Consider the following 111009-nt stretch of genomic DNA (forward strand, 5'->3'; position numbering starts at 1 on the left):
ACAGTGTCGCACATAGTAGCTACTCCTAAATGTTTGCTGAATGAATGAATAAAGGGATTTGTGAATTACAAAGGAAGATGGAATTGTGTTCTGACTATTTTCATTGTGGAATACATTTTACAGTATTCATGTTTTTGAAAATCAGCAGTCTAAATGTGATATATATATGTAGCCCAAATGCCTCCAAGCCTCATAACTGGCCCAAATGGGGTTCTAATCAAATATCATTGGCTTCATCTCCTCTCCCTTACTCTTTTGTCTTTGTCCGAATCTTTCACTTGGAAATTTTCAAATATTATACAAAATATAATAAGAATAGTATAATCAACCCCTATGCACCCATTACTGAGCATCAATAATTACCAATGTTTGGTCAATCTTATTTGATCTGTTTCTTCCACCCACGTTTCTGCCCTGCTTATTTAAAAAAAAAATTCAAGACATCATGGCTTTTCACTTGAAAATTCAGATGCATTTCTAAATGTTAGGTACATTTAAAAAAATACTACCACCATGTAATTATTACATATAACAGAATAAGCAATTCCTATCATCTAATACCCAGTCCATGATCAAATTTCCTCAGTCAACTTAGAAATATTTTTATTCAAATAAGGATCCAAACAAGATTCACAGATTGCATTTGACTGTTATTTTTCTTAAGTCTCATTTCATAACAGTTTCCCCTTCTTTTTATTAATGACATTGATTTGTTGGTTAAACATTGTGTCATTTGCCTTGCAGAATTTCCCATGTTCTAGATTTGGCTGACTGCTTGTCTGAGATTAATTTAGTTTGTTTTCTAGTCCTCATATTTTCTGTAAATGGTATTTAGATATAGAAGCATGATTAAACTCAGATTCAGTTTTTAGGCAAGAATATTTTATAGGTGGCGCTGTGTAATTTTTATTGTATGACATCATGAGACTTAAAAACAATATATGATTGTCTCAATTTTAGTGGTGCTAAAATTGATTAGTAGGTTAAGTTATTAGCCTGATTTCTTACTCGCAAATTTCCTCATCAACCTTTCACCTAATGCTTTTAGCACCCACTTGTGATCTTTACATATATCCAGTATTTCATTAGATTTACCAAAATGGTGATTTTTCCTAAATCTATTTTTTTCTTCCTCATTTATTGGCTTCTGTTTTTCTATGAGTAAGAACTTTATTAGGTTACACCAAAATGCAGTTTGTACTGGAAAAGCAGAATAAATGCTTCATTTTTTTTCCTTTATCATTTTTCAGTCTTTTGAGTTGGTTCCCTAGCAAGTCCCAAGGTAGTCAATGGGTTTCTTTTATTTTTATAATACCATTATGAATTCTTAGATTTTAATTATTTTGATGTTTCGGTCCACTCATCATTCTTTCTGATTCTCAAATATTCCCGTTTTAGACTAGTGGGAGCCCTTAGAAGTGGCTTCTGTGTCCTTTGATGTGATCTCATTAGTCCTTGGTAACTTCTTTGCCTCTGGCACAAGATATTCTAGGCTCATCTTGTACATTTCCTGCCCCAAACCTGGAATCAGTTATTTTCCCTCTGTACCTTTTACACAGGAAACTATCTAATGCCTCCCACCTTCAACATGGTAGATCTCAGAATGTTTTTGTTTCCATGACACACCCATTCTGCAATTAGAGGTTCTAAAGATGCGTAATAAGGAAGCTATTTCTCTTCCAAGCCCATGGCTGAAAGGTTGTTAATAAGAGCACTGAAGGGCGGTAAAAGCACTAAAATCGTTACCTTAAATGGAAAGAACATGACAAAGATGCCCTCAATGTTAGAAAAACTGCCTGGCTTGAAGACTCTAGACCTTCAGAATAACCGAATCCCCAAAGTGTGCCCAGAGATAAGCACCTTGACCCAGGTGAGGAACAGCATTATCTTTTTCAATTGAGGATGGAAAATAGGAAGAGAGAAAAGAGTTGAGAAAACAAGAAGCCTTCAATCTCTGGAGACTTAGCTCCCTGGAGACTTAATGTGGATGGTTGCTGGAAAGGGATCAGAAGGCTTTCTCCCTTAGTGAATTACATATGGTAGGGAGAGAAGATGTTACAACTTATCCACGTGTTCTGTGACCCACATTTGGAATCAGAGGGTTAGGTCTCTGCCACACTCATCTTTCTGGAGGCTGTCATCTGGAAAGGGGTTGGGAGCCTGGATCTACTTGTCTACCTTGGGGGCTCCATCTGGAAGTGGGTTTGAGGATCCTGGAGATGCTGTTCACCCTGGGGACTATCCTGAAGCTTTTGCATATGGAATGAAGAGATATTTCTGATGTAAGAAGGGAGTTCTTTTCAATTTCCTAGAGCAGGCTGAACATTGAAATGGAGTGTTGGCAGGAAATGGGAAGGAGGGAACATTCATTTCTTCTGAAGTAGTCTTTAAAAGAAGGTTAGTATTTTAAATAAAGAATATCCTTATAAAGAGCAACAGAATGAATCCCAGATGCTTGTGTTAAACATTTCTGCTGAACAATGTGAAACTCCAGCTGCTAAAATCTTGAGGTTGGGAGAAGGCAAGGGATATTAACTTTGCAGTTTTCTTTTTGTTCACTTCTAAACTGTCATCAGCACTGAAACAACCTATAACCAGCCAAGTCACTGTAGTTCATTATAGTTCATTACTTTTGAGTTCAGAGTTACAAAAAAAAAAAAACAAAACTCTATTTTCTTACCTTCACCTACCTCATTTCCTCTTAGGTTTCCAAAATTATTTGAGTTTGTAGTCTGTGGCCATATCTTTCCAAGAAATACAGTAATACTCAAAAACTCCCCCTTTAATAATAACTTCCAAAAGTGCATTTGTAGAACAGATTTGGACTTTTTTTCCCCTGAATTGTATTTATTTATTTTTATACAGCAGGTTCTTATTAGTTATCTATTTTATACATATTAGTGTATATATGTCAATCCCAATCTCCCACCACCACCACTCTCCACTGCTTTCCCCCTTTGGTGTCCATAAGTTTGTTCTCTACATCTGTGTCTCTATTTCTGCCTTGCAAGCCAGTTCATCTGTACCATTTTTCTAGATTCCACATATATACGTTAATATATGATATTTGTTTTTCTCTTTCTGACTTACTTCACTCTGTATGACAGTCTCTAGGTCCATCCATGTCTCTACAAATGACCCAATTTAATTCCTTTTTATGGCTGAGTAATATTCCATTGTATATATGTACCACATCTTTATCCATTATCTGCTGATGGGCATCTAGGTTGCTTCCATGACCTGGCTATTGTAAATAGTGCTGCAATGAACATTGGGGTGCATGTGTCTTTTTGAATTATGTTTTTCTCAGGGTATCTGCTCAGGAGTGGGATTGCTGGGTCATATGGTAGTTCTATTTTTAGTTTTTAAAGGAACTTCCATACTGTTCTACACAGTGGCTGTATTGGTTTACATTCCCACTAACAGTGCAAGAGGGTTCCCTTTTCTCCACACCCTCTCCAGCAATTATTGTTTCTAGATATTTTGGTGATGCCCATTCTAACCGGTGTTAGGTTATACCTCATTGTAGTTTTGATTTGCATTTCTCTAATAATTAGTGATGTTGAGCAGCTTTTCATGTGCCTCTTGGCCATCTGTATGTCTTCTTTGGAGAAATGTCTATTTAAGTCTTCTGCCCATTTTTTGATTGGGTTGTTTGTTTTTTTAATATTGAGCAGCATGAGCTGTTTATATATTTTGGAGATTAATCCTTTGTTGATTCATTTGCAAATATTTTCTCCCATTCTGAAGGTTGTATTTTCATCTTGTTTATGGTTTTCTTTGCTGTGCAAAAGCTTTTAAGTTTTATTAGGTCCCTTTTGTTTTTATTTCCATTACCCTAGGAGGTGGGTCAAAAAAGATCTTGCATGATTTATGTCGAAGACTGTTCTTCCTATGTTTTCCTCTAAGAGTTTTATAGTGTCCGGTCTTACTTTTAGGTCTTTAATTCATTTTGAGTTTATTTTTGTGTATGGTGTTAGGGTGTTCATTCTTTCACATGTAGCTGTCCAGTTTTCCCAGCACCACTTATTGAAGAGACTGTCCTTTCTCCATTGTATATGCTTGCCTGCTTTGTCATAGATTAGTTGACCATAGGTGCATGGGTTTATCTCTGGGCTTTCTACCCTGTTCCATTGATCTATATTTCTATTTTTGTACTGGTACCATATTGTCTTGATTACTGTAGCTTTGCAGTATAATCTGAAGTCAGGGAGCCTGATTCCTCCAGCTCCATTTTGTTCCCTCAAGATTGCTTTGGCTATTTGGAGTCTTTTGTGTCTCCACACAAATTTTAAGATTTTTTGTTCTAGTTCTGTAAAAAATGTCATTGGTAATTTGATAGGGATTGCACTGAAACTGTAGATTGCTTTGGGTGGAATAGTCATTTTCACAATATTGATTCTTCCAATCTAAGAACATGGTATATCTCTCCATCTGTTTGTGTCATCTTTGATTTCTTTCATCAGTGTCCTATAGTTTTCTGAATACAGGTCTTTTACCTCCTTAGGTAGGTTTATTCCTAGGTATTTTATTCTTTCTGCTGCAGTGGTGAATGGGATTGTTTCCTTAATTTCTCTTTCTGATCTTTCTTTGTTAGTGTATAGGAATGCAGGAGATTTCTGTGCATTAATTTTGTATCCTGAAACTTTGCCAAATTCATTGATTAGCTCTAGTAGTTTTCTGATGGCATCTTTAGGATTCTCTATGTATAGTATCATGTCATCTGCAGTGACAGTTTTATTTCTTCTTTTCCAATTTGTATTCCTTTTATTTCTTTTTCTTCTCTGATTGCTGTGGCTAGGACTTCCAAAACTATGTTGAATAATAGTGGTGAGAGTGGACATCCTTGGGATTTGGACTTTTCTAATGAGACAGAGGAGTTTCTTTGCAAAGGAATTTAAAATTTGACTGAACCAAGAGCCAATTCTCCACCTCTGCTTGAATTTTTTTCCATTAAAGTAACAGTGCATTGTTTTAAGAAAATCAAATAATATAAAAGGTTTATAATAAAAAGTAACTCTCTTCTGATCCACTCCCCCTCACCCACAATTTTGACCTCTATTTATAACCACTTTTAATTCTTTTGTTTTCTTGATTTGTCCATTTTAGATATCATGCTTCATCTTCCGAATATATTTATATTAATATGTTTAGTTTCTCCGTAGTTATCTTTTAAATTTAATATTATTACACCTTTGTTTCTTTTTTTAAGTTAATTTTTATTGGAGTATAGTTGATTTACAGTGTTGTGTTATTTTCTGCTGACAGCAAAGTTAATCAGTTATACATATACATATACCCACTCTTTTTTAGATTCTTTTCCCATCTAGGTCATTACAGAGTATCAAGTAGAGTTCCCTGTGCTATACTGTAGGTTTTTATTAGTTATCTGTTTTACGTATAGTAGTGTTATGTGTCAATCCCAATCTCCCAACCTTTGTTTCTTTTTTTTTTAAATGAAGGAGATTATTATTATTATTATTATTATTATTATTATTTTAAATTTATGGCTGTGTTGCATCTTCGTTTCTGTGCGAGGGCTTTCTCTAGTTGTGGCAAGCGGGGGCCATTCTTCATCACGGTGTGCGGGCCTCTCTTGTTGCGGAGCACAGGCTCCAGACCCACAGGCTCAGTAATTGTGGCTCACGGGCCCAGTTGCTCTGCGGCATGTGGGATCCTCCCAGACCAGGGCTCGAACCCGTGTCCCCTGCATTGGCAGGAAGATTCTCAACCACTGTGCCACCAGGGAAACCCCTGTTTCTTTTTTCATCAACTACAATCTCTTTTTATTCCCCACTTGGTAAGATGGCAATGTTGGCATCTGTAATCCACTTTCAGCTCTCCTTCCCTCTTCCTCTTCACAAATTATAAACTTCTTACTTTTATGAGATGTATAGTATTTATAATCTATTCAGTTATCACCATGATTAAATCTTTGTCTCATGGAGAATTCTAAAATTCTAAAACGTATACTGTTAATAAGTAAATATCATTTATATGGAACCAGTTAATGTACTATGATTATATTTTCTTCCTCATATACCATTTTTGTTCCCTTGGAGTTTCTAATTGTCTTTCACTTTTTCTTGTGCCTTTTGCCTTTATCATGGCCTCATTTTATTTTAAACGTGATCATATTACATACCCTATCAAACGTGCTTTTTCCTTGAGTAACTTCCTTCCAGGAGCCTCTGTCCTCCTGCCCCAATTTAAGCTGATTACTATCTAGGTTTGCTGGATACTGTCAGCCCGGATATCCCTTTGCGGCTCCTGAATTGGAACCACTGTTTCCTGGAACCATGTTTTCCCCCTTTTTTGGTTTACTTATTTTGTAGAAATAACTCTCCAGATAGCACCCTAGTCTAGGTATGTGGTAATTAAATTTTTTGAACTCTTGCATATCTGAAAACATGTGTATCCTTCTCTCCGTTTAATAGTTGTTTAGTAAAAAAATTACAGATTGTAAAATATACTCCCTCAGGAAAAAAAGCCGAAGAGTCTGATCATTATTACTTTGTCTTCTTGTGGCTCCCGCATTACTCTCCTCCTCATCCTTTGACTATTTAGGAGAGACCCTAAATTTTGACTTCCCAATTCAATTTCCTTAAACAGGGTGTTGGCTCAGCTCAGCCCTTACTTTGAAAGAAGAAGTCACATTTTACTTTTAAAGAAGAATTCAACTGATTAGAAACTAGGCTTCTTGTGGTCTATCTTTAAAGTGCTTTACAAGTCAGACTCAGGCTAATGGTATTATTGTTTCACTGCTATGAACTAGCAATTTTTTTCATGTAGAGTCTCCAATGTTGTGGAGTTTTGAAAAAAATCTATTTTCCCTTTATAATGGGAGTTCTAGAAGCACCTTGAATAAAATGTGCTAGAAACCCTCAAAAGATGGATAGAGATTATTTACATAGTTCAGAAATACTGCTCACTCTCCCAGTTGCTAAGAGAAAGGAAGACAAAACTTTCAGAAAAGAGAGAGCTTAGAGAGCTGCAAAGAGCCCTGGAAGAGTGTCTGCAAGTCCTGATACTTCAACCTGTTCAGCCACTCACCAACTAAACCTAAGATATTTAATCTCACTGGGCCTCAATTTCTGCCTTCATTTATTCAAAGCCACACTTAAGTATTGAGCACCATCTGTGTCTCAGGTAATTTGGCAATTAAAAAAAGAAAAAAACAGATGAAAATACCTGCCTTCATGGAGCTATGTTCTAGTCAGAAGAGATGCAAGAAAGAAACATGCAAAACAAGTGGGATGTGAGGTAGTATTAGTGCTAAGGAGAAAAATATAGCAGATAAAGCAGGCAGGGTGCATTGTGGCATTCAGCTGAAATGCTGCCAAGTGTCCTTGTGGTCTTCATATCTTGGTGATACTTATGTCATTGTTCAAAGATGATCATAATTCTTACTCTAACAATTTTCTATAAAATCCCCAAATGTGTTTTTTAAAAGTTGGTTTGAATTCTTTCTTGTGGTGCTACAGGTCGTGCTTTTAATAATGCTTGAAACTCCCCCTATCTATTTTTTTTTTTTTTTTTTTTCTTTTGGGTCTATACTGTGCTTGACTTTTGGGTTAGTCTTTCTTTTATCATCATAGGAAGTCCAGTTTGCCCCAGTATACTGATTTTTGGGGTTATATGTGCCACAGAATGCACAGCATTAAAATAGTCTTGATATTTAACTTCCTAAAACAAAAGTAATAATTACAAAATTTGTGCACTCACAAAATGGTATCAAATAGAATAACAGCATCCACCATATACCAAGAGCCAGACACAATGCTAGGAACTCTTTGTTCATTTTCAAGAAAGTTATAATTATCACTCTCATATGGTTAATAAAATTTATGATCCAGAAAGGTTAAGTCATTTGCCAAGGTCAACCAGTGAATACATGTATAAAATGAGGTCTCTTTTGCGGTTGTTTTCAGCTCTATTGTCTTATTATTCTATACACTTAGTGTGAAATTCACCAGGGTGTGTTGTTCAATTTATAGTTCCTAAAAACAAAAATTGGATTGCCTAAAGGTGGCAGGTTTGAACAATACATGAATTGTTCCCACTCTCCATTTGTTTACATATCCATTCTTTTGACAAATATTTACATTCATCTTCTTGTGTCTATGGTGGTCCTGAGGATAGAGATGTGAAAAAAAAAATAAGGTCTTTGTCTTCATTTGGGAATTAAATGTTAATATATGTAAGCTCAATGCCTGACGTTGAAACTTTGAAATAAATTAGAGTTGCTATTGTAGTCTAACTAGCAACATGAAACTTTGAAATAAATTAGAGTGGCTATTGTGGTCTAACTAGCAACAATGATAAAATGGAAGGAGATTCTTTAGAGAATACAGATTCTATTCTTTTTTTCTTTGCTAATTTGACTAATGAAACTGGAAATTTTCAATCACTTCTAATGACATGAAAAAAATGGATTAATGTCCTATAATTTATGGTGAATACATTTGGCCTAGGACTAATGAAGTGCTGGTATATCAACAATTTTCAAAGATGCCCTTTATTATAACTCTTGAGGGTGGAGACCTTGTCTTGTCCCTAGTGCCTGGCACTTAGTAAACCATTGAATGTCAATTTGAGTGAAATGGGATGTAAGCCATTTTCAAAGTCCAACTTAATCAAACACAGAGCTATCATGATAGGTTTAAAATCTCCAAAGAAACAAATAGCCATTATCTCTAATTGTGTACAGCATTGTTACTATGCATCATAAAGTCCAATGGTAGTACAGCAATGTTCACCTTAAGTGGTTCACATGTGTAGCTGCCCAGGACAAAGATGTGGTCTGCCATAGCTTTTTATTTGACCATAAAGAATTGACAGTAAATAAAGGCAACTCTAAGCAGAGTTGGGTAGTTTGTAAATTGTTATTGCGTCCCTAGTCTCTCCTTTTCATACTTTTACTGTCCTTTTGGATGACCCCCTAACCCAGTCACCCCCCTCCCTTCCTCCTTCCCTTCCTGCCTTCCTTCTTTCCTATGTTTAACAAATAGTTGTTGTGCCTGCTAGTAGTAGACTAGCACTCTGCTAGATGCTGATAATACAAAAAGGAATGAAAACATCATGTGTCTCTACTCTCAGGTTTACTGGGGAAAGGTAATCAAATATACAAATACATGTAAAATTATAATTGTGAAAAGTGTCATGAAGAAGAATTATATTGTGTTATGAGGAGTTGTAGTCAGAGAAATCAGAGAAGGTAGACCTGAGAAGTGCAACTGAGGTAAGATCTGAAGGATGGGAGTTATGCAGAGGAACACAAGAGGAAAAGCATATGCAACAACTTTCCCTGTCTCTCCCTCCTTGGACATTCTGGGTCTCACTAAGTCTGGCAGAACAGAAAGGATTTGACATCATTTGTACTGTTTGTCAGCATCAAGCCTGTCCCTTCTCCTGTCCCATCCACTGGAAATGCGCTCTTCCTCCATGAAGTAGGTAATGCCTCCTGTTTTCTAAGCCTGGCTTTGCTATAAAAACAGGGCTTTCTCATACTTGTTTATTGTATCCTGTCCTGGCACACAGGCACCTAGTGAATTCCTTCTCTCTACACTACTTTCATTCCTCTTTTGCCTCTGCTTGTATGCCGAAGCCTGCATTAAGCCTCTTGAACCACTACTGGAACTTCTGCTTCTTCCTCTAGCTGTCAGATGTCTAGAGGAGCCCCAACCCTCTTCTCTCACTTGCCAACTGAGCACATAATCTCTCTGTGCCTCCCTTGACTTATCTCATATATAGTGTCTTAACCATGTTGGTTACTCAGAAAATTTTAGCCTCTACCCCGATTCAAACATCCAAATGCTTAGTTCGTCCAAACACTTGAAAGTTTTACAGTTTACTTGAATGAGTTTTGTGTTGCAATTCCCCTTTTCCAAGATTTGGAACTCTTATCCTTGCTTCTTTAGTCTTTCCTTTAGAAGCTTCTGACAGGATGCTAAAAGGTAATGCCTTGTTAATGCTTCTGCTGTGAATGCCAGAGATTCCTTCTAATATTGCTGAGTAGGAAGTGCCAATTTCATGACACTGGGATTAATTTTGGGCTCTAAGGGAACAGGTCTTAGAGGTCACAGGGATTCTCTAGAGATTAGATGGACCTTGAAAGTATTTCCAATGAAAGTATAATTGTTTTGAGAAATCTGACTTGATGTATTGGGTTGGCCAAACAGCTCATTCATATTTTTTCTGTAAGATGACTCTAGTAGCACTTAGTTATCTTTAACTTCATTCAAAACAACTTTGTTAGACTGTATTGTGGCAGCTGTAATAGCGTGCATTAAAAAAAAAAAAAAAACTTATCAAAAGTGGTGAATTTTTACCCTCAGAATGGGAGAAGATATTTGCAAATGAATCAATGGACAAAGGATTAATCTCCAAAATATATAAACAGCTCATGCTGCTCAATATTAAAAAAAAAACAACAAATAACCCAATCAAAAAATGGGCAGAAAACCTAAATAGACATTTCTCCAAAGAAGACATACAGATGGCCAAGAGGCACATGAAAAGCCGCTCAACATCATTAATTATTAGAGAAATGCAAATCAAAACTACAATGAGGTATCACCTAACACCAGTTAGAATGGGCATCATCAGAAAATCTACAAACAACAAATGCTGGAGAGGGTGTGGAGAAAAGGGAACCCTCCAGCACTGTTGGTGGGAATGTAAATTGATACAGCCACTATGGAGAACAGTAGGGAGGTTCCTTAAAAAACTAAAAATAGAATTACCATATGACCCAGCAATCCCACTACTGGGCATATACCCTGAGAAAACCATAATTCAAAAAGACACACGCACCCCAATGTTCATTGCAGCACTATTTACAATAGCCAGGTCATGGAAGCAACCTAAATGCCCATCGACAGACGAATGGACAAAGAAGATGTGGTACATATATACAACGGAATATTACTCAGCCATAAAAAGGAACGAAATTGGGGCATTTGTGGAGACGTGGATGGACCTAGAGACTGTCATACAGAGTGAAGTAAGTCAGAAAGAGAAAAACAAATATCGTATATTAACGCATATATGTGGAATCTAGAAAAATGGTACAGATGAACTGGTTTGCAAGGCAGAAATAGAGACACAGATGTAGAGAACAAATGTATGGACACCAAAGGGGGAAAGCGGGGGGTGGGGTGGTGGTAGTGGTGGTGGTGGTGGGATGAATTGGGAGATTGGGATTGACATATATACACTAATATGTATAAAATAGATAAGTAATAAGAAACTACTGTATAAAAAAATTAAATTTTAAAAATTGGTGAATTTTTGTATAGCTATTTTAATATTGAAGATGGAAGAAAAAAGCAACACTTTCAGCATATTATGCTTTATTATTTCAAGAAAGGTAAAAATGCAACTGAAACACACAAAAAAGATATGTGCAGTGTATGGTGAAGGTGCTGTGACTGATCGAACGTGTCAAAAGTGGTTTGTGAAGTTTCATGCTGGAGATTTCTTGCTGGATGACGCTCCACAGTCAGAAAGACCAGTTGAAGTTGATAGTGATCAAATCAAGACATTAATTGAGAACAATCAATGTTAAACCACATGGGAGATAGCCGACATACTCAAAATATCCAAATCAAGCGTTGAAAATCATTTGCACCACCTTGGTTATGTTAATTGCTTGATGTTTGGTTTACACATAAGCAAAAAAAACCTTCTTGACTGTATTTTTGCATGCGATTTTCTACTTAAACATAATGAAAATATTCCGTTTTTAAAACAAATTGTGATGGGTGATGAAAAGTGGATACTATACAATAATGTGGAACGGAAGAGATCGTGGGGCAAGTGAGATGAACCACCATCAACCACACCAAAGGCCGGTCTTCATCCAAAGAAGGTGATGTTGTGTATATGGTGGGATTGGAAGGGAGTCCTCTATTATGAGCTCCTTCTGGAAAACCAAACAAGTAATTCCAAGAACTGCTCCCAATTAGACCAACTGAAAGCAGCACTTGACGAAAAGCATCTGGAATTAGTAAACAGAAAACGCATAATCTTCCATCAGGAAACGCAAGACTGCATGTGTCTTTGATGACCAGGCAAAAACTGTTACAGCTTGGCTGGGAAGTTCTGATTCATCCGCTGTATTCACCAGTTATTGCACCTTCGGATTTCCATTTATTTCAGTCTTTACAAAATTCCTCTTACGGAAAAAATTTCAATTCCCTGGAAGACTGTAAAAGGTACCTGGAACAGTTCTTTGCTCAAAAAGATAAAAAGTTTTGTTAAGACGGAATGATGAAGTTGCCTGAAAAATGGAAGAAGGTAGTGGAATAAAACTATGAATACGTTGTTCAGTAAAGTGCTCGGTGAAAATGACAAATGTCTTTTATTTTTACTTAAAAACCGAAGGAACTTTTTGGCCAACCCAATATTAAGAATTAAGAAGTTACTGAAAAATTAAATAATAGTTTTGAAATTAGCCAAGTTATTCAAATAAATTCTTTCAGGACCAGCTGGACTCAGAAGATTCATTTGGCAATTGTACTGCACTGCAGTGCTAGATTCCTAAAAAAACGGCATTTATAAGAATAAGCATGTAGAAAACAAACTATGGTTACCAGGGGGTGAGGGGGGGAGAGATAAGTTGGGAGATTAGGATTGAGATATACACGCTAGTATATATAAAATAGATAACTAATAAGGACCTGCTGTATAGCACAGGGAACTCTACTCAACACTCTGTAATGGCCTATATGGGAAAAGAATCTAAAAGAGTGGATGTATGTATATGTATAACATTCACTTTGCTGTACACATGAAACTAACACAACACTGTAAATCAACTATACTCCAATAAAAATTTAAAAAAAATTGTCCATTAAAAAAAAAAAAAAGAATTAGCAGAGTGAGCCCTAATTCTGCCCTGTCCCACATACCTTGGCCATATACATAACTAATTAAAAAATGTAAAAGTCTTATTTTTCTTTTATTAATTTGATTCAATTATTTTTATTAACTAGTTTACAGAATGTGACATTATGTTATGTACTATTTAGGTACAGTGAATGGAAATATTCACTGTCCTTTAAGGAATTTAAGGATTAATATTTCAAATACCAGCTCAAACATATTTGTACATGTTACAGGTGAATGATTTAATAGTTTGTTCCAAAATGGTATCACCAAGCCATAATTTAGTTTAGAAAGACTTCCCGATAAAAATGGACATTTGAGCTCACCAAGCCTTAATTTAGTTTAGAAAGACTTCCCAATAAAAATGGACATTTGAGCTGGTATATTTTTACATGAAAAAAAAATGTTTTTGGTCCAAGTTAGTCATGGATATCATTTTAAAAATCAAATAAGTAATTGAAAGATATAATAAATAGCATAGAGTTTTCTAGTGATAATTAATAGCTACAAGCACAGCATAATTAAATGTTAGGAGAGGTTGCCTGGCCCAAGTTCTAGGCATACATATGATAGGCATCACATTGTATTGATTATAGGGTTATTGAGAACGAGCAGATGGTTAGAATAAAGAAGGCATGCAGCCCATTAGAAGGAAGTGAATCCAGCTGGGTAGATTGGCACTGACTGAGCTCAATAGATACTTGATTTTGAAAAAAGACAAATGATGTGGAGCCATAATGAGTATCTTCACAGTTTGAACCATCAGCTTATTAAAGAAATGATCTAAGCAGACAGCATTCAACTAATATTTATTGAACAGCTATTGTATTCCAGACACTATTTTTTGAGTGCTGGATGAATTACAGAGACCCTATCATTGGAAAATTTCCAACTTTATAGTAAAGGTAAGATATATACATGAGTCACTATAATACAAAGCAGAAGATAATAATTAGCCATAGAAAGTACACAGTGTTATGCAACTACAAAAGGAGGATGGCTTCCTGGAGAAGGTGATATATGCCAAGGGGGAGCATTAAACACAGAAATCCATTATAATAATTGGAGAACCAAGGTATAGTGATAGTTTAATGGGAAGAGAATACTGAGCACATTGTCACTGTAGAAATAATAAAAAAAAAAAATTTCCAGCAAAATTAACTGATTAACAGAAAGTCATTATTCCTGTGGCCAACAGAATAACAGAGATAATTTTCTCTTTCCTGAAAATGTCATTCAAAAGTGACTGTGAATTTAGAAATCTTTGGAAAAAGGAGTTAGAAATCATTAAGAAAACAGGTTTAAAAATTGAAAACTGAGTCGAAGTGTCAACATATATACTATATGAAGCATTCCTAGCATCATGTATGTCTAACATCTTGTTCCATGGTCTTCTCCTGAGTCTAAAAGTTTATAGTTAGCATTTCATAATATCCACTATTTGCCAGGTACTTCATTATATTGGCTCTAATCCTTAAGGCAGCCCTGAGAAGTTGATGCTAGTATCTCCATTTAAAAAAAAAGAAAGGAAGACAGGAATTGGAGTGACTTTCTTGAGATCCCATAGTGAGTACATTGCATAGCAGATGGTCTCCAAAGCCTGTGCTTTTGCTACTGCAAAATACTGACTAAATGGTGTAACTCACAGAACAAGAATATTTAAAAAGAGAAATCCATATATTGCATACAATTCTATTGTATGTGTGTAATGGGTGTATGTGTGTATGAATGAATGTATATATTACGTGCATATATATGATCATTCTAAGCAACAATAAATTCTTTTTAATAATAGTTTAAAGTAAATAGTGTAATGTAGAAATTAGGAGTATAGGCCACTGAGTGAAGCTATGTTATTTCACCATAAATCACAGCCTATACCTCAGATCCCTTTTCTGTAAATTGGGGGCACCTTGAAGTCCACCTGAGGCAATGTACAAGGTTGCATGGCACAGTATTTGGCACATATAAAATTCTATTTAAATGTTAGTCATTAGTATTAATAAGTTAATCAGTACTTTTTCTTCTCAAACTTCTTATACTCTTCTCTCTTTATCCAAAGATTGCTACCCATTAAATCTAGAGTCTATAACCCAAAGGCATCAATGGACACTGACATGCTTACCTCATATCCAAGATGTAAGAGGAAACACACACGTCCATTTCAAGGCAGGCTACAGACAGGTTATAACTTAGAGGTATGAGTAGGCCAATGTAATTAAATAAATCAAATCAAATTTAGGACGAGTTGGGATACACAGACACTATTTGGGACAAACATACAAAGATGTGGAAGAGGCTACAGGGAGCCAAGAAACATTTAGGGCATACTAAGTAGGGAAACTCCTCATGGACTGATTATTCGGGCAACTCTTTATATATAATCCAGTAGGACAGGTAAAAGGAGTTTAAATGATAAGATAGCCCATTCTTTACATTCTTAAGTTAGGTAATGCTACAGGCAGGCAGTAATGAGGACTAGTGTCAGGGTAATTGCAATGAGACTTGAAAATGATGCATCTAAGAGGCATTTTGAGAATAGGACTTGGTTACTGATTGAATTTAGGTGGCAAGAGAGAAGTTCTAGGTGATTCCAAAGTTTGGCTACCATATTATTATGAGAAAGATGAGTGCATTAGCCAAAGTGGGAAGGGGAAAAACAGATCTCATTTGTCCACTGACATTGTCCAGTTTAGATTCTGAATTTAGAGTGACATCATCACATCCACTTATGTCTTTTGAGCCAAAACCAACAAGATGAAATTTTTACAGGGATAACAGTAAATTCCTAAATTTAAGTTAAGAAAAGCGTTCAATTGCACAAGTTCAGGATGTGAGTTATCTCCTTGACAGTAGGTTTTTCTTGGCCACAGACAAAATTAATTATGCACCAACCATGTGCCCCATTTCTGAAAGAGTGCATGTTGCAGCCATGTTAGGCTGCAACAGAAGTGTAGTCATCTGCCTGAGGCAGATTCCATGGTCCCAACAGATCTATGCTATGAGATCACATTTCCTGTCTCACTCTAGGTACCATGTTTCTAGAGAGGAGTACTTAGAAAAATTAGAGTGTAACCAGGATGGTAAAGGGTCTGGAAATTATGTCCTGAGGGAAATGGTTAAGGAAGAATGGAACAAATTCAGGGGGAATATGATAGCAATGTTCAAATATTTTAAAGACTGTTACGTGGGAGAGAGGCAGGGGAATAAAACTATCTTTTATGATTCCTATGGGAAGAATTGGATAGAAGTTACAGAGTGCCTAAAGAAACACACACACACACACACACAGTCATAAATAAAACTGCCTAACAAGATAAAAGAGCCACCCATTACTAAGTGTGCTCATGAAGAAGGTATATAGTTGCTCACTTGCATTTTGTATGTTGCACTTGGTGACTTATGAAAGTTCTTTCTGATTGTAAGATGCTATAATTCCCTGGATCATGGGTCCGTGAGAAACCATTTAGTAGCAATGGTGTCTTTCAATCTATGACAATGTGCTAGTTTCCAAAGGACAGAAGAGTTACACTCTGAGAATACCAACAGAACTTCACTATAGATAATTACTGAAGTCTTGTAAGTTTTAAGCTTATCAGGTGGTTGTCTCTCATATGACTAAAACTTCCCTCAGGAACTACCCATAACCAAGGAGAGTTACTAACCACACACAGCTGTGCTCTTTCTGGATGCCTTCTATTTATGAAACCCTTTGTGAGTAAAACACCATTTGGAACAGTCTTGTCAAGGCATCCTAAATAGCTCAGCTCAAATGTCACCTCCTCAGAGAAGTCTTCCCTAATGACTCAATCTGACGCTGAGTCACTTTTTATCCAACTATCCTGTTTACTTTCCTTTAAATATAGCACTTAACACTAAGAGCTATTATTTGTTACTTATTTTGTTGTCTCTCTCACTTCCCAACAAATAAACACTAAGAGAGAGGGATCTTGTGTGTCTTTTTCACTCTAGCATTCAGAATAGTACCAAGCACACAACAGACATAAATATGATTGTATTAATGAAACATTTAGGTTGGGTCTTGAGGTATTTCTGAAAGGTAACTCAGTCCTTGCTACAGTGTCTCTGGACCTTTCTGTATTTTTATGTAATTTAGGGTGAAGCTCTAACACATTTGCCATGATGACAGAGTGTAATCATCTGGTCTTTAAGATACCTCTATGAATTTAAAGGCCATCAATGAATTTTCTTTTATTTATTCTGTTCTATCAAGAATAATCCCAGTTCCATTCACTTCATCTTAGTTTTAACTTTGAAATCCTTTAAACGTTAAGGTTTTCAGTTGAACCCTCTTTATTTTCTACATGTCATATTCTTGGTCGTGGAGCTCAAAATTTACATGGCAGCATTTTCAAGCCAAAGGGGCATGTAGTTAATGTGTCACCCAGAGAAAATGCCTTCTTGGGTTACCCATTTTATATCATCATCTTGGGAGCTAAATTGAATCAGAAAACCAGATGTGGCTGTTGGCCACCCTACTACATTTCTCTAGATTGCTCTTCAAAATTACCTTCCCTCAAAGCTCTTACATCTCCTCCTCCAAGTAGATGGCTTTGTTTCACATTTCATTAAGAAAACAGACACTGTCAGCCAGGAACTCCCTCATCTTTCAGTCGTCAAATCTATCCACTGCCCTGATCTGCACTTACCTTCTCTACCTTCGTTCTTACTTCCCGAATGAAAAGTCCCTGCTCTTATCCAAGGCTATCACCCATTTGTATCTTGGATCCTATCCTTGCTCGTCTACTAAAGGATTTTGATTCTGCAATTATCCCTGTCCTTATATCATTAGTTTCTCACTATCTACAAGATTATTTTCATCAGCATATAAATAAACTGTACTATATTTTATTTTAAACAAAATACAAACAAACCCTCCAGCTCCCTCCTAATTTTCTAGTGTCCCTTCATAACAAAAGTTTTTTAAAGAATTGTATTTCAGTCATTGTCTTCACTTTCTCACATTTTCTCCACAGCATACTTCAGTTTCCTCCTCAGCACTTCACCCCTATTATCAAGGTCACCAACAACTTTCATGTTGCTAAGTCCAGTGGTTACTTGTATGCTTTTATTTTACTTAACCTTCTTTTGGGATTTGACTCGAATCTTCCTCCTTAAAATAAGGGTGTGTTGGGGACCCCTGGATTAGAGGATCTAGAGGATCTTTCTAACTCCTTTTATGTATGGTCCTTCCTATGTCTGACAAATCTGACATTAATAGGTACATAGGGCAGATCTTCCCTACCCTACCATATCATGTTAATAGTTTCTCTTATGAACTTTGTGATCACAGAGTGATGCTAAAGGCCACCCTCCCACCCCACCCGCATCCATGTATTATAGAAGTCTTATTGGCCTAAGTGAAAAAGCTCATTTGGGATTAGTATGACAGAAGGACCTCAGATCTTCAGCTAATTTCTGATTTCAGGAAATTAGCCCCTTTGCTGAGTTTTTAATGTTAGGATACTCCTGAGTTGCTCAAGTAACTTATGAATGGATCATTAATTGTGTTTTTAAATACCTGTGAAATGGTTTGTAATACAATTTTAATGAAGTACTTTAATTGAGAATTAAATTGTGCTTAAATTAACATAAAGTGTTTGAACATGAATTCAAATGACCTTTATTTTTATAGATAATTTTAGGTACATGTGAAATAATTAAGATTATGTTGATTTTTTTAGGTTATATGTATCTCAGCAAAGGGGCTTAATTATTTCTTTTTCCTCATGTAAGGTGCATAATGTATGAGTTCATTAAATCTCTATATATTTGCAGTTGACAGCACTAAATCTGGGAAACAACCTTTTAGAAGAAGTTCCAGAAGAGATGAAATACCTTACATCCTTGAAGAAGCTCCATTTATTTGGAAATAAGATTCATAGATTTGCATCTGGAGTATGTGGTTAGTCAAAGAAGAGCATAATTATAGTGTCAAACTTAATTTCCTTATATTGAACAATTTGAAACTAAAGTGAAGAAGGAATTTTACATTTTAATCTTTTTGGTTGGAGATATTTACACTTGAAATTAGGGAATTTGGGGAACAACTTTTTTTCCGACTACCATATTATATATTTCTTTACATATAGATCTAAGAAAATAAATAAGCACTAGTGTTAGTAAATTTTCCCCTTTTCAGAATCAGTGTACATTTAGACTCTCAAATCTGGGCACCCTTTCTCTGGGCCAGAGAGAAAACTAGTTGAAAATCAAATCAAGAAAAGCTCTACACAGCTCTCCTTGTTCTTTACACCTTTTACACTGTCTAAAACACTAAGTCACAATCTTTGCTCAAGATGTTAAGCTTAAATCAACTTGGGGAGAATTTTAAAGAAAAGATAGGAGATTCAATAAATGGCCCTATTTTCTTTGTGTTTCCCTTAAACTAATAATTTCTCCATTTAATATGACATTTTTCCTATTTAATATAGGTAGAGTATGCTTAAGGACAGAACACATGACAGAGATCCAGATAATTTTTATAGGTTCATTAACTCATGTAAGGCATTTTACTACTTTGTGTCCCCGATAGTAAAATTAGAACTATATAATAGAATTTATAAAGTTCTGTGAACTTTTGAGGCATGGGTGCTATATATCATCATTGTTATCATTGAGCAGCATTTATTAAGGGTATTATTTCATGGGCCCTCAGTTAGAGGCATATAGCAAAGAGCACAAGTAGATTCTGGTACTATCTCTTTAAAGTACTTTAAAATATTAGCTCATGTATCTTGCAGAAATATTTTTCCACAGAATAATAACTGTAATAAACTCTTATTAATGGTATGCACGTTATACATACAAAGCTGTAGATTCAGGGTTCAGTCATAAGTTACTTAGGAAGAAAACAATTTACACATAAGAAAAAATTAAGGGCATGCAAAAAAGTACACAATAATATTTATGAACTATACTGAGGGGACAAACAGGTAAAACCTGATGTATTATAAATGATATTAAGCAACCTAATTCATGCTACTTTAGGCTTCTGTAAAGAAATTTTTTCTCATGTTGCTCTTAAATTTGAGGTTTAAAAAATAATGTAATCTGTGTACAGTGCCCCTGCATGTCTGTAGTTTCTCTGTTTCTTGATTTGGGGCTGTTGAACTTTGAAAATCCCATGTGAGTGACATAAATTATGTTCTATGCCAGGTCTTGATTATCCAAGGGCAGAAGCAGTTTAGTGTCAGGAATTTGAGCACTGTCCAGCATGTATTACATGGCACTGTACCCATCCCCCCACCCCACCAAAGTAGACTGGACCAGGGTGAGACATGTGTCCCAAGCTGGGTCAGTCACATTCTCTTTCTTGGGGATTATGATAGAGCCTAAAACAGTTTTACTGGTCTGAGCTAATCACATGAACTAAGAGAGAGATTTCAAACTGGTGACCCGTGGGATGAATCTGGTTCACAAATAGGTTAGTTCTGTTTTGTCTGCCTCTCTAAATATTTGAATTAGGGTCCCCAGATTTCCAAATTAAGAGAGTTCATATAAAAGTCTGAATCTCTGGCTCTTTTCTGTCTGTCTGTTTTAAAAAAGAAAGATTAGGCAACACTGGACTCACATTCCCATGTGACAGCAATTTCTGGGAGCTGGCTGAAATGCAGCTGCTGTGTTGGAAAACGCATGTGCTTACCAGTTCAGCGCATGCCTGACAGGTGAACTCCTGCTAGGCCCCCTGCTATGTTTTGAGTTATCTTCTTGGTTCCTGTAGGCCAGTGGTCCTCAACCTTTTTGGCAGCAGGGACCGGTTTCATGAGGACAATTTTTCCACAGACCAGGAGGGGGGAAGGTTTTGCGATGATTCAAGCACATTACATTTATTGTGCACTTTATTTCTATTATTATTACATTGTAATATATAATGAAATAATTATACAACTCACCTTAATGCAGAATCAGTGGGAGCCCTGAGCTTGTTTTTACTTGCCACTCACTGATAGGGTTTTGATATGAGTCTGCAAGCAGTTGATTTATTATCATCTCTGTGCAGTCAAATCTCTCTGCTAATGATAATCTGTATTTGTAGCCACTCCCCAGCGCTAGCATCGCTGCCTCAGCTCCACCTCAGATCATCAGGCGTTAGATTCTCATGAGGAGTGTGCAACCTAGATCCCTTGCATGCGCAGTTCACAGTAGGGTCCGCGCTCCTATGAGAATCTAATGCTGCTGCTGATCTGACAGGAGGCAGAGCTCAGGCAGTAATGTGAGCAATGGGGAGCAGCTGTAAATACAGTTGAAGCTTCGCTCACTTGCTCGCCCACTGCTCACCTCCTGCTGTGTGGCCCCGTTCCTAACAGGCCATGGACCGGTAGCAGTCCATGGCCCAAGCATTGGGGACCCCTGCTGTAGCCATTTCAATTTTAGAATTCTGTCTACTCCATGATCATTCAAATGCAGGAGTTGTGGGACAGCTATATGGATACATGGAAAAGTAAAGAAAATATGTTCAAAAGAGAAAGAATGAGGAGTGAAGGAGAGGGGAAGTGAGAGAGAGAAAGAGAATGAATATGAAGCTGAGAGAATCTGTAATGAGAAATGGAACTCTATGTTCTGCAGAGATTCCCAGAGAGTATTATCTACCAGACTTTGAGAAGCTCCTGGGGGCAGACAGACTATTAGCCTGGAGCTGGTATGGGTCTCCTTGGACATCACAACCTGGCTCAGTGATTCAGAAGCATCAGAAACCCAGGAGACTCAAGCATGAGCATTTCTGTGACTACCAAGAGCAGCCAAAGGACTATGTATATACACAGCCAACACATACAGTTGACCCTTGAACAACACAGGTTTGAACCGCAGGTCCACTTATACCAGGATTTTTTTTCAATGGTAAATACTGCAGTACTGCAGATCCCTGGGTTGTTTAAATCCCGGGATGCAGAGAAAGAGCAGATGGGAGGACCAATTATAAGTTATACGTGGATTTTCCACTGTGTGGAGGATTGGCGCCCCTAATGCCCCCATGTTGTTCAAAGGACTACTGTGTGTGTGTGTGTGTGTGTGTGTGTACATATATACCTAAAATTATATTTTATGTATCTCTTATGTGTATTTATATACATATGTTTATATTAATATGACTTCCCGCTGCAGCCACAAGGTCCAGCATGTTGGACATAGGGTGCGGCGGGCCCACGCAACCATGGACTGGCTCATGGGGACGTCTAAAAGCCAAGCCCAACCATGAGAAGCCTGTTGGGGAGAAGAAGATGTACCTGGAAGCGGAGTACACCAAGTCCGGAATCGAAGTCCGACTTCGAGTTCAAGGTGCTGGTGGTGTTGCCTGAGAGATCGACCTCAACCAGGGGCTGACGAGCAACACCGCGACGGTCTCCACAACGTCCTCGTGCAGGATGGGGAAGCCCAGCATTCTGCATAGGAGAGGGGTGCCAGACGACGGTCATGGGCCACACACAGTGCTAGCGGCACAAAGGGCAGGAAGAACGGCAAGTGCATAGTCCCCTAGTACGTCGACTTTGTCTTGAGCTCCCTGCAGAAGCTGGTGACCCAAGAGGACCTGTTCCCCACGAAATACAGCAGAGAATTCCCCAGCTCCTTCCAGTCTCCGGTGAAGAAGATCAGCAAGTAGCTGTTTCACGCACCAGCGCCCATCTACTCCTTCAACTTCAAGGAGACTCTGGCTCTGGAATAGAGTTAAACACACTCTACGTCAACTTCACCCTCTTCGCCAGGGAGTTGTGGGCCGTGGTGCGTTGGTCTGGTTTCCCGTGCGGTTTTCCTGGTTGGTGGATGAGTTCGGCTCGTCAGGAAGACCCTTTGGACGTCATTCATGCATTTCGCAAACATTTATGGGACTACGGTTCTGAGTTTCAAAAACAAAACTAAAACCCTGGGTTCCGGTGCCTTTTATAATAGTTTCCATGTCCAGTTTGTGGTGAGTTTGGCTGTACCCTCTATCCTCAGGTGCCAAGACTTAGCTTTCTAACTGGGATAAATTCTGCCTTTTTGATTAAGTTAATCTGAGAGGGTATCAGTTACCAGCAACCCAAAGAGCCTTGGCCAAGGCAAGAAACCAGAAGGAAAACAAAGGTGTACAGAAAAGTGACTAAAAATTATTTTCTAACAGATATCTAAAGTGACTAAAATTATTTTCTAACAGATGGCTTACAAAATTTGATCCTGCTTAATCTGAACAACAATCAGCTTACATGGATTCCTCAAGAAATCAGCAGGTAAATTTGTTTCTAGTGAGAGCTGTTTACCACTACCACCCCCCACACCCCATGCCCCCAACTGCCATTTCTCCCCATCCTGGTCATTTGAACACGGTATGCCTAGCCTCAAGTCCTTGTGGGATTTATACATAGCAAAGAGGCACCTGAAGGACTGAGGCAAGACACTGATTTCAAGCAGATGATTCTTTAAACACTTCAGAGAAATGAGAAACAGCATGACTTGGTAGTCTAAGTATAAAAGTGAGGGTTTGAAACAAAGTTCTAAAGTTGATTGTGTTATTGATTTCCTAACTGGGGGGTTCTTGGAGCTTGCTCTGCTACAGAATTGGGGACATTAAACTTTACTGTAAAACGTTTTCAGCTTGATGGAAAAGGTAATATGAAAGCAATGACTTTAAAACCAATATGTCGTTTTCATAAAAAAAAAAAAAAAAACAACACATTTTATTATCATTAACAAAAACAAAAACAAAATGCTATTTTTCCTTATCCTGCACATTTGCATAGATGGGCTGCTGTTACAGTGACTTTCTGGAGCCAGCTGAAGGCCTTGTCCTTCTGCAGGCAAAACACCCTCTTGGGCTTTTCTTCTGACAGATGGAGACAGAACCCTACTCAGGTTTACTTTGGAGACTCTCTTTATTGCCTGTCAAACAGAAACAGATGTATTACAACATAAGAACATCCAGATTTTTAAAGGATACAAAACTATGAATAGTTCTCAACAAAGGGCTTTCTGCAACACCTAAAGTCTATTCCAATTTACTTGTTTATACCTCTAGCTAATGTATTTTTCCCCAGATAGATTTTTACAGAAAAAGTAATGTTTTAAATCAGAGCAACTAGAAAAAAAATTTGAAGCTATCTAATTTATGAAGAAGAGGAATACTTATGGTAATGAAAACGCCAATAGTTGTCTGCTTGCTTTTTCACTCATTCAGCTTATCAACTGATTTATGTGTTGGTCATGTAATGAAAAACGGACACCTTGGAAGATCTGGTGAACTAGGTTCAGGTCATAACTTTGTGCAACTAGCCTTATGACCTTGGCCAAGTAATTTAACTGTCTTGGACCTTGGTTTTCTCATCTCTAAAGGAAGAATTGTGAGGAGATGAACTTTGAAATTCTTGCAGCTATAACACGTTATGATTTCACAATTTAGTAAGCTTAGCTCTGTTTGGAGAACAAAGTACAATATTGTCTTTCGTTAAATGTATTCTTAACTATTTTAAGTGTTTTTTTTGATGTTATTGTAAATGGAATTTTGAAAACTTTTATTTTCAGTTGTTTGTGGCTACAATATAGGCATAAAATAGATTTTTTAATAGTGACTTTGTAGTCTGTGACCCTGCTTTTAGTTCTAGTAGGTTCGTTTGTTTTTTTTTTTTTTTTTTGCAGTACCTCTCTTTAACATTTTAACATTTTGACTATATTTTTAATTTTGAAATACTCTCCTCTCATACCTTTAGAAATTCCTTGTTAACCAGGTTCATCTATTTTTCTGCTCATGCCTTCTCTGGGTGCCTTTGGTTTTTGTTTGTTTGTTTGTTTGTCAGATGTTCATATTTCTCAAGAATCTTTCCATCTGCTTCCTCTCTATCTCCTTCTGATCTTTTGTTGTTGTTATTCTTTCTGTCAGTCTCATGTATTCACATGGCTTCCACGATCAAGTTCATAGAATCTTCCCCCATCAAGTTCATAGAATCTTCCCCCAAATCTCTTTCACTAGCACTGACTATTGTCATAAGCAACAGTCCCCCATTTTAAACTGTCTAGAAATGTCACCTCATTATGTTACTAATTTAACTTCAACAGCTTGAGAGCATTATAAATCTTCATTCTTAACTTTGCAAGAAGACACATCTGCATTTGAATCTTGACATGGTTTTCTGATGTTTAAGTTGGGTAAGTTATTCACTGCCTCTGGTCCTTTATTTTCCTCATTTCTGGATTAAGGGTAATAACTCCAGCCTTAGGGTTGTGCTGTAGATTAAATTTAATGCACAAGTACATAGTTGGTGCTCAGTAGTGCTAATTTGTTCCTGCTTCTTTATTCAAAATACTAATATTTTCTCAGTTTGCTATGCCTTCCTGTTGCCCTAATTTTACAGGTTCTATTATTCAAGGCCAAGTTCAAAATGTTGGTTCTTCCAAAATGCTTGTGAGGGACCTCAGGTACTATATCTGCAATTACAGGCTCAAATCTTAACCCTTTTCTCCTTGTTTGTTGGCATTTTCTATCCTCAATTTATGACTCTATCTAATATCTCCTTCTAGACAATGATATACATAAGGGCAGAATTTGTGGCCGATCTGTCTTTGCATCTTCTGCAGCAACTAAGTGGTACAGGATGTATAATCTATATCTAAATCTATACCTATCTATATCCATGTGTGTGTATATGTCCTCCTTTGTCCTCTGGCTTCCTCTTCAGTATAGCTAGTGTATATGTACAAAGAATGAAGATAGAATTTTCTTTTTCTTAAATCTAAGTTTTGATTAGATAAAATTTTAACTTTTAACATAAGCCGTCTGATTATAAAATATCTTTAAAAGTTAAATTACAACACAGTTTTTTTTATGCTCAAATGATTCATAGTAGTTGTGAACACTTGACTGAAGAAAAGCTCAGGTGAGCTACAAAAAATGTGAATTGATACGTGGCTCTGATAAGTGAGGTCTGTACAATGGACTTTCTTATTCTTGTGAATTTCATTCATACACTTTATTTTTTAGATTAAAAAGCCTTACATATCTGAGTATAAATCATAACCGGCTAGCCAGCATTCCTAGAGAACTTTGTTTCCTTGAGAATCTTTCTGAACTTCAACTTAACTACAATCAGCTCATTTGCATACCCAAAGAGATGAATTTCTTGAAGAAGCTCCAGAAGCTTCTTCTGGTCAGGAACAACATAGAATCTTTGCCAGAGGTAAGCAAAAGATGGAACCAAATTTTCTTTTGTTGGTGAAGAACTCATTACACCATGATAAGGAGCAGTTGTAGAATAGATTTGGGCATCTGAGTACAAGAGGTCATTTGCTTTCCCTCTGATTAGGTATAATCAGTTCCCAGATCCCTATGACAAAGGAAGGTTATAACTTGGATTTTTTCACAAAGCTAGGGATGACAGATTTAGTAAATAAAAATACAGAATGCTTAAATCTGAATTTCAGATTACCGATGAAGAATTTTTTTTAGTATAAATATGTTCCAAATATTGCATGGGACATACTTATACCTTTTAAAAATCTTATTTTTTTTTGCCTGAAATTTAAATTTAAGTGAGTGTCCTGTATTTTATCTGGCAACTCTATATACAGCACAAAATATTAGTACTTTTTGGTTTTTGAGTAAGTACTAGATATCTTCCATTTTTCCTTTACATCCACTCTCCATCCTTTTCCAACCTGTTCTGTGCCTGGGAGACTGACCCGTATGGGCATCAATGAGCTCCTTTGTCCTCAGACTTCCTTTAGGATATGGCCAATGAGGGGCAATAGCAGGAGGTGAAGGGCAGGGGGATATTGAGTACCATGTAGTTTTCCCCTGGTGTTCTCTCTAATAGGGTGCTGTGAGTTGCCTGCATGCTTTTCTGGAGGGTCATAGCAAATGTCAGGTGATCCTCAATGGACATTATTACATTCCCTTGACTCTTTAGGCCTGTGGTATTAAAGAACTCCCTGCTGTTGCTAGCTTTTGAGAACCTTGTGGTTTTATGGAACTACCTTTCTTGGTTTAGGGAACCTCATTGATTTCCCTGAACCCTGTCAAACTTTTATAAATAGTGGCTTTATTAAACTCTCCTCAAATTTCCCAGTTTAAGAGTACCATTTCCTGTTAAGAACCTGTCAACAGGTTTACCTTCCTTACTTATACAAATTAGAATTAATTTAGTAGGAGGAAATGCATGTCATACAGTAACTTGAGGAATAAAATAAGCAGATTAATTCCTACTGTTTCACTTTTCTCTCAAGAAGATATTCCCTTGGGACTTCCCTGGTGGTCCAGTGGTTAAGAATCCGCTTTACAATGCAGGGGATGCAGGTTTGATCCTTGGTCGGGGAACTAAGATCCCACACGTCGTGGGGCAACTAAGGCTGTGCACTGCAGCTACTGAGCCCACGCGTCACAACTAGAGAGCCCACCTGCTGCAACTACTGAGCCAACGTGCTCTGGAGACTGTGTGCCACAACTAGAGAGAAGCCCGTGTGCTGCAATGAAGAGCCCATGCTGCAACTAAGACCTGATACAGCCAAATAAATAATAAATGAATAAATTTTTTTAAAAAGAATATATTCCCTTTAAAAATTCTGTGCACCCTGTAATGTGATATGTAAAAATATGCCAAGGTATAGGCTATAAATAAGTATATTTCAAAAATTTTATTATTATATTCCTTAAAATTTCGACTTAGTATAAGCAAGTAAGAAAGTGTCTTGGAATTACAGATTAAACCTATTAAAAACATGTCTGCCTTATTTGAGGGAAAAGCAATAACAGCAACAATAGGATCATCATGAAGCATTATATTACTTAGTGTTCATAACAACTTTATAATGTATCTCTTATTATACCCATTTTAGAATAAAGATCAGAGAGGTTTTGTGACTTGAAAATAGTTTGCAAAGGTCAGGAAAAGAGCTCAGATCCATGTCTGTCTAATTTAAAAGTCCGTATTTCAAATCAATAGTCTTACCACAATTTTATAAACCCAAGGCGTTTAGACTTTAAAAAATTTGAATGCTAGTAAGTCCTGTCCTGAATTATTATGTAAAGAATGCCTATAATCATTTATGTCCTTGTACATTTAATATGATTCAGTCTATCATTGTTCTTTTTGGTCTGAATTATAAATGATAAGACATTACAGAAAATACTCATTTGTTTTGTTACTGAACATATTATGAATCATTTTCTGGTACATTATAAATTATGTGTATGTCCGCACACGTGCATATGAAGGTATATGCTCATCCAGTCACATTGGGCATGTGGCTAGACTAACAGATTTCCCTTATAAGGAAAGGGTTGTGTTAGCACAATGCCACACAAAAGGTAGATGTGAAATAAATGCCAGTGGAATTGTTGATAAAAATAGTTTTCTAAGATTACGTCTGTGTTCTGTCTCCCAAAGGTTCTTTCTGTTTTAATGATAGAAATGTCTACTAAGTGCTCACTATGTATTAAGCCCTTTAGTAAGCACTTTTGATTAGTAATTTATTTAATGTATTCAGCATCCATATTTAAGACAGTGGGTTCCATTAACATTTCCATGTTACAAATGGAGAAACTAAAGTGCAAAGATTAAGAAATTTGCCTATAGATATATAGTAAGTGTCGGAGGTGAATTTGAACCTACAGATATTTACTACAAATAGTCTAGTTCTTGGTCACCATGTTATGTTGCCCTGGAGTGGTCAGAGGAAATGGAGGATTGAAAGAATCTGGTGATCCAGACATAGTGACCTCCCTGGGGAGATATACTGAAGAATTGACCAGGTAATTAGGAAAGGTGGTCAACCTCATCAAGTTTAAACTTACAAGAAATGTTTGTGATTCTACATATTAGACTTTTAAAAAGCTCTCTCTCTCTTTTGTTTCCTGACACAGGGACTTTGTGATCTTTTCAACCTAAGAATCCTAGACATAGCTGGAAATGTTATTCAGATGTTTCCACCAGGAGTAAGTAGAGTCAACTTGAAATACAATTGAAAAATAATTTTGTTTATGCTATTGGGAATAGAAAAAATAGGCAGCCAGTAAAACCTATAGTAATTGGAACCTTGAATTATACAGATAACTCAAAGATTTGCTTTGTTCTAGAATTTCAAGACCTGTTCTTTCCCATTCCTTCCTTTGTGTTCTGTGCCTGCTGAACTTGTTTGAACGGAGTGAACTCTGATTGTTAGCATAAATATTTTAATATATTAGCTATGGTTAAGTGGTTTCTTTTAATCATATACTGTTTTTGGTCACCTCAGACTTTTTGAAAATATTACGTTCCAGAGCATAAATTTTTATCCCTTGCAATTAATCCAAAAGAGACACTTCTCTTAGTTGTTTTTAAGCCATAAACAATGAAAAATGCACTTTTTTTCATTTGGAGATGAATTTTGACTTTGCTTTATTTCAAATAACTGAGAAGCAGTTGGTCTTAGCAACTTCTAACTTCTGGGAAAGAAATGGCAGTTTTTCATGTTGGGGTGAGCATGTTTCCACTGCAAGGTAATAATTAGAAGCCCATCAATCCACAAGGTATTCAATAAATAGTTGTTGATCCATTAATTACTTTTTCTGATTGATCAACACAAAATTGAGATTTCAGTCCTTTTTACCCACTGAGCAATATTTTACACTGAAGATGACTCAAATAGGAAAAGTGAGTGTAATTTCTGTGTTTTAGAAAAAATGTAGAGCTTTTTGTGGTAAATTATACATAACATAAAGTTTACCATTTTAACCATTTTTTTTTTTATAAATTTATTTATTTATTTTTGGCTGTGTTGGGTCTTCGTTTCTGTGCGAGGGCTTTCTCCAGTTGTGGCGAGTGGGGGCCACTCTTCATCACGGTGCGCGGGCCTCTCACTGTCACGGCCTCTCTTGTTGCGGAGCACAGGCTCCAGATGCGCAAGCTCAGCAGTTGTGGCACACGGGCCTAGCCACTCCGTGGCATGTGGGATCCTCCCAGACCAGGGCTCGAACCCGTGTCCCCCGCATTGGCAGGCAGATTCTCAACCACTGCGCCACCAGGGAAGCCCCATTTTAACCATTTTTAAGTGTACAGATCTGTGGCACTACGTATATTCATGTTGTTGCACAACCATCATCACCACCTATCTCCAGAAGTTGTCTATCTTTTCAACTGAAACTGCACCCATTAAACACTACAACTTCCCATTCCTCCCTCCCTCTAACACCTGGCAACCACCATTCTACTTCTTGTCTCTAAGAATTTGAGCACTCTAGGAATCTCATATGAATAGGATCATACAATATTTGTCCTTTTGTGACTGGCATATTTCACTTAGTATAATGCCTTCAAAGTCTGTCTATGTTATAGCCTGTGTCAGATTTCCCTCTTTTTTATGGCTGAATAATATTCTATTGTATGTATATGTCACATTTTGTATATTCATTCATCTGCCCATGGACAATTGGGTTGCTTCCTCCTTTTGACTATTGAGAATAATGCTGCTGTGAACATGGGGGTACAAATATCTGTTCAAGTCCCTGCTTTCACTTCTTTTGAGTATATACCCAGCAGTGGAATTGCTGAGTCATATGGTAATTCCATGTTTTAATTTTTTTAAGGAATTGTCAAACTGTTTTCCAAAAATACAGTTTTGAATGTTTAATAAGCACTGGATGTTGTTAATGCTGACCTGATAAATGCTGCAAGATTTTATTCATCCTGCTACAACATATTATTCATGTCTTAGTTTACCTCTTTTTCTGCCTTATGATGTCTTCTCTGATTGCCAAAGCAGACTTCTGATGCTACTTCTTCTCTGGTACCGTTATAGTTTGTACATACCACAAAGTAGAGTAATTCTTTTCAAGTTTGTCTTCCCATTAGACTGTAATCTTACAGAGGAAAGGAGTACTCTTTTTAACCTTTATACCTGCAGTGTCTTAAATTCCAATTGAATAAATGTTAAACAAATAAATAAAAATAATGTTATTAAACTACTTTCAGTATTTGCCTTAGTAGTATCGTGAATTCACAGTTTCTTCTACAGTGATTCTGTACTTACAATTTTGATAAAACACCATTACTTAGATTCCATTAATTTAGAGTAATTTTGGCAGAATCTGAGTTAGTATCACCTTTGTAACATCTCTTTCAGAATTTTCTGAAAACTCTGAAGTAAGATATTCTGTGAATTCATCTGAGCTTTGGTCCAACTGGTTCAAGTTAATAAAATTTCCACATTTTATTAGATGGGGCAACTAATGAGGAAATGATGAACAAAGAGGATAAATAACTGACTCTAGGTTATGTCATGATTATCATCAGTGAAAGAGAGTAAGTTTCAAAATAATGGTAGTGAACTTTAAAAACAATTAGACCATCCTTTTTAGGAAGCAATATAGTATAGAAATGAAGAACATGGACTTTGGGGTCATTTACACATGAGTTTAAAGTTCTAACTTTCTATTTACTAACTTTGAAATCTTTAACAAGTGGCTTAACTTCTCTGAGTTGCTGTTTTATTTGTCAAATGGGTATATTAATACCATTAACTTTAGGAAGGTTGTTAAGTTACATAATGATTTAAAGCATTTTGTTCACAGTTGGCATTCAAGGAATGGAAGCTCTTATGATTATATGTTGTATGTACAATATATACCAATAGTGAAATACTAGTAATATGTATAATTATAGTGAGCATCCACTGTCTACTAGCATTAATAGGAAAAATTAACCTTCTGAGGTACATGTTCTAAAAACTTATTTTTATTATAAAAATTTTCAAACATACATAAAAACAGAGAGAAAAGCAAAAGGAAATTCCATATGCCTATTGCCCTGAAGTGTAGTATTAACCCAAAGATTTGAAAATGTGCTCTGTAGAAGTGTCTTTAAGTGGCTTATTTTACTGCCTCACAGCTATTGTTTTTTTATTTTTATTTTTTTTTAAATAGGGCTTTATTTAAGACTGTTGCTATTTTATGACCTGAAACTTGGTGTGCTATTTGGAAAATGCAGTTGTTTCACAGAAGTTTAGTTTTTATTCACATGGCTTTTAAATATTTGAAACTGAATTTTCACCAGGAATTTTGTATAAGAGTGTACATTAAATGGAGATCTGCAGTAAGACAATGGGACTGTTATAATTATTTGTTCATATGTGTTGAATCAAAAGAATTTCTAGATTATTAAGAAAAATGCCGTCATCATCAGATAGTGAGTTAGCTGTATTAGAAATGCATTGGTTCTTTTATTACCATGTAGTCAGATCTAGTACATTGAGACTTTAATTTCTTTCCTTATCTCTTTTTTTCTCTTCTTGATTTAAACTTAAAACTTTTTTTGAAAGTTGTACAAATTATACATTCTTCTTAAAGTTTCAAACAACAAAGAAATACAGAATAATAATAAGAGTATCCATTCCAGGACCTCTACATGTGTGTTCTTTAGAAAAGTCTGTTAAAGCATATATATTTTTTTAAGAATTTTAAAGGAGTTTATTGCCAGAAAGTGCCAGCGTCTGAAAAGAGAACCATAAATGCTCCTAAGCAAAGGTAATCACCATCCTTTCAAAATATTCCAACAGGAAGAGAGGTGCCAAAGCAATGTAGTTCCAGAAAGGGAGTCTTCCTCCTGCTTCCTTGAGGTGTGGCAGGAAGGTCCTCAAAATCAGGCTGTCCCCTGAGGACTTCATTCTAATACAGAACAGGAAGTCATTTCACCTCTCCACGGCCCTTCTCCTTCTCTATCTTTCAAATGGAAGGTCTTTTGGTGATATAATATTGTTTATCCTTTCCTGTGTATTGTGAGCTTGTTGGGATGATCACATTCATCATTTCGCTGGACCATTTATCATTTGCTGGACCATGAGGAGCCACATTTGAAACCCCCCAAGAGGAATTCACAGCCCACAGAGATCTTAAACTCAGAGCACAATTCAGAAACTGGACATGATTTTGGTGTCTTTCTTTGAGAAGAGGATGATGCATTTTCAGTTGGGCATAGGTATTTGAATGAGATTAGATGTGCCATTTTTGGAATTAGATATATGGAAAAAAGAAAGTGTGTGGATGTGGGCACTGAAGAAGGTGGTTAATAATGAATAGTACGTTTTTCACGTTATACTATGTCTGGATTGGTTTCATGATACTTAATTTCCCAGTATAAATTTTCTTATTTATTTATTTATGTATTTATTTATTTATGGCTGCGTTGGGTCTTAGTTGTGGCACAAGGGATCTTTCGTTGCAACACACGGGCTCCTCTCTAGTTGTGGTGCATGGGTTTCTCTCCAGTTGTGGAATGTGGGCTTCTCTCTAGTTATGGTGTGCAGGCTCTCTAGTTGTAGCGTGCAGGCATCAGAGCACATGGGCCCTGTAGTAGCAGCACGTGGGCTCTCTAGTTGTGGCATGCAGACTCAGTAGTTGCAGCACTCAGTCTTAGTTCCCTGACCAGGGACTGAACCCGCATCCCCTGTATTTGACGGCAGATTCTGAACCACTGGACCACCAGGGAAGTCCCTGAATTTTCTTTTTAAAGAAGTACCATCTAAGTATGTAAAAGGTGTCATTGGTAGTAGAAAGATCAGTAGAGAGAAAGCAAAACTCTGGGGCTGATTTCTTGATTTGATATACCATTGCACAATTTGAGGAAATTTTCAGTGCCTCAGATAAAATTATTTGATATCCAATTCCTATCTAAGACATGTCAAACTTATTCATTTTAATAGTTTGCAATAGTCCTGTGCTTCTTGGATGTATAGGGATTGTTAAGATTTTTTTAAAGATAACTGTTTTTTTTTCCTCCCATTTAGTTCTCTTGTCTTCAAATAACCTTGTGTAAATAGCATTTTTCTGATTATAGAAGTAATTAATTCATTGTAGAAAATCCAGAAAATAAATAAGGATAGAAAGAGCCAAATATAAGGTATCTTTAGGTTTGCCTCCCAAAGAGTATTTGTTGGGGTTTTTTTTCTTCAAGTATCTTATTTTTATATGTGCACTTAAAAAATTGAAAGCATATTTCATATGAAATATGTATCTTGTTTTTTCTTTTAACATTATATATTGAGCACTTTCCTTAAATGAAAGTTCTTCAAATATGTGATTTTTAATGACTGGGTGTCCTTTTACCTTTTCTTATCATATGTTCACTTTTTCTTACATTTTTTATTATATTGATGGAATTGGATGTGGGTTTTGAATGAACAAGCCTTTGAGGAAAAGGATGATTTGAAACAAAATGTCTTTTATTTGTATTTTTTTTGGAGGGAGTAACAATTTTGAGACATTGCCTGTGATGGACAGTGAACCATAAGGAAATATTGCCAGTTGCTCAGATAGTGGGGGAAACAGTGATGCTTGGTTTACGAGTTTCCTAGTTCTGCTGTAATGAAGTACCACAAACTGGGCATTAAAATAACATGTCTCTGTTTTCTTGTAAGGACACCAGCCCTAGGATTAGGGCCCACCCTAATCTAGTATACTCTCATTTTAACAAATTACATCTGTAAAACCTCTTTCTAAATAAGGTCACATTCTGAAGTTCTAGGTGGACATACAATTTGAGGGTATGTCTCATTATATTTGGGTAGAACAACGAGTTTTAGTACTCTATCTAGCACCTGTATGTGTGATAGATATAACTCTCCTAAGTGAGGCTTATATGACAATTCAGTTCAACCAAGTTAAACTCTCTTCTCTGTTTTGGTCATGAAGATTTGAAGAATTTCTATCCTCAGGAAATTCTGGGGAGACAAGTAAACAAATATGAATGTTGTCCTGTAAGAACTTTGGATTTCATGTTTGAAGTGGGCCTTAGAGAGGTCATAAGAAAAATATAAAGACAGAAATTTAAAACTAGAAAAATTAAAGAAAGTGACATTAATTAGCTTGGAAAGAGAAAGGAGGTAGGTAGGTGGTAATTTCATTGTTGAGTTCATTATATGAAGGGAGACAGTAACCAGCTGCCTTAATAACTTTTTTTTTTAAATAACTTTTAATGATGGAGAAAAAAACCCCACACTGTCATTTACTGCAGAAGGATTTTGGATTAAGATATCATAGAGGGATTTCTAGGAGGAAAGGGTTACCAACCTCTCTCTAGATTCTAAAAGAAAGAATAGAAAGCTCAGTCTGAAGTAGTTATGATTCAGCTGTTTCAACAGGGAGAAAAGTAAGTCACTGAGTTTTTTAGTTACCTTGAAGCAATTATTTATATATATATATATATATATATATATATATATATATATATATATATATATATATATTTATCTTTAAGAAAGATTTTTCTCTGGTTCCTCTTTCCCTCAGGAGACTGGTTATTTTTCAAACTGCAGTCATTTGAAAAAAAAGTTGACCGGACAAAAGTGAGAAAAAGTTTTAATGGTCATCATCAGGTGGTATAATGATGTTTATTTTTGATGTGAGGTTTAAAACAAAATATTATAACAGACAAAATAGACTTTAAAATAAAGACTATTACAAGAGACAAAGAAGGACACTATATAATGATCAAGGGATCAATCCAAGAAGAAGATATAACAACTGTAAATATTTATGCACCCAATATAGGAGCATCTCAATACATAAGGCAAATGCTAACAGCCATAAAATGGGAAATCAACAGTAACACAATCATAGTAGGGGACTTTAACACCCCACTTTCACGAATGGACAGATCATCCAAAATGAAAATAAATAAGAAAACACAAGCTTTAAATGACACATTAAACAAGATGCACTTAATTGATATTTATATGACATTCCATCCAAAAACAACAGAATATGCTTTCTTCTCTAGTGCTCATGGAACATTCTCCATGATAGATCATATCTTGGGTCACAAATCAAGCCTTGGTAAATTTAAGAAAATTGAAATTGTTATCAACTATCTTTTCTGATCACAATGCTATGAGACTAGATATTAATTACAGGAGAAAAACTGTAAAAAATACAAACACATGTAGTCTAAACAATACACTACTAAATAACCAAGAGCTCACTGAAGAAATCAAAGAGGAAATAAAAAAATACCTAGAAACAAATGAAAATGAAAACACGATGACCCAAAACCTATGGGATGGAGCAAAAGCAGTTCTAAGAGGGAAGTTTATAGCAATACAATCCTATTTCAAGAAACAAGAAACATCTGAAATAAACAACCTAACCTCACACCTATAGCAATTAGAGAAAGAAGAACAAAAAAAAACCCCAAAGTTAGCAGAAGGAAATAAATCATTATGATCAGATCAGAAATAAATGAAAAAGAAATGAAGGAGGTGATAGCAAAGATCAATAAAACTAAAAATAGATTCTTTGAGAAGACAAACAAAACTGATAAACCATTATCCAGCCTCATCAAGAAAAAAAGGGAGAAGACTAAAATCAATAGGATTAGAAACAAGAAAGGAGAAGTAAAAACTGACACGGCAGAAATACAAAGGATCATGAGAGATTACTGCAAGCAACTCTATGCGAATAAAATGGAAAACCTGGAAGAAATGGACAAATTCTTAGAAAAGAACAACCTTCCAAGACTGAATCAGGAAGAAATAGAAAATATAAACAGACCGATCACAAGCACTGATATTGAAACTGTGATTAGAAATCTTCCAACAAACAAAAGCCCAGGACCAGATGGCTTCACAGGTGAATTCTATCAAACATTTAGAGAACAGTTAACACCTATCCTTCTCAAACTCTTCCAAAATATAGCAGAGGGAGGAACACTCCCAAACTCATTCTACAAGGCCACCATCACCCTGATACCAAAACCAGACAAAGATATCACAAAAAAAAGAACACTACAGGCCAATATCACTGATGAACATAGATGCAAAAATCCTCAACAAAATAGTAGCAAACAGAATCCAGCAGCACATTAAAAGGATCATACACCATGATCAAGTGGCGTTTATCCCAGGAATGCAAGGATTCTTCAATATATGCAAATCAATCAGTGTGATGAACTATATTAAAAAATTGAAGGATAAAAACCATATGATCATCTCAGTAGATGCAGAAAAAGCTTTTGACAGAATTCAACACCCATTTATGATAAAAAAAAAATCTCCAGAAAGTAGGCATAGAGGGAACTTACTTCAACATTATAAGGGCCATATATGACAAACCCACAGCCAACATCGTTCTCAGTGGTGGAAAACTGAAACCATTTCCACTAAGTTCAGGAACAAGATAAGATTGCCCACTCTTCCCACTATTATTCAACATAGTTTCAGAAGTTTTAGCCACAGCAATCAGAGATGAAAAAGAAATTAAAAGAATCTAAATCAGGAAAGAGAAGTAAAACAGTCACTGTTTGCAGATGACATGCTGCTATATATAGAGAATCCTAAAGATGCTAGCAAAAAACTACTAAAGCTAATCAATGAATTTGGTAAAGTAGCAGGATACAAAACTAATGCAAAGAAATCTCTTGCATTCCTATACACTAATGATGAAAAATCTGAAAGAGAAATTAAGGAAGCACTCCCTTGTACCATTGCAACAAAAAGAATAAAATACCGAGGAATAAACTGACCTAAGGAGAAAAAAGACCTGTTTGCAGAAAACTATAAGACACTGATGAAAGAAATCAAAGGCGATACAAACAGATGGAGAGATATACCATGTTCTTGGATTGGAAGAATCAACATTGTGAAAATGACTCTACTACCCAAAGCAATCTACAGATTCAATGCAATCCCTATCAAACTACTAATGACATTTTTCATAGAACTAGAACAAAAAATTTCACAATTTGTATGGAAACACAAAAGACCCCGAATAGCCAAAGCAATCTTGAGAAAGAAAAACAGAGCTGGAGGAATAAGGCTCCCTGACTTCAGACTATACTACAAAGCTAAAGTAATCAAGACAGTATGGTGCTGGCACAAAAACAGAAATATAGATCAATGGAACAGGATAGAAAACCCAGAGATAAACCCACACACATATGGTCACCTTCTCTTTGATAAAGGAGACACGAATATACAATGGAGAAAAGATAGCCTTTTCAGTAAGTGGTGCTGGGAAAACTGGACAGCTACGTGTAAAAGAATGAAATTAGAACACTCCCTAACACCATACACAAAAATAAACTCAAAATGGATTGAAGACCTAAATGTAAGGCCAGACACCATAAAACTCATAGAGGAAAACATAGGCAGAACACTGTATAATGTAAATCACAAGATCCTTTTTGACCCACCTCCTAGAGAAATGGAAATAAAAACAAAAATAAACAAATGAGACTTAATGAAACTTCAAAGCTTTTGCACAGTAAAGGAAGCCATAGAGAAGACAAAAAGGCAACCCTCAGAATGGGAGAAAATATTTGCAAATGAAGCACCTGACAAAGGATTAATCTCCAAAATATACAAGCAGCACATGCAGCTCAATATCAAATATACAAACAACCCAGTCCAAAAATGGGCAGAAGACCTAAATAGACATTTCTCCAAAGAAGATATACAGATTGCCATTAAACACATGAAAGGATGTTCAACATCACTAATCATTAGAGAAATGCAAATCAACACTACAAGTTGTAGGTGTCACCTCACACTGGTCTGAATGGCCATTATGAAAATAATCTACAAACAATAAATGCTGTAGAGGGTGTGGAGAAAAGGGAACCCTCCTGTACTTTTGGTGGGAATGTAAATTGATACAGCCAGTATGGAGAACAGTATGGAGGTTCCTTAAAAAACTAAAAATAGAATTACCATATGACCCAGCACTCCCACTACTGGGCATATATCCTGAGAAAGCCATAATTCAAAAAGAGTCATGTACCACAATGTTCATTGCAGCACTATTTACAATAGGCAGGACATGGAAGCAACCTTCGTGTCCATTGACAGATGAATGGATAAAGAAGATGTGGCACATATATACAATGGAATATTACTCAGCCATGAAAAGAAATGAAATTGAGTTATGTATAGTGAGGTGGATGGACCTAGAGTCTGTCATACAGAGTGAAGTAAGTCAGAAAGAGAAAAACAAATATCGTATATTAACGCATATATGTGGAATCTAGAAAAATGGTACAGATGAACTGGTTTGCAAGCAGAAATAGAGACGCAGATGTAGAGAACAAATGTATGGACACCAAGGGGGGAAAGGGGAGGGTGGGATGAATTGGGAGATTGGGACTAACATATGTACACTAATATGTATAAAATAGATAGCTAATAAAAACCTGCTGTATGGCACAGGGAACTCTACTTCACTTCGCTGTGCAGTAGGAACTAACACAACATTGTAAAACAACTATACCCCAATAAAAAAAAAAAAAAAAAAAGAATCTCTGGAGTGCTTGTTAAAACCCAGATATCTGGGCCCTACCCCTAGAGTTTCTGATTCAGTAGTTTGGAGAGTCCAGGAATTTTTATTTCCATTAATTTCTTAGGTGATCCTATTGCTTTAAGTCTGTGGACCACACTTGGAGAACCACTGGTCTGACGTATAGAGCTGTGGTAGAGCTTGGACTTGCACTCAAGATTTTTGCTGCAAGCCCATATTAGAACCCTGCCTCTGAGAGAAAATAAATGCTGAGGAATCTATTCTTTGCCTCAGGAGTGACAGGCAGGGGCAATCCCTGTTATGTTACACAAATAAATAAGACATTTCTTTCATCTCAGTGAGAATTTGGGTTCTGAGGATTTCCCTGTGTCCTTGACTAAAATGATACTCAAGGAACTATAGAATTCTTGTGTACTCTGGAAAGTACTTTACATAGAAACTAAGATTTTGGTATGTGAGCACAAGGAATGCCTATAAAGTTGGAAGCTGAATCCTCTTCAGCCACTCTGGATGTACTTGGTGCATATATGCCATTACATAACCTCTTAAACATGTATTCATCAGTCAATCTAAAAATTGGAGAGGTTTTTAGCATGTGACTTTAAACACTAAGTTTTATTTTGGAGAAAGTTTGGCAAGGCCAAATCTTTACCATGTAACTTTTAGTTGTTTCTGAGTTTTGTCTTCATAAAGTTTCCTATTTACATGGGATCTAGAAGTGAAACTCAGGTTTAGCTAAAACATTTACAAGGACACGTATAAATATGACAACTTGTGAGAAAGCACTTTGTGGTGAATAGACATTGAAGAAATGTGCTTAAAAGATATAAATCACAGCCAATGCTACATTTTCCAAAGTTGCTGCTCGTTCAGTTTCAAATTCATATTAACAATATTCATTTGAATCTGTGCTCTCCATAAACAGATTCTGTGTCAGAGTTAAGAATCTTAAGTATTTGTATATCCTAAAGTTTTGTGGGCACATAGTGTTTTTATGAGAAAAATTGTGTTTGGACTATTTAAGGGGGATAATGGTTATAGCACCTAGTCCATTTCATCAGTGCCCCCTTTTTTCCTTCAAGAAACACCAGAGTTATCATAAATCAAATTTGAGAATAGTGTGAGCACTTTCCCTTTTACAGTATGAGAAACACAGGAGAGAAAAAAAAAATGTAAGCAACTTTCCCAGAAGCACAAATCGTTTGAATGAAGAGAAGATTTGAATATACTCTTTCCAAACAAAAATTAAATATGCCTAGATTATCAATTTACCAGTTGTGTGACCCTGAGCACATAACTCAATTACTCTTTGCCCCCCCCCCCCTTTTCCCTCTGTAACTTGAGGATATTAATAACCACTTGTATCATAACATTGCTGGGAAAGTATCTGATACAACTGTTGGTGCTTAACAAATATAGAACGAACAAATAATTAAATGAAATAACATATATAAATCCTTTACTAATGCTTGGCCCATGATAGATATTAAATGTTATTTTCTTTTAATTTTAAAGTTTGGTCTGAGCTACCTGCTGCTGAATCCATCCCAAATGCAGTGATGTCTTTCAAAGCCATGAGAGCACCTGAAAGTTTCTAACATGCAATTTGCAGGGTAACAACTGTTCTGTATGCAAGGGTATAGGGGGAGGGGGGGGGAGTGCAGTCTCTGTTAGCAGCACACTATTTTGGGTTATTTTCCTCTACAGACCAATTTACATTCTTCTGGCCTACTTTGGTTAATCAACAAAATATTACTAATAAACTATCTCTCTGAAAGAGGTCCCTCTTTCCCTGGATCTTAACCTTTGATTCTCTGTTTATTTCTGTCTCATCCTTTCCCCCTTCCTCCTGGCTGACTTGGTTTCTGATTGTCAAACGAGATCCCTCTGAAAACAGGACCCCTTGTTAACTGAATTCTCCTTTTCTTAGACCCTTTACACAACTTGTCACCTACTACTTATCTCTATGTCCTTTCCTTCCTTGAATACTTTTAATTTAAAATGGTTTCTCTGACATAACGAATGGACTTGAGAACATGGGAAGGGGGAACGGTAAGCTGGGACAAAGTGAGAGAGTGGCATGGACATATATACACTACCAAATGTAAAATAGATAGCTAGTGGGAAGCAGCCACATAGCACAGGGAGATCAGCTCGGTGCTTTGTGACCACCTAGAGGGTTGGGATAGGGAGGGTTAGGGGGAGATGCAAGAAGGAGGAGATATGGGGCTATATGTATATGTATAGCTGATTCACTTTGTTATAAAGCAGAAGCTAACACACCATTGTAAAGCAATTATAGTCCAATAAAGATGTTAAAAAAATAGACAGTTATTATTGAATATCATATGTGATCAATTATGTGAAGATCATAAAAGAGAAGGGAAGACTGAGGAATGGTCACAGATTGGAGAAACTAAGGAGACATGACAACTACACGCATTGTGTGATCCCCAGACTCAACCTTGGACTAGGAAAAGGAAATTAGTGGGAATATTGGTGAAATTTGCATAAGGCCTGTGTATTAGTACAACCTATAGTATTGTATCTGATAATTCCCTGGCTTGGGCCATGTACAGTGCTATGTAAGATAACGACATTTGTGGAATTTTAGTGAATGGTTTATGGGACTTCTTGGTACTTCTTTTGCAATGTTCTGTTATTCCGATGTTGTTTCAAAATGAAAATAAAAATTAAAAGTAAAAATAAATAAATTAATAAAATGGTTTCTCTGTTCATAAGCAATGCTGATTGATTTTTTTTATTGAAGTATAGCTGATTTACAAAGTTGTGCCAACCTCTGCTGTATAGCAAAGTGACTCAGTTATACACATAGAGACTTTCTTTTTTTTATATATTCTTTTCCGTTATGGTTTATCACAGGATATTGAATATAGTTCCCTGTGCTATACAGTAAGACTTTGTTGTTTATCCATCCTATATATAATCGTTTACATCCGCTAATCCCACACTCCTAGTCCTTCCCTCCCTTACCCCCTTTCCCCTTGGCAACCACAAGTCTGTTCTTTATGTCTGTGAGTCTGTTTCTGTTTTGCAGATAGGTTCATTTGTGCCATATTTTAGATTCCACATATAAGTGATATCATATGGTATTTGTCTTTCTCTTTCTGATTTGCTTCACTTAGTATGATAATCTCTAGTTGTATCCATGTTGCTGCAAATGGCATTATTTCATTCTTTTTTATGGTTGAGTCGTATTCCATTGTATATTTGTACCACATCTTCTTTATCCATTCATCTGTCTATGGACATTTAGGTTGTTTCCATGTTTTGGCTATTGTATGAATAGTGCTGCTATGAACATAGGGGTGCATGCATGTTTTTGAATTATAGTTTTGTCAGGGTGTATGCCCAGGAGTGGGATTGCTGGATCACATGGTAATTCTGTTTTTACTTTTCTGAGGAACCTCCCCTGTTTTCCATAGTGGCTGTACCAACTTGTGTTCCCACCAACAGTGTAGGAGGGTTCCCTTTTCTCCATACCCTCTCCGGCATTTGTTATTTGTAGACTTTTTTTTTTAATAAATTTATTTATTTGTTTTTGGCTGCACTGGGTCTTCGTTGCTGTGTGTGGACTTTCTCTAGTTGCAGCTAGCAGGGGCTACTCTTTGTTGCGGTGCATGGGCTTCTCATTGCGGTGGCTTCTCTTGTTGTGGAGCATGGGCTCTAGGCACGCAGGCCTCAGTTGTTGTGGCACTTAGGCTCTGTAGTTGTGGCTCGCAGGCTCTAGAGCTCAGGCTCAGTAGTCGTGGCACACGGGCTCAGTTGCTCCATGGCATGTGGGATCTTAGTTCCCTGACCAGGGCTTGAACCTGCATCCCCTGCATTGGCAGGCAGATTCTTAACAACTGCACCACCAGGGGAGGCCCTATTTGTAGACTTTTTAAAGACGGCCATTCTGACCTGTGTGAGGTGGTACCTTATTGTGGTTTTGATTTGCATTTCTTTAAATTCAATGCTGATTGATTTTGATCCATGCCAGTGAAAGCATATCTTGCTGTGTCCTTGATTCCAGACACTTGCCTTATACCTAGCATATAGAACCTGGTTTAGTGTTGCTCTTGGCTTCATATTTGTCTAATTTCTAAAGCCTAAATATTTCACAAATGTTCCAATGCCTTTTATTGTTTTACTTTTTGGGCTTAATCCAAAGTCAAGTGATGAAAGCCATTTTATTTTTGTATGATTCTCATCGTTTTCAAATGAGCTCAACTGCCTTCAGTAGAATTATTTCCAAGTATGAGCAGTTACACACAAATATGTTCACATACACACAGGGAGGTCATTTAGCTTTGGATTAAGATAAATATTTTTGTGAAATAGACTGGACACTTTGAGAATTGTTATATACAGTTTCAACATGTCTATAACCAAAAATGTCCTTGAGAGGTCAAAAGCCCAAGACAGTTGTGGGAAAGGCACTTGGGAACATGAAATTGTGATGTTTGACTTGTACCAAAATTTCTATCAAAACATTTGAAACTCTTTTGCAAGTATAAAAGTATAAAAGTGATATTCAGGGAAACATTCATAAAGCTGTGGACAAGAACATCTCCAAATATCTCCACATTCTAGTGATTTGGTTTGAAGTATTCACTCTGCTCAAATAGCCATGAGATATTCCAGTTGTCTACCTCCAACCCCTTTGCTTTTCTGCCTCTTTTGAATAGAAACATTAGAGATCAACTTTTTTCTTGTTCCATATCTATAGTTTATTTTCCGTCTCAGTTGAATATTAAGGAAAACTATACCTTATCCTTGAAGCTTATTACATCCTCTCTAAAATTTGACTTTAATTTGAAAATAGTATATTTTTCTTTGTCAGTGCTGCCTCAGTGACTCAATTTATTAAGAGATACACATTTAAAACAACATTCAATTACCTTTAAAAAATGGGACACAAGTCAATGCTTGACTAATGAAAACCCCTTGTGGGCTCTATCATTTTATGTAAGTGATGTAAGCTTAGCTAATATAGAATTAGTGAGTTCCAAAACTTGACTACATGTTTTGCCTGTCACTACATTTACGAGAATGAGATCATGTTTTCTGCTTTCTTATATGGGGTGGGGGCGGTGGGCAAGGAGAAGGGTGTTGGATTATATGTGATTGCTTCTTTTGCCATTCTAATTTTAAAATTTCATGAGATAGACGTTTTGAAATGAAAAACATAGAGAAAATCCATAAAATATTACCCTGGATGCCATGAGGGTTTTGTTAAAACTCTGATGCAAAATTGAGGGCTTAAAAAAAATCTAAGTTAGGGGGTATAAATGTTTTTCCCTGTTTAGCTAAATTAAATAATCTGGGTTCTGCCTTTCAACTTCTATATGTGCTATGGAATTAAAGACAGGCTGGTCCTGAATGCCTGTAAGTGCTTCAAAGGACCCTATTCCACATTTATGGTGGTTGGTGAACAGTGTTTAGCTATCATTTAGTTATTCTTGGAAATTTTTTTCTTCTAGTCAAGTATATAAAGAAAATGATTCAAGAGATAAAAGTGACATTGCTTATCTTCAAAATGGGGATTCCAAAATTTAAGCTACACCTACTTCACTTGTTGGGAGAAAGGGAGGTTAGGGTTATTTGCTCATAAAGAGAGTCAGAGCTGCTATCTTTTATGCTTTGTGATAAAAGTGGAGTTTAAATGATTTCAAAATGAGGGCCAGTATTTTTCAAGGAGTAAACCTAATAAAAAATGAGAAAAATTGTAAAGAAAGGCTTTGATTGAAATCAAGTAATGCAGCTCTTATGAAGCCTATTTAGGCATTGGTTTTCATTTAGATGATTAGTCCTTTCTATTGACCCCCCCCATACCCCCATCAACAATGTAAATGTAAACTCTATGAAACCCTGGTTTTAGGGATTTACTATTTATTTCTCTATGGTTTTCCAGGCTATAATTCTTATAAAATATATCATTATCAAATAGATTTTAGAGTGCATAAGAATCAGCAGTGGGGCTTATTAAAATTTTGATGTCTTTGCCCCATGCCCATATATTCTGAATATGGCTAATGCTTTTTGCTTTAAAGTTTAGTTTTCTTATATTAATTTAGCTATATCAGCTCTATTTTGATTCATATTTGCAGGATACATCTATTTTAATTCCTTACCTTCAACCTTTTTATATCCTTAGGTTTTAGATATATTTCCTATAAATAGTATATGACTCTTCATTTTTTTAAATCCAGCGTGATATTTGTATTTAAATTGCAGCATTTAGTTCATCTGAGTTTAATGTAATTGCTGATTTATTTGGGACTAAATCAATTTATTCCTATATATATTTAATTTGTTCCACTTGTTCTGTATTCCTTTTTCTAACTTTTCTTCTTTCCTTTTGAAATGATTGGATATTTTTACAAATCCATTTTAAAATCTGTCTAAGGGAATTTTGTACAACTTATTTTTTTAATTGACTACCTTAAAAGCTTAAAAAAATCTTACTTGCTTTATGAAAGTTAATTATTTATTGGTACTTATACTCTCCATTTTAGACAATGCAAGAATTTTATGACAGTTTTAATCTATTTACTCACCTCCATTCTTTGATATTTGGTGTTATAATTCTTTTTGTATTTTCAAAGATTTTGTTATTATTTTACACAAATAATATTCAGTTAGATTTATCTGCATGTTTAACATTTTTGTTGTTATTCATTTTTTCCTGTATCTCCAATCTTCCTTTAGGGATCTTATATTTACCTTCAGCTCAAATTACATTTTTTAGCCTTTCCTTTAGAATGAGTCTACTGGTGGTTTATTATTCCAGTTTTGGTTTGAGTTAAACTATTTTTTATTTTAGCCTATTCTTGAAGAATAATTCTTACATGGTATACAATTCTGAATTGACAGTATTATATTTCACTACTTCCAAAATTTCATTTCACTATCTTCTAGCTTCCATCTTTGATGTTGATAGGTCTGCTACAAATATTACTGTTGCTTCTCCTTAATCTGTTTTTCTTTTCCTGGCAGCTTTACAATTTTTCTCATTATCTTTATATTCTACATTTCAATTATGATGTGTGTAGGTGTAAATTTCATTTTATTTATCCTGCCTAGAATTTATTTGATTTCTTAAATCTGTAGATTGATGTATTTCATTATTTTTTAAAAAGTCTTAGTCATTGTCTTTTCCAGTATTGCTCTGCCTTCCTCTCTCCTTCTTTGGTAATTCTAATTCCCTATAAGTTATTACTTCTCACTTTATCTTTTTTTGTCTTATCTTTCCCTTCTCTGTTTTTGATCATTTTGTCTCTCTGTGCTTCATTCTAGATAGTTCCTCCTGATATACTTCACAGTTTAATAATTTACTCTTCACCTGTGTCTAATGTGCTATTTAAATTTTACTGATTTCAGTTTTATTCAGTGTTACAATTTCTGGTTGGTTCTTTTTCAAATCTACTATGTTACTTTTTTTTTTAAAGATTTATTTATTATTTATTTATTTAATTTATTTTTTGCTGCATCGGGTCTTAGTTGCAGCATGTGGGATCTTTGTTGAGGCATGCAAGATCTTTCGTTGTGGCGTGTGAGCTACCCTCTAGTTGTGGTGTGCAGGTTTTCTCTCTCCAGTTGTGACGTGCAGGTTCCACAGTGTGTGGGCTCTGTAGTTTGTGGCATGCAGGCTCTCTAGTTGAGGCATGTGAGCTCAGTAGCTGTGGCACGTGAACTTAGTTGTCCCGTGGTATGTGAGATCTTAGTTCCCCGACTAGGGATTGAACCTGCATCCCCTGCATTGTAAGGCAGATTCTTTACCACTGGACCACCAGGGAAGTCCCTACTATGTTACTTTTTACATTTTTCAGTTATCTACTGAAATTGTTAAGGCTGGCTTTTATTTCCTGGAACATGTTAAGTGTAGTTGTTTTAATGTCTGAGTCTGATAGATCCAATATCAGAGAGTACTTTGGGGTTGATTTCTGTTCTCTGTTATTTGTGAAGTTTCATTTATCTGTATCAGAGTTCTCCAGACAGACAGTATTCAACACAGTGCACCATATTTTCTTCTCATATGATTGTTTAGATTTGATTGCATCCTGGACGTTGTATTTGAAAAATTATTTTTGAAAATAACTTGAGACCTCAGATGATGTAACTTCCTAGAGAAGTTTTCATTTGCTTTTGCCATGCGGAAGCAATATGATACCTCTTTAGTAAGATGGAGATGTTAATAATTTGGTACTACTTTAGTTTAGTTTCAATGCTTAAGTGTCACCTAGATAATTCAAAGCTGGGCTTCTATCTGTTGGGGGTTGGATAATTTCTGATTTACTCTTATTCTTATGTGAAAATCTTTTCTGGTCTCAGTGTGGTAAAGTGGTTTTAAATGTAGGACTCATTTCTCTAGATATCTGTCAGCTCCTAGATCTTGTCTTGATTATTCCTGATGGTCTTATTAGCTCTTTGATGCCCTTAAGAAGATTTTTAATATATTTTTACTTATGTAATAAAATGTAATGAGAGGTTTTGTCTGAGTTACCTTGTTTTCTGTTACTGGAATTGGGCATTTTTGATAGATTTCATTAAGATACTGAGAAAACTTGAGTAACTTCATTCTGAAAAACTTACTTACCTTCCTCAATAACCTATACATTTCCTTTTCTTTAATGAGCACTCACCTCTGCTCATTTCTAGTACTCTTCTACAGGTATCAAAATTTTAAGTAGCAAAACACTCTTACTCTGGCTCAAACCATTCTCTTGGTGATGCATAGGTACTAGGTCTGGTTCTCTAATTAAGTGGCATTATCATCTCCTTCTCTCCTGCCTCTCTGAGGAATAATAATCTTCTCTCTGATTTTCCTATTGCTGGCTCTTTTGTATCATAACAGGTCTCAGGTCAAATATTAACTCTTCAGAAAAATCTTCCCTGACCACCCAACAAAGTAGCCATCTATCTCATCATTCTGTTAAAACAGTTTAAAAATTTTCTTTATGGCACTTACTATTGTTATAAATATGTTTATTTATTTGTTTACATGTTTATTGTTTGTCTTCATGCTCCATTCTTTTATTCCCAATGGAATGTAGTTCCCATGAGAACAGGACACTTGTCTGTTTATTCATTGTTATATCCTTATTGCCTAGAATAGTGCTTGGCAACTAGTAAGCATGCAATATATATTTGTTGAATGAATAAGTGACTGAATGGCATGATCTTAGCCATTGTTTGATTTTCCTACTCTTCTTCTAATGCCCATAAGTCACAAGCATTGAGAAGGTCTCAAGAATCTTCTGTTTGGTGTGAGAACACTTATCTGCATTTTGTCCCTACCTCCTTCAACTTCCACTTTATTTGTTTGGTCAGATACTGCTTTCCTGCTCCATTTATCCTCCAGAGGACTCTGTGTTCCTATCTTCCAGGCTTACTTAAGGTAAATCTCTGTTTAATAGCTGCATTACATTTCTATTAAAGTTCTATTTCCTTTTTAATTTTAAAAGATAATAAAAATTATAGAAACTCTTTAATAATCTTTTTGCCTTGGATACCAAGAAGTTCAGAAAAAAATTTAGAGATTACAGTTTTAGAATCATCTTTTCCTATATTTTTGAACTCTAATTTTATTGGCATTAATGTATAGGTTTTCTCTATATAATAAACCATCTAAAGTTCTTGGAAGATAATTGAGAATATATTAAAAGACAAACAAAAACAAAAATAAAAACTCAAGTCCTGACTGAGAAGGTATCCCTAAGAACCTAGGGGCAGGACAGGAATAAAGACACAGACATAGAAAATGGACTTGAGGACATGGGGAGGGGGAAGGGTAAGCTGGGATGAAGTGAGAGAGTGGCATGGACTTATATATACAACCAAATGTAGAATAGATAGCTAGTGGGAAGCAGCCACATAGAACAGGGAGATCAGCTCGGTGCTTTGTGACCACCTAGAGGAGTGGGATAGGGAGAGTGAGAGGGAGATGCAAGAGGGAGGAGATATGGGGATATATGTATGCATATGTATAACTGATTCACTTTGTTTTAAAGCAGAAACTAGCACACCATTGTAAAGCAATTATACTCCAACAAAGATGTTAAGAAAAAAAAAGAATTTCAAAGCTTTCTATATAAAATTGCATGGCGTTTCAGAACATTTTATTTGTAATCAACAATCAGGGTAGGAGGGAGGAGCATCAATTTTCTCATTATTCCTAGGATTTTTGTGAAGTGAGGATCAAATAAATTTATGGAAAACTGCCTGCTACTCCAAAAATTTAGCTTTCTCTTGCTTTTTCCTCTAAGTGCCATTAAGCAGAAAATCACACTGTAGTGTGCAGAGAAGGTATAATGGTGAGACAGGTATAGTGATTACTGACAGTAAAGACAGAAGGTTCTAGAACAAAAAAAGTCACTTCTTTATCAAGAAGACAACTACCCAGAAGTGTCAGAGAACTAGGCCCAGAAGGCACATAGTTCATTCTTTTGTTAGAACTAGTGCAGCTTTCCTTTAGGAAATTCTGGCAAGAAAATTCCATAGATAATTAGGGAAAACCCATCAGGGATAGGCAAAGGCCATCACAGGAGGGATATACTCAGGACTGTTAGTGAGAGTTTCATCTACCTAGGTCACAGATGCTTGCTAGAAACAGTAATATGTCAAGGGAGATATGTAAAAGTTACTATATAAAAACAAACAATAATAAATAATATTCTTTGAAAAGTATGTGGTTGGTTTTGTGCTAATCACTTTAGGACCATCATCTTATTTAATCCTCATTATAGTTCTATAAACTATGTACTATTACTATTGACATTGTACAGATGAGAAAACTGAGCTTTGGAAAAGATTAATGTACTTTTCCCAACATTATATAGCAGAGCTGAAATTAAAACCTAGATTGCTTCAAAGCCAAAATATACTTAATTACTAGTAGTACTTTTAGAAACATACCATGCCAGATTATCGTATATTGTTCCTGTTTGTTAAGATTTTATGTTCTTTTAATTATTTTGGAAGGCATGGCTGAGCTGAACTAGCCAGAGAAAGGACTGATCTCTGAACCTTCTTTACCCTTCTGCCTAGCCCCCTATACTCGTATAGTCTCTAGCTTACTTTAGAAAACTGAAGTCAAGACTCCTGGAAATGTGTTCTTTAAGAGAACTAAAAACATATGTTCATTTGAGGTGAGGAGTTGAGATTAGCAGTTGACTCTGAAAGCTCTTGCTGAAACAGACATTTTGTGCCTGGTAATTAGGAGGAACAGTTGGTAGCATCCGGATTCCCCGCTGCAAAAGGAACCTCTAAACTTAACTGTTGAGAGGAGGAAAGGATGTTGGGGTTGGACGGTATTTTCAGACACCATATCTGAGAGTCTGTTGCTGGCATCCCTGACATAAAGGGGAACTTCAAAGAGATTGCAGGTGTGTCTTGCTAGGAGGATACACTTAACAAGAAAGAGCTATAAATCAAGGAAATAATTACAAACAGAAGACACTGTGTTAGTAGAAGGCTTAGACAATTAAGCTGTGCAGTGGAAGTCACGGAACTGACTCAAAGATGTGAAGACAGTAGGTGACACTGAGGAAAGTTGAATGTGTCACTGTGGGAAGACTGTGAGGCTTTTGATATTGTAGTTTTTTGTTTCAAAATATAAAAATTTTGCTTACTTTCCCTTTCTTATGTTTTAAGTACGGTGTTGGTGCTAATCTCTTAAAATTGCTTGTTGGCTAGATTCTTCCAAGTGTTTGAGTGGTTATCTGTTCTTGAGACTTTCTTCCATGTGTATCTCTGTCCCAAGAATTACAGTTGCATCAAGTCACATACACAACTCTAATAAACACATGCAGTTAATAAGTATTCCATTTCTATGTAATATTGGATATAGTTTGATCTTTCTTTTTTACATTAGTGGAAAAGCATGATGGGTGAAAACAGCAGACAGACAGAATCTGGAACCAGACAAGCCAGGGTTTGAATTCTGGCTCTGACACTTATGTTTGATTTCCTGTGATTCCCACAGATAACAGCCCAATGCAAGAGATCCCTGAGTTGGCCATAGAAGAAGACAGGTTTTTCTTGGTGGATTTACAAGTTAGCTTTCCAAGGGAAATGTGGTGAGTCAAGATTTTGGTAGTGACTTCTTTTTTAGGTCATAACAGAATGAAGAGCAGCTAGTGTGCTGTCTTCATTGGAGGGAGCATTGTGTAGTAGAAGACACATGAACTTCCATGGGCTGTATGTGAATTCCAGTTTCACAACTTCCTAGTTGTGTGACTATAGGCAAGTTTTCTAAAGCCCTGAACTTTAGTTCCTTTATCCAAAAAAAATGGGATATTAATACAGATGATACTGGCTGCTGTGATAAATGACTGTGCTAGCAAATATAAATCACCAGAAACATAGCTAGTGCTTTATGTGTTATTTTAGTCCTAATTCCTATCTTTGCCTATCACCATCAAAGCACAAGCATGTTCTCCCACCCCATACACACTATTACAGTGATATGAGACTGCCACCATGATGTTGAAGTCTTAAGATAACTTGTGCTAGAAAGTGTAATTATTGCTTCCTCCCCTACTTTTTCTCCTAGGGTTAGGGTTCCTTACATATTCCTTACGTATACCTGGGGCAATCTGACCCAGACTGTGTACAAATGAATGGGAAAAAGGGTTGGGAAAAAATTGAACACGGGATGAATATTGTTGAAAATCTTATTTAATATTAGAAGTTTTTAAAAAACTGTATGGCAGGAAGAGGAATTATAATTTATGTTCCTGGATCAAAGACATACTCTGTAAAGCAAGAATAAGATAAAATAAAACAAACATATATCTAGTGTTTAATATTAGAGTGCAAGCAGCCACTTAATGAAATTCTTTTACAACACTCCCATATAATTTTTATTCAGGTATTCACTGTTTTAGAATACAAGTTCCATTGAATGTCCTTTGGGGAAAAACAAATAGAGTCAGTCCAGCACTAACTCCTCCTCGCAGTAAGCCCAGGACTGCCAACCATGAGCTGTCATTCAAAGGTTCTGCTCCAGCCCATTTTCATAGACACAGAGCTGGTTATAAATTCTGTTGCTCTCTTTCCCCACCTATATCCTGGTGACCTTGCCCGCTTTGTTTGTTGAGTAGTCACAATTTTTAGTTTTTATTTGCTCCATCCTGGTTGGGCTGTGATTCTTGTTCAAAGATTTAGAGATTTGGAAATTGGGGAAAGCAAAAGAAGGGCATCATGCTGAAAACTCAGTGAGTTCCACAGAAGCAGCCAAATAAAGACTGCTCATAGGGAAAGAAGTCTGGATAGCTCACGTATGTGCTTTTAGCATTAATAGAGACAGGAAGTGGGGTGGGAAGGAAATATCCAGTGGTTTGCTGGCAAATGTTTAACAACCAGCTCTCTGGTCAGGGGAGGGAGCCCTGATCTGTGGAATCTGCCAGTTGCTGGGAGTAAATATTTCCAACATAGACTGTTTCAAGTTACCGTCATGATATCACTAAAAGCTAGGTTGCAGATTGATGCTCATAATTAGCTCTCCTGAGCCAATACCAGTCAGCACATCAATAGCAGTAGTCTTGGCACTGCTGATTGAGATAAGGAGGATCTGGTATGAATTTTAAAAGATAATGTCTTTCTTTTGTGTCAGAGAGTCTTAAAATATTAGCTTTGCCACTTATTAGCTGTCTAATCTTGGGTAGAAATCCTTAAATTCCCCAAGCCTAATTTCCTCTTTCAGTATTTCATTTATTCAGTATGCATTCACATGTTTTTGTATACCAGGAACTGTTCTAGACAGTCTGAAGACAGAGTTGAATAAAACAAACTCCTTACCCTGTTAGAGCTTACATTCTAGAAGGGAAGACAGATAATAAGCAAGTAAACAAAAATATTATAATTTTAGGTAGTTTATAAAGAAAACACATAGGGCACTGTAAGCCCAGGAGAGGACATTTTGTGTGTTTTGTGCACCTCTCTATTCTGAGTGCTTACAACAGTGCAAGAACAAACCAGGACATAAAGGAGGGGTCTGCTACTCTAAGTGGGACTGTCAAGAAAGGCACTTTGAGGGGCTGATATGTAATCAAAGAGACTTAAGTGCTTTTGGGTAGCTGGTTGAAGCCCCCATCTCCAACCCTCTTCTCTTGAACTACTTCCAGGGAGAGTGGCCATGTGTCATAGCTCTGGTCAGAGAAAAATAAGTAGAAATCTTTTGGGTGAGACTTCTAGGAAAACTTTTATTTTCCCAGTAAAATTGGACAGACTTATCTTGTTCGCACTAATCTCTCACCTCTTGATCTTTCCTTCTCTAAGTTGCTTGGACTTGATTGAGAATTAGCAGCTATTATGAGACTATAAAGTGACAAACATGAAGATAATATTATAATGCATACTCAATATTATAATTTATTAATATATCATAATTAATGCATGTTCTTCATATTATAAAGGACTCAATAAGTGATAAAAAATGGTTAAATATTTTTAACCCCTAATTTGTGCTTTATTACAGGAGTCATAATAATGTGAATGATTCCAGAGTCAACTTTAAAAAACTATGTCTAAGATCTTGGGGTAATGTTAATAGCTATAAGTATACACTTCTTCAAAGCTTTAAACACTTATATTTGCAAACAAAAAGCAATACAATGCTTAGAAAAAAATCTAGTACTTTATAGAATATTCTTTTTGGTCTAGAAAGTTCAATATAGAAGCGAGCTATTGAAGAGCAAATGATAGAGCTTTCTAACACAAAGAAGCATGTGTACATGTATGTGTGTTCACATGTATAATTAAAAAATAAAAGCAGTGAATACTTTTATTCTAAGTTCTAACTAAGAGAGAAGTTATAAGGAAAAAAAAAATTTGAGTTTTATGTTCTATAGATGAACCAGTGTTTCTCAGCCTTTTTTTCACTGTCCTCCTCACCTCCAGGAGCATTTTAGACATTTTTCCCTTCCCCCTAATAGCCCCTCCCCAACACCATTAAATTTTAGTACCAGATATATACTGCATATGTGTTTATACTGTCAGGCAGGATTGAGTTTTGAGGGCCACAAACCATTGTAATATGTAATATTTTTATCTCCTCCCCCCAAACCAATTTTCACCTCCTTGGGGGGTGCTGTCAGCTCTGACCCTTACTGTTGAAATGTATGAGCTGAACCAGCACAGGACTTGAAAAAATATTTCTTACATTCCTAGTTTTATACTTCATGGGCAAGATATGTGGGAGAGTTTTCAAACTTCTGAGAAAATCTTAGAATCACCACAGATGTTGAGATAGCTTTCTTGAAATCCTTGAAATAGTTTTAGCCCTGGGAAAATTTTATTCACTTCGGGGTAGTTGTATTTCCAGTCTTTTAATCCAGTATAGGATGAGTCTGTGTCTATTGCTGCCATTTCCAAATTTGTCTTCTGAAGGTTTGCAGATTGGTAATCAGAATTAGGGTAATGTAAATTACATCGTTCCTGGAAAAACATTTAAAAATTTCTTTTCACTGTGGTTTATTTCTTCCTGTTCTTCCAGGTTTTTTTTTAAAGTCTGTGAATGCATGTGTACACATGCACATATAGATTTTTTCCCCAAAATGGAATATTCACACAGGTTAATGTGTTATTATTATTAATATTATTGTATTAGTGTATTATTCATGTACGTGTTTCATAACATGCCTTTTCAGTTTTTATTGTAAACATTTCCCCATGGTTTAAAGTATTTTCCTATATCATTATTTCTAATGGCTGCATAGTGTTGATATTGTATATATTTAAGCAGTCCTCTATTTTTTGACAGGTAGGCTATTTCAAACTTCTTGCCAAAATAAAAAAGCTTCAATGAACGCCATTGTAGCTAACCTTTGTACAGAGCATTGATTACTTCGTTAGGAAAAATTTCTTGAAGTGTTGTCGCTGGATCAAAAATTGTGCATACTTTTACTGACTTGATAAATATTGCCAAATTTTGATTCAGAAAGCTTATATAATTCAACATTTCCAAGTTTTAAAATCGGTTCTTATTCTTCCTTTGAGCAAGCAACGTTTCACATATCTAGTTTGAAGATATTAATTATACTATTTATTTAAGAATCCTGTCCTATTAGTTTTATTTCCTGGTATAAATTCTTGCATCTGTTATCTCTAATGATATTGTCACTCAATGATTATCAGGTGATTTCATTTTTCAATTTTCAGCTTATTTAATTTGGGACACTCGAGATTAACTGAAAGACTGCCAGCTGGCTTTTCAGTTCAAGTTATGGGAGAAGGAAAAGTTCTTACAGGAGCTTGCATTGGTCAGTGTATTGAGAGTGCAAAAATGGTTGGACTATTCCAGCAGGTATACTGCATTCTGATAGGTCCTCAGTCTTCCCTGGTGTTGCTAGCCCCTCAGGGCCCAATCTCACCTTTCCTCTAGTCTTTTTTTAATAAATTTATTTATTTATTTATTTATTTGGCTGCGTTGGGTATTCGTTGCTGCACGCGGGCTTTCTCTCCATTTGCAGCAAGTGGGAGCTACACTTCGCTGCCGCGTGTGGGCTTCTCAATGCGGTCGCTTCTCTTGCTGCAGAGCACAGGCTCTAGGCACACGGGCTTCAGTAGTTGTGGCACGTGGGCTCAGTAGTTGTGACTCGCAGGCTCTAGAGCGCAGGCTCAGTAGTTGTGGCAAACGGGCTTAGTTGCTCTGCGGCATATGGGACCTTCCCAGACCGGGGCTCGAACCGTGTGCCCTGCATTGGCAGGCAGATCCCCAACCACTGAGCCACCAGGGAAGTCCTTCTTTTTTTTTTTTTTAATTGGGGTATAATTGTTTTACAACGTTGTGTTAGTTTCTACTGTACAGCAAAGCGAAGCAGAGTACCCTGTGCTACACAGTAGGCTCTCAGTAGTTATCTCTTTTATACATATTAGTGTATATATGATAGTCCCAATCTCGCCATTCATGCCAACCCCCTTTTCCCCCCTTGGTGTGCATAAGTTTGTTCTCTACATCTGTGTCTCTATTTCTGCCTTGCAAACCAGTTCATCTGTACCATTTTTCTAGATTCCACATATATGCGTTAATATATGATATTTGTTTTTCTCTTTCTGACTTACTTCCCTCTGTATGATGGTCTCTAGGTCCATCCACATGTCTACAAATGACACAGTTTCATTCCTTTTTATGGTTGAGTAATATTCCACTGTATATGTGTACCACAACTACTTTATCCATTCGTCTGTTGATAGACCTTTAGGTTGCTTCCATGACCTGGCTATTGTAAATAGTGCTGCAATGAACACTGGGGTGCATTTGTCTTTTTTTTTTTTTTAACATCTTTATTGAAGTATAATTGCTTTACAATGGTGTGGTAGTTTCTGCTGTATAACAGAGTGAATCAGCTATACGTATACATATATCCTCATATCCCCTCCCTCTTGTGTCTCCCACCCACCCTCCCTATCCCACCCCTCTAGGGGGACACAGAGCACCGAGGTGATCTCCCTGTGCTATGCAGCTCCTTCCCACTAGCTATCTATTTTACATTTGGTAGTGTACATATGTCAATGCTACTCTCTCACTTTGTCCGAGCTTACCATTCCCCTTCCCCGTGTCCTCAAGCCCATTCTCTAGGTCTGCGACTTTATTCCTGTCCTGCCACTAGGTTCTTCAGAGCCATTTTTTTTGTTGTTTTAGATTCCATATATATGTGTTAGCATATGGTGTTTGTTTTTCTCTTTCTGACTTACTTCACTCTGTATGACATTCTCTAACTCCATCCACCTAACTACAAATAACTCAATTTTGTTTCTTTTTATGGCTGAGTAATATTCCATTGTATATATGTGCTACATCTTCTTTATCCATTCAACTGTCAACGGACACTTAGGTTGCTTCCATGTACTGGCTATTGTAAATAGAGCTGCAATGAATATTGTGGTACATGACTCTTTTTGAATTATGGTTTTCTCAGGGTATAAGCCCAGTAGTGGGATGCTGGATCATATGGTAGTTTTAGTTTTAGTTTTTGAAGGAACCTCCATACTGTCCTCCATAGTGGCTGTATCAATTTATATTCCCACCAACAGTGCAAGAGGGTTCCCTTTTCTCCACACCCTCTACAGCATTTATTGTTTGGAGATGTTTTGATGATGGCCATTCTGACCGGTGTGAGGTGATACCTCATTGTAGTTTTGATTTGCATTTCTCTAATGATTAATGATGCTGAGCACCCTTTCATGCATTTGTTGGCAATCTGTATATCTTCTTTCAAGAAATGTCGATTTCAGTCTTCGCCCATTTTTGGCTTGGGTTGTTTGTATTTTTGATATTGAGCTGCATGAGCTGCTTGTATATTTTGGAGATCAATCCTTTGTCAGTTGCTTCATTTGCAAATATTTTCTCCCATTCTGAGGGTTCTCTTTTCAACTTGTTTATAGCTTCCTTTGCTGTGCAAAAGCTTTTAAGTTTCATTTAGTCCCATTTGTTAATTTTTGTTTTTATTTCCATTTCTCTAGGAGGTGGGTCAAAAAGGATCTTGCTGTGATTTATGTCATAGAGTGTTCTGACTATGTTTTCCTCTAAGAGTTTGATGGTGTCTGGCCTTATATTTAGGTCTTTAATCCATTATGAGTTTATTTTTGTGTATGGTGTTAGGGAGTGTTCTAATTTCATTCTTTTACATGTAGCTGTCCAGTTTTCCCTGCACCACTTATTGAAGAGGCTGTCTTTTCTCCACTGTATATTCTTGCCTCCTTTATCAAAGATAAGGTGACCATATGTGCTCTGGTTTATCTCTGGGTTTTCTATCCTGTTCCACTGATCTATATTTCTGTTTCTGTGCCAGTACCATACTGTCTTGATTACTGTAGCTTTGTAGTATAGTCTGAAGTCTGGGAGCCTGATTCCTCCAGCTCCGTTTTTCTTTCTCAAGATTGCTTTGGCTATTCGGGGTCTTTTGTGTTTCCATACAAATTGTGAAATATTTTTTCTACTTCTTTGAAAAATACCATTGATTGTTTAGTAGGGATTGCATTGAATCTGTAGATTGTTTTGGGTAGTATAGTCATTTTTCACAATGTTGATTCTTCCAGTCCAAGAACATGGTATATCTCTCCATCTGTTTGTATCATCTTTAATTTCTTTCATCAGTGTCTTATAATTTTCTGCATACAGGCCTTTTGTCTCCTTAGGTAGGTTTATTCCTAGGTATTTTATTCTTTTTGTTGCAATAGTAAATGGGACTGTTTCCTTACTTTCTCTTTCAGATTTTTCATCATTAGTGTATAGGAATGCAAGAGATTTCTGTGCATTAATTTTGTGTCCTACTACTTTACCAAATTCCTTGATTAGTCCTAGTAGTTTTCTGGTAGCATCTTCTTTAGGATTCTTTAGGTATAGTATCATGTCATCTGCAAACAGTGATAGTTTTATTTCTTTTTTCCCATTTGGATTCCTCTTATTTCTTTTTCTTCTCTGATTGCTGTGGCTAAAACTTCCAAGACTATGTTGAATAATAGTGGTGAGAGTGGGCAACCTTGTCTTGTTCCTCATCTTAGTGGATATGGTTACAGTTTTTCACCATTGAGGACAATGTTGGCTGTGGGTTTGTCATATATGGTCTTTATTATGTTGAGGTAAGTTCCCTCTATGCCTACTTTGTGGAGGGTTTTTAACATAAATCGGTGTTGAATTTTGTCGAAAGCTTTTTCTGCATCTATTGAGATGATCATATGGTTTTTCTCCTTCAATTTGTTAATATGGTTTATCACATTGATTAATTTGCATATACTGAAGAATCCTTGCATTCCTGGGATAAACCCCACTTGATCATGTTATATGATCCTTTTAGTGTGCTGGTGAATTCTGTTTGGGAGTATTTTGTTGAAGAGTTTTGCATCAATGTTCATCAGTGATATTGGTCTATAATTTTCTTTTTTGTGTGTAATATCTTTGTTTGGTTTTGGTATCAGGGAAATGGTGGCCTCACAGAATGAGTTTGGCAGTCTTCCTTCCTCTGCAATTTTTTGGAAGAGTTTGAGGAGGATGGGTGTTAGCTCTTCTCTAAATGTTTGTTAGAATTCACCTGTGAAGCCATCTGGTCCTGGACATTTGTTTGTTGGAAGATTTTTAATCACAGTTTCAATTTTAGTACTTGTGATTGTTTTTTTTTCATATTTTATATTTCTCGCTGGTTCAGTGTTGGAAGATTATACCTTTCTGAGAAATTGTCCATGTCTTCCAGGTTTTCCATTTTATTGGCATATAGTTGCTTTTAGTACTCTCTTATGATGCTTCGTATTTCTGCACTGTGTGTTGTAATTTTTTCTTTTTCATTTTTAATTTTATTGATTTGAGTGCTCTCCCTCTTTTTCTAGATGAATCTGGCTAAAGATTTATCAATTTTTTTTATCTTCTTGAAGAACCAGCTTTTAGTTTTATTGATCTTTGCTATTGTTTTCTTTGTGTGTATTTCATTTATTTCTGATCTGATCTTTATGATTTCTTTCCTTCTACTAACTTGGGGTTTTGTTTGTTCTTTTTTCTCTAGTTCCTTTAGGTGTAAGGTTAGGTTGTTTATTTGAGATTTTTCTTGTTTCCTGGGGTAGGATTGTACTGCTCTAAACTTCCCTCTTAGAACTGCTTTTGCTGCATCCCATAGGTTTTGGGTTGTTGTGTTTTTATCATTTGTCTCTAGATATTTTTTGATTTCCTCTTTGATTTCTTCATTGATCTCTTGGTTATTTAGTAGCATATTGTTTAGCCTCCATGTGTTTTTGTTTTTTACACTTTTTTTCCTGTAATTGATTTGTAATCTCATAGCATTGTGGTCGGAAAAGATACTTGATACAATTTCAATTTTCTTAAATTTACTGAGGCTTGATATGTGACCCAATATGTGATCTATCCTGGAGAATGTTCCATGTGCAGTTGAGAAGAAAGTGCAATGTGCTGTTTTTGGATGGAATGCCCTATAAATATTGATTAAATCTATCTGGTCTATTGTATCATTTAAAGCTTGTGTTTCCTTATTAATTTCTTTCTGGATGATCTGTCCATTGGTGTAAATGAGGTGGTGCAGTGGTTAAGACACTCCACAGTCCCAATTTAGGGAGCCAGGGTTCAATCCCTGGTGCGGGAACTGGGTCCCACATGCATGCTGCAATGAAGAGTTCACATGCCACAACTAAGGAGCCTCGAAGCCACAGCTTAGACCTGGTGCAACTAAATAAATAAATAAAAACTTTGGACTTCCCTGGTGGTGCAGTGGTTAAGAATCCACCTGCCAATGCAGGGGACACAGGTTCGAGCCCTTGTCCAGGAAGATTCCACCTGCAAAGTAGCAACTAAGCCCGTGCACCATAACTATTGAGCCTGCACTGTAGAGCCCATGAGCCACAACTACTGAGCCCACATGCCTAGAGCCGTGCTCTGCAACAAGAGAAGCCACCACAATGAGAAGCTTGTGCACTGCAATGAAGAGTATCCCTTGCTCACCACAACTAGAGAAAGCCCGCATACAGCAACAAAGATCAAACTCAGCCAAACACAAAAGGCCCCCACTATTACTGTGTTACTGTCAATTTCCCCTTTGCTAACTGTTAGCATTTGCCTTATGTATAGAGATGCTCCTATGTTGGGTGCATATATATTTATAATTGTAATATATTCTTGGACTAATCCCTTGATCATTATGTAGTGTCCTTCCTTGTCTCTTGTAACACTCTTTATTTTAAAGTCTATTTTATCTGATACGAGCTTTGTTACTCCAGCTTTCTTTATATTTCCATTTGCATGGAATATCTTTTTCCATCCCCTCACTTTCAGTCTGTATGTGTCCCTAGGTCTGAAGTGCATCTCTTGTAGACAGCGTATATATGGGTCTTGTTTTTGTATCCATTCAGCCAGTTGACTTTGGTTGGAGCTTTTAATCCATTCACATTTAAGGTAATTATCAATATGTATGTTTCTATTACCATTTTCTTAACTGTTTTGGGTTTGTTTTTGTAGGTCCTTTTCTTCTCTTGTGTTTCCCACTTAGAGTAGTTTCTTTAGCATTTGTTGTAGAGCTGGTTTGGTGGTGCTGAATTCTCTTAGCTTTTGGTTATCTGTAAAGCTTTTGATTTCTCCATTGAATCTGAATGAGATACTTGCTGGGCTATGTAATATTCATTGTAGTTTTTTCCCTTTCATCACCCTAAATATGTCCTGCCATTCCCTTCTGCCCTGCAGAGTTTCTGCTGAAAATTCAGCTGATAACCTTATGGGGATTCCCTTGTATGTTATTTGTTGCTTTTCCCTTGCTGCTTTTAATATTTTTTCTTTGTATTTAGTTTTCGATAATTTGATTAATATGTGTCTCGACATGTTTCCCCTATCCTGTGTGGGACTCTCTGCACTTCCTGGAATTGATTGATTATTTCCTTTCCCATGTTAGGGGAAGTTTTGACTATAATTTCTTCAGATATTTTCTCATACCCTTTCTCTTTCTCTTCTTCTTCTGTGACCCCTATAATTCAAATGTTGGTGAGCTTAATGTTGTTCCAGAGGTCTGTGAGAGAGCCCTCCATTCTTTTTTCTTTATTCTTTTTATATTTCCACCAATCTATCTTCCTGCTCACTTATCTGTTCTTCTGACTCAGTTATTCTGCTATTGATTTCTTCTAGAGTACTTTTAATTTCAGTTATTGTGTTGTTCATTACTGTTTTTTGCCCTTTAGTTCTTCTAGGTCCTTGTTAAATGTTTCTTGTATTTTCTCTATTCTATTTCTAAGATTTTGGATCATCTTTACTGTCATTACTTTGAATCCTTTTCAGGTAAACTGCCTTTTTCCTCTTCATTTGTTGGGTCCTGTGGGTTTTTACCTTGCTCCTTCATCTGCTGCATATTTCTCTGTCTTCTCATTTTAACTTACTGTTTTTAGGGTTTCCTTTCCACATGCTGCAGGTTCCTAGTTCTTCTTACTTCTGGTGTCTGCCCCCAGTGGGTGAGGTTGGTTCAGTAGCTTGTGTAGTCTTCCTGGTGAGGGGCACTGCTGTCTGTGTTCTGGTGGGTGGAGCTGGATTTTGTCCCTCTGATGAGCAGGAACGCATCTGGTTGTGTGTTTTGGGGTGTCTGTGAGCTTAGTATGACTTTAGGCAGCATGTCTGCTATGGGTGGGGTTGTGTTCTTGTCTTGCTAGTTGTTTGGCATGAGCCGTCCAGCTCTGGAGCCTGCTGGCCATTGGGTGGAGCAGGGTCTTAGTGTTGTGATGGAGACCTCTGGGAGAGTTCTTAATGATTAATATTCCATGGGGCCAGATGTTCTCTGCTGGTCCAATGTACTGGACTTGGCTCTCCCACCTTGGAGGCTCAGGCCCAATCCCTGGCCAGAGCACCAAACCCCACAAGCTGCATGGCATGGAAGAAAAGGGAAAAGAAAAGGAGAGAGAAAAAAAAAAAAAGAAAACGAACAGACAAACAAAACCCCAAGACAAATGGTAAAAGCTAAACTGAACGGACAAAAACACATAAAGAAACACACACCCACACTGAAAAAAAGAAATAAAGAAAAAAAAAGAGAAAACAAAAAAGAAGAGAGCAACCAAACCAATAAACAAAGCCAATAATGAAAACAAACACTAAAAACTAAACTAACAAAAACAAAAAATCTAAAACAAATCAAACGCAGAGCAAACTAAAACAAGACAAAGAAAGCATAAAAGAAACACACAAAAACGATTAAAAAAAAGTAAAAACAAAAGAAAGAGGAAAACAAAAAGATAAATAGAAAACAACAAAGAAGTAAAAATAGAAAAATGTAAAATTTAGTTAAAAATAAGACAAAAACAGAACAAAACAAAGGAAAAAAGAAAAACAAGGAAAAAACACAATATAATGAAAAAGTACAGTAGAAATAGGAAAACAATAATATAAAAAACATATTAAAAATAAAAGCATAAAAGAGAAAAGAAAAAGTAAATAAAAAATAAAAATTAAAAGAATAATTAAAAAGAACAATAATAGAACAAAATGGAAAAATAAGATAAAGTATATATAATAGTAACAGTAGTTATATTTTCCTGTGGCCTTGGTTGTCAGTGTCCTTGCCCCCACAGTGAGCCACTGCTATTCCCTGCCTACCCAGGAAATCCTCCAATACTTCTAAGTAGGTCTCTGGCCCTGCTGTGGGCACTGTGGGGCCAGCTCAGACTCTGATCTGGCCTTACCTCCCCCATGTAATTGCTTCCCAAGTCCACAGTTGCTCCCAAAGTCCACAGCCTCGATTGTGGGAACACTCATTGTCTATTCATATATTTCACAGATGCAGGCTTTACCAAGCCGGTTGCAGGGGTTTAATCTGCTGCTCCTCTGGCTGCACAGAGAGATTTCCCTTTGGTCCCACAGCCCCTGGAGTTCAGCTTTGGTTTTCACCCTGCCTCTGTCTGTTGGCCACCCTCAGGTGTCTGTGCCCTGCCCAGGCAAGAAGCGGTGTAAGCAGTAGCTGATTAGGGCTCACTTGCTCTCTCAGGCCAGGGGAGGGGAGGGAGGGATACAGCAGTCACAATTGGGGTGTGTGGGGAGTGCCTGCAGTGGCAGAGGCTGGTGTGAAGTTGCTACAACCTAAGGTGTGCCTTGCATTCTCCCAGGGAAGTTGGCCCCGGGTCGTGGGACCCTCAGCAGTGGAGGGCTGTGCAGGCTTCTGGGAAGGTGTGGGCAGTGACTTGCAGTTACACACAGGACACTTGGTGGCAGCGGTGGCAGCCATTGCCCCCCTCTCGTGTCAGAGATAACAGCCACGGTTCGTGCCCACCTCTGGAGGTCACGTAGGTGGTGCCCAGCTGTCTGTGAGCGCACAGAGCAGGAAGCTCCTATGGCAGACCCACCCCTCTCCTCAAGCCGACCACAACAATACATTCTTGACTCTCCGGCAGGCCTGGGTTTTTTCTTGGACTCCCTCCCAGCTAGCTGTGGTGCACTAGACCCCTCAGGCTGTCTTCATGCAGCCAACCCCGGTCCTCTCCCTGGGGTCTGACTTCCAAAACCCGAGCCTCAGCACCCATCCCCCACCCGCCCTGGCAGGTGAGCCAACAAGCATCTCACTCTGGTGAGTTCTGGTCGGCACTGATCCTCTGTGCAGGATTCTCTCTGCTTTCCCTCCACACCCCCGTTGCTGCCCTCACCTCTGGGGCTCCCCTCCCTCCCATCTCCGCCAGTGAGGGGACTTCCTAGCATGTGGAAACTTTTCCTCCTTCACAGCTCCCTCCCAGAGGTGCAGGTCCTTTGTCTCTTTTTCTTCTTTTTTCTTTTGCCCTACCCAGTTATGTGGAGAATTTCTTGCCTTTTTGGAAGCCTGAGGTTTCTGCCAGCATTCAGTAGGTGTTCTGTAGGAGTTGTTCCACATGTAGATGTATTTTTGATGTATTTGTGGGGAGGAAGGTGATCTCTATGTCTTACTCCTCTGCCATCTTGAAGCTCCTCCACCTTTCTCTATTCAAAGCACTGTTCTCACCAGGCTATAGGTGTGTGGGATTCAGGGAAAGGAGCTATAGGAGTGGGAGGTAGAGCGTGGCCATAGGGCTGAGAGTGTGTGGGTGAGTTCACAGTGTCTGCCTGCTTCTGAAAGAGTTCAGTAATCTTGCTGTCTGTTGTTCTACTATCCCATACTTCTCTGGAGGCCTCTACTACCTCTGTGTATTGAATTACCTCAATTCTATTTCTTTGTAGGAATTCTTCCTTGGGCTTCCATGTTCATCCTGGGTTGATGCTTCCTCCTTCACTTGATACTGTCTACACATAGTTTCTGTTCCTGTGAGAATTTATCACCCTGTTTTTAAGTGGTTATTTATTTTCTTAAAAGTTATCTTCTCATCATTTCTAGGATTTGGCATGGGAGAGGGAAACTGCTAAATATGCTTAGTTTTGCCATCTTGAAACTAGAAGTACATGTATCAGTTTGCTAATAGATTTGCAGCATATGAAATTGCCTTTATCCTTGTCTGGTAGAGCTTAAATGAAGCAAAGTAATGAAAAAAATGGAAGACAAAATATTGGCTGACCCTAACAAGACTCTTCTGTTGAGAGAAAAGTAATAAATATGGCTTACCTACTTTAGACAATGGACTACATGTTGGTGTAGTACCTCATTTTTCTAGGATGCCTTATAGTTTACCAAGTACTTTATACATTCCTTATTTGACCTTTAAAATCCAGTGAGATGGATATTATTATATCTATTTATACATGAAGAACAGGCTCAGATATTTGAATGACTTGTATGGAGGGGTTGTGTGGATGAAATGGATTTGAAACCAGTCCCCAGCATTTGAGCCCAGTGTTTTCTCTATTCTACTATTAAGTATAGATGAAGTTATATGAAAAGCTTAAAAGAAAAGAATGTTTGGTTAAAATAGCAGTCACTTAAGAGAAGGTAAATAAAAACAGTCAAGAATCCCTTGAAACAGTGATATTTAATATAAATGAAGAAGAACAAAGATATATCAGGAGGAATTAAAGGTGTTATGCCTTTGAGAGACTTTATTTAAAACGACATTGGGGCTCATTTGGAAACCAAGGGAGAAGCTACAAACGTACATTCTTTCTGCAGTTCCCATCATGAATCTGGTCACTCAAACTTTAATTTCCTGTCAGAATAAAAAAAATAGAAGATCAAAGATCTCACAATTGGTTTTCAGACCATAAACAGCTTTCACAAACTCTTTGTCTATCTTTCTTCTAGTTCAGTGCTCTGAATTGTTGCCTGGTCTGAATAAATTTTAAAGTGGAATTTTTCAGTTTAAATTGTAGACTATCCCAGGGCAGAGGTTGGGAACTTTGATTTCTTTGTTACTGCCTTTTATAGTTTGCTTACTACTAATTTCTGCTTTTTCTCTGTAACCAGGTCTGTGAGGTTTAGAAATATGGGTGGAAAAGCGTCTCTAGATGTATGGCTCCCCTATCCAGTGGAGAGGTACTAATTATATATTTTGCTTTCAAAACCTGAAAAGAAGACTGTTTCTAAAGAGTGAGTGACTAAAGTTTGGAAGTCTTAGCTAGATTTAGAGAAGGAAGAGGTAGATTTTTGTGTTTTGCAAAGGAGGATTCACAGAAAAGCACATAAGAAGGTTACTTTAAGCAATTCAGAGACATTAGAATTGTCTATCTGCTGATGGTAGGGCAAGAGAATTCTATGATGTTGAAATTCGTGTGCATGTTTTCTTTTGGTTCTTTGGCTGAAATTTAAATGGAGTTTAATTAAAGTTTCATAGGGAAGAGTAAGGAGGATCTCATGGGGATTCAAGCAGGGAATATGGTAAGGCTGGGCAGAGCTCAGAGATACTGGAGCAAGTGTGTGGTTCTCAGGTCAACAAGCTTCTGGGATTCTTAGCAGCATGAACTGTTAGTTTATCACACTTATTATACTGTTGGAATAATGTATCCATATTCCAAATGCTTGCTCTACTTATACCTTGTTTCTGTTCCCCTTTAACTTCAATCTATACATAGCCCACTGTGGACTCTCCAGCTCCTTGCCATAATCGTTGTTCTGGTCCAGTTTCCAGAGCTAAATGACAAATTTCCATGTTTCTTGGTTCAAATTCCACAAAGAGTATATGATTAGGCCAACCTGTTGGATCCCAGATGATTGGTTCAGGCCTGTGATTAGCTTTCTTTGGCTCAAGAATCAAGTCCCTGTTCAAGTGTCCAAGCAGTAGAATCATACCATGTAAAATCTGTAGAGGGCAGGGTCCTTGGGTAGGTGATTTCACGTAGAAAGTGTGTGTGTGTTTGTGTGTATGTGTGTGTGTGTGTGTGTGTGGAGTAGGAAAAGTTTAGTGCTTCTAGTATGTTTAACAGACCTCAAATTCAAACAAGGCAATTTTATTTCTGAGTCTATCTTCTCTTTCTGTAACATTTTATATTACATACTAAGCCCTGTACTAAGAACTGGGCATTTAATGGTGAGGAAACAAGACAGGGTCTCTGCTCTCCCTGTACTATAGGGGAAAAACAATTAATCAAATAATTAACATTATGAATGTATAATTACAAACTGAAATCAGTACATTAAAAGAAAGGACCACTGGTCTATGAGAGAGAAAAGGAGCCTGACTAAACAGGTAATTTGGGGAAGGCTTCTTGGAAGGAGTGACAAAGCTCAAGTCTGAAGAATGATTAGGAATCAATTAGATGAAGGAGAAGGACCCATTCCAGAAAGAGTGAACAGCATGTGGAAAGGCCCTGGTATGGGAGGGAACATGGATTGTTCAGGGAACTGGAAGGAATTTAAGAGGGGGCCATGACCAAGGAATTTGCTAAGGATTTTGATTTTTATTTGAAGAACAATGCAAGTCTAAAGGGTTTTAGGTAGGGGGTGACATAATCAGATCTGTATTTTGAAAAGATCATATTTCCGAAGTGCAGAGGACACACTGGAAGGGAGGACAAAGGGAATGGGGTGGACTTCTGATAGACTCTTGCTGAAACCACGAAAGAAATGACAATAACTTGGTCTAAGGTGGTGGAAGTTGGAATGGAAAGACCTGAACAGATTCAAGAGACATTTACGAGGTAAATTTAGAAACAGTGATGGGCTAGTAAGCTTTCTATAGTCTAAGATAGAAAACACTGGAAAAAGACCAACTCTAGGAGGGCAGATCATGAGTTCAATCTTGGACACAGTGAATTTAACATATATTTAAGACATCCAAGTGAAGATTTTGAGTAGGCAGTTGGCTGTAGGGTGTGGACCAGAGTCATTGGCATAGAGATTTCATTGAGTCATGGAAATGGTTAAGATTGCCAAGGGAAAAAAATAAAGTGAAAAGAGAATGTGCTAGGCTCAGGGGAGAACTATTTCATGGTTGGGCAAAGAAAGATGAACCAGCAAAGAAAACATGGAGTTGTGTTGACTAGAGGAGAATTTCCAGCAATCACTGAGGGCGTACTGGAAGTTGGTGAAGATGAATTTATTGTGATTCTTGCCTGCCCTAAGGTATAACTGCAAACAGCACTTATTTGCTTGTGTGCAGAGACAGGGAAAGCTGATGGCATGGATGACCCAGGCTTAGGTTTTGCTAGACATAGAGAGTCAAAAGGCAGAATGCCTGAATATTACCTGTGTAATATAACTTATCATACATTTTTTTTAATATAGGAAAGGATTTTACAATTTTAAATAATTCTGAGAAACACATAATGTGTATACATATTTGCTCCCATTTCAAATATTTATTTGGATGAATTCTTATCAGTAGAATTAACAAAGAGTAAGAACAATTTTCAGACTTTTTAATGACATTGCAAATTTTATTTTTTTGCAAAAAACAGATTGCCCCAATATTGTTTGTATTGGGGCAGTGTGTGTTTGACTTTTTATTCTTTGCATTTTGACAGGCAAAATGAATGTATTACCCAAATTCTTCGTTTTTGTTACTCTCTTTCAGTTACTGTGTCTTGAGTAATTTTCTTTGGTTAATTTTCTTTGGTTTCTTTCATTCTCATGCATGTGAGAATGTCTTTCCATTGCCTTTGCACATTAATGAAAACTTGTCTGGTTATCAAATCCTTGAGTTATAAATGTTTCCCCTCTCAAACTGCTAAACATATGATTTCATTTTATTCTGAGTGTTAATAGTATGGACAAATCTGAGACCAAGCGTTCCAAGAAGAGGGAAGTGCAAAGGTCCCAAGGCAAAAAACGCTTGGAAAGAAAGCCAATGTTGTCAGAGGGGAGAGAGAAATAGAGAGAGGGAGAGAGAGAGGGAGGGAGAGGGGGAGGGAGGAGGGGGAAGAGGAGGTGGAAAGGAAGAGGGAGAGGCAGAATGGTAGGATATAAGGTCAAAGAGATGGTACAGGGTCCAATCATAACAGAGTCCTGTAGGCCAGCTTGAGGGATTTGCATTTCATTTTGAATGAGAAATGAGATCATTTTGAGCAAGGTAGTGCTGGATGGCTTTGAGCTAGGTACTGTTGTGATCTGATTTACATTGTAAGATCACACTGTTGGAGGTGGAAAATACAGGGCAGAGTGGAAGCAGAGGCCTCTTCAGTTACTGGTTCTCAGGTGGTTCAAGGATAGAAGTGGGATCTTAAGCAGGTATGGATGGGGATTGTGAGGCAATAACAAATAAGTCCTCCCAGATCAATTTTCCTTTTTACAATGATGTTTAAATCAAGAGGCTGAAGAGGATGCTGGAGCTACTGTCCCATCATCTTTAAGGCCCAGGATATTGAAGGCAGGGAGAAGCATGAGCTTAAGGGCCTTCAGCTGCTTCTCCCTGGCCACCAGAATGAGGAAGGTCTGTGTGTGTGTGTGTGTGTGTGTGTGTGTGTGTGTGTGTGTATGTTTAGATCCTGGGGGTTCAGTTATCTCCTTCCCTCCAGACCTCTCTTGGCCACTTCTCTTCAACTCCCTCAGGGGGTCTTCTCTTGGGTCAACTATCCAGCAGATACTGAAGGATTCTTATTTTAGGTCACTTTCTGCCTATTTTCCCTCCCACTCATGCACAGTGTGTGAGACAGGGGTTCCCACAACAGAATTTTTGGCTTCCTTATGTTCAAATGATATCATCAGCTGAATCACTCCACAATTCTGATTAGATATCAAGTTTATCATACATTTTCTTGAATTTCTCATTGGTCACAGATCTTATTCATGTCCTTTTTTCAGAATTGCTAATTATATATTTTTGGATGACATAGTCCCAACACTTAAAACCTTACCCTTCTCACAAGTCAACTGTTAGCATATTTATAAGTTCCAATTCTTGCTAAAGGGTAACCCTGTGAGCTTTGAGATGGTCTGAAGGGTCCGTGGTTATTTGCCATCACCTATTTATCAGTTCTGTTTTTGAGCTCATGTGAAATCTCAGCCTCCCTTCTCCTTGTTAACATTAACAAATTTCTTCCTAAATTAGCCCTCTTCTGATCTCCCTCATTACTTAAGGCTGGCCTGAAGCAATAGAAGGGCTTGCTGAACTTATACATTGTTCCTGAGGCCTGGGGCTTTGCAGGAACACTTATAACAATTGACCAAGTCTGGAGAAGAAGGCCTTTGCAAATCTTGAGTGCCCAGGGAGAGTTGTGTGTGGTTGATTATTTATTGGGCCTCAGCTATGTACTAGGTACTGAATTTAGAGCTTGCATTAAATAGTCACTTAAGATATAGCTCTTAAAGAGACCAAACCTGATAGATGAAGACAAATTTTCAACAATGATTGCCTCATAGTATGTACAGGTGGTATGATTAATTAGGCCTAAGAGGATACAGAAACATTTGATAGAAGTTGCAGAAGCTTACAGGGGTGATATTTTAGTCGTGAAGAGGTGATCCAGGAGTGGACTGAGTAATGGGCACAGCATGAGTAATAATTGTAAGTTAAGACACAGGCCTCTTATGAGACCCCTAAGTACTACAGGATGGCTGGTGTATAAGGGTGAAAGTAGAGCTTACTAAGATATATGGTTGGAAAAACAGGCCAAGGAGAACCAAGTATGATATACTAGGGGTTTTGAATTTATCCTATGGACAAAAGAGTGCCTTGAAAAGTTTTAAGCAAGGTTGTATTATGACCAGCTTCTCATTTTAAAAGACCACTTTGAGAGCAAAAGTTTGCACTGAGACCAATATAAGTACTATTGCAATAATTCCTGTAAGATGAGGGCCTCAATCAAGCCAGAGGGATTAGTGGCTGGGTCAGGGAATAGGAGAAGAGATTGTGCAGAGGTGGCGAGGAGGTGGGTGGATAGGGGGATGGAAAGAAAGGATAAATTCTAGAAGTTTTAAGAAGGTAGAATTGACAGGACATGGCAGGAGGTTTGATGTGGGGAAAGGAACAAGGAAAACTGGGGGAAATTAGAGTTCGACTTTTGAATGTTAGAATTTATGGTGATTGTGGGACTCTTATCTGGAGATGTCCAGTAGACAGCCAAATATTTGAGAACATTACTCAAGAAGTTGTTTTGTAAAGGTGGTCAATACAAACAACTTAGGCTCAAAGTTCCTTGATTCCTTGATTTTAATGAGCTTTTCAGGTCTTCAGTTCAGCAAACCACCATCACAGTCATGTCTAGATCGCAACATCATCTTCAGCTGCTCTAAATATGAAGAATTAAAGTCCAGTATGGCAGTTTGACCCCTGGTTCCTCCTATGTTCCAGCTCTCTTATTGCTTTATAGCCATATCTTTCCTTTTAGATCACAGACTTCATGTCCCTCTACATCTTCTTTCACTCTTAGTCCATCAAAACTTTGTACTATTTCTTTTTCTATCTGGTCTAAACCATAAAGGACCCAGTCCAATTCAGTTACTTTTTAGTACGTATGAGCTCATGCCCTTGCTTTCTGACATATACTTCTGCAGATTCTTAATGTTGTATCTAGACTGCTGGGTGTTAAAGGAGAGCACACAATCTATGGACAGGTATTACTATAAATGTGTGGTCCCTCAGCACCCCTGTATAATATTTTTGCTTGTCCCATGCCAGGTTCCTTTTCCAAAATCTATTCGATACTTTCACCACCTTCTTCATGCCTCCTTCCACATAGACACCTTGCTTCACAACTCAATTAGCAGATGGTCTTATTCTCTATTTCAAAGACAAAATTGAAGGGATCATGTCTGATTCCTTCATATCCAATTCCACACCTTCAAACTTATTCATGCCTGCATCTTTTCTTCTGGCCACGGTGGAAAGGATAATTCAAAGATGTTAATTTTCAAAAGTCTTTCTGTGTTCTTCACCTGATTGTTACTCTTTCAATTATTCCTTTCTCCTCTAAATTAATTTCTCTATGTTGGTACTTACCTTCTACATGATCAAGTCTTCATGTTAAAAAAAATAAAAACCCTCATTTGAACCTTCATTTCTCTCCAGCTGCAAATCCCCTTTCCAGATAAATGGTCAGTGAATGTTTATGACCTTATACCTCTAAACCAGGGTTTTCCCAACTTCAACACTCTTTTGGGCCTGATAATTCTTTGCTGCGGGAGCTATCCTGTGCATTGTAGGATGTTTAGCACCATCCCTGGTATTTACTAAAGAGATGCCAGTAATACTGCCCCCTCCCCCAGTTGTAACAATGAAAAATATCTGTAGACCCCTGAGAGGGCGGGAGGGACACAATTGTTCCAGTTGAGATTAAACTCATAACACTGGTAGTTTGAGTAGGCCTGTGCAAAGAAACTCTGAAAAGCTGTAACAACATTTTATTAGCAGAAGAGATTATGCTACTGGAGTGATGATGCTAGCAAAGAATATTGTTCTATTAAGAAGCTAGGCTGGCAGGAAACCTAGAGGGGCATATAGAGAGAGGGTATTAAAAAAGGTTGCTCTGGGGAATATTCAGAGTGGACTTTGAGAGATTGTGTGACTTCAGGTTATTGAAACCTACCTGCTGCAAAACACATGCTAATGAATTTCTTTATTAATTTCTTTTCATTAAGATAATTTCTTTCTGATACATTATGTGTAGTAAGTTAGCAAGCTGGGTAACTCACTACCATGTTTGATGGAAGAATAGTGATAGGATTTGAAGGAAGAGAAACATGACCCCTAAAGAAAAATGTATGCCCTTTGAACTGTGGTCAACTTTGAAATGAGGTTCACATGTGTTAATGCTTTTGCAGATACCAAGTTAGTCAAGTTTGTATCAGATTTTTATAAAAGGAATATGAGTTAAGGTATAAATTATAGAATGTTATTCTTTAGGGCCAGAAGGAAAAAATGATGCTTCCATTAAGCACAAGAAGTGCTCTTTTCATTTCAGCACACCCAGCACTGACTTGTGGCTACCATTAGGTTCAACTCTCTAGGTTGCTCCTTGTTGGTGGATAACATAGGAAACTGAATTAAGTCAGAATGTCTGTAGGTGATTCCAATGTGGCCTTAAACTCTGTATTTTATTTTAAAATCTTGTCTATGTTGTAGAAATTTCGTGAGATATTTAGATCTAATGACATGATGCCCTGGAAAGATGTTTTAAATCAATTATTTTTAACTTGTTGAGTGCAGTGTTTCAAACCATGGGCTGAAATCAAGGAAATCTCTCTAATTCTTCCATAACTGTGAGATGCAGTGGTGTAATGGCATTACCTCATCCTGGCTCACAAGAACCAATTTTCAACATCTCTTCCCAACTCTGTGTTCAGTGACTGGAATCAGCTATGATAGGAGTATTTACACCATAGAATCAAAGCATGCCACAAATCAGGGCATTTTTTTTTTCTTTCCAGAGAACTGTTTTATCTGCACACCACTGAAGATAGGTCTTATTGTCCCCATTTCACAGCTGAAACTAAGTCTCAGAAAAGTAATCCCCTAAATGAGTTTAACTTTGAAAACCACATGAGTTCAAAGTCATGTGAACTCAAGGGAGTCAAGGTGTAATTTTTTTTTTTCTGTTGACACAGTTTTTTTTTTAATCCTATGCTTTTTTTTTTTTTTGGCATATAGTTGCTTTACAACGTTGTGTTAGTTTCTGCTGTACAACGAAGTGAATCAGCTATATGTATACATATATCCCCTCCCTTTTGGACCTCCCTCCCACTCCCCCTGCCCATTCCCACCCATCTAGGTCATCACAGAGCACCGAGCTGAGCTCCCCGTGCTATACAGTAGGTTCCCACTAGCTATCTATTTTACACATGGTAGTGTATATATGTCAATCCTAATCTCCCAATTCGTCCCACCCTCTCCTTCCCTCCCCCATATCCACATGTCCGTTCTCTACATCTGCATCTCTATTCCTACCCTGCAGATAGGTTCATCTGTACCATTTTTCTAGATTCCACATACATGCATTAATATACAATATTTGTTTTTCTCTTTCTGACTTACTTCACTCTGTATGACAGTCTCTAGGTCCATCCACATCTCTACAAATGACCCAATTTCATTCCTTTTTATGGCTCAGTAATATTCCATTCTATATATGTACCACACCTTCTTTATCCATTCATCTGTCTATGGACATTAAGGTTGTTTCCATGTCCTGGCTATTGTAAATAGTGCTGCAATGAACATTGGGATATGTATGTCTTTTTGAATTATGGTTTTCTCAGCAATCCCACTGCTGGGCATATACCCTGAGAAAACCATAATTCAAAAAGATATAATATTAATATAAGATAATTCCTTTTTTTCTACTCAAGGGGTAGAATCCAGCTGAATTTAGGTTTTCTTCATAGAAGATTCAATATTCTTGTGAATTGTATATTTTTCTTTTTTATTTTCATTGTACACAACAGAGAAATCAACTGTACTTCAATATAATGAGAATTTGTTGATGTTCCTCTGTTTCCCTTACCTTCCTCACTGATCATAAATGAATGGATCATAAGACAATATATGAGACCTAGATTTTGGTGTATATTAGAGTGTTATTTTTCATCATATTTGGTTCCTAACAAACTTATTATTTGCAAACTGTTCCCAGCATTTGATTAATTAGCCTCTCTTCTATTACTAACAATTCTCTGATCCTGAACAACTTTTCTCAGCTGTCTAGTATGGGGGATGTCACCAGTGACCTCTAAGGTCATTGCCATCCATGCCAACATAAAGATTCTTATGTTTCTAATAACTAGATTATGCCCTGCTGTTAAAATACTAATGTGGAATATGTCATAAATAAAGTAATTTTAGTCTAATTTTATTGAAGATGTAGGCTCAGAAATGAAGTTTATTTTGCTGTGTAGTGAAGTTTTTATTTTGTTTTGAAAGTTTCAAGATCTGAAGCTGAGGGAGTTCTACTGTGAGGGAAACCCACTGTTCCTGAAGCAGCCGGTTAATGCTGTAAAACACGAGGACATCTGGAGTCTACAGGTGAAGCCTTATAGCATTCACACAGGTCTTCAAACTAAAGCCATGATTTAAGTTTGAAAGAGTTTTCTTCTAAAGCATTCTTGCCAAGCCAGTGAACGATTCATACAACCATAATCCATTGGCATTGTGGACCCTAGTCATAATCTTTTTGACTTGCTTGCAGAATCCAATGTAATCCTATCTGATTTTCAGAGTGACCAAATTCAGAGACATTTAAACATTTTATTGGATGAAAACATTTTGTTGAAAACAAAGGAATTTGTTTTCACTTTAACCTCCAAGTATTTTCTCAGTATTATCTAAGGATATATTTGATTAGTTCTTACTGGGGTCTTTTGTCTCTTCCATCCTCTTTTCACTTGTCCCCATTCCTAGTGGATAAATGAATATGATCCAGAAACTGTGCTCCCTTTAGTCAAAAAAGTTGATGATATTAAAGGAAGGAATAGGGAAATACATTACAAGACTCTCTTTGTGTGTATTTTGGTGATAGATGAGTTAAAGATTTCAGATCTTTCCACATTTGAGTATGAGTCTCCATCGTGAATTTGGACTCCTCAGGTCCTTTTAGGTCTATAGCTGAACATGCAGAATTGTCTTAAAACTTTCAAGAATTGCATAGGATTCAAGTTTCCTGGTTACAGGAAACAACCAACCTTGTTTGACAGTTTAGTTTAAAAAAATAATATTTTCCCCTTATTGCACAAGTAATATATGTTTAATGCAGAAAAGTAGAAAACACAGATAAGTGAGGAAGAAAATATTAGTTATAATGCCATACTTATTAAAAAATTTATTATAAAAGTAATACAAACTTATTTAGAGAAATTAGAAAAAAGGCAATAGAAATTGATAAAAAAAATCAGAAATCCAATATGCAGAGTTACAATCACTGTTCTCTCTGACATTTATTCTGCTAGAACTTTCCATAAATCCAGAAGTTTCTGTTATCAAAGATGATTTCAAACTCCACATACTATTTAGAGACTTGCTTTTTTTACTCAAAATATTGTGAATATCTTTCCAGTCAATAAGAAATATGTCTATGACATCTTTTTTGATGAATACATAATAATATTCTGGTATATGATTACACCATAATATTTTAAACTACTTTCTTACTGTTGGCTGTTTAGATTATTAATAAATTTATAACTTTTTGGTCTTTATAAACAAGGCTACAAGGACTGTCCTTTTCTTATGTCTATATTATCCCTGTGAGTGAAATTGCTGGGCCAAAGAACTTTCATCTTTTAAAGTCTGATTAGCTCTTTTCAAATTCTTTTCCAGAGAATCGATCTATATTTCCACAAACAGTATTATTTCCCACTCTCAAGTAAAAAAAAACTTACTTGACGTTTAATTGTAAATGATTTTAAAAACTGAAGTATTTAATTTGTTTAATTCCTTATAACCTAATTATCTCCTTGAATCAAGTATTTCAGAATAGTAGTAGTAAAATAATAACAACAACAATAATAATAATAGACAACTAACACTTATTATACTTACCATGGGCAAGGCATTGTTCTAAGCACATAACAGGAATGATCTAATTTAGTCCTCCATTAACCCTTGAAAGGTAGGTACTGTTATTGTCCCCTTTTATAGATAAACTGAGACTCGGAGAGGTTAAATAACTTGTCCAAGTTCACAGAGTTAGTAAGTTTTGGAATGCTGATGCCATTCTAAGCAGTTTTGCTCCAGACTCCATGCTGCAGTATTGCCTCAGAAAGGGGCTGTCAGAAACTGAGGGAAAGGGAAACAGGGGTAGTCTCTGGTTGGAAGAGGTTCTGGTTTGTGGAGGGGAATGGATGAGTGGTTAACCCAATGTGGCAGGTGTCTTACAGGGAGCACTAGAGAGCAAGAATATTACCTTGTGCCTGGGACCTGGGAGCAGGGTGAGAGAGGAATATTTCTTCCTTCTCATTTCAAAACTAAGGACCCAGGAACACAACAGTTTTGGGTTTTTGTTTTGTTTATTTAGTAGAAGTAATGATTTTTGTTTACAATATATAAATGACTTGGGTATTTTTGAAAGTATCTCTAAGAATTTTTCTTAGAAAGGTGATAAATTTATTATACATTTTATATTTGTACTTAAAGTAAAAGTCATTTCTACTGGATATTTGGTTAACATTACTGATTAAATTACTTGGGCTGTCAAAAGCTATAGGGATTGTCTCAGGCTCTGCACTGGTTAAGATTTTTTAAAGACTTTTCCTCACCTCAGAGATTTGTGAACTAAAATTTAACATTGATAACTACATTATAACAAAATATTAGCTAGACTATACTGCATCAGCAGATGCCAGACTGAGTTTTACCTGTGTTATGTAATTTAATTCTCTGAACTCTACGTGATAGTATTAGGGGAAAAAATCCCTATTTTACAGGTGAGGTATCCAAGATCAGAGAAGTTAAAATCCCTATTTTACAGGTGAGGTATCCAAGATCAGAGAAGTCTGATCCAAGATCAGACTTGTCCAAATAGGGTCACACTGATAGGTCACAGAGCCAGGATTTGCACCTATTTATCTATCTGACTCTGACTCAGTATCTTTGCTCTTCATGCTACATTTTAGTGCCTATCATACAGTAACAATTGATCATACAATAATTCCAAAGCTCAATATTCCTTCTAAGGATTCACATTTGTTTTTACATTTTATAATTTTTTATATTTATATAAATATAATTTGTATATGGATAATTTTATAACTCAAATGAAATCATCATATATAAGGAAAAATAAAAGAAACACCTGAAACTAATTTTAATCTATGATGGTTTAAACATAGAAATAATCTCTGACCTACATATAGTTAGGTAACAAATATTCTAACAGAATAGCATATAAACTATTTAAAAGGAACAATTTATTTGTCATAGAAGACTTCTTGACTTTTAAATAACGCCGAGATTAGGCCATCATTAATTTGTGTATTCTCAAAAACTGCATTGCATGTATCTTTACGAGTTTTCCTGAAATTTACTATTGGTCATACCAAAAGTATCTTATTTTATATACACTTGTATTTTCAAGTAATAACTTTATATTTCAATGATATATGTTATTCTTCCACAGCAACACATTGGCAGCAAGTAGGAGAAGGATATAAATAATGGGTAATGTAAGAGTTGTCAAGAGACATATTGAGTGAGACAAACATGTTTGGTTCCAGAAATCATAAACGGAAAAAGTGAACTGTATGAATTGTGACCTATTTATTCATCCCATGTACTTCAGCAAATTCTACCACCTGCTATTTTGGGGTGTGAATTCTTGTCTATTAGTTTTCTGCAGCTTTATAGTGAGACTAGCTGTTGAATTCTGGTAGCTAAAACTTACCTCTAAAATCAGTGTTTCAGTCAGAATCACAATCTATGCTTTGTGTAAGTAGTAAGAGGAGTGATAATAAACATCTAATTTAGGAGTCCTGTAATATTAGTGTGAAAGGGTAATTCTTTCAGAAAGGATGACCTCATTATGTAACCATCCCCGAGAATAAGCTGAAGTATGTAGGAGGTTATGCTGTTGAAGGATCAGGCAGTTAGGAACCAATGCTCAGGGCTGTTTTTGTATAATGGCACCTTTCCCAGATGTTTGTTAAGTGGAATGGATAGAGAAATAAGGAACAGGGAGACAGGAATTTATAGGATTTTGTTATTATTTAAAAGATTTTAATTGGGATAGATGAGTGAAAGATTATGTATGTATGTATTGTGTTAGCCAAAAAGTTCCTTTGGTTTTCAAGTAAAAATAAAAGACACATTTTTCATTTTCACCAAGAACTTTATTGAACAATGTATTCACCGTTTTGTTCCACTACTTTCTGCCATTTTTTAGGCAACTTCATAATTCCATCTTCCCAAAACTTTTTATCTTTTTGAGCAAAGAACTGTTCCAGGTGCCTTTTACAGTCTTCCAGGGAATTGAAATTTTTTCCATTAAGACTATTTTGTAAAGACTGAAATAAATGGAAATTCGAAGGTGCAATGTCTGGTGAATATAGCGGATGAATCAGAACTTCCCAGCCAAGCTGTGACAGTTTTTTCCTGGTCATCAAAGAAACATGCGGTCTTGCGTTATCCTGATGGAAGATTATGCGTTTTCTGTTGACTAATTCCAGACCTTTTCATTGAGTGCTGCTTTCAGTTGGTCTAATTGGGAGAAATACTTGTTGGTATTAATACTTTGGTTTTCTTGAAGCTCCCTTCCAATCCCACCATATACAAAACATCACCTTCTTTGGATGAAGACTGGCTTTTGGTGTGGTTTGTGGTGGTTCATTTCACTTGCCCCGTTATCTCTTCCATTCCACATTATTGTACAGTAAACATTTTTCATCGCCTGTCACAATTTGTTTTAAAAATGGAATGTTTTTGTTACGTTTAAGTAGAGAATCACATGCGGAAATATGGTCAAGAAGGTTTTTTTCACTTAGCTTATGTGGAACCTAAACATCAAAGCGATTAACATCACCAAGCTGGTGCAAATGATTTTCAATGCTTGATTTGGATATTTTGAGTATGTCGGCTATCTCCCATGTGGTTTAACATTGATTGTTCTCAATTAATGTCTCGATTTGATCGCTATCAACTTCAGTTGGTCTACGTGACCTTGGAACATCGTCCAGCGAGAAATCTCCAACACGAAACTTCGCAAACCACTTTTGACATGTTCGATCAATCACAGCACCTTCACCATACACTGCACAAATCTTTTTTTTGCATTTCAGTTTCATTTTTACCGTTCTTGAAATAATAAAACATTATATGCTGAAAATGTTGCTTTTTTCTGCCATCTTCAGTATTAAAATGGCTACACAAAACCCCACCAATTTTGGTAAGTTTTATTTTAAATGCACGCTGATATGACAGCTGTCACAATACAATCTAACAAAACTGTTTTGAATGAAGTTAAAGAAAACTAAGCACTACTAGAGCCATCTTACAGAAAAAACCAAATGAGCTGTTTGGCCAACCCAATATGTATGTATGTATGTATGTATGTATGTATGTATGTATGTATTTCCAAAGATTCCTATCAGAACCTGATGTGGACTACCTTAATACCACTGGGAAATCTTTCACTTTGGCCAGGAAAAAAGTCTTATACACTATTAAAATTCATGCAGTGTTTTTGTAACATTTACACAGAACTTCATGCTATTGGCACAAACAATGAGGGGCATTTAATGGAGTAAATCAAATGTTTATTTTGTTTGCTTGGTCAGTGAAGATATGGTTATGTATTATATATATATATGTATATATTTTTTTACTTTAAGCTGATGATGTTGATGGTCATCATGACCATCCTCACCACCCCTTTTATTATTTAATATTATAATATTATTATTATCTAAAGTGAAGTATCTGGAAATATTTATGTGGATAGGTTTAATACATACCGAATTCAGAGATTTGGGTAATAGAAATCAGTACTCTTTACCAGCCTGTCTCAATTCAGGTACTCAATGCAGTAGATAACTTAGTCCAGTGCTTCTCAAACTTTAACATACATACAAAATACCCGGGGAACCTTGTTAAACTACAGATTCTGGTTCAGTAGGGCTGAAGTGCAACTAAGTCTGAATTTCTAATAAGCTTCTAGGTGGTGCAGATTCTACTGATCCATGATCTACAGTTTAAGTAGTAAGGGTTTAGAGCTTAGTAAATACGACAGACTGAGTTTTTGGGTCCAGTCTGAACATTTGTACTGTCCTTGCCTATTGTAATGAGAGGTACAAAATTTGAACCTAAACTTTATCTAGTAATGTAAATTTGTTGTAACTTGGATTCCTGTATGTCAGAGACATAGAGATATTACAATGGAAGTAACTTCCTTTTCATATAATGTTGAACACTAAACTTACAATGCCAGTCATTGACAATGTAAGTCATTATATATACTATAGAAAACTAATTTAACAGAAACTGTGAGGAATAAGCCAAAAATATAAATTAGTGAAATGAGAATCAATGTAACATAAACCAGTTATTTTGAGAATAATCTGAGGAACCATATTCTTTTTTAATCTAGGAAATAACATCAAGATTGATAATGAATCAGCTAGCAGAAAAGAATCCATTCCTAATGCAAGCCATAGAATGGTACCCACAGGTCAGGAACATAATCTCTCAGGGAAGAAAATGTGCAATATGTGGAAAGTCCTTTTTAACCGTATGGCTGGAATGTGTTGAGTTTTTTCCTCCATCAAAGGTAAATGGTGTTTTTTGTGTGAATATGAGCATAAGACCTCCTCTTATTCTTTGTCCTTATCTAAGTCGACCAGTACTAACTTCATTTGTATCTAAGAATTGACCTCTATGATGATATAATGGTTTTTTTTCCAGCTTTATTGAGATATAATTGAGAGATAATATTGTGTAAGTTTAAGGTGTACAATGTGTTGATTTGATACATTTATAAATGCAAAATGATTACCACCATAGAATCAGCTACTATCTCCATCCTGTCATATAGTTATCATTTCTTTTTTGTGATGAGGACATTTAAGATCTACTTTCTTAGCAATGTTCAAATATGTGATACAGTATTATCAGCCATAATCACCATTCTGTACATTAGATCCTCTAACTTGTTATCTTATAACTGGAAGTTTGTACAGTTTGACCAGTATCTCCATTTCACCCAGCCCCCAACCCCTGGTAACTACCACTTTACTATTTCTCTAAGTTTGTCTTTTTTAGATTCCACATATGTGTTATTGTGCAGTGTTTATCTTTCTCTGTCTGATTTATTTCACTTAGTATAATTCCCTCAATGTCCATCCAAGTTGTCATAAATGGCAGGATTTCCTTATTTTCCTTGGCTGAATAATATTCAATTGTAATATATATATATATATATATATATATATATATATATATATATATATATATATATATATATACCACATATTCTTTATCCATTCATCATCTGTTAACAGACACTTAGGTTGTTTCTATATCTTGGCTATTGTGAGTAATACTGCAGTGAACATGAGAGTGAAGATATGTCTACTAAATCCCGATTTCAGTTTCTTTGGCTATATAATAAGAAGTGGGATTGCTGGATCATATGATAGTTCTATTTTTAATTTTTTCTGGGACCTGCATACTGTTTTCCATAGTAGCTGTACAAATTTGCATTTCCACCAACAGTGAACCAGGGTTCCCTTTTCTCCATCCTCGTCAACACTTGTTATCTCCTGTCTTTTTGATGATAGCCATTCTAGCTGGCGTGAAGTGATACCTCATCATGGTTTGGATTTGCGTTTCCCTGATGATTAGTGATATTGCATACCTTTTCACATACCTGTTGTCCATTTGTATGTCTTCTTTGGAGAAATGTCTATTCAGTTCCTCTGCCTATTTTTAAATTGGGTTGTTAGATTTTTTGCTATTGAGTTGTGTGAGTTCTTATTATATTTTGATATTAACCCCTTATTAAGTATATAATTTGCAAATACTTTCTCCCATTCCATTGGTTACTTTTTAATTTTGTTGAGTTTCTTTTGCTGTGCAGAAACTTTGTAGTTTGGCTTAATCCTGCTTACTTATGTTTGCTTCTTTTGCTCGTACTTTTGCTGTCATATCCAGGAAATCACTGTTGAGACCAATGTCAAGGAGTTATTTCCCCTATATTTTCATCTAGGGCTTTTATGGTTTCAGTCCTTAAATTTGAGCCTATAATTCATTTCAAATTCTTTTTGGTGAATGGTGTAAGATAGGGCTCTGATTTCATTCTTCTGCATGTAGTTATCCAATTTTCCCAACCCATTTATTGAAGAGAGTATCCTTTCTTCATTGTGTATTCTTGGCTCCCTTGTAAAATATTAGTTGACCTTATATGCAGAGGTTTATATCTGGACTCTCAATTTTGTTCCATGGGTCTATGTGTCTATTTTAATGCAAATACTGTACTGTTTTGATTACTGTAGCTTTGTAGTATAGTTTGAAGTCAGGAATTATGATATGTCCAGCTTTGTTCTTCTTTCTCAGGATTGTTTTGGCTATTTGGGGTCTTTTGTGGCTCCATATAAATTTTAGGATTATATTTTCTATTTTTGAAAATATCATTGGAAATTTTGAAAAATGTCATTGGAATTTTGATATGGATTGCATTGAATCTATAGACAGCTTTTGATAATATGGACATTTTGACAATATTAATTCTTCTGATCCATGAACATGGGATATCTTTCCATTTGTTTGTGTCTTCTCCAATTTCTTTCTCCAAAGTCTTGTAGTTTTCCATGTACAGATTTGTTTACTCCTCAAATTTATTCCAAGAACTTTATTGTTTTTGATGCTATTGTGAATGGGATTGTTTTCTTTATTTATTTTTCATCTATTTTGTTGTTAGTGTATGGAAATGCAACTACTTTCTGTATGTTGATTTTGTATCCTGCAAATTTACTGAATTTGTTGATTAGTTCTAACAGTTTTTTGGAGGAGTCTTTAGGATTTTCTATATATAAGATCATATCATCTGCAAACAAAGATAGTTTTACTTCTTTCTTTTCTGTTTGGATGCCTTTTATTTTATTTTTTAGCCTGACTGTTCTGGTTAGGATTTCAAGTAGTATGTTGAATAGGAGTGGTTAGAATGGGCACCCATTATATAGAGAGAGCTTAACAGAGTGCCTGGTACATATTTTATTTCTAAGAATGACTGATGAATCACAAGAACTGGATTTTTAAAAAAATTCTTTTAATTTTTTTCTTTTATTTTTCTTTTATTTATTTATTTTTGGCTGTCTTGGGTCTTCATTGCTGCACATGGGCTTTTACTAGTTGTGGCGAGTGGGGGCTAGTCTTCATTGCAGTGCACAGGCTTCTCATTGTGGTGGCTTCTCTTGCTGCAGAGCATGGGTTCTAGGCATGGAGGCTTCAGTAGTTGTGATGTGCAGGCTCAGTAGTTGTGGCACATGGGCTTAGTTGCTCCGTGACATGTTGGATCTTCCCAGACCAGGGATCAAACCCATGTCCCCTGCATTGGCAGGCAGATTCTTATCCACTGCACTACCAGGGAAGCCCAAGAACTGGATTTTAATACCAGCTCCTGTGTTCTATTAGGTTATTAATATGTTACATCAAATGTATTGTAGAGAAAAATCTGGCAGAGCTGTTGCCAATGAGGGATAATGTCAAGGTGAAATAATGGTTGAGGAGAAATTTAAAATTCAAACCAGCTGGACATTAAACACCAAGAGAAAAGAGAGACCATTAGTGGAAAAATGAAAATTGAAGTGTATGTTCATTCTCAAGATAGGAATACATCTGTAATCTTGATTGCTTATGTAACCTATCTGTGAATTATTCACATCACCATCTGGAATAGATTGTTATATTCCAATCTATATTCTGGAGTAGATTATTACACTAATGAGTATAACACATGTCATATTATTTGGCAAAAGTTTCCAAAACACTCTACTTTTCACTGGCTATGACATGAACACCTTCAACAACTTGCCATGTTCATTTTTTCCCAATGAATATCTTTCTTGGGAAAGATGTTCTTGCTCTGATAGATTCCCAGTCAAAATCATCTGATGAGCTGCTAGTCTCATTTCAAGTAGAGTAATTGCAATGTTATAATAGCTCTGGCCCTCCAGGAACTTACATATTCCTAGGAGAAGTGATATAGTAAGGTAATTGAAATCTGACAAATTGGGCTTGATGACCAGCCCTACCATTTACTACCTGTGTCACCTTAATTTCTTCTTTGAGGCTAAGTTTTCATCTCTAAAATCAGGATAAAAATAGTACCTCTCTCACAGGGCTGTTATGAGTGAGACATGAGGTAGACAATGCTTAGTACAGCAGGTGCTTAATAAAGGTAGTACATAGTAGCTACTTAATAAGGGTATTTTTAAAAATCAATACCTTTAGACAAGAAAGAATGATTATATTCTTGTGATAGGTATTGTGATAGAGGTGTGCACAGGGTGCATGAGAAGAAGGGATCTCAATTAAATGGGAACATTCTCTGGTGTATCCCTGAGTCCTAGCACAGTGATTGTGCTTGGTACTTGGAGAATATCTAATACACATTAAAATTATTTTAATAGGCATTGCTTGTAAGTGTGCTTTGAATAATAGGGAGGCATCAGAATAGATAAAGAACCAGTGGAAAGGCATTTTAGGTGCAGGAACTGCCTGTTCAAAGGTAATATTGTGCAAATAAATTGTACAGTGAGTACAGGGAACTCACTGAGTGTGAAGTATGGGAGATGAGGTTAGAGAGAGGTCTGAGATCAGGATGGCTCTTGTATGTGAAGTTTGAACTTAATTTCAAAAGCTACTATATTAGCTTGTTACAGCTCTCATAACAAAGTACCATAGACTGAGTAGCTTAAACAATAGAAATTTATTTTCTTACAATTCTGGAAGCTAGAAGTTCAAGACCAAGGTGTCAGAAGATTTTGTTTCTTCTGTGGTCTCTCTCCTTGGCTTGTTGATGGCTGTCTTCTCCCTGTGTCTTCATATTGTCTTCCTTCTCTACAGATGTGTGTCCAAATTTCCTCTTCTTGTAAGTAAAGCAGTCATATTGAATTAGGGCCCACCCTAATGACATCATCTTAACTTAATTGCCATTTTAAAGACTATCTCCAAGCACAGTCACATTTCGAAGTGCTGGGGGTTAGGACTACAACATATGAATTTTGGGGAGGATACAATTCAGCTACGTATAGTTGTCAAAGCAGTGGAGTAGCAAGATGAGGCTTTGTTTGGTTTTTTTTTGTTTTGTTTTTTTCTTTTAACATCTTTATTGGAGTATAATTGCTTTACAATGGTGTGTTAGTTTCTGCTTTATAACAAAGTGAATCAATTATACATATGCATATGTTCCCATATCTCTTCCCTCTTGCATCTCCCTCCCTCCCACACTCCCTATCCCACCCCGGTTGAAGCTGGTGATGTGGATTAAAAGATTGTTTATGTAAGTGTGACGCCTGAAGCCATGGGAATGAAGATTGCCTGAGGAAATTTACACAGTGAAGTGAGAAGGCCAGAAGGACAGAACCCTTGAGGACAACAGTATTTAAAGGGTAGGCAGAAGCAGGAGTCAGCAAAGGAGAATAAGAAAATGCAATCAGTGGGGGAGGGGCAAAACCAGGAAGAGTGCCCACAAATTTTAAAGCTATCAAAGACAGATGTGCAAGAAATAGGATTATTTTTACTTTTTCTTCTGCTGGATCCAAAGGCCCCAACTCCTAATACATTAGTCATGACGATTTCAATATAGGAATTTTGTGGGGGACACAAACGTTCAGCCTATAGCAGGAGGCTTAAGAGAAACTTCCCTGAGAAGGTGACATTTGAATAATGTGAGTCCCGGTCCTCTTTATTAACTTTGTGACTTAGTTTTCATTGTCTCCATTCACAGGTGAGGCAACTAAGTTAGTTAAGTAGTTTCTTCACAAGTTCCAAATCTATGAAATAACAGAATTAGAACTTTAGTTTACACCTCCTGATACCACCTTCAGGTCACTTTTTGCTGCACTGTAGATTGCATGCACATTTTTATTTTGAACCATTAGAGAAAGTGTAAATAAATTCATTGATTGATGGTGATATCAATACAATTATTCAAACAGCTGCCTTCTTATGTTTAAAAGACTATCATGTGAAAGAGATATGGGCTTTTCTTCTCTTGGCTTGTGGAGTGGAACATAGAATGACTGGTATTCAGGCCAGATAAATGGAAGAATTTTCCTTCAGGATTTCACACACACACACACACACACACACACACAAGTGTGTGCACAGCTTAACATTAGTCATCACTGAAGAAACAATAAGGATGGAAGAAAGAATAGGAGAATAAAGAGATTTTGTATCTACATAATTTCATTTTAAAAATTGAAAGGAAAGTAAGAATACATTTTAATCAATTAAATATGTCTGAGTGCATTATAAGAACTGCAACACAGTGGCATAAGAATATAGCATGAGTTAAAAACATAATGGTTAATAAACCCCCAAAGATTCTGTAGATTGTCTTTTCATTTTGTGTGTGGTTTCCTTTGTTGTGCAAAAGCTTTTAAGTTTAATTAGATCCCATTTGTTTATTTTTTGTTTTTATTTCAGTTACTCTAGGGGAAGTATCCAAAAAGATATTGCTGTGATTTATGTCAAAGAGTGTTTTCATCTAGGAGTTTTATATCATCTGGTCTTACATTTAGGTCTTTAATACATTTTGAGCTTATTTTTGTGTGTGGTATTAGGGAGTGTTCTAATTTCATTCTTTTACATGTAGCTGTCCAGTTTTCCCAGCACCACTTATTGAAGAGGCTGTCTTTTCTCCATTGTGTACTCTTGCCTCCCTTGTCATAGATTAATTGACCATAGGTGTGTGGGTTTATCTCTGGGCTTTCTGTCCTGTTCCCTTGATCTATATTTCTGTTTTTGTGCCAGTACCATACTGTTTTGATTACTGTAGCTTTGTAGTATAGTCTAAGGTCAGGAAACCTGAATCCTCCAGTTCCATTTTTCTTTCTCAAGATTGCTTTGGCTATTCACAGTCTTTTGTGTTTCCATACAAATTTAAAATATTTTTGTTCTAGTTCCATAAAAAATGCCATTGGTGATTTGATGGGGATTGCATTGAATCTGTACATTGCCTTGGATACAATGGTCATTTTGACAATACTGATTCTTCCAATCCAAGAACATGGTATATCTTTCCATCTGTTTGTGTCATCTTTGATTTCTTTCTTCAGTGTGTTATAGTTTCTGGAGTTCAGATCTTTTGCTTCCTTAGGTAGGTTTATGCCTAGGTATTTTATTCTATTTGATGTGACGGTAAATGTTGTTTCCTTGAATTTTATTTCTGATCTTTTGTTGTTAGTGTATAGGAATGCAGGAGATTTCTGTGTATTAATTTTGTATCCTGCAACTTTACCAAATTCATTGATGAGCTCTAGTAGTTTTCTGGTAGCATCTTTAGGATTTTCTATGTATAGTATCATGTCACCTGCAAATAGTGACGGTTTTACTTTTTGTTTGCCAATTTGGATTCCTTTTATTTATTTTTCTTCTTTGATTGCCATGGCTAGAACTTCCAAAACTATGTCGAATAAAAGTGGTGAGAGTGGACATCCTTGTCTTGTTCCTGATCTTAGATGACATGCTTTCAGCTTTTCACCATTGAGTATGATGTTAGCTGTGGGTTTGTCATATATGGACTTTATTATGTTCTCTCTATTCTCACTTTCTTGAGAGTATTTTTTTTTTTTTATCATAAATGGATGTTGAATTCTATCAAAAGCTTTTCCGGCATCTATTGAGATGATCAAATGTTTTTTATTCTTCAATTTGTTAATGTGATATATCACACTTACTGATTTGCAGATGTTGAAAAATCCTTGCATCCTGGGGATAAATCCCACTTGATCATGGTGTAGAATCCTTTTAATATATTGTTGGATTCGGTTTGCTAGTATTTTGTTGAGTATTTTTGCATCTATTGCAGCACTATTAACAAGAGCCAAGACATGGAAGCAACCTAAATATCCATTGACAGATGAATGGATAAAGAAGATGTGGTATGTTCATACAATGGAATATTACTCAGCCATAAAAAAGAATGAAATAATGCCATTTGCAGCTACATGGATGGACCTAGAGATTATCATACTATGTGAAGTAAGCCAGAGAAAGACAAATATCATGTGATATTGCTTATATGTGGGATCTAAAAAACAATTATACAAATGAACTTATATACAGAACAGAAACAGACCCACAGACATAGAAAACAAACTTATCATTTCCAAAGGGGATAGGGGGTGAGGGGAGGGATAAATCAGGAGTTTGGGATTAACATATACACACTACTCTATATAAAATAGATAACCAACAAAGACCTACTATATAGCACAGGGACCTTTACTCAATATTTTGTAATAACCTATAAGGGAAAAGAATCTGAAAAGATGGACATTTATGTTTGTATAACTGAATCATTTTGCTGTATACCTGAAACTAACACAACATTGTAAATCAACTACACTTCAATTAAAAAAAAAAGAAACAGAGACCTTGGTGTAAATTCTTATTAATGGAATAAAATATTAAAATATTGAAGAAAGACACGATCCCTCACATTGAAAAAGCACATTGAGTGCCAAGTAGAATAAGAATAAATCCATACTTAGACACATTTCGGTAAAAATGTACACTACAAAAGGGAAGCTATTTAGACCTAAAGGTAAAATTTTAAGAAAATAGATCACCTACAAAGAAATGACAATGAACTGAAAGCAGATTCCAGAAAAAAGATAGCATAATATCTTCAGTGTACAAAGAGAAAATAGCTCAAAATATAGTTATATTCCTAGGTAAGTTGACAGGCAGAGTACATGGAAGTGTCAGAAAATTGGTGAGAAGAAAAATTTTTAAGGAAAATTGCTGTGAAACAATCACTGATTCTAACCTTTAAAATAATTGAAAAAGTTAAACAAGTAACAGTAAGTATATGTAGTGAAAAAAGTATATGACAATGGAATTACAATTAGAACAAGTGTATAGTATGAATTTATAAATTATGCTAAATAAATGTAAGCATATTTTAAAATGGCTAACAATTGGATAAAAATTTAGATTGGAATATATATTACTAGATGCTTGGCAATCAAAACATTTTTTTTAATTAATTAACTTATTTTATTGAAGTATAGTTGATTTGCAATACTGTGTTAATTTCTTCTGTACAGTGAAGTGAGTCAGTTATATATATATATATGTATATTTCTTTTTTCTTTTTCATATTCTTTTCCGTTATGGCTTATCACAGGATATTTAATATAGTTCCCTATGCTATACAGTAGGATCTTGTTGTTTATCCATTCTATATATAATAGTTTACATCTGCTAATCCTAAACTGCCAGTCTATCCGTTGCCCCCACCCCCCTTGGCAACCACAAGTCTGTTCTCCATGTCTGTGAGTCTGTTTCTGTGAAACATTATTTTAATGGAGTTGTTTAGTTCCCTGTTTCTAGAGTGAGAACATACACAAAATACATAGGGATGATAATCAGATTAACCGTGTTATTAAAAAGTTGCTTTTGCATACATTTAGGATTTTATGCTATTTTTCTATTCAAGTAAAGGGAGAGTATACAAAGACTAGTTTGCCTAGAAGCCTCCCTTTCTGTTAAAAAAAATTCAGCTTTTTACTGTCTTTTCAGGATGCTAACCTTTAGATTTTAGCATGAAGGAAGAACCCAATTTGATAATGCCAACATCTAGTTACCCTGTTGTGCTTTACAGAATGTTCTGTCTCTGATGGGTTTGTTATCTGTGGGCACAGTTGAAGAAGGGAGACACGATGACAAATGGGCCTTTGTTCTTGATATAAAAGGCTAGAAACAACCAAATATCCAATTGTTATTGCTTCTTTTCAGGTGAATGTTAAATTATGCCATGCTTATCTTATGAATTAGTGAGAAGAGGATTGGAAATAGTTGATGAAAAATTTTACACAATCTCAAATATTAACTTTTACCATAATTCATTCAGATGCTTTTGTTTTTTTCAAATGTTATAGCCCTTGCCATTCAGTTAGTCCTTAGCAATTATAGAATTGTCAATAATTTCAATGTAATTGATATTTAAGTGTTAACTACTAATGATATAATGCTTCAAAACAGCAACAAAAATTAATCCTTTTTAGTTACTACCAACTTGGGTCATAATTGAACCAGTGACTTAGAGGTTACTAAATAGTCTCATAAAATTCTTTCCAAATACTTGGGTGATCCAGTGCCAAATATATGCATTTGATATTTTCATTTCACATAGTTACAGTAGTTGAACATAACATTTCCCTAGATGCCTTTAAAGTTGAAGAGTTGAGGAGGAAACAGTATGGAACATGAATTCTCAGCCCTGTGTTGAATGATGTAATGTAATTAAAACTTCATTCAAAAGAGATTAGATTGAGTAGGTTTCACTACAAATGAGTGAAAAAGCTGATCTACTTTATGAAAATAAATGAAAAATTGCAGCCTTAATTCCTGTTTTTAGACAAGCTGTCTAAAGACAAGCTGTCAGTAATGAAACATAAGATTACATTTAATAAGTTTACTCACTACTTACACAGCAAAACCTTACTTTGCAATAAAAAGTTATTACTGTTTATATACCACTGACATTCATTTATGAAATTGATCATTTCAACCAGTCAACTGTGAAAATAAATGTAGGTCTTAAAACATGCAATGGTTAGTTAATTTAATGTAAATTGGACACTTAGAGCATCAGAAGGCATCACATTTCTAATTCTAAACAATCATGAAAATAATGTGTATTTATTGTTCAGAAAATTGAAATGGCATGAATGATTCTTATCATTTTATTCAGAAAACAGCAAAACAATTAGAGTATAAATGATCTCGCACACTGTCTCTTGATTGCTTCTACTTCTCTGGGAATTCATTGAATTTCCCTTTCCCTTTAGGGAACTCTCCCTTTTGTTCTTAAACTGCTAGGTAGAGTTAACAGTTGTATTCAGTATACATGATTTTTTTTTTTTTCTGCTAAAGAATCTTAAGTTGTATTCACTGCAGCACATTTATCTGAAGCTGTGCATAACCAAAATGTTTGAACCTCCCACGTGAAATTCAAAGGACACTGATTATGCTAAGATGGTGATGAAGAGCAGGATCACTCTGTAGTGGAGTGAATGCTGCATAGCTGGATGGGTGGCTGGAACATGAGCAGGATTTTCTTTCTGGTTTCTGCCCTTACTACAGTCCAAACTACCCTAAGGGTGGAATGACCATATATAATGTATCATCTAAGCCAAGAGGCTTTTGAGAGTGAAGGTGGGCAACATTATTAATAACTGGAAAATCAGCAGGAAGCCAGGACTGTCCTAGGCAATCCTGAATGTATGGCTACACTTCCTAAATGGAGCAGTTAACTTTAGAGGAGTGCTCATTGCTGGCGCTTATCACTGATGGAATAGAGGAGTTGTCATTCTGAATGTTCATCTTGTATTTTTAAAATTACTTTCAGTCATTCCATAAATATTTGAGAACCTGTTTAAAGCAGGGAACTCTGGGTGCTAAGTACAATGCAAATAAGTAGGGAACCTAGTTTGTCCCAATGGTTAAAATCTAAGAGTTTAAACTCTGTAAAGATGTAAAAGACACTAGTTATAAAAACAAAATGTTAAATGAGACCAATTGCTTTAGGGCTTCAAAGTGTAAGTTGAGATCGCTGTAGGTTGTCAGGCCTAGGAATTGCCCAGGCAGATGCTGGAACTTGTACAGGGCCTTGACATAGATAGAATTCAGATACATGGAGAAGGAAGCTGAGAAGATATTTTAGGAGAAGAGAACAATTTGGAGAATGAGTCATGTTCATAAGGAAGTAAATCAATTAAGTTGGTTTGTGGCTGGGAGTGGGAGAAAGACATAAAAAAAAATTAGGGTCAAATTCTATGAACCTGTCAAAGGATAGAATAAAGAGTTTGAACTTGATCCTGTTTGGAAACGGAGTCCTCCTGAATGTGTGGGGACAAGTCAATGATACAAAAAAAAAAGATGTACCTTAGAAGGAATCATTTGGCAGTGCTGTGCTGGGTTAATTGGAGTTTGAAGAGAAGAGAAACTGAGGAACAGAGACCTGTTAGAGTGCTTGCCTAGTGGGGTATAAGGGGTAGCAGTAGAAATGCAAGGAAAGGAAGCACCATGAGGGAGGAAGGATGGCAGAACTTGGCGATTGATTGAATGTGGGAAACCTCAGAGGGTCTGAGGGAGAAAACCAAAAGATTCCAGATGGAGCTGATTTGGGAGGCAGGAACTCAAGTTTCATTTTAGACTTGTTGAGTTTCAATTGATGGTTGGATAATTCAAGTGAATATGTTTAGCCATCAGTTGGAGACAGACCAGAACAGCAAAGCAATATGCTTCTTCTATGCTTTATTTGAAAATATGTGCACTTTCCAATAACTGTTCATTCTTCCAAACAGTTCTTCAAATTATTATTAAACTATAATCAAAACACTACATTGGTGAAAGAAGCTGGGAAGCATACTATGACTAAAAATGATCTAGAATTTAGTGAAATTATATTCTAGTCATGTCTCTGCCTCGAACTATGAGATCTAAGGTAAGTCACCTTACTTCTCATTATATCTGGACCAGTTTCCTCATCTGGACAATGAAGTGATTAGACCAAAGTCTCTTCTAGCTCCAGCGTGCCTTGATTCCAAAATGGGGAGAGGGGCTCTCATAGTCATGCCTTTCTTGGTCCTGCTAATTTGGAACATGATGCTAGTATTAGTTTTCTATTGCTGCTGTAACAAATTTCTATAATCTTGGAGTCTTAACAACAAAATTTATTATCTTATAGTTTAGTATGTCAGAAATCCAATATGAGTCTTATTGAGCTCAAATCAAAGTGTCAATAGGACTACATTCCTTTCTGGAGACTCCAGGGGAGAATCCATTTTCTTACTCTTTCCAGGTTTTAGAGGCTACCCACATTCCTTGGCTCATGATCTCCTTCCTCCATACTCAAAGCCAGCATTGGCAGATCTAGTTCTTCTCAGACCCCATGCCTTGGACCTTCTCTTCTGCCTCCCTCTTGCACTTTTAATGATCCTTGTGATGAAATTGGGTCCAGCTGGATAATTCAGGCTCACCTCCCAATCTCAAGATCCTTAAGTTAAAAAAAAAAAAAAAATCCTTATGTCAATCACACCTGCAAAGTGTGATTAACTTTTTCCATGTAAGGTAACATATGTAGTCACAGGACCTAGACATCTTTGGGGAGCCTTTATCCTGCCTACCATTATAACATTTTTTGAGAAAATAGGAAACCATCTATCACTTATTTCTTATTCCTTGTGCTTCATGTAATATTGAAACCTTATCCAAAGCTTTACTTTATACTGTATGATATAAATATATATTTTGATAATTTTTGACTTCTCAAAGTTTAAAATATGGTAGTGATTATCACTTAGGAATATTTTAAAAACATCTCTCAATTCCACTATTCAACAAATATAAAATTTAGTAAACATGCATATTCAAACTTAAAGCACAAGACTACTTTTCCATAAAATAGCGAGAGGATTATAATCATATGTTTATTTGTTTCAGGAAATAATGCATTTCACTGTGAAGAGTAAAGAGTGAAACTTAGACTTTATATAGCATTTCACATTTTAAAGCTTTTGGTAAAAAGATATAAAAGCATGTCTAATGATAGACCAACTCCTTTGCCTCTTCTCTGACTTTGGCTTGACAGAAAGGGTCTTTTAGTGTTTCAATTTCTAACTGTAAACAATGACCAAAGCAGTAATTATCTTTAACAGAGTTGTGAGGTTTTATTAATTGAGGTTTCTGAAGACATGTCTACTATAAGAGTATGTGTTGTAATTCCTTTGTAAAAGCTTATTTCAAATGAACATATTTTATACTGGTAGAAATATATGTTATACTGGAGATGATGCCACAAATGGAAATAGAAACTTAAATGGGTATCAAGAGATAAGGTATTAGAGACGTTCTTTTCTCATATAACATTATTGAGTTTGATGACTCTAGATGGAAAACTATGTCACCAAGGAATTATGATGAGTCCATTTTTCTTAGTAAAATTTCCAGGAAACAATTAATAACCATGAGAGATAGTGTATCAGAAATAGTAATTATTAAGTTAGAGAATAATCACATGCAAAGTTTCCTATTCAATACAAAGCTGATAATGGCCTTTGGTAAAATATGTTCCCAGCCAACATCATTCTCAATGGTGAAACACTGTAATCATTTCCTCTAAGATCAGGAACAAGACAAGGTTGCCCACTCTCACCACTATTATTCAACAGAGCTTTGGAAGTTTTAGCCATGGCAATAAGAGAAGAAAAAGAAATAAAAGGAATCCAAATCAGAAAAAAAGAAGTAAAACTGTCACTGTTTGCAGATGGCATGATACCATACGCAGAGATTCCTAAAGTTTCTACCAGAAAACTAATAAGACTAATCAATGAATTTGATAAAGTAGCAGGATACAATATTACTGCACAGAAATCTCATGCATTCCTATACACTAATGATGAAAAATCTGAAAGAGAAATTAAGGAAACACTCCCATTTACCATTGCAACAAGAAGAATAAAATATCTGGGAATAAACCTACCTAAGGAGGCAAAAGACCTGTATGCAGAAAACTATAAGGCACTGATGAAAGAAATTAAAGATGATACAAACAGATGGAGAGATATACCATGTTCTTGGATTGGAAGAATCAACATTGTGAAAATGACTACACTACCCAAAGCATTCTACAGATTCAGTGCAATCCCTATCAAACTACCAATGGCATTTTTCACAGAACTAGATAAAAACATTTCACAATTTTTATGGAAACAAAAAAGACCCTGAATAGCCAAAGCAATCTTGAGAAAGAAAAACAAACCTGGAGGAATCAGGCTCACAGACTTCAAACTATACTGCAAAGCTACAGTAATCAAGACAGTAAGGTATTGGCACAAAAACAGAAATATAGATTAATGGAACAGGATAGAAAACCCAGAGATAAACCCACACACATATGGTCACCTTATCTTTGACAAAGGAGGCAAGCATATACAGTGGAGAAATGACAGCCTCTTCAATAAGTGGTGCTGGGAAAACTGGACAGCTACATGTAAAAGAATGAAATTAGAACATTCCCTAACACCATATATAAATATAATCTCAAAATGGATTAAAGACCTAAATGTAAGACCAGACATTACAAAACTCATAGAGGAAAACATAGGCAGAACACTCTATGACATAAATCACAGCAAGAACCTTTTTGACCCACCTCCTAGAGAAACGGAAATAAAAACAAAAATAAACAAATGGGAGCTAATGAAACTTAAAAGATTTTGCACAGCAAAGGAAACCTTAAACAAGACGAAAAGACAACCCTCAGAATGGGAGAAAATATTTGCAAATGAAGCAACTGACAAAGGATTAATCTCCAAAATTTACAAGCAGCCCATGTATCTCAATATCAGAAAAACAAACAACCCAATCCAAAAATGGGCAGAAGACCTAAATAGACATTTCTCCAAAGAAGATATACAGATTGCCAACAAACACATGAAAGGATGCTCAGCATCACTAATCATTAGAGAAATGCAAATCAAAACTACAATGAGGTATCATCTCACACCGGTCAGAATGGCCATCATCAAAAAAATCTACAAACAATAAATGCTGTAGAGGGTGTGGAGAAAAGGGAACCCTCTTGCACTGTTGGTGGGAATGTAAATTGATACAGCCACTATGGAGAACAGTATGGAGGTTCCTTAAAAAACTAAAAATAGAGCTACCATACGACCCAGCAATCCCACTATTGGGCATATACCCTGAGAAAACGATAATTCAAAAAGAGTCATGTACCACAATGTTCATTGCAGCACTATTTACAATCGCCAGGATATGGAAGCAACCTAAGTGTCCATCAACAGATGAATGGATAAAGAAATTGAGCACATATATACAATGGAGTATTACTCAGCTATAAAAAGAAATGAAATTGAGTTATCTGTAGTGAGGTGGATGGACCTAGAGTCTGTCATACAGAGTGAAGTAAGTCAGAAAGAGAAAAACAGGTACAATATGCTAACACATATATATGGAATCTAAAAAAAAAAAAAAAACAAAATGGTTCTGAAGAACCTAGGGGCAAGACAGGAATAAAGACACAGTTGTAGAGAATGAACTTGAGGACATGGGGAGGGGGAAGGGTAAGCTGGGACGAAGTGAGAGAGTAGCATTGACATATATACGCTACCAAATGTAAAATAGATAGCTAGTGGGAAGCAGCCGCATAGCACAGATAATTCAGCTCGGTACTTTGTGACCACCTAGAGGAGTGGGATAGGGAGGGTGGGAGAGAGGTGCAAGAGGGTGGAGATATGGGGATATATGTATACATGTAGCTGATTCATTTGTTGTACAGCAGGAACTAACACAACATTGTAAAGCAATTATACTCCAATAAAGATGTTTCAAAAAATATTAATGTAACTGGTGAATGACTACTTGAAGCAGTCAAAATGTTTGAACCTATACATAGATCACCATGAATGTGACAACTATAAATACAGATTGGTACCACAAATTAAAAAAAAAAATTAATACAACATTGTATTCTAATTAACTAAACAATAATACCCCCAAGTAGGGGAATGAGGGACACAGACATTTTGCATTCCTGCTTGCAACAAGAGCCAAAGGAAACTCTGCCCATACAATTTCTTAATGACCCAAGGGAAAATAGCTAAAACCACAGTGGAAATAGAAAATGCCTTTAATAATTTCTATTATAAACTTTTCACCTCATGGAGAAACTGGACAAAGCAAATGTGATAGCTGTATGGCCACGTTTACTTCCTTGGTGTATGTTTGTCTTTTACCGCCTCTGTCCTAGTTTCTTAAACAGAAGTTGAGTGAAGTTCATGTAGCATGGTTTATTTTTATAGCCCTTTAGTTCTAGATGCGATGTATTACAGTAGTGGACAAGAATAGCTTGTTGGATGAGAGGGTTATCTTCTATGTATACGGAAAGGGAAAAGGCCACATTTAGGTTTTGGCTTTTGTCACTAGTTCTTCAAGCACAATTTTAACATTAAGCCATTATAATCTAATTAATCAATATGATCTTATATAAAGTAGATCTGAAATATTATACATAATGTGTCTATCATTGGACAACTACTTATGAATTCTTTTTGTCCCTGGACTAATATATTTATTGTTGATATCCCATGACTCAACATTTTATGATCCATTTACTGTTTATACTGTCTTTTTTCCCCATTTACAAAATGCACATTCTTGAATTACTGCTCTCATAGTTCACCTTTTCTAAATGTCTTTTTGTACCTTTGCCAGGTAGCCACATCCTGGACATCCCTCAACATCTTGTTCACCATTTTGTTATATTGTAAAGTCTTGCTTAATATGCAGTCTGTGGTGGTATCTCCTTTCTCTGTACTCATATAGAACCTATCATTGTGTTGAGCCTTATGTTTCTAGTTATTTTTTGTGTTTATGTCTTATCTTTCCAACTAGATGCTGAAAGATTCTTAGAGGCAGGAATTGTTTGTTATATATCTTTGTATCTTTGCCACTTTGTCTAACGGAGTGCAGGTTTTTGGTTGCTTGTAATTTTTCAGAACCCTTGGTTGCAAGTTAAAGAAACCGAACACTAATTCAAGTAATGAAGAAGGTCCAGGGATGGGTTTGGCTGAATATTTAGTCATGCTGGATCAGGTATCCAAATTTTTCATCAAGAATTTGTCCTCCTGCTTTCCTTTGTCTTGGCTTTGCTCTCAGGTGAGAGCTCCCTAAAATATGCCTTCTGGTTGTAGAGGAAGAGCTTCCTTCTCTCAGTAGATTCAGGGAAAGCTTTGGGGCTGATGATTATTGGTTTTATTGGACTGTTCTGGGTCATGTGCTCTGCCTGAGTTACATGGCTATGTCTTGAGACGGGGGGTGGGATCAGTTGCCCTCTCACTTTCATGACATTTGCACTTAAATTGGAGAATGGGTAGTTCCTTAAAGGAAAAGGTGGGCTTTTGTGCTGGCAGATGGGAAATGGATGCTGACAGGCAAAAACAATGCCCATTGGGAATTTCAGTAAATGTTTCCTGGGTGATCACGTAAACTTCTAGGAAAGAAGTCAGATTTGTAGAGATTCCATTTTTTCACCTTCATCCAAATACTTATTGTTAGAATAGTGCTGTGTATTCTCTGAGCCCTTCATAGTCACTGTTGGAGGTGGATGTAAATGTGATATGATGTATGACTTTGGCTCCCCATTGATTTATCACCAGAGCTGAAAGGTTATTACTCTCTCAAGGATGTATTAATAACTATGCTTAGGTGCTTGAACCTTTGAATAGGCCCTCAAAGTTCTTTTGTAGAAGAGTGAACAGAACAGTAATGAAATCTCTCACTGTGGATTGTGATGATGATAGCCCAGTGGGTTATGATAAAACTAAGTAGCATTATCAACAAATTAAGCTGTGACTCTGTTTTGGATTCTCTCTCTGAGAGCTATGTTGTTTATAAACAACTTCAAAAGTTGTTTATAAAACATATAAATGGTAAGCTTTGAGGATGCCATTGTTTCAAATATAGTGGTCAGGACATGTACACTAAGTTGGCTGACAGGGTTTTTGACTGCCTTTTTTTTGTACATTGAGAAGTTAAGATCAGAGATATTTTAAGTACAAAAACTTGTCATATATTGGTCAACTTGCCTGAAACCCAGCCAGTGAAGATCTTAATGAACATTGCAGACAATGAACAGAGTATTAGGAAGATTAATTTCCATGAGAAATGGATGCTAGACAGGTAAAACTGAGGTGTTCAATTAGTCTCTGCCGATTGATCAACTTAACATCCCTGTAGATCAGAATCAGGTTTGTGTGGATTCTGTATCGTTTTTCACCTTCATCCCAAACACTTTATAGCTAGACAATGTAATAATATCTTTGGATAAAAGTGTAGATAATCTTTTATCATTGAATTTTGTTTAGTGTTGCGTATGCACTTCTTAGCTAGTTAAGTTTATTTGTGTGTGGAAAAAGAGCAAATCAAGCATAAATAGTTTAGTGTGTTCTTTAGAAATTAATGTTCTGAAATCTCTGAGATAGTTAATATTTATTTCATTCAAAAATATTTATTGAGTACTGCCTTAATTTTATTTTTAATCTTTACTTTTTAGAACTGGAAAATAAGCAGAAATCTACAGCTGGTACCACTTCAAATATTAATTTGTTCTTACAAATGTTTTAATCAACGTGACCCTAATCTCTTTGGAATTGCTCAAGTGTAGAGCAGGTAAGAAGCTCATTTAGAGCCTCACATGACTTGCCCCATCAGCTCTGCACAGTCAGATTATGCCCTACTTAGGATACCATGCTCTTCTCTTTGTCAATACATTGAGTAAAGGAAGAAAAATAATTTAATTGTGAAGGTCCCAATTTAAGCACTACAGTCTACCTTTAGATTGTTTAGACTCTAAGTGTGCTGTTTCTTCTTTGACTTAAAAACAAAATAAAAAATGGAAAAATAAAGGTCAGTGTGGCAAATGAGTATTATTTTCTTCTGTCATTTTATGAATACCACCCTCCTTTTCTAAATAGTATTAAGGACTTTGATGGGGACAAGTGTTTATTTTATGCCTGTTTTGCAAATGAAAAAGAATCACTTTTTAGTGCTAGATAGTTCAACTATATTTGTATGATTTCATTTGAGCTCTTATTTTCTAAGTGGCACTAACATCATTTTTTTCTTTCTTTTATTAAGGTAACATTAGTTTATAACATTAAGTTTCATGTATACAACATTATATTTCAGCTTCTGTATACACTACTGTGTGCTCACCACCAAAAGTTTAGTTTCCATCCATTGCCATACAGTTAACCTGCTTTACCCATTTCACCCTCCTCCACCCCACTTCCCTTCTGGTAATCACTAATATGTTCTCTGTATCTGTGTGTTTGTTTTTGTTTTGCTTGTTTTATTTTATTATGGTTTGTTTTATATTCCACATGTGAGTGAAATCATATGGTATTTGTCTTTCTCTGACTTATTTCACTTAGCATAATATGCTCAAGGTCCATCATTGTTGTAGCAAATGGCAAGATTGCATCTTATATTTTATGACTGAGTAGTATATATATATATATATATATATATATATATATGTCACATCTTCTTTATCCATTCATCCATTTTTGGACACTTAGGTTGTTCCCATAACTTTGCTATTGTAAATAATTCTGCAGTGAACATAGGGGGCATATATCTTTTCAAACCAGTGTTTTTATATTCTTCAGATGAATACCCAGAAGTAGAAGAGCTGGATCATGTAATAGTTCTATTTGTAATTTAAAAAAAAAAAAAATTGTTGGGGTATAATTGATTTACAATGTTCTGTTAGTTTCAGGTATACAGCAAAGTGAATCTGTTATACATAGACATATATCCACTCTTTTTTAAATTCTTTTCCCCATAAGCCATTACAGAGTACTGAGTAGAGTTCCCTGTGTTATACAGCAGGTCCTTATTAGTTATCTATTGTATATATATGCCATTTGTAGCAACATGGATGGACCTAGAGATTCTCATACTGAATGAAGTAAGTCAGACAGTGAAAGACAAATATCATATGATATCACTTATATGTGGAATCTCAAAAAAGGCTACAAATGAGCTTATCTACAAAACCAAAGTAGAGTTACAGATGTAGAAAATAAACTTATGGTTACTGGGGAGTAAGAGGCGGAGGGAGGAATAAATTGGAAGATTGGGTTTGACACATATATATTTTTTATTTTTTGAGGAACCTCCATACTGTTTTCCATAGCAGCTGCACCAATTTACATTCCCACCAACGGTGCATGGGGGTTCCCTTTTGTCCACATCCTTGTCAACACTTGTTTCTTGCCTTTTTGATAATATCCATTCTAATGGGTGGGAGGTGGTATCTCATTGTGGTTTTGATTTTCATTTCCCTAATAATTAGTGACGTTGAACATCTTTTCATGTGCCTGTTGGTCATCTGTACGTCTTCTTTGGAAAAATGTCTATTCAGATCCTCTGTCCATTTTAAATCAGGCTTTTTGTTGTTTTATGAGTTCTTTATATATTTTGGATATTAACGCCTTATTTGATATATGATTTGCAAATATCTTCTCCCATTTGGAGGTTGTCTTTTCATTGTGTTTATGGCTTCTTTTGCTGTGCAAAAGTTTTGAGTGTGATGTAGTCCTTTTTATTTTTGCTTTTTTTTCCTTTGCCTGAAGAGACATATCCAGAAAGATGTTGCTAAGACCAGTGTCAAAGAGTGTGCTGCCTATGTTTTCTTCTAGGATTTTTATGGTTTCAGGTTTTACATTCAAGTCTTAATGTTTATTTTTGTGTATGATGTAAGATAGTGGTCTAGTTTCATTTTTTGTATGTGGCTGTCCAGTTTTCCCAACACCATTTATTGAAAAAACTATCCTTTCTCCATTGTATGTTCTTTGCTCCTTTGTTGTAAATTAACTGTCCATTTATGTGTGAGTTTATTTCTGAACTCTCAATTCTGTTCCACTGATCTGTGTATATGTTTTTCTGTCAATACCATGATGTTTTATTTTCACTTTGTAGTATAATATGAAATCAGGAGTGTCATACCACCATCTTCTTTTTCCTAAGGGACACTAACATCTTATTGACTAAGATAAAACCTTCATTCCACTTAAAAATGAGTAGAAGCTGAAAACCCAGGCTTGGTTACTCCTAACATCACTTTGTTCTTGCTTTTAAAGCTTTAAAATTCTTTTTCCACAAGAGAAACTGACAGAAACCAGGGAAGTAGTGCTGGGATGAGAATTTGACTCCTTTTCTCTGAAGGATGACAGAAAAGTAGGGGAAAAATTATGAAAATATTTATACAATTTGCATAGACCAGTAGTTTTTGGAAGTGTGGTTCTGTCCAGAAGCATCCACATCACTTGAGAACTTGTTAGAAGTGCAGATTATCTGTCCCCACCCCAGACCACGGAATCAGAAACTGGGAGTATGGCCCAGCAGTCTGTGGTGGAACAGCTCCTCCAGGTGATTTTGATGCACACTCTTATTTGAGAACCCCAGGGACAGATTAAGATAAATTTGCTGTGGGTTCAGAAAAGCAAGAAATTTAATTATAATTTATTTTTAAACCCCACTAGAAACATGTTTCTTCATGTAACTATTTGGTGGTTATTCTTGTGGAAAGCTGAGTGATTTCTCATCTTACATATATTTTATTACCATGTTACCTTCCTAACTAGGCCCTTTATTAGTTCACTTCAGGAAATACTCCTTCATGCGCTAGGGTTGCCTCTGGCATACCTGGGAAGCTAAATCAATAGAACACAGCTGAGAGGCTATCAATTCCAAAGAAATCAAGGGTCAGTCCCCACTGAGACAGAGTCAGGGCCTTGAGGTAAATTTCTAAAGGCTCCATTAACCAAGAATGCATTTTAAACAAAAATAAAAAACAAGGTACAAATGAAAGTCATAAGAGCTCACTTAAAAGTGAGTTACAGGAATAAACTGTATGTTTATTGAGGGAAAACTACTGAGAAAATTGATTTTGATTAGGGAAATATTTTTATACAACCTATGTTGTTGAAAAGAGTGTTTTGTTTACCATTTAAATCTCATGACTTCAGCTGCAATTTATGTGCTGTCTTGGTTCTGGGGAGAAAACTGTATTCATTTTTCTATGTACTCATTTATTCAACAAATATTTCAGGTACTCTTGAAGTTCAGGGGACATGAAGAGACTCTTGACTCTCTGCCTCCACATTTTCACCCCGTCCCCTTCATGTCTCAAGGCACCGAGACTTAGTTTCTGCCCTATTCCAAAACTGGTATTTCAGAGGTCATCAGTGACTTCCTACCAATCCAGCTGCTCCTTATCTGGCTGTTCTTCTCTGTAGGTTTGGGCTCGATTGACCATCTTCTGCCTCTTGGAACTGTATGCCTTAGGATCGTTCTTTATTTCTCTGATGGCCTCTTCCTCATACCTTTAACTGAATTCTCTTCTATACCTTCATTCAAAAACAAGGGTTCTATGAGATTACTCTACTTAGTCCCATGTTCTTCTCTCTTAGCACTTTTTCTTTACCTGAAGGAACTCACCTACTTTTATCAGTTTCATTTAGCTTCATGTATCACACCTAGGTGGGTAGCTGCTAAATCTCTTTCTTCATTTTTAACCCATGTTTCCAAGCTCTTCAATTTCAACATATCTAAAATAGAATTGATTCTCTTCTTCACAAATTATTTATTCATGTATTAGGCAAATATTTATTGAGGGGTTACTGTCTACCAGGCACTGTTTTCTGTTCTAAAGATATAGCAATGAACAAAACTGACAGGGTCTCTGATTTCAGAAAGCTTATGTTCTGATGGGGTTGGGGAGGCAAACAATAAAACCAGAAAAATAATATGGTGATATGTACTTTGAAGAGAAGTACAATAAGATTCGAGAGATAGAGAAATTATGAGAATACTTTTTATACAGGGTAGTCTGTGTCTGATAAAGTAATATTTGATAAAAAATCTGAAACAAGTGAGGGAATGAATTCTGTGGGTATAATGAATAGGAATCAATTGAGTGTTTGAAAGACATAAAGTTCAGGATGATGCTAGAAAGCACCAAATAACTGAATGTGTGCTAAAGAGAAAGCATGACTCTGAGGTCAGGAGATTTAGTGTTGCTGGATGCATGGTCATGCATCAAGTGTCACCATGGGAACTAGACTGGGAAGGATGCATCTGCTTCTGCCCTGTGGGACGACCCTGTGTTCTGAATCATTTTATTAAATCAGAAATTAATCTTACTCCACATAAATGTGGGTGTCTCTATGCATGTGAGTTTGTGGTCTCTTCTTGCCAATCTATAATACTTTTGAAACATTGTTGGAATGTGAAACACTGCAAAATATTTTTATTTTCTAACAATTACAACCAACCTTTATTTATTCAAGTGAAGTTGAAGCAAATGGAGCATTAACTTTTCGTGAATTTTTTGGATTTAATATTTTTCTTTTTTTCTCTTCTGTGGGTACTCTCTGGAATTTTTTTGGTTCACTCACATTTGCCTCATAAAGACATAGGAGAGCTCTTGGAGGAAGACGTGGTCACCACTGCAGCAGAGCCTCAGGCCACCCACTCATGCTCCTGACTCACTGCTCTTCGCCCTAGCTGAGGAACAAGTCAGTCAGGAAGCCGTGCCGCAGCCATGGCTTTACAGATACCGGAAAGACTTCCGTGGAGCCAGAGGTGGCGATTCACCGGATTAGAATCACCCTCACCAGCCGCAACGTGAAGTCTTTGGAGAAGGTATGTGCTGAACTGATCAGACACGCTAAGGAACAGAATCTCAAAGTGAAAGGACCGTTCGGATGCCTACTAAGACTCTGAGAATAACTACAAGGAAAACTCCTTGTGGTGAAGGTTCTAAGACTTGGGATCATTTCCAGATGAGGATCCACGAGCGACTCATTGACCTGCACAGTCCTTCTGAGATTTTCAAGCAGATCACGTCCATCAATATTGAGCCAGGAGTCGAGGTCGAAGTCACCACTGCAGATGCTTAAATCAACATTTTTAATAAATCGATAATCAGTTGTTAAAAAAAAGAGTAAAAACTCAAGTCTCTTTTACTGTTATACATTGTTATCATCTGTGTTGTGGGGAAGTAGTTTCAAAGAGAAAAATATATATTTTAGGATTAGTAATAATTCAAGAATAATCTCTGATTATTAACATTTCTGTGTTTCCTTTGTTTACGTAATCCAAGACAGATTTTCTCTATGTAATTACCCAAGAGCTCTAACAAGTTTTCAGAATGATGTTAGTTGAATCCAGTGGGTAAAGAATCAGTAGATCTTGGGACTTCCCTGGTGGCACAGTGGTTAAGAATCCACCTGCCAGTGCAGGGCACATGGATTTGATCCCTTGTCCGGGAAGATCCCACATGCCGCAGAGCAACTAAGCCTCTGCGCCACAACTACTGAGCCTGCACTCTAGAGCCGGGGAGCCTAGAGCCCGTGCTCCGCAGCAAGAGAGGCCACTGCAATGAGAAGCATGTGCACCACAATGAAGAGTGGCGCCCGCTCGCCACAACTAGAGAAAGCCCATGCAGCAATGAAGACCCAATGCAGCCAAAATTAAATAAATAAATAAATTTATTTTTTTTTAAAAATCAATAGATCTAGGTAAAGTACTGATAATTGTTTTTCTATAATCGAAGGAATAAGCCATTAAGGATATTTGCTTTTTTTGAAATTTATGTTGAAAAACATTGTTTTCTTTTATACTATCATATTTGTTAATGGAGATTACTGAGAAAATTTTAAATGAAGGTAGATTTAATTTTCTTTTGCTGAATATATCTTCTAAAATCTCTAAAATAAACACTTGGAACCTTCATTGGCATTTCTTCATAAAATAGCTCTTTTCATGATCCTTGTTGTGTAGGTTATTTTCTACACTGCAGCTGTGAGATAATAAATGGCTGGAAGTCTCCTGCACTTGCTAAAGAATTGTTTTGCTTCTTGGCACAGAGAAAGTCCCTGTGCAGATTTTCTGCACACTTGCTGCTGGAACTTTGGGAGCCTTCTTGTAGGCCACAGGGCTACATATCTCATGAAGGCTATTGGAGCTATTGGAGTTCAAGAGGGCCCTTGAGACCTAAACCAGCCCTGGCACACCAGGATTAAGGAGGAGACTTTTAAATAATTCTCATCCCACTCAGTGGGTGTCCTGAGGGTCCAGAGAAGTCCCCTATGGTGGAAGGGAGTCCAGGACATGTGCCCTGTTTCTAGGTACAGCATTGGAGTGAGTGAAGATGGCTAATAGGACAACACTATAAGTAAACATGGGGGTTGGTGGTGGATCAGTGAGCTACAAAAGCTAAAAGAGCAAAGCTGCTTAGAAAGCAGGATTTTAGATTCTGTGTCTTTATTCCTGCCCTGCCACTAGGTTCAACAGTACCATTTTTTTAGATTACATATATATGTGTTAGCATACGGTATTTGTTTTTCTCTTTCTGACACTTCATTCTGTATGACAGTCTCTAGACCCATCTACCTCACTACAAATAACTCAATTTCATTCCTTTTTATGGCTGAGTAATATTCCATTGTATAAATGTGCCACATCTTCTTTATCCATTCATCTGTCAATGGACATTTAGGTGCTTCCATGTCCTGGCTATTGTAAATAGTGCTACAATGAACATTGTGGTACATGTATCCTTTTGAATTATGGTTTTCTCAGGGTATATGCCCAGTAGTGGGATTGCTGGGTCATATGGTAGTTCCAATTTTAGTTTTTTAAGGAACATGCATACTGTTCTCCATAGTGGCTGTATCAATTTACATTCCCACCAACATTGCAAGAGGGTTCGCTTTTCTCCACACCCTCTCCACCATTTATTGTTGGTAGATTTTTTGATGATGGCCATTCTGACCAGTGTGAGGTGATACCTCATTGTGGTTTTGATTTGCGTTTCTCTAATGATTAGTGATGCCAAGCATCTTTTCATGTGTTTGCTGGCAATCTGTATCTTCTTTAGAAAAATGTCTATTTAGGTCTTCTGCCAATTTTTGGATTGGGTTATTTGTCTTTTTTGATATTGAGCTGCATGAGCTGTTTGTATATTTGAACATTAATCTTTGTCCATTGATTCCTTTGCAAATATTTTCTCCCATTCTGAGGGTTATCTTTTCATCTTGTTTATGGTTTCCTTTGCTGCGCAAAAGATTTTAAGTTTCATTAAGTCCCATTTGTTTATTTATTTTTTTTATTTCCATTACTCTAGGAAGTGGGTCAAAAAGGATCTTGCTGTGATTTATGTCATAGAGTGTTCTCCCTATGTTTTCCTCTAAGAGTTTTATATTTTATAGTGTCTGGCCTTACATTTAGGTCTTTAATCCATTTTGAGTTTATTTTTGTGTATGGTGTTAGGGAGTGTTCTAATTTCATTATTTTACATGTAGCTGTCCAGTTTTCCCAGCACCACTTATTGAAGAGGCTATCTTTTCTCCATTGTATATTCTTGTCTCCTTTATCAAAGATAAGATGACCATATGTATGTGGGTTCATCTCTGGGCTTTCTATTCTGTTCCATTGATCTATATTTCTGTTTTTGTGCCAGCACCATACTGTCTTGATTACTGTAACTTTGTAGTATAGTCTGAAGTCCGTGAGCCTGATTCCTCCAGCTCTGTTTTTCTTTCTCAGGATTGCTTTGGCTATGTGGGGTCTTTTGTGTTTCCATACAAATGGTAAACTTTTTTGTTCTAGTTCTGTGAAAAATGCCAGTGGTAGTTTGATAGGGATTGCATTGAATCTGTAGATTGCTTTGGGTAGTATAGTCATTTTCACAATATTGATTCTTCCAATCCAAGAACATGGTATATCTCTCCATCTGTTTGTATCACCTTTGATTTCTTTCATCAGTGTGTTATAGTTTTCTGCATACAGTTCTTTTCCTCCTTAGGTAGCTTTATTCCTAGGTATTTTATTCTTTTTGTTGCAATGGTAAATGGGAGTGTTTCCTTAATTTCTTTCTGAGTTTTCATTGTTACTGTATGGGAATGCATGAGATTTCTGTGCAGTAATTTTGTATCCTGCTACCTTACCAAATTCATTGATTAGCTCTAATACTTTTCTGGTGGCATCTTTTGGATCTTCTATGTATAGTATCATGTCATCTGCAAGCAATACAGGTTTACCTCTTCCTTTCCAGTTTGGATTCCTTTTATTTCTTTTTCTTCTCTGATTGCTGTGGCTAGGACTTCCAAAACTATGTTCAATAATAGTGGCAAGAGTGGGCACCCTTGACTTGTTCCTGATCTTAGAGGAAATGCTTTCAGTTTTTCACCATTGAGAATGATGTTTGCTGTGGGTTTGTCATATACGGCCTTTATTATGTTGAAGTACATTCCCTCTTTGCTCACTTTCTGGAGAGTTTTTATCATAAATTGGTGTTGAATTTTGTTGAAAGCTTTTTCTGCATCTATTGAAATTATCATATGGTTGTTATCCTTCAATTTGTTAATATGGTGTATCACATTGATTGATTTGCATATATTGAAGAATCCTTGCATTCCTGAAATAATCCTCACTTGATTATGGTGTATGATAGTTTTAATGTGCTGCTGGATTCTGTTTGCTAGTATTTTGTTGAGGATTTTTGCATCTATGTTCATCCGTGATATTGTTCTGTAGTTTTCTTTTTTTGTGACATCTGTATCTGGTTTTATTTTCAGGGTGATGGTGGCCTCAGAATGAGTTTGGGAGTGTTCCTCCCTCTGCTATATTTTGGAAGATATTGAGAAGGATAGGTGTTAGCTCTTCTCTAAATGTTTGATGGAATTCACATGTGAAGCCATCTCATCCTGGGCTTTTTTTCTTGGAAGATTTTAAATCACAGTTTCAATTTCAGTGCTTGTGATTGTTCTGTTCCTATTTTCTAATTCTTCCTGGTTCAGTCTTGGAAGGTTGTACTTTTCTAAGAATTTGTCCATTTCTTCCAGGTTGTCCATTTTATTGACATATAGTTCCTTGTAGTAGTCTCTCATGATCCTTTGTATTTCTGTGGTGTCAGTTGTAACTTCTCTTTTTTCATTTCTAATTCTGTTGATTTGAGTCTTTTCCCTTTTTACCCTGATAAGTCTGGCTAATGGTTTATCAATTTTGTTTATCTTCTCAAAGAAACAGCTTTTAGTTTTATTGATCTTTGCTATTGTTTCCTTCATTTATTTCTGATCTGATCCATTTCTTTTTCATTCATTTCTGTTCTTATATTTATGATTTCTTTCCTTCTGCTAACTTCGAGTTGTTTTTGTTCTTGTTTCTCTAATTGCTTTAGGTGTAAGGTTAGATTGTTTGAGATTTTTCTTGTTTCTTGAGGTAGTATTGTATTGCTATAAACTTCCCTCTTAGCCTTTGCTGCATCCCATAGGTTTTGGGTCATTATATTTTCATTATCATTTGTTTCTAGGTATTTTTTGATTTCTTCTTTGATTTCTTCATTGATCTCTTGATTATTTAGTATTGTTTAACCTTTGTGTGTTTGTATTTTTTACAGATTCTTTTTTACTGTAATTGATATATAGTCTAATAGTATTGTGGTCAGAAAAGATGCTTGATATGATTTCAATTTTTTAAAATTTACCGAGCGTTGATTTGTGACCCAAGATGTGATCTATCCTGGAGAATGTTCATGTGCACTTGAGAAGAATGCTTATTCTATTGTTTTTGGATGGATGTCCTATAAATATCTGTTAAGTCCATATGGTCTAATGTGTCATTTAAAGCTTGTGTTTCCTTATTTATTTTCATTTTGATGATCTGTCCATTGGTGTAAGAGGGGTGTTAAATTCCCCTACTATTATTGTGTTAGTGTTGATTTCCCTTTTTATGGCTGTCATCATTTGCCTTATGTATTGAGGTTCTCCTATGTTGGGTGCATAAATATTTACAATTGTTATGTCCTCTTCTTGGATTGATCCCTTGATCATTAGGTAATGTCCTCCCTTGTCTCTTGTAATAGTCTTTATTTTAAAGTGTATTTTGTCTGATATGAGAATTGCTACTCCAGCTTTCTTTTGATTTCCATTTGCCTGGAATATCTTTTTCTGTCCCCTCACTTTCAGTCTGTATATGTCCCTAGGTCCAACATGGGTCTCTTGGAGACAGTGTGTATATGGGTCTTTTTTTGTGTCCATTCAGCCAGTCTGTGTCTTTTGGTTGGAGCATTTAATCCTTTTACATTTAAGGTCATTATTGATATGTATTTTTGTATTACCATTTTCTTAATTGTTTTGGGTTTGTTTTTGTAGGTGTTTTCCTCCTCTTGTGTTTCCCTCCTAGAGAAGTTCCTTTAGCATTTGTTGTAATGCTGGTTTGGTGGTGCTGAATTCTCTTAACTTTTGCTTGTCTATAAAGCTTTTGATTTTTTCATCAAATATGAATGAGATCCTTGCTGGGTAATCTTGGTTGTAGGTTTTTCCCTTTCTTCACTTTAAATATATCCTGCCACCATCTTCTGGCCTACAGAGTTTCTGCTGAAAGATCAGCTGTTAACCTTAGATGGATTCCCTTATATGTTATTTGTTGCTTTTCCCTTACTGCTTTTAATATTTTTTTCTGTGTTTAATGTTTGTTTGATTAATATGTGTCTCTGCGTGTTTCTCCTTGGGTTTATCCTTTATGGGACTCTCTGCACTTCCTGGACTTGACTATTTCCTTTCCCATGTTGCGGAAGTTTTTGACTATAATCTCTTCAAATAGTTTCTCAGACCCTTTCTTTTTATCTTCTGTTTCTGGGACACCTATAATTTGAACATTGGTGTGCTTAATGTTGTCCCAGAGGTTTCTGAGACTGTGCTGCATTCTTTTCATTCTTTGTTCTTTATTCCACTCTGTAGCAGTTATTTCCACCATTCTGTCTTCCAGTTCACTTATCCAGTCTTCTTCCTCAGTTATTCTGCTATTGATTCCTTCTAGAGTATTTT

General features: G+C 36.3%; 1 protein-coding gene and 2 pseudogenes across 2 annotated transcripts; all 3 read left to right on the plus strand.

Moving 5' to 3' along the window:
- Positions 1 to 1687: 1687 nt before the first annotated feature.
- On the plus strand, positions 1688 to 99773 carry LRRC69 (leucine rich repeat containing 69). 2 transcript variants are annotated; one of them, XM_068526282.1, is made up of 8 exons: positions 1688 to 1870; positions 18691 to 18817; positions 23045 to 23117; positions 25859 to 26054; positions 28736 to 28807; positions 74789 to 74890; positions 80940 to 81119; positions 99663 to 99773. In XM_068526282.1, the coding sequence occupies exons 1-8, from the start codon at positions 1688 to 1690 to the stop codon at positions 99771 to 99773; spliced, it is 1044 nt and encodes a 347-aa protein (XP_068382383.1). The 2 variants fall into 2 exon arrangements, with proteins under 2 accessions (XP_068382383.1, XP_068382384.1); XM_068526283.1 differs by lacking the exons at positions 18691 to 18817; positions 23045 to 23117; positions 25859 to 26054; positions 28736 to 28807.
- LOC137751606 (MOB kinase activator 2 pseudogene) lies at positions 22067 to 22770 on the plus strand (annotated as a pseudogene).
- Positions 99774 to 102508: 2735 nt separating the features above from the next.
- Positions 102509 to 105078, plus strand: LOC137751041 (small ribosomal subunit protein uS10-like; annotated as a pseudogene).
- Positions 105079 to 111009: the final 5931 nt, after the last annotated feature.

This window comes from Eschrichtius robustus, chromosome 17 (assembly GCF_028021215.1).
Source record: "Eschrichtius robustus isolate mEscRob2 chromosome 17, mEscRob2.pri, whole genome shotgun sequence".
Lineage (NCBI taxonomy): Eukaryota > Metazoa > Chordata > Mammalia > Artiodactyla > Eschrichtiidae > Eschrichtius > Eschrichtius robustus.

Coding starts and splice junctions, on each gene's coding strand:
- LRRC69 (XM_068526282.1), top strand. CDS start 1,688: ATGGCTGAAAGGTTGTTAATAAGAGCACTGAAGGGCGGTAAAAGCACT. Junction 26,055..28,735: donor ACATAGAATCTTTGCCAGAG/GTAAGCAAAAGA, acceptor TTCCTGACACAG/GGACTTTGTGATCTTTTCAA. Junction 81,120..99,662: donor AGTTTTTTCCTCCATCAAAG/GTAAATGGTGTT, acceptor TTTACTTTTTAG/AACTGGAAAATAAGCAGAAA.